Source organism: Moschus berezovskii, chromosome X (genome assembly GCF_049115385.1).
Source record: "Moschus berezovskii isolate FMDL1 chromosome X, NW_MosBer_1.0, whole genome shotgun sequence".
Taxonomy (NCBI): Eukaryota; Metazoa; Chordata; class Mammalia; order Artiodactyla; family Moschidae; genus Moschus; species Moschus berezovskii.
Window position 1 is genome coordinate 27,733,776 of NC_142488.1, and position 144,179 is coordinate 27,877,954.

Genomic DNA, 144,179 nt, shown 5'->3' on the forward strand with positions numbered 1-144,179 from the left:
AGGTGCTTTACCGCCTGAGCCACCAGGGAAGTCCGGAGACCTTCAGAAGTCAGAAGTCAAAGAGACCTTCAATTACAAGGAAGAATATTTCAATACTATGAAAGAGAAAACCCTAAGGAGAGAAAGATAAATAGCCCAGTTACCGAGGTCAAGCAAGAACAAAGAAAGACATAAAATGTATTCCCTTAAGCTCCACCTTGGCACTCAATTACTTCCAATACTTACTTCTCTTTTCAACCTCAAGATGAAGGATCTGCCCTGCATGTCACTAAGTGGGAGGAGCTGGCAGACTTGGTTGTGGAACGTGCCCTGCCCATGGCAGTAGCGCTTTCTCTTAGCTCTCAAGGCCTCTCTCTACCTCATCCTATTATGGAATTCAGGACCTTTGAGGGCTGACAGCAGGAAGTGAATGCAACAGAACCCCAGTCGTTCCGGGTGGCTATTTCTTTCACTTCTTTTAAAGGGGCTTCCCATATATATTTGACAATTCCTACTCTGACCTGAGATCACCCTCCTTAGACAAAAGGTCTCAAGTCTCTGGCAACTGTACTGTGACAACAGAGAAAAGAGGTGTTCACCTTGAGATCTCTCCCTGGAACCTTCTTACACCTAATACTCTTGAGTGTGCTTTCTTCAGTCGAGATGTATGGGTGTCCTCCTACAGGACCTTGCCCCTTTGATTAAAGGCTTCTTTCGTAATGCCACATCCCTGAAAAGCCCCGATCAGTTTCCCTGCTCCAAACCTTGCAGAGAAGGAATCCCTGTCCTAGGAGTGATAAGAGATGGGAAATCCATGGCATAAATAAGTGGGCCCAGGTGGAGACCTGTGAGAGAAACAAAACGTGGTAACCTGTCCCTTCTCTCATTCACCCAGACTTCTCAGGCAACTTCTGCTCTAATAAGGAAACTTTATATTTTAGAGCTAATAGACATTTCTTTATACAAAGAAATGGCCGTGAGATGATTTTTTTGAGTCCCTTACTGATCTTATAAGCTTATCTGAAACTTAAAACATTCCGATCTTTTAAGAAGTTTGAAACCTCATATGTATGTGTAGATGATCCTATTGTCAACAGATACTATCTCTTTTTTCCTTTCTTCATATGTCACATTTATTTTGGCATTATTATTATTATTGCTCTGGCTATGTATTACAATATGATGGTTCAACCTGAGAGTCCCTCTTCTTAATGCTTCATACATTTCACAGTAAGGAGAATAAAAAGGGAATTAAAGGCACAAGGTCAGATCAGGCTTGCAGGAGTGAGAGGGTGAGCTTTAGACTAACTCAGATCAAGGGCCTACGACCATCCCTCTCACTTACCAGCCATGGAAAAGGTTGTCACATCATGAAACTCTCTGAGAGAGCCTCAGGCTCTTTACCTGTGAAGGGAGTTTGACAAGCCCTGTCTGGAAGATCTGGTAGCATGTGGTGGTAACTGGAAAGCATCTGCCACACTGAATGGCAGGCTCCATATCCCTCCCTTCTCAACACTGGTGGCTGTACTTTCCAACAAAGATCTGACCTCCCTTAGGCCTGATATAGGGCTTCCCTGGTGGCTCAGCAGTAAAGGATCCGCCTGTGATACAGGAGCTGCAGGAGACACAGACTCAAGTCTCTGGGTCAGGAAGATCCCCTAGAGGAGGAAATGGCAACCCACCCCAGAATTCTTCCTTGGAATATCCCATGGACAAAGGAGCCTGGTGGGCTAAAGTCCATGGAGTCACAAAAGAGTCAGACATGACTTAGCGATTCAACAAGAAGAAGGAGGCCTGGTGTAAAGAAGTGAGGGAGAGCCTTGCCTGACAGTCTTCCCCTGAGCTTTCTAGAACTGACATCAAAGGGTAAGGCATGCCTCTCTTTTGTCCCCTCTATTCAGGGATGAGTAGACCCCTCAGTCTTCACTCGGGCTTCACAATTTGACTTCTGGTGGGGCCTGGGGAATCCCCTCCTTCTTGACCTGAGGCCTATCTCCTCGGAGTAAGACCCATACCTCCCTGTGAGTTGAGATAAGGCGGCCTTATCTAGCCACCCCTGCCCATGGTCTCACAAGAATGAAAGCTGTGGCAAGCTCCTTGAGGAAGACAGATGGTTCTTCTCAGGGTCCCAAGTCAGGGTCCCAAATTAGACTCTTAGCCAAGCCCACGACTCCCCCCTCTGTTGACATGAAACCACCACCATCAGAACAAAACCCTAACTTTCCTGCTACTCCTCGGTCAGAACTGAAGGGCCCCTTGGACTGACAACTCTCACTGTGGCCTTCTAGCCTGACAGTAGGGACGATTCTGCGTGGCCATCCTGGTATGTGTATTAAAACAGTTTTACCGTCCTCACCCTGACTGGGAAACAACCTGGAAATATTCCCTGACTTGGCCTAAACCTTCTCCCCTCAGGCCCCCAATTCCCCGAGGCCCCCAAGGAAGAAGTGGTGTTTGCCTCATCGGGCCACAACAGTCTGTGGTCTTCCGAGGCTAACAGAAGTGGAAGGACTATGTTCTGCCCCCACTGTTTTGCGGCGGATGGTCTTTTCGGTCATCAGGGTCCTTACCTTCTGGTACAATCTGGAAATCGTCCTTCTGCTGACCTGTGGTCGCTCCCTTCGATCAGGATGAGGTTCATCACTGCCATGTGATCTTCTGGGAGGAAGTGAGTGGGACTCACCATGTCACCAGGCCTAAGTGGCACAGTCTCAGGCCTAACAGGGACAGTGCCCTCCGCGGCCCCCTTCTTTCTGGGAGGGAGCCTTCATTGTCAGTCATTGCCATCAGTTGACTACTATTAGGAACTGGGGACCCTTCCTCAGCTAAATGAGGCCTCCTCCATTAGCCCAAGGACTTTAAGGCCCTGAAGCCATTCGCCTTCAGAAAATAAGGGATAAACCTAGTCTGAAAGTTCTGCCTGTTCCCTCCCAGGGCCCATTACATTTGCAGGACTTTCTAAGAATTTCTCTGTAATGGGGTAGCTGCCTGCCGCACTCCTCAGACAAGAGTGTGCCACTGTCATGCCTGGGATTTCCACTCTCTGATGAAGAGCCAGCCTATAAACCCAGGTCATCTCCTTGAAACCCTCCAGGCAGAAGTCAGGGGGCCCTTGAGCTGGCCAGCACTTACCAATGCCTCCCAGGGCTAACTGGAGCAGAGGGACTAAGTGAAGCCCCATTGACTGGGGTTGAGTGGCTTCACGCGCACACCCTGGGTCCTCACTTTGACTCTGTACCTTCCTGGGGCTCTATTCTCTGCTGATTCCCAAAGTCCCCACCTTCCCGGGACCTGAGCTGAGAGTGTTAACCACAGCAGCCCGGATTGTTCTGGACTTCATGGGCTTGCCACTGAGGACAAGTATATTGCTTCCTACTATGTGGCTGCATCTTTCCATTACCCTCATTCAGGTTAATCACCGTCATTTCTGAGAGATTGATCCTTTCTCCTCTACTAACCTCAGAACTCTGCACCGAGACCAAGTTTCTTAGGTCTCTGAGAAGCCTGAAGAATAAGCGAGGCTACGCTTAGCCTAACAGTTCTGAGATCCCCTGTGCCTGAGAGCAGTTGGGAGCGCTGTCCCAGTGACCAACCCCCATATTCTGGGGTGTTGCTCTCCTCAGTCCTCCTACATGGGGTCCTCATCTTGCTTTCTGTGTCTTGGATTAAAGGCTTCTGGGGATATCCCATATCTCTGCAAACTCTTGAACTTTGTTTGCTCTGCAGTGCTACAGAGAATGAATGGGCCCTTGTCCCAGGAGATGGAGATAGGAGATGGAGAAGCTACAGCCCAAGGCAGGAGTCCCAGGACAGGTGGTCATCCATCAGAGAAAAAAAGTGCATGAATCTATCTCATCAGCCAGGTGAAGGTTCTCATGTCATTTCTGTTCTGGTAGATTTACTTTCTACAGACAAGAGACTGTAAGCATCATACGGAGAGCCCTTGGTCTTCAGAGGTTATCTAACATGGCCAATATACATGCTTATACTCTCCCCGAATACTGTCTCTTTCATTTATCTATGAGGAATGAATAAGGGATTGATCTCCTTTAGAATGACTGGTTGGATCTCTTTGCAGAGGAGACGGGGACGACAGAGAACGAGATGGCTGGATGGCATCACCGACTCGATGGACATGAGTTTGAGTGAACTCCGGGAGTTGGTGATGGACAGGGAGGCCTGGCGTGCTGTGATTCATGGGGTCGCAAAGAGTCGGACACGACTGAGTGACTGAACTGAACTAAATGAATAAGGGATACGTATTTCTAGTTAAATATATTTAGTAGTTTGAACACAAGGGCGTTCTTTTTATCACCTAGGTCAAATTTGGAAGTACTTAGAAAAACACTGAAGTAAAAATACAGGGTGAGGACTCTCCTCGTGGTCCAGTGGCTAGTACGCCAGGCTCCCAATGCAGGGGGCCCAGGTTCCATCCCTGGTCGGGGAAGCAGACCCCATGTGCTACAACTAAGATCTAGCACAGCCAAATAAATAAATAAGGAAAAGGAAATGAAATATCAAATGTTAAAAGTTCGTGTTTAAAAGCAAAGACAAGGGTGTGTCTCAGGGTGGGGGGAGAAGAACAGTATGTATGCTACAGTAGTTTAGAGCAGGAGTCTAGTCCCAGCTCGGTCATTTACCAGCCTTAAGTATTGTGGCACAAAACCAAACTCTTAACTCGATGAGCCGCGGGCTCTCCACTGTGAAGTGAGTTGGATAGACCCCGCCTTGTCAGACTGGTGGAATATATGTATTTATGGAAAGCATCTGTCACAGCACCTGTCTCTACTGAGAAATTCGGGGCAATCGCAGTTATTACGATTATTGTGACCTCAGATGTTACATCAGCTGGGTTTTTCTTTTTCTTTTTTTTTTTGCATCTATCAGATGTCAGAAACTAAGCAGCCTTCTAACTGAAAGAAAAAAAAAAAATTACCCAACCTCCGCAATCAGCCAAAATTCTGCTTAGCAATGAAACCAAAGTAATATATTCTCTCCACCCGCTCTTTACCCTGCTTCTTTCTTGTTCTTCTTGAAGTAGAGAGTATCTCAGCCTCTTCCACAGAATGACAGCTTCCCTGGAAACTATAATTGAACGGGCAGAGACTGGGAGTTTCTTTGACTAAACACCGCCAGTATAGGCATGAAAGACTTCTTAACAGCGGATGCTCAATTAGTGTCTGTGTAAAAGAAGAGCCACAAATAAATCATTTGCTATCATTTTTATTCTCCAACAGTCTTGAAAACCATAAGCAGATCCAACTGTATAGCTTTTATATTTATAAAATGGGAGACTAAACAGAGAGTAAAGCAAACCAAAAATTGAAGACCTTTCAGCTATCTCTCTATGTATCTATGATCTGAGCTTCTATTATTGTGGTGTCTTTCACATTTCTAAGGATATTCTTATCCTAAAGTGATGTTTTTCTCATCTGGGATCACAAAATTTGACAAACAGCAAACTGTGTGTGACCCATGTTATTCAAATACTTATATCATGAACCTAAAGAAACTTTCTGTGGAAAAAAGAAAGAACAGAAAACTGGGGGGGGGGGGCGGGGGGAAGTCAACAGGAACACAGGTTGACAGGTTTTTCTGACCACAGAGGGAAGAACGGGCTTCAGACCACACTAGGGGCGAGATGAGCGGCTGGATGTGGCCCTGGCATGGGCACTGGCTGAGGCAGAAGGGCCAGCGCTGGCTGCAGCAGAAAGGCCAGCCCTGGCTGAGGCAGGATACTCAGCCTGGGCTGCAGCAGAAGGGCCATCCCAGACCGAGGCAGACGTGCCTGCACTAGCCCAGGCAGACGTGCCTGCAGTAGCCCAGGCAAACGTGCCAGCCATGCCCGAGGCAGAAGTGCCAATCCTGGCTGCAGCTCTGGCCCCGGTGCTCTCTACTTCCTGTCTGAAAGACTCCCCGTAATGCGGCAGGAAGGCAGCAGGGACCGTATCATTGACTTTGGCCAGAAACTCCAGGACTTTCATCTTGCTGGTATCCGTGAGCGCTTTAGGACCCCACAGGAACTCATAGCGAGGGGGATCGCTGCCGGGCACCTGGCGGTACTCCAGGTACTCTTCCCGCACCAGATCTTCTGTGATGAGCTTCCTGATGTCTCCAAAGATGAAGTGACTTCTTCCATCATAGATGCCCAGAATATTCAGGAACATCCAGATCCGCTCCTCAGAGGCGCGGTGGCCATTCAGGTAGATGACACACAGCAGAGGCATCAGGAGACCATTCTTCGGCAGCCCCAAGTCACCTCTCAAGGATTCAGTGTCGCTGAGATCTAGGTTGCTCACCAGGGTATATAAGTGACTGTTGGGCCTGACTTCCTTCAGCACCAGGCCAAACACCATCTCCACATGCTCAGAGGCCCTGCGGAGGATCTCAGGGAATTGCTTCCTGCACTTTCTATTGATTACCTTCAGCATTTCAGACCTCTTAATGAGCTCCCTAATCTTATACTTATACAGCAGGAACTTCACCAATATCTGTGTCTTCTCGTTCAGAGGATCTGTGTGAGAGCTCTCAGCAGCAGCGGAAGCCTGGGAGGAATTTTCACCTTCCTGAACTCGGCCCTCGCCACCTAAACCAGATCTCGAGCGCACTGCTGCACCTACACCAGATCTCGAGCGTGCTGCGCCACTGACACCAGATCTTTTGCGTACAGCACCTGGAGCAGCACTGGTGGTGCCCTGGGCTCCCCGAGGCCCCTTGGGGGAGCCAGCAGCAGACGAGCTTGAGGGAGCACTCTCTGAATCAGGAGGGGAGGAGGAGGTGGTCTCTTCTCCCACAGACGCGGTGGCCTGATCATGAAGACCCTGGGTCTCAGCCCGGGCCTGGCGACGTTTCTCACGAGCACGGTGCTTACTCTTTTGCCCATGGGGCATGACGGCGGTGGATGGGACCGCAGGCAGGAGTCTGGGCCAAAGGTCAGGAGATTGGGGCACCTGGAGGATGGAGAATGAGGTGACATGAGCACCTTAAAAGAGGGAGATTCCACCTTGACTTTATCAAAGGCCGCCTCTGCAGGTGTCCTGAGGACACTGCCCTAGGAACCCACAAGACTCCTGGTTTCCTGCTCAGCCTGTCCCCACAACATCCCACAGAGGAAGAATAGAGGCCTTACGTTTCCTCTGTGTCCTCTCAGCCCTGCTTTGGATTTACTGAGGTGACAGCAGGTCCCAGCTGCGGGGTCCTCTCAGCTCATCTTTAGTATTACCACGTCAAGACCTGGCGGAGCCTGGGCACCCTTCCCTCTGCTACTCTGATGCAGACACTCAAGACCTCCACATGATCCAGAATCAAGTGAAGGCATGTCTCAGTCCACCTCCCTCCCAGGGGATGCCCAGTGCTGAGAGCTCAGTAGGGTGTTGCTCCATCCTGAGTTCACTGGGATCATCATTCAAGGTCCTTACCTTGGCTCCTTAAAACACTGGGCACCATTCTCCATTTGCTGACCGGTGGCTGCACCTTCAGACTAGACATTTCCCCTCCCCTCGACTTGATATACAGCAGTGATGTAGATGCTCAACCTGACAGTCCTTCCCTGAGATTTCCAGCTGAAATCCAAGGGTTGGGGTAAATGCACTGAATACTCACGCAGGTTCCTCAATTGGGTTCCAGGCAGAGAAGCTCCACTTTCTCCTGAACTGATGCCTGTGTGATAGGAAAAGCCAATCACCCTGTGTCCCAACAGGAGGAAGTAAAATGACCTTACAGTCTTCTAAGAACAGGTGCTGTTACAGGCAGGTTGATGTCCCTGTGGTCCCACACAAGATCCCAGTTCAAGGTCTATAATATTGATATTGTTTTGCTTCTCTTTTCTTCTCTATGTCTTTTTAAAATTACATTTATGTACTATTAATTGGAGGATAATCACTTTACAGTATTGTGTTTGTTTCAGCCACACCTCAGTATGAATGAACCATAGATATAGCTTATGTCCCCTCCCTCTTGAAACTCCCTCCCACCTCCCACCCCATCCCACTCCTCTAAGCTATCACTGAGCACTGGGTTACAGCTCTCTGTGTCATACGACTAATTCGCACCGGCTATCTATTTTACATAAGGTAGTGGGTATGCTTTCAATGTTACTCTCTCAGTCTGTCCCTCCCTCTCTTTCCCCCAGCGTCCCCGACTCTGTTCTCTATGTCTGCAACTCCACTGCTGCCCTGCAAGTCGGTTCAGCAATACCACCTTTCCGAAATCCCTGTATATGCGTTAATATGCAATGCTGGCTTAATTCACTCTGCATAAAAATTAGGACTAAAGTTACCACATGAGTTACCACAATCCCATTACTGGGCATATACCCTGAGGAAACAGTAACTTAAAAAGCACTTGTACTCCAACGTTCGTTGCAGCACTCTTTACTATAGCCAGGACATAGAAGCAACCAAGGCCCACATTTGATTTATGACAGGTTCTAAAATTTCTCAATCTGCTGACCACGCCCCTCAGACCAGGGAGGACTGGTCTGAGGGCAGTTGCTTCCCCTTTAGCCCGCAGTGGGAACCGCCACGTATCCTTGAGCTCTCAAAGGGATGATGACAGGCAGGATGTGGTCTGAATGATGTGGTGTGGAACATCCCCACAGCCCCCGAGGTTCTCACCATCCCACCAGGGAACCGGAAACTCTCCCTTCCCAACCTGACGCTCCCCGCCTTGACCTGGTCTCTCACTTCCCGGAGGTGATCTGGGAAGTGTCATGTCCAAATGCCCGACTGAAACTCCGTTTCGTATGGGAGGAGCCCCCATCCTCACTCAGCGTCACAACCATGAATCGTGTTGGGGACTAGGTCCCTCTGTTGAACTGGGTGGATTCCTTTAGAGCAAGGTTCTCACCTCCCTGATACCACCTCCAGCAAACGACAGGGGGCACCACGGTCTGCCAGCTCCACGTGGGGCCTCCCACGGCTGGGCTCAGGGGAGCCGCTCAGTGTGGCCCCCATGCGGTGTCCAAGTCTGCTCATCAGCCCTCAGGGCCCTCATCTAGGACATCCGGGCCTACCCCCTCAGACCAATGCCTTCACCCGAGACGTGCTAGACCGCATTCAGCCGATAGCTCTGAGGGACTCGAAAGGGCCAGATCACAGTGGTGGGATGCGGCTGGGTCACTTTTCTTAACAGTGGGTTCGCACAGACCCTTCAGTTACATTCCGGTCCTCACCTCGGTTCCGGACAAGTCCTGGACACTGAATCTCCACCGAAGAGACACCACGACTCCCGGTCAAGCTCCTCGCCTTTGACGCGGAAATGGAAGGGAGCTGCGTACGGTCCTACGTGGGGTCTCCCGGTGATGACGGCAGGGCAAGGCGCTACGGGAACCCCGCTAGCTCAATCTTCATCCGTCCCTGGGTCCTCCTTGCACGGTGTCTCAGAGCCCGGGACGTCTGCATCTAGGAATCCAAGTCCTCCAGCCCCCAAACAAAGCCCGCACCTCCCTGAGTCCCTAGTCGGGGGAGTCAGGGCACTGCTCTTAGCATCTCTGCCTGTCAGGAGGGGCGCCACTCTGTGAGCCGCCCTCTTTTGGGGGAGGCCACCACACTAGCCCTGATGGTCCTCACTTCAATCCTGGGTGTTCATTGGAAGGACTGATGCTAAAGCTGAAACTGCAATACTTTGGCCACCTCATGCGACGAGTTGACTCACTGGAAAAGACTCTGATGCTGGGAAAGGTTGGGGGCGGGAGGAGAAGGGGACGACAGAGAATGAGATGGCTGGATGGCATCACCGACTCTGTGGACATGAGGTTGAGTGAACTCCGGGAGTTGCTGATGGACAGGGAGGCCTGGCGTGCTGTGATTCATGGGGTCGCGGAGAGTCGGACACGACTGAGCGACTGAACTGACTGACTGACTGACTGATGGTCAAGACGTCCCCCTCGGCAGATCTGGGGCCTAATCCTGCTAGAGGAGGCCCTGCCCTCCCTGAGATCACACAGGTGCAATGAGGGGACCACTCAGAAGTAGCTCTTCTGGGTCTCTCGGGGCTAAGAATTTACAGAATTCTGTTTGACTCCCTCTCTAGCGTTCCCCTCTAACAGTCAGCATTGTCATCTGAGGTCTCCTGCTTGGGCTCAGGCCCATTCCTCTGTGAAAAGGAGGCTGATCCTATTAGACAGAGTTCTCACCTCACTGAGCCTTTCCAGACTGAAATCAACCTGACATCTGTCCCCCGCGCTTCCCGGGGAGCACAGCATCAGATATCATCCAGGGCCGCCTTTTATAGTGTGTGCCACCATGAGTCCACGTTCAGGTCCTCACATTGACACATATGTGTACACATATCCTGGAACTCCACTCTCTGCTTTATGAAGCTGCTTGTCTTATGTCAAGGTCCTAGTCTCCTGAGAATTCCAAGTGGGAAGTCAGGGTGATCCTCGTGTGATCGTAGTCCATCGGGGCCTCTGACAACAGACAGTAGGGATGCAACTCGAGTCCTTCCGATTCCTCTTGCGCAGCATCCTCACTCCATCTACCACAGCCTGGGACTGCTCCTTCTACTGATCTAATTCCTCTTCTTAGTCTCTGGGTGAGCACTATATCAGGGGTGATTGTCTCCTCAGTCCTCCTTCATGGAGGTTCCCATAACAGCTTCTGTGCCTTGATTAAAGGTTTCCTGGGGAATGCAATTTCCTACACACATTGAGAAGATACCCTCTAGAAAATCTTGGAGAAAAGGGGACTCGGTCCCAAAATAGGAAAATGGAGCAGAAATCAAGGAACTCAGCACAGATGTTATGTTGTCAGAGAAAAAGAGCTGATACATTCCTTCTCTTCAGCCAGATCTAGGGTGTGGGCTTAGTCGCACAGTCACGTCTGACTCTTTGGGACCCCAAACTGTTGCCCACCAGGCTCTTCTGTCCATGAGGATTCTCCAGGCAAGAATACTGAAGTGTGTGGCCATACCCTCCTCCAGGGGATGTACCAAATTCAGGAATCGAACCCAGGACTCCCACATTGCACGTGGATTCTTTACTTTCTGAGCCACTAGGTTTAGGGTAGTTCTAAAATATTTACTCCTGGCACCTCCCTGTTTGTCCAGTGGTTAAGACTCTGCACTCCCAATGCACAGGGCCTGGCTGGGTTCAATCCCTGGACAGGTAACTAGATTACACGTGCCAGAACTAAGAGTTCACGTGCCACGACAAAAAACGTCACATGCCGCAGCTGAAGAGCCTGCATGTGGCGTCAAAGATTCCGAGTGTCCCAACTAAGATGCAGCGCAGCCAAGAAATAAATAAATATTTTTAATTAAAAAATAGAGTGTTTACTTTCTACATAGAAGGATAGCGTCAGAGAATCTTGTAAGGCCTCGATCGCTTGAGGGTGTCTGAATTTGCACAGGCAGATGATCATGTGGTTACTGAGCATTATCTCCTTCTTTCCTTTATTCATACCTCTTAATTATTTTGGTGTTTGCATTGCTGTGGCTATGTATTCCATCCCAGTGTTTTGGTCACAGAGTCCTTCTTTCTGTCACTCAAGATACATTTTGGAGCGCTAGAAGACAGTGAATTAACTGACTCATGAGCACCTCAGGCCGGGACAAGTGGAAGGGTTCGCGTGTGGACAAATTCAGAGCAGCGCTCTAGTCCCAGCTCTGTCTCTAATCATTTGTCTGGACTTGGGTCCGTCCCCAAACTCTGGGAGCCTCAGGTGAAGTGGCTTTTGGAGGGCCAGTGGCATGTAGCTAAAGCACCTGGCACAGTGCCTGGACCACACTGAGACTTTACACCATATCTGTTTTTACCCTGATAATGATTATTTTCATCCTGGAGGATACCACCGAACCTGACGAATGTTTTAAATCCAGCAGATGTCAGAGAATCTGTATCATTCTTGGACATAGAACACCAAATCAGTCCAAAATGCTGTTTCAAAGGAATCTTTCATTTCCACTACTAAATCATATTTTGAGTGTTGGGGTAATTTTTTTAACTGAACGAAATTCAGATAATCTAGAATTTGGTTCTGAGACTAATTCTTTCTTCCTTCCAAGCTGCTCTTTCATTTAAACAACTCCTAGAGACTTCCTCTAGAAGGCAATGGCACCCGACTCCATTACTCTTGCCTAGGAAATTACATGGATGGAGAAGCCTGGCAGGCTACAGTCCACGGGGTTGCTAAGAGTTGGACACTGCTGGGCAACTTCACTTTCACTTTTCACTTTCATGTATTGGAGAAGGAAGTGGCAACTCAATCCAGTGTTCTTGCCTGGAGAAACCCAGGGATGGGGAGCCTGGTGGGCTGCCGTCTATGGGGTCGCACAGAGTCGGACACAACTGACGTGACTTACCAGCAGCAGCAGAGACTTGCCTAGTGACCCAGTAGCTAAGTGGCTAAGAATCTGTGCTCCAAATGCAGTGTGCCTGGGTTCCATCCCTGATCAGGGACCTAGACCCACACACCACAAGTAATAGTTCCCATGCCACAACTAAAGATCCTATATGACACAACTGAAAGATTCCTCATGCCGCAACTAAAGAACTCTCAGGCTGCAAGCAAGATCGGGGGCCCTGAGTGCCAAAGATAAGAGCAAGCATAGCCAAATAAATAACTAAATAAAATAAGCCCCTATCTTCATCAATTTCACCATCACCTAAAATATACTCATCTCACAGACTTTGTGGAATTATCAACATAGCCAAAAACACTGAATGGAAGTCCCTTTCAATAAAATGAGCTCTGTCTCCACAACCCACAGCAGAGTGTCAGCCCACTGGCCTCTGAGTTTCCAGGTTCATTCTGCTATTACTTTTATTTCACAGTCTCCTTGGAGATGACGTGCATGGACATCTAGTTTGTGCACTGTGTTTGCGTGCACTGGGACAGGAGCACAGGGCACATTCCATCCCCACCCAGGGGGGATTTCTCTCTGGTCTACTCATGTTGCTGTTTAGTCACTCAGTCGTGTCTGACCCTTTTCTCCCCCAGGGACTGAACAGATTGCTCTGTCCATGGGATTCTCCAGGCAAAAATATGGATTGGGCAGCCATTTCCTCCGCCAGGGGATCTTCCTGACCCAGGGATTGAACCCATGTCTCCTGCATTGGCAGGCGGGTTCTTTACCACTGAGCCACCTGGGTAGCCCCATAATTCCAAAGCGATTGTTCAGGGTAGTTTTCCATTCCAGGCTTTAGTCTCTCAACTTTGAGACCTGCCATCTGAGGGTCTGACCCCTATTCAGGGTTTCCCCAGCCTCCCTGGTGGGCTCGCCATGGAGCCTAACTTAAAACTACCTTCCACTGACAGACTTTTATTGTCCTTACGTCTCCAAGTGCCTTGCTTCAGTGTATTTGCACTGGACTCCTCATGAGGAATCCCTCAATCCCCTCACCTCCTTACACTTCATTTTTATTGGGCCCCTAGATCTTTGTTCACAAGGTACTTTATATGAATTGTTCTCTTAGAGACTCTAGAATTCTATAGGAAACGGTTGGGTTTATTTTCCTTAGCATCCCCAATACTACTCAGAAGCCTCCAAAGAACAGATGCTAAATTGATATTTGAAGAATTATAGTGCAAGTGTGCAAGAAGTCATGTTTACTGGGATTTCACTTCTCCTACATTCTTAAATAACCTATGCCAAAGAAAGACTGAAATGAATAAAACAAACGAAGAAGTGAATAACTCTTAAGATTTTATTCTGTATCTGATAATCACAGACTTCACCGTGGAATAATTTCCATTTTTGCAAAAAATCCATATTCCAATATCATGTTTTCTAGTTTCAAATCACAAGAAATGATCCAAGGATTTCAGTCTGTGCTATGTAATAGGAAAATTTTTATTTTTCAACTTGATAATCTGCAGTACATGTGGGAGCTGTGCCGTTAGTATACTTAGACTCTGAAGCTAAACACATCTTTAATTAAGGAACAACATTTAAAAACAGAAAAAAAGAAAAATCTCCAATTTGTGCATATTGGATAGGAACACAAATACGTTATATGCTGTGTTTCCTTGAGAAACACCTTGGCCTTCCACTAGTTGGAAGATTGCTTGCTTTCTTGAAATGCAATGTGCAGTATCTGCTCAGACTTCACTAGGGGTAGGAGGAGCTTTGGACATGCCCCGGAAAGCGCGCTGGCCCTGGCACCGTAGGAGCCCTGGCTTCAGCTCTGGCTCTGGCACTCTATTCTTCAGCTCTCACAGCCTCTTCATACCAGTATGCGAAGGCACTGGACTCTGTATCACTGACATTAGCCCCCAAATCCCACATTCTTTTATATATCTGTATCTATCATGGAAGAACTCCATATTAGTTTACAAAGATCATGCTCATTCTTTTTTGACCTGTATAGTACCCCACTCTGTGGATATATATCATGATTCTTCAGTTAATATGTTCATGGATATCTAAGTATTTTCATATGGTTGTGGGTGTCTCTTCAGGGTTAATTTCTGAAAACTCTAATTACTGGCTCAAATGTAAAAGCATATTTAGTTTTCTGATAATACCAAGATGTGTTTAGGTTCTAATCTTATTCTTTGACATGTAGCACTCAAAGATTGAGATTAGTACATTCTCTAACGCTATATACAAAAACAAACTGAAAATGGATTAGAGACCTAAATATGAGTGAAAACCATAAAACTCTTAGAAGACACTATGAATGGGACACTCTTTCATATAAATCATAATATTATTTTTTTGGATCTGTCTCCTAAAGCTAGGGAAATAAAAGCAAAAATAAATAAATGAGATGTAATTAAAGGTAAAAACTTTTGCACAGTAAAGGAAACCATCAACAAAATAAAAAGCCAACCTACTATATGGGAGAAAATATTTGCCAATGAGATAACCAATAAGCGGTGAATATCCGAAATATATGAACAGCTTATATAACTCAACAGTTTAATAAAATAATTTTAAAAATGGGCAGAAGACTTAAATAGACATTTTTCCAAAGAAGATCTACAAATGGCCAAGAGGCACATGGAAAGATGTTCAACATCGTTAATTATCATATGAATGCAAATTAAAACCACAATGAGTTATTATCTTATACCTATCAGAAGGGCTATCATCCAAAAGGAAGAGAAGTAACAAATGTCCGTGAGCATGTGGACAAGACCTGTACACTGTTGGTGGGAATGTCAATTGGTGCAGCCACCATGGATAACAGTAAGGAGGTTCCTCAAAACCTAAAAAGAGAACTACCAAATGACCCAGCAATCCCACTCCTGGGTGAATATCTGGAAAAAAAAAATAACCCACAAGTTTGGATGGTCTCCTTCAGGTACTCGATGCTTGTCTGAGTCTAAGGGTTTCCACTGCTCGTCTCCCCTTCCCCTCCAGCCTCACCTACTCTCTGCCAGTGACGCCACCCCAGTCCAAGCTCCCTGTTTATTAAGAAGGCACCTGTGTCTGGCAGGGCCCGTGTGAGATGAAGAGATAGTCCTTCCCAGCCACCAGATAATCAGGAGTTTGGCCGGACCTTTGAGCACACACTGAGACAGTGAGGAGTCAGACAAAAAGCACAGACTGTGGTGCTGAAATGGATTAATAAGGAACTTAGTGATGTGGCCAGTGACCCTCCAGCACAATATTCTGCAGGGCCAGTTGGGGATGATACACTCATTGGCAAACCACAATTATGAAAATGAACGGCAACCCATATCGAGGCAGTGTATTCTCTGTGACAGTTCATTTCCCTAAAGACTATCCATCCACACTACCTAAGGTTGCATTCACAACAGAATTTATCATCCAGACCTGAACACTAATGGCAGCACTCGGTTCGCTATTCTAAGATCACTGTGGTCTCTCGCTTTCATGATTTCTAAAGTTCCAGTATCCATTTGTTCCCTGCTATGTGATCTGAACCCCAATGACCCCCTCACCAGTGCCAGAGGTTGCATAGGTCTATGAAACAGACAGAGATAAATACAACAGAATTTTTCAGGAATGGACTCAGAAGTATGCCATGTAATGCTAACTTAAAGTTAGAATAACCTGCATTAAAGCTTGAATAAACTTTAAATTACTGTTTAAAATGAAAAAAATTCACTAATTCAAAAATTCCACAACTTTCTTATCCATTCGTCTGCAGATGGACATCTAGGTTGCTTCCATGTCCTGGCTATTATAAACAGTGCTGCGATGAACACTGGAGTACATGTGTCTCTTTCAGTTCCGGTTTCCTCGGTGTGTATGCCCAGAAGTGCGATTGCTGGGTTGTATGACAGTTCTATTTCCAGTTTTTTAAGGAATCTCCACACTGTTCTCCATAGTGGCTGTACTAGTTTGCATTCCCACCAACAGTTGAAACATGTATATTATCATATGTGAAATGAATCGCCAGTCCAGGTTCGATGCATGATATAGGATGCTTGGGGCTGGTGTACTGGGATGAACCAGAGGGATGGGATGGGGAGGGAGGTGGGAGGGGGGTTCAAGATGGGGAACACATGTACACCCGGGGAAGATTCATGTCAATGTATGGCAAAAACAATACAATAATGTAAAGTGAAAAAAAAAATTCCATGCACTCCAATGTTTCACAACAGAATTACTGACATTTGCCAAGGCACAAAAGTAATCTATATGTATACAACCTACACACATGTACACACATGCGTGTGCATGATGGAATATTACTCACTCATTAAAAAGAATGAACTTTTGCAATTTTTCAACAACATGTATGGAGTTGGAGGGTATTATGCTATTAATTAGTAAATAGTTGGATGGCATTAATGAAGTAAGTGAGATAGAGGAAGACAAACGCTGTATGATAACACTGACACGGAGAATTTTAAAAATAAAACAGACTAGGGAAATGAAGCAGACTCACAGATATAGAGAACAAGCTAGTGATTACCAGTGGGGAGTGGGAAGCGGGAGGGGAAGGGCAGGGACAGAAGATTAGGAGGTGCAAAGTAATATGCATAAAATAAGCAACAAGGATATATTGTACAACAAAGGGAATATAGCCAATATTTTATAATAACTGTAAATGGAACATAACCTTTAAAAACTGTGAATCACTTTGTTGTTCACCTGTAATTTATAAAATATTGTACATCAACTATGAAAAGGAAGTGAAAATATTAGTTGCTCAGTCTTGTCCAACTCTTTTTGACCACATAGACTGTAGCATACCAGGCTCCTTTGTCCATGGAATTCTCCAGGCAAGAATACTGGAGTGGGTAACCATTCCCTTCTCCAGGGGATCTTTCTGACCCGGGGACTGAATCCAGGTCACCTGCCTTTCAGGCAGATTCTTTGCCATCTGAGCCACCAGGGAAGCCCACATCAACTATACCTCACTTTAAAAAAATCTATTCTCTCAGGAACGTTCACATATACAACACAGTATTATTAACTATGGGGTTCTCTGGTGGCTCAGCAATAAAGAATCTGCCTGTTGATGCAGGAGATGAGGGTGTGATTCCTGGGTCAGGAAGGTCCCCTGGAGGAGGACACGGCAACTGAATCCAGTATCCTTGCATGGAAAATTCCATAGACACAGGAGCCTGGCGAGCTACAATCCGTGGGATTGCAGAGAGTAGGAATCCACTTAGCAACTTCACAGCAATTATTAACTACAGTCACTATGCTGTACATTACATCCCCAGGACTTCTTTATTTTGCACATGAAAGTTGTGAAAGTTTATGTCGTTTGGCCACTTACACCCATTTCATCCATCCTCCAACCCCTACTTGCGGCAACCACCAATCTATTCTCTGTGAGTTCATTTTTCAAAAATTTTCACATATAAATGAGATTATACAGTATTTGTCTTTGTCTGACTTATTTCACTTAGCATAATGCCCTCAAGGTGCATCTGTGTTACTGCAAATGGCCAGATTTCCTTTTTTTCTTTTATTGGCTAAATAATATCTGAGTGAGGATGAGTGTGTGTGTCTATGTGACATTATCTTTATCCATTCATCCATTAATGGACAGTTATGTTGTTTTCATAATTTGGTTATGGAAAATAATGTTTCAATGAACACGGGGGGGTACAGATATATTTTCCAGGTGTTGGCTTCATTCCTTTCAGCTAAGTTTCCAGGAGTAGAGTTGCCAGATCATATGGTAGTTCTATTTTCAATTTTTTTAATGAGCATCTATATTGTTTTCCATGGTGGTTGTATCAGTTTACATTTTCATAAACTCACATTTTTTTAAATAATTTAAGTATATCCTAAATGCAAAAGTCATATATGTTTCTAAATTTAAAAGGAATTTAACTTTAGGAATGAGAGACTGAATACAGTAAGCTAGACCCATAACTGAATCACTTTATTTCTTTTTCTCTTATCCTATCTTAGTGTGGGGTTTTTCGCATTACCAAGGATACCCCTATTCCAGTGCCATGTAATCTTGCCCTGGATCACACAGATGATTTAAAATTTTTCAGTTTGGATTTCAGAAAGCAAAATTCTTATTTCTAAATCTGGTAAACAGCAATAAGTGTGTGGCCTGTGTCATTCATAAGCTTATGTTCTGAATCTAAATAAACTTCCTACTGAAAAGAAAATCACTTGAAAATTACCGCCTCACCCCCTGCAAGAAAAGGATAAGTCAAAAAGATATTGATGCATATCAGGAACACAGGTTGACAGGCTTTTCTGATCACAAAGTGAAGAATGGATTCAGACCACACTAGAGGTGAGATGAGTGGCCGGATGCAGCCATGGAGTGGGCACTGCCCACAAAAGGGCTATCACTGCCCGAGGCAGAAGTGCCAGCCCTGGCTGCAGCTCTGGCTCCGGTGCTCTCTGCTTCCTTTCTCCAAGCCGCCTCATAATGGGGCAGGAATGGAGTGGGGACAGTATCATTGACCTTGGCCAAACACTCCAGGACTTTCACCTTGCTGGTTTCCGTAACTGCTCTCAGACCCCACAGGAGTGCTCTCGGATCCCCCCATAGCGAGGGGGACCGCAGCCAGGCAGTGTGAAGAGAAATGAATTGAGAAAATGTCAGCCTCGGACTGGGAGGAATGAAACATTATGGACTCTAGAGCAATTCAGACCAGGCTCTACACTCAGTTCTGTCACTTCATCAGGCTAGAAAACAGAAGTTCTTTGTCTGCTAAGTGAGTTTGATAAGCCTTGTCTTAGAGAAGGATCGGAACATATGTAGCTTGTGTAAAGCACCTGGCACTGCAGCTGGCAATGTTTAAGTCTTATGACGCTTATTTTCATACCAGAAGAAAATCTATGGGAATTTCTGCCTTCATCTATGGGAATTTTTCTTTATCCAGGAGAAACTAGAGACTATGTGGTCTTCTAGTTTTCTTTATTTAGTTTGCTGCTGCTACTGCTGCTAAGTCACTTCAGTCGTGTCCGACTCTGCGTGACCCCATAGATGGAAGCCCACCAGACTCCCCCGTCCCTGGGATTCTCCAGGCAAGAACACTGGAGTGGGTTGCCATTCCCTTCTCCAATGTGTGAAAGTGAAAAGTGAAAGTGAAGTCGCTCAGTCGTGTCCGACCCTTAGCGACCCCATGGACTGCAGCCTACCAGGCTCCTCCATCCATGGGATTCTCCAAGCAAGAGTACTGGTGTGGCTTGCCATTGCCTTCTCCCTTATTTAGTTTAGTTTACAATATTGTATTGGTTTTGCCATACACTGACATGAATCCGCCCCGGGTGTACATGTGTTCCCCATCTTGAGCCCCCCTCCCACCTCCCTCCCCATCCCATCCCTCTGGGTCATCCCAGTGCACCAGCCCCGAGCATCCTGTATCATGCATCGAACCTGGACTGGTGATTCGTTTCACATATGATAATATACATGTTTCAGTGCCATTCTCACAATGAGTCAGACACAATTTAGCAACTAAACAAGTAACCCTAAGTAAATTTTCTCTATCAGAGAATATGTTATTAAATTTAGAGGCAAGTATTTTACCAGGATGCAACGCAAAACCTTATAGAACTTATGTCAAGGACCAGTAATTCCCCTGCCTCCCAAAGCCCTCCCAAGAAAACACCCAGATTTTCATGTATTTAACCACCACTGAAATCTAGCTCCCCTCAGGAGGTCTACTAGATTACACTCGATAGCCTCATGTTTGGAGTGTGCTGGGGCTCCTTCCGTTCAGGGCCCCAAGTGCCAGCACAGTGACGTCTCAACATCCCACCACAAAGGAGACAATAATATGCATCAAACACCTGGTTTGTGGACTGTGTTCTCATGCACTGGGGCAGGAGCACTGGACACCTTCTGTCCTTTCCCCCAGGTGGAGATTCCCTCTGGTTGACTCACAATCTCAGGGTAACTGTTCAGGGCAGCTTCTCATTTCAGTCTCAGCCTCCCAACTTTGAGGCCCACCATCTGGGGATCTGAGCCCGGCTCACCATTATCACAGGTTCATCCAGCCCACCACGCAGCCAACTTTAAATGACCTCCCAGGAAGGAACAGAAACGCAAAGAAGATGTATGTTATGATTAGCTTTCCAGCCCCACCTTAGCCTCGCACAACTTAAAAGGTTGGGAGTGTTGGTCAAACGCAGAGTGAAAAAGTTGCCTCAGACCTCACTAGGGGCTGGAGGGACTGCTAGACGTGACCTTGGAGCACACACTGGCCTTGGCAGGACTACAAACCCTGACTGTAGCTCGGGATCTCTCGTCATCATCTCTCAGAGCCTCTTCATGATGGGGTGGGAAGGCACGGGGGATGTTACCATTGACCTTGGCCAAAACAGCAAACCTCAACGTTTTGGTTTAAGAGAATAAAGGCTCAGAGAATTTATACCTCACTTCTCTCACCCCAACTCCCTCCCCAGCATCCTCCCTGCTTTTTGTCACTTGTCTTAGATCACCACACCACCTTCCTTATGCAATCACTGCTCATATACTCAAGACATCTACAGGCAGGTGCAGGGTCTCCTTTATCTTTGCATCACCCCCACCAGCACAGAACCTTCTGAAGAGCAGATTCTCAAGTAAAGATGGGAATAAAGGAGCCACCAAGCAAGGAACGTAGTTTCTTATAGCTTATTTTTATTGGCATTCTTGAATAAGCTAAGAACATCTAAGTGGGTATCGTTGAACGTTATAAAGAGAAAGACAAAGGTGAATAAGGTAAATCAAAACTTGACTACACCTTACTTCGTTTTCATCTGTTTTAAAACCACAGCATTCTTTCACATTTCCAAGAAAATTCCTATTCCAAAGCTATGTTATCTTGTTCTGGATCCCAAAAAGATGCAAGGATTTTCTGAATTACACTACACAGTGCCAAAACTCTTACTATTAGATCTGACAGACAACAACAAATCTGTGATTCGTGTCACTCACAAACCTGGATTCTGAATCTAAACAAACATTCTAGGAAAAGAAACATTTGAAAGGTAACAGAGTAAAACAGGAACACAAAGATGGTATATATTATGACCGTTCCAGCCCCACTTTAGCCTCTCACTACTTAAAAGGTTGGCAGTATTGGTCAAACAAAGTGAAGAAGATGCCTGAGAACTCACTGGGCACTGGACGGATCGCTAGGTGGGACCCTGGAGCAGGCGATGGCCTTGGCAGGACCACGAGATCTAACTAGAGATCTGCCTCGGGATCTCTTTCTCCCTTCTCTCAAAGCTTTTGCCCAATGGAACGGTAAAGCACTAGGGATGGTATCATTGATCTTGGCCAAAAACTCCAGCACCTTCATCTTGTTGGTTTCAGCGTAGGCTCTTGGGCCCCACAGGAACTCATAGCTCGGGGGATCGCTGTTGGGAACCTGACGATACACCAGGTAATTCTGCTGCACAAACTCTTCCGTGATGAGCTTCCTGGGATCCCCAAAGATTACATGCTCCTTTCCATCATAGATGCCCAGGATATTCAGAAACTCCCAGACGTCAGCCTCAGAGGCACGGTTGCCATTCAGGCAGATCACACTCAGCAGAGGCATCAGAAGCCCATTCTTTGGCAGCCCCCAGCGGCTGCTTGGCACCCCATCATTGATGAGGCCGAGCTTGCTGACCAGGGTATAGGAGTAACCATTTGGCTTGACTTCCTTCAAGTCAAGACCAAAGGCCAGCTCCATGCACTCAGCTGCTCTCCTGAGGATCTCGGGGAAGCGTGTCTTGTACCTTGTGTGAAAAAGCTTCAGCATATCTATCTTCCTAATGGGCTGTTTCATCTTAAACTTCTCAAGCATGAAATGGATCAACACTCCTGCCTTCTTGGTCAGAGGATATGGAGAGCTTGAGGCCTGGGAAGAATTTGTACGTTCCTTAACTCGGCGCCTGGAACGTCCTTTAGATCTTGGGCATGAAGCCCCTGCAACAGGAGAGCTACTGGCTGCAGCTCCCTGAGGCTCCGGGCCCGCACTGGCAGTGGGGGAGCCCGGGGGCGTACTCCCAGAAGCAGGGGTGGGGGAGGCAGCGGCTTGAGCATCCCCGAGATCCTTGGTCTCCACGCGTGCTTGGCGGCGTTTCTCACGCGCACGGCGCTTGCTCTTCTGCCCCCGAGGCATGACTATCGGCAGGCACAGCGGGCAGGAGGCCAGGCGGGCTAGTAGGTGATCCTGGAACCTGGAGAAGGGAAGATGAGTGGATGAGCTCCTTCAGCAGGGAGGGAAGAAGGCTGCTCTGCCGTTTCCTTGACAGCCCTGCTCCAGGAACCACTGGCCTCTTGTTCTTGCTCAGCCTATCCCCTGAGAAGCCGCTGTAAGAAGTGAGAGTGAGCCAGCCTCAGGCCACAGCCTGCCCGCGGCTGCCTGCAGTGACAGCAGATCCTGGGAGCGGGGCCCTCTCTGGGTCCCTTCGTTCACACACTCAACTGTCACATCAGCTCCTGGTGGGGCCGGGACCCCTGCCATGTGCCGCTTGAAAGGTGACGCCTCAAAGCTCCCTGGGACCCACGAGAAGGACCCGAGTCGTGGACACTGTCGGGGTGGATGGCACTGGCAGTTCTGGGGTCCTGCTCTGTCCTGAACTCGTTGGTTCTCCACCATTCAGGGTCCTCATCTTGTCAGCACTGAGGGTATGGGCCCCTCCCTCCTGCCTCTGGTGCCGCCCCTTCAAGTGAAGAACCTCATCTCCCTTAGAAATGACACAGAGAAATGAGGGGCCTCAGTGGAGGTTGAGGCAAGACTCCTTAGTGTTACTCTGATTAGCTGGAAGGGGGAGTGTGCTACCTTCAGTCCTCATTCACAGTCCTGACTGCTGGGAGGATCTGGGGGCTCCTTTCTCTCCTGCCTTGAGGACCTGTCCTCACAGCAAGGCCAACAGCTCCCTGAGATTGAATGGGGGAAGCCAGGGCGGCCTTACCTGGCCCTACCGCCCATGGTCTCCGGGGCCTGAAGAGCTGCAGCAGGAGGTTGAGGCCCTGTAATGGGTGCTACTCATGCAAGGTCCCCAGATTTTACTCAGGGGAGAGTCTAAGACTCCATCCTCTGCTGACCCTTCAGACCAAGGCGTCACTTCCCTGTTAGCTGTGAGTGAGGCACACTTCTGCCCGCCATGTATGCCTGGGGGTGCCAAGGAGTGACAGTGAGAGGAATTCGGGGAGTTTCCCACAGTCCTCATCATCTTCTCCGTGAATCCTGGCAAATGTTAGAAATTCTCCCTCTGCTGACCTGAGCACGCTGAGGTTCCCAAGGTGAAAGAAAGGGTGAGCCACCTCCAGTCAGCCCTGTCCCTGACCTGCCTGGGACGGCAGCAGGGGCTGGACTCTGTGGGACTCCACTGTTCTGTCATCACTGGCCCCTCTCGTCCTCACTTGCACGGGATCTATGCTCCTCTCTTAGTCCACCCTGAGTCTTCCGGCCTCAGATCAAGGCCCACATCTCCCTGAGTTCCTGGGGCTGGAAGCGAGGGGTGACATCTGGCGACCTCTGCCTGGGGTGTCCCAGGGCTGACAGGGGCTGGGACTTTGCGGGCTCCCACTGCTTTGGGTAGGTGCTCATCTAAGTCATCTCTCTGGGTCCTTACCGTGACTCCTGGCAGGACCGGGAAATCTCTGTCTTGACTTGAGATCTCTCCCCTCCTACTAAGGCCCCCATCTCCCTGAGACCCACTAGAAAGCAGCGACATTCCCGATCTCTCTAGCTATAGCTGTGTGTGGACTCCTGATGCGGACAGTCAGGAAGAGATTCTGCACTGCCCTCTGCTGTCGCGGGGTAGGTGGATGGTCCCCTCACTTCTTAGGTCCTCTCCTGGGCTCCTGGTACTAGCTGCAAATGCTCCGGTGGTGGACCTGAACCCATACCCCCATCAACGAGGTTCCTCACCTTCCTGTGAGGCTCTCGGCAGAAGCCAATGTGGGTCATCTTGTCCCCATCCCTGGGTCTCCCAGCTCCGAGAGGAGTGATGCGACTATGTGGTTCACTTCCTTCTGGGTGGGGTTCTCGCGTGTTCATTCAGTGTTACCACGGTGACTCCTTTTAGGAACCGGGTTCCTCCCTATGTTGAATGAGGCCTCACCCATCAGACCCAAACCCCAATGTCCCTGAGACCATCCTTGGAGGAAATGAGAGGGCACCTCAGCCTGAACGCGCTAACCCGGCTTCTCAGGGTGACGGCAGAGGTGGCACTCTGTGTGGGCTCCTCTGTTCTGGGGGAGTCAGTTGTCTCCTTCCTCACATAGAATTGGTGCCTCAACATCTGTCCTGGCCTGGGACTCCTCGTTTTCTGCTGACCTGGGCAGGCAGACCTGAAACCAAGGCCCTCATCTCCCTCGGACCCCACAGGCAGAAGTCAGGGGCACCACAGCCGGCCAGCTCTGCCCGGGATCCCCCGGGGCTGACAGCAGAGGCGGCATCAGATGTGGCTCTCTTTACCATGTATGGATCTTCCCCTCGACTCCGCATCCTTCCTGGGACTCTGCCTTCTGCCGACCTGAGCCCAAGACCCTGGGAAAAGGTCCTCACCTTTCCCGGACCCAAGCTGACAGAGTGAGCCATATCCTGCCAAAACTGATTTGGGGCTGTGCCGCTAACCACAAGGATGTGACTCTCGACTCCCCCATTTCTGGAGTCAGGGGCTCCCTCAGTCCTCACTCAGGGTTCTGGCCTCCAGTCTGGGTAGGTTTTGGGAGTCTTCCCTCTGCTGACCCGAGTCTACATGCACCAGAGCAAAGCTCTCACCTCCCTGAGTGGCTAGGTAGATGCTGGGGGCTCCATATCCAGCTACCTTGTGTGGGGATGCCCAGATCTGAGAGTGGGGCTGCTCCTTAGTGCAGCAATCTGCTTGGATGCCAGGTCTGCTGACTAGCACTGAAGGTCCTAGCTTGACTCCTTCTAAGGCTGAGACTCCTCCCTATGCCTATTGGGGCTATCTTATCTATCATTCTCTCTCTTTGTTTACCTTTCCCACCCACTGCTTTTATTATGTAACTGGTAGTTTGTACACCTTAATCTTCCTCATCTATTTCTCTCCTCCCCCACACTCCCAAGCCTAACTCCCATCAATGACCACCTCTTTTTCCTCTCTGCGTCTACAACTGTTTCTGTTCTGCAGATTACTCATAGAAGTGAAATCACAGAGTTTCTTTTTCTCTAACTTATTTCACTTAGCATACATAATACTCTCTAGGTCCATACCCTTTTATATAAACGCCTTTCTCTACCTGAACGTCCCTTACGCCCAATGCCCGCCACCACCCCCACCACAAAAATGATGGGTTCTCTCAGCCTGAATTACTCTATGGTAATTTGGACCCCTAAGGTAGGAGTCCAATCCTTCCCGATCTAAAGCCTAATGATCTAAACTGGAGTTGATGCAATAAAAACAGAAATAAAGTAACAATGTAACGCGTGCTGTGATTCATGGGGTCGCGGGGAGTCGGACACGACTGAGCGACTGAACTGAACGCACTTGAAACATCCTGAAACCATCCCTTTACTCTAACCCATCCTACCCCCATGCCACCCCACCCTCCCTCGTCCACCCCATCGTACCCCATCCCACCAGTGCACCCCACGCCATGCAAAAACTGTCTTCCAAGAAACCGGTCCCCAGTGCCAAAAAGTTTGGGGGCCGCTACTCCAGGTCCCTGAAGCAGTGGTGGCAGGAGGGGCCTCTGTGCAGTCACCTCTTTGGAAGGAGATGCCCCTGTGAGCTCTGAAGGTCCCGTCTTTTCAACTTTTGAGAACAAGGCTACTCCCTTCACCTAAAGAGGCCGCCCTCTTTAAACAAAGCCGCCCGACCTGCTGCGGCCCTCCATGTGGCAACTACAAGATGGCTCCTCGGCCCTGCAATTCAGGACAGGGCCAGTGAAACTGCGGATTGCAGGGGTGGGATGCGGCTGGGTTACTTTTATTACTGGGAGAGGTTGGGAAATTCCCTTCAGCTACATTCAGGTCCTCACCTTGGCTCCGGACGAGTCCTGGACAATCAATCTCCGCACAACAGACGCCACAGAAAGCGGTGGAGCGCCTCGCTTCAGAAGCGGAAGTGGAGAGGCGGGGCATAAGGTCCTACGTGGGGTCTCCCAGGGATGACAGCAGGGGCAAGGACCTACGGAAACCCTGGTAGCTCAATATTCATCTGTACCCGCATCCTCTCTCACAGTCGACCCTGTGCAGCCTATCAGAACTCGGGACGCCTCCATCTATGAATTCAAGTCCTCTAGCCTCCAAACCCCACTCCAGTACACTTGCCTGGAAAATCCCATGGACGGAGGGGCCTGGTAGGCTGCAGTCCATGGGGTCGCTAAGAGTCGGACACGACTGAGCGACTTCACTTTCACTTTACACTTTCATACATTGGAGCAGGAAATGGCAACCCACTCCAGTGTTCTTGCCTGGAGAATCCCAGGGATGGGGGAGCCTGGTGGGCTGCCATCTATGGGGTTGCACAGAGTCGGACACGACTGAAGCGGCTTAGCAGCAGCAGCAGCCGCCTCCAAACAAAGCCCTTGCTTCCCGCATTCCCTAGTGGCGGGAGTCAGGGCACTGCTCTGAGCATCTCTGCTTGTCAGGAGGGGGCGCCACTCTGTGAGCCTCCCTCTTTTGGGGGAGGCCCTCTCACTAGTACCGAAGGTCCTCACTTTAAGTCCGGTTATGGTCAAGATGCCTCCTTCTGCATATCTGGGGTCCAATTCCGCTAGAGGAGGCCCTGCCCTCCCTGAGATCACACAGGTGGAATGAGGGGACCACTCAGAAAGAGCTCTTCTGGGTCTCTTAGGGCTAAGAATTTACAGAATTCTGTTTGGCACCCTCGCCAGAGGTCCCCTCTAACAGCATTATTACGTGATGTCCTCCTTGGATTCAGGTCCCTCCCTCTGCGAAAATGAGGCTGATCATATTAGACAGAGTTCTCACCTCGCTGAGCCTTTCCAGACTGAAATCAACCTGACATCTGTGCCCAGAGCTTCCTGGGGACCACAGCGTCAGAGATTTTCCAGGGTCGCCTTTTATAGCGTGTGCCACTGTGAGTCCACTTTCAGGTCCTCACATCGACACGTGACGAATCCTGTAACTCCACTCTCTGAAGAGAAGCTGCTTGTCTTACATCAAGGTCCTAGTCTCCTGAGAATTCCAAGTGGGAAGTCAGGATGATCCTCGTTACTTCATAGTCTACCGGAGCCTCGGAGAACAGAGAGTGAGGATGCAACTCGAGTCCTTCTGGACTCCTCTTACTCAGCATCATCCTCACTCTATCTACCACAGCCTGGGACTGCTCTTTCTACTGATCTGAGATTCCTTCTTAGTCTTTGGGTGACCCTTATATTCAGGGGTGACTGTCTCCTCAGTCCTCCTTCATGGAAGTTCCTATATTAGCTTCTGTCGCTTGATTAAAAGCCTTCCTCGGAAATACATGTTCCTAAAAACATTTGAGCAGCTACCCTCTAGCAAATCTTGGGGAAAATGGGTCTTGGACCCCAAAATAAAGGAAAATGCAGCACAAATCAAGGAATTCAAGATATACGTTTTGCTGTCAGAGAAAAAGAGTTGATATATTCCTTCTCTTCAGTCAGATTTAGGGTGTGTGTTTAGTCGCTCAGTCATGTCCAGCTCTTTACAACTCCATGTGCCAGGCTCCTCTGTCCGTGTGGGTTCTTCATGCAAGAATCCTGGAGTGGGTTGCCTCCTCCAGGAGATGTTCCCAACCCAGGGATCGAATCCAGGTCTCCTGCATTGCAGGTGCATTCTTTACCATCTGAGCCATCAGATTTAGGTTAGTTCTAAAATATTTATTTTGGGACCGCCCTGTTGATCCAGTGGTTAAGACTCTGTGCTCCCCGCCTGGGTTTGATCCCTGGTCAGGTACCTGGATCCCATATGCCACAACTATGTGTTCATGTGCTACAACTAAAAATCTCACCTGCCACAACTAAAGAGCCTGTCCATGGCAACAAAGACTCTGAGTGTCACAACTGAGACCCAGAGCAGTCAAAAAATAAGTAAAAATAAATATTTACTTTCTACAGAGAGGGATAGTGGCAGATAATCTTGTAAGCCTGGATAACTTGAGGGTGTTTAATTGTGCACAAGCAGATGATCATATTGTTACTGAGCATTATTTCTTTGTCTCCTTTATTTATCACTCTTAATCATTTTCGTTATGTGTTATGTGGCAGTATTGATGAGACAGGAGTTTGGGAGCGAATGGATACATATATATGGATGGCTGAGTCCCTTCACCGTTCACCTGAACCTGTCACAATATTGTTAATTTGCTATACCCCAACACAAAATAAAAAGTTAAAATTAAAGAAAAACGGTGCTTCCAGTGCAAGCAGTGTGAGTTCAAACCCTGGTTGGGGAACTAAGACCCCATGTGCCACACATGATTCAATGAATCAATAAAAGATCATCATAGGAAAAAGTGATGGGGATCCATGAAAGAAATAACTGGTAAGCCAGATTTCATTCCCTTTAAGCTTCTGCTCTATAAAAATACACCAAGAGAACAAGAAGATGAGCCACAGTCTGGGAGAAAATATTTGCAGAAGACATATCTGATGAGGGCTCTAATCTAAAATATACAAAAATCTTTTAAAAATTAATAAGAAGAAAACTAACATCTAATAAAAGTAGACAAAACATATGATTAGATACCTCACCAAAAAGATATACACATGGCAAACAAGCATATGAAAAGATGCTCAGCTTCATATACCATTCAGTTCAGTCGCTCAGTCGTGTCCGACTCTCCGCGACCCCATGAATCACAGCACGCCAGGCCTCCCTGTCCATCACCAACTCCCGGAGTTCACTCAAACCCATGTCCATCAAGTCGGTGATGCCATCCAGCCATCTCATTCTCTGTCGTCCCCTTCTGCTCCTGCCCCCAACCTTTCCATTAGGGAACTGCAAAATAAAATAAACAAGCAGATACCACACATGCCTTTCAGAATGGCCAGCATCCAAAGGACTGACAACACCAAATGCCGGTAAGGATGTGAATCAACCGGAACGCTTATTCCTTGGTAGTTGTGATGCAAAATGGTAGAGCCACTTTGGAAGACAGTTTGCAATGTTCTTAGTAAACTATACATATTCAACACTGCTGGTAGGAATGTAAATTGGTACAGCCACTATGGAAAGCAGTATCCAGGTTCCTCAAAAAGCAAAAATAACACATAATATTCTCTGCAGTTCCACTACTATCCAAAGGAATTGAAAGCAGGACCTTGAAGAGAGTTCTGCACTCCCATGTTCATTGCAGCACTACTCACAATAGCCAAGAGAGGGAAGCAGCCTAGGTGTCCAGGGACAGATGAATGGATAAAGAAGATGCAAAATATACATACAATGGAAATCATTCAGCCTTAAAAAGAAGCTAACCTCTCCAGTTATGACAGCGTGGATAAAGCCAGAGAACCTTCTGCTACAGGGAAATAAGCCAGACACAGAAGGACAAATACTGCATGTCATTTATATGAGGAATTTAAAATGGTCAAAGTCAAAAACACAGAGAGTAGAGTGGTGGTTGCAGTGGTCTATGGGAGGGTGAATGAGAATGAACTGAAGACTTACAAAAATATTCAGAACCTAAAAGTTGACAGTTATGCCCAGAGAGTACAGAGTGCTCCAGTCTAGCGGCTTCTGGGCATCGTCCCAGGTCAGGGGAGTGCCACCCTGATTTCTCAGAAACTCTGTGGAGAGAAGGTAACGTGAATAAAACATCTAACCTGCACCGTGTTTACATGCACCCAAACAAGAGCACAGGACACATTCCATGCCAGCTTCACGTGATTTCTCTCCGATTTACTCACAATCCCAAAGCACAGACAGACTCAGGAAATACTGCAGGTTTGGGTCTCAACCCCCAGAGGAAAGTCCATATCACAATTCAGTCGCAAGAATTTTTTGGTTTCCCAGTGCTTCCATGAAATTTATGATTATACTATATTAGAGGCTATTAAATGAACAATAGCATTATGCCTCAGAACAATATAGATATCTTAATTAAAAACACCTCTTTGCTAAAACAAATGCTAACCATTATCTGAGCCTTCACTGAGTCCATCATTTTTGCTGCTGAGGGTGTGAACATTGCTAGAGTTATCAAAATGTGACACACAGACATGAAGTGAGCAAACGGTGTTGGAAATATGGAACCGAAAGACTTGGTGGAAGCAAGGTTGACCAGCACAAACTTTCAATTTATTAAAGGAAAAGAACAAAGAAAAGAAAAGCAGTACCTGTGAAATACAATAAAGCAAAGTGCAATAGAGTGACGTGTGCCTATACCTGTTAAGGGCAGTTTCCCATCCCAGGCTTTGTCTTTAAACTATGGGGCCCACCATGTGAGAACCTGGTCCCTGGTCAGGATTGCCACAGCCTCATCCAGCCCACCATGCACTCAACTTATAATTACTTCCCACTGAAGGACTTATATTTTCCCAAGGCCCACCACTACCCTGCATCAGGGAATTCACATTGGACTGCTGTCACGTCACCATTTTCTTTACATGACAGCTGCTTCTCGACTCTACAATTTTATGGTCAGTGGCTAGATCTTTTGCTCAGTTTTCTAACTACAAGGATGGAGCCTTCTGTGAGCAGAGGCTCAGTTCATGTTTGGGGAATAAATGAGCCTGCGAGCATGAGGTTGAAATTATTAGTATTTCAACATTTTGAATTAACCAGGCATACACTGTTGTTTATAATTCTGTAAAACACAAGAGTACAAGGGATGAGGAAACCAGATACCAACCATCTTCCTTTCCCTATGTTTCTTGATCCCACATATTTTACTGCTTAACTTTTTCATATTTTCTAGGAAATAACATATTGCAATGCCATGGTATCTTGAACCACCTTACTAATTAAGATGGAAGCTTCCCCATTTGCTTTACACAATATAAAAATCTCTTATCCTTAAGACTGATAAACAACAGTAAGTGTGACTGATGTATTCGTACACTTAGATCATATGCTAGATAAACTGTCATTTAGTACCAACATTTGAAAAGCAGCAAGAACATAAAAACACAGGTTTATCTCTCAATTCCCTACACAGAACAGGAACACCAAGGTATTTTACTGTGAACCCTCGGTAACATCCAGTCCTATACTACTTGGAACACTGAATACTCTCTTCAGCCACAAAGTGCAGAATTTGCCTCAGCTTCACTAGGTGTGGAAGGAACTGCTGGAGGAACACTGGGACATCCGCTGGCTTGGGCCCTCTCTTCCTCATCTTTCAAAGCCTCTTCATACCAAAAGTGGAAGGCACTGGGCTCCAAACGGTTAATCCTGGCCAGGAACTCCAGGACTCTCATCTTGCTAGTTTCAGCCTGTGCTCTCAGACCCCACAGGAACTCGTAGCATGCTGGATCGCTGCCGGCCACTTGCCAATATTCCAAATACTTCAGCTGCACCAAATCTCGGGTGATGAGCTTCTTGGGCTCCCCAAATATGAAGTGCCTCTTCGCAGCATAGATATTCACCTTACTCAGGAAATCCCAGATGTCTTCCTCTGGGGCACGGTTGCCCTTCATGAAGATCACACCCAGGGGATTCATCAGGAGACCCGTCTTGGGAAAACCCCTGCCACGGTGCACGATCCCGTTGCGGGGGAGATTCATCTTGCTGACAAGGACATAAGAATGCTGGGCAGTGTTGTCTTTCTTCACGTCAGTACCAAATACCACCTCCATGCTGTCAGAAGCTCTTTCGAGGATCCTGAGGAATCGATTTTGGTACTTTGTGTCGATAATCTTCAGCATATGCACTTTCTTAACGGGCTTTTTCGTCTTATATACGCATTAACAGGAACTGCACCAACACACTCATCGGCCTGGTTAGTGAGTGTTTTCCAGACTGCACCTTGGAGAGAGGGGCCTGAGAGGAATTATGTCTTTTCCCAATTTTCCCAACGGCTCTTTTGGATGATCTTGTGGGAGAAACACCTGCAGGCACAGTGGTGGTGGCCAGGGCCCCCCGAGGATGCCTGAGATGGTTACAAGACCTAGCACCGGGCTTTCCCTTAGCATCAACCCTGGGACCAGGACTGGAGGAAGAGGAGAGTGCTTCCATCGTGGTGGCAGTGACCTGAGCGCCCCTCAGATCCTGGGTGCCATGCTGAGCCTGGCAGCATTTCTCACAGGTGTGGAGCTTACCCTTTTGACCCCGAGGCCTGGTGACTGTGGTCAGCGACAACAGGCAGGAATGCAGGTAGAACAGCGCGTGATCTGGGCAGAGAGGAGAGTGCATAACTTTAAGCTGATCGCCGAAGAATTCATGCTTTTGAACTGTGGTGCTGGAGAAGACTCTTGAGAGTCCCTTGGACTGCAAGGAGATCCTACCAGTCCATTCTAAAGGAGATCAATCCTGGGTTTTCATTGGAAGGACTGATGCTAAAGCTGAAACTCCAATACTTTGGCCACCTCATGTGACGAGTTGACTCACTGGAAAAGAGTCTGATGCTGGGAAGAATTGGGGGCAGGAGGAGACAGGGACGATAGAGAATGAGATGGCTGGATGGCATCACCGACTCGATGGACATGAGTTTGAGTGAACTTCAGGAGTTGGTGATGGATAGGGAGGCCTGGCGTGCTGTGATTCATGGGGTCGCAAAGAGTCAGACACGACTGAGCGACTGAACTGAACTGCACTTAATTCAACACCCTCACTTCTCTGAACTCTCCAGAGAGAAGTGAGAAGACTGCTCACCTTCACAGACATTCTACGTTTCTACATGGAAAACGGATGGAATTTTGAGAACTTAAGTTTAGAGTCAATGTTCGCCTTAATCCTTGCTCAGGTCTGGGTCAACTCAGGACTCCTCCCACCAATATCCTGGTTAGTTCAGTCTTAGAGCAAAACCCTCAATTCCCCGAATCCCTGGAGGGTCATAGTCAGGGTACTACGTACGTGACTACCCCCTTGACGGAGCCTCCCAGATACATAGGCGCTCTGCTTTGTGTTACCAACCCTAAATGGGGAGGGGCCCCCAATCAGTACTTAGGGCGCTCACTTCACTGCAGTCAGGACCGAGGTATTCTCCATCTGCAAGCACAGGCTACTCCTGAGACCAAAGCCCTCCTATCCCTGAGACTTCCCGGGCCGAATGCATTTTGATGGCTCTGCCGGGGCTTCCCAGGGCGTATGGCAGCAGTGAGACTTGGTGCGGCCCCCTTCCTTATGGGCTGAGTGGCCCCTGCCTCAGGCCGAGCTCAGTCTTCACCTCGACTCTGGACCAGCGCTGGGAATCCACCCTTCTCGGCCTGAAGTCTGTACTTCCTGAAAACTGTAGAACAGAAATCAGGGTGACTCATTTCCAGTCATGATGCTCAGGGTCTCAGATAGTACAGAAGGGGTGGGGGAGGATGCGGGTGGGGGTGGTTGTTCTACGGTAATCATTCGGCATCCCCATCTTCCTATCTATCGGAGAATAACACACCTCCCTTTACTGAACCGTGTCCACAAGTGTTCAAAGCTTCACCTCGCAGAGTTCGGCAGGGGAGAAGTCAGGGAATTGAGCGCATGGGTGCTGCTTTGTGTCGCCATTATACTGCCAGTGCTGCGCTACCACTCGGGGCTCTCCCTGTGACTGGAGTTAGGGGCTAGGTTTCCTTCATTACAGAATCAAGTAATCTCTTCGATCTTACAGAATCTCTTGGATCAAGATTTACCGATAATTCAGCCTAACAGTGTTGTAGGAACCGTCCCCTGCCAACCATAGAGGCGAGACTTTGTGGGGTTCTCTCTGTTACAGGAGGGGCAGGGTCCCGTGAGTCCACACTCACGTCCTCACCTTGCCTTCAGGTCAGTCCTGGGAGTCCACTCTTAGCCCCACGAACGCACTGAACAGCAGTCCCAGCTCTCCGCCAGCGCCCGGAAGTTTTGCGGAGTCACTTCCGGCTGTGGCTGCCCTGCGCCTGATCTCTGAGGGATGACGGCAGGGGCAGGGCTCGGTGGGGACCCCGTCGTTCGGTGTTCAGCGGTCCCTGGGGCCTCCCTTAGGGTCCTCACCATGCCGGCTGTCAGAGCCCGGGACCCTTCGCCCTACAGACTTGAGTCCTCCTGCCCCCAAACCAAGCCCTCGCCTCCCCGAGTCCCTAGTAGGGGGTCAGGGTGCTTCTCTGAGCATCTCTCCTCGACAGGGGAGCGCCACTCTGTGAGCCCTCCTCCTTGGAGGGAGCGACCCTCTCATTAGCACTCGTGGTCCTCAGCTTCCTGGTGGTGATGGCCAAGACGCCCCCCTCCTAAGAACTGGGGTTCCATCCTGATAGGAAAAGCCCTTCCCTCGCTGAGGCCAGACAGAAATAAGAGGCTTCTCATCCCTGTACCTCTGCCTGGAGCCTCTGGAATAGGGCAGGGGTCTGTAAAGCCTCCTCATTTGTGGGTCTAGTGATACTTCGTTCTTCACTCAGGGACCTCACCATGGTCCTGCCCAGTCCTGGGACCTGACCCTCCAACCCGAGATTCTCCCTCTACTGAACTGAGGCCACTCTTAGACTGAGACCGTGACCTCAGAGAGAGACTACAAGGCTTATAAGAGGGAGTGTCCTGTCTGGGCGTTCTGGGCCTGAGAGCAAGCTTGGGCAGGTCTCTGAATGACCTGTATTTTAGCGTGGTTGTCTCTCCAGTCCTCAATTATGGGGGCCCAAATTTTGTCCATCTCTTGGATTAAAAGATTCCTGGGGAACACCACATCCCGGCAAACTCTTGAGCAGTGTCCCTAATGCAAACCTTACAGTTTCATGTCCCAGACTGGACCTGAGATGGGGAAAATAACACAGAAGGCTTGGGGCAGAATGGGGTGCGCTCCCAGAGAGAAATGCTGATCCATCCTTTTCAAAAGCCAGAGTCAGTCTCTTCATGACTTGTTTTCATTGATTTACAGGCATACTTTTAAAACATTGTGCTGCATGTAATCATGCTTCAGAAATACTGTGTTTCATTACAAAGTGAAAGTTTATGGTAACCATGCACTGAACGTGTCTATGGCACCATTTTCCCAACATTATGTATTCACTTGGGGTCCCCGTTCCACATACTGTTAATTCTTTAAATATTTTAAACTCTTTCCTTATTTTATATCTTATGGTGCTCTGATCACTTGTCTTTGTAAGTGTCTTACATTTGTAAATTAAGCTTTGTGCATTTTTTAGACATCTAGTAAGTGCACAATAGGATTAACAACTTTTATAAGCACTGGGAATCCCCCAAATTCCTAATGATTTACTTTATGGCAATTTTCACTTTATTGCAGTGACTTAGAACCCAAGTCACCATATCTGAGATATGAGTACAATTTGAAAGGAAAAAAGCTATCTAAGATGGTTTTGTGCTTTTCTGATTGAGGTTATCTGACACTGCATAAAGAGATGATCTTACTGTCCCTATCATCTTTTTCTCTTCCTTATTCCTGTCATTTATTGATGTAGCCTTCATGGCTTTGTGTCTAAATAAGTGTATTGGAACATATCCAGAGTCCTTATTTTATCCCAAGATACATTTGAGTGTTAAGGAACACAAGATCTGCTTGAGGGCAAGAGGAGTCTAACAGCGTAGGATCTAGAGGAATTCAGAGAGGAATCTAATCCCAAGCCTATCAGTCACTAGTGTTCACCAGCAAGGGCTCACTGCCTGATGCACATAGAAGCCCATACTATGAAACGGGCTTTTGAGAGAAAAACTTTAATCCAAGGTGGAGTGGCAAGAAGACACGAGGCAGGGCTCTCAAACTGGTCTTCTCAATCCAGGGTATGAGGTAAAATTAAAGGGTTTAGGGGAACTGCAAACTTGGAAGCTAATTGGCTAGTCTTGAATTAGTTCATGTAAGCTATTCATGCTGCTAGAAGCCAGACTTTCCGTATTGAAGGACTTCGTACAGTTCTCCCATGGCAACATTCCTACTCTGAGAGTTCCACAGAATGATCCCTCTTGGTTGTGTGGTCGTCCTGGAAACATAGGCTCCTTTTTTGCACATGCATAGTGCTGCCTCTAAACAGACTCACACAGTTTGAAAACAGATTTATGGTTACCAAAGGTGAACTTTGTGGGGAGGGATACATTAGAAACTTGAGACGAACATACACACACAACCAATATAGAAAATAGATAACCGAACAGGACCTCCTATATAACAAAGGGAATTCTACTCAATATTCTGTAATAGCCTATATGAGAAAAGAATCTGGAAAAGATTGAATATATGTGTAACTGAATCACTTTGCTGTACACCTGAAACTAACACAAGATTTTAAATCAACAAATCTCCAATAGGTTTATTAAAAAAAAAAAAAAAAGGAAAATCCATCTCTAACAATACCTCTGTGCTGTCACCTTAGGCAAGGGGGAAAACCCCATCACATCCATAAAGCAATGTTTCCAGTCCAGGAGCACGGTGTTTTATCTCCCGAGTCAGAGGACCCTCATTAATTACAGGTTTAATAAAGTTTCGCCACATTCATCCCATAGCCAACTTCTATTAGCCAATCCCAACACATAAAACAGTCAGACACAAATATAATCAATTAAATCCAAAGGCCTGGAACCTTAACCCAGTGTTCAGAGCTCTAACCCAATCATTTGAGCACCTCAGTAGCTCTAACCTCTGGCATTGTCCTCTTAGGGTGGGTCTCTCACCCACGACTGTAGCCTTAGGATTCTAATCAGACAGAAGAAACTCTCCTAGGTGGGACTCTAACCCACAGTGTTGTCGTTCTTCAATCCATCTGCCATGTCTGACCCTGTGCAACCCAATGGACTGCAGCTACCAGGCGTCCCTGTCCTTCACTTTCTCCTCGGGTTTGCTCAAACTCGTGTCCATTGAGTCAGTGATGCCATCCAACCGTCTCATCCTCTCTAACACACAGTCCTGATGAGATTTTTAGACTACAGGCACATTCTAACTTGATAGAGCACATTTAGTTACAGGCATATTTTAAGGAGTTTACTCACGCCAAAGATGTCTGATCCAGGAGCTGTTACCGTCCTTAAAAAAGAAAGGCGCCCGAGAAGCATAGGAGCCCAGAGTGCCATGGCTAGGAAACAGGAAGCCGAGAGCCAACTCTCTATACAAACTCAGTATAGGTAGCCACTCAGGGTTGGTGTTGAGGGCCCACCAGGGGCTACAGTGCATCAAGCAGATGGTCACAAGTCCTAAATCTCAACTATGCTACCTAAACTCACTGGACATGGGCTCACTGCCTGATGCTCAGAGAAGTCAATACTTATGGCAAGAGCTTTAGAGAAAACAGCTTTACTGCAAGGCAACCAATGCAGGAGGCAAGATACCAAATCTCTCTTCAATCCAGTAGCCTGAGTGCTAAGGGGTCACGGGAATTTCTAACTTGGAAGCTATGGGCTGGTCTTAAATTAGTCCCTCTCAGCTACTCAGGTTACTGGAAGCCAGGTTTTCCTTATTGAAGGACTTCTCACTTTGTAAATGGCCCTCGGGGCAACATTTCTCTTCTCTGAGTTTCTCAGACTGAAGAGCTCGGCTCCGGGGTCATCCTGAGGTCATGTATTCCTTCTTGGACACATGCTGTTCTTTCCTTGTAAAATGGCTCAAGGTGTGATTAATCAACAGTCTATTTGAGAAGGTAGAACCAGTTTAGGCTGGTCAGTTGTGTCACATGCTGTTTCACTAGGCCCCTGAACTCCAGCACATTACCCAAACTCCAAGACAAAGAAAATCACAGTGAAATAAAATGTTGCCTAGCAAGGACATTCATGTAACATTCACACCAGAGGATGTAAGATAGAATGTGCTTGAGGTAGAACCTTTCCCAGCTGGAAACAACTCAAAGTTCTTAGAATTTGACCAGTGTCTTCCCTCCCAGCTACCCTTTCATCTAAATAACCAATATTTCCACGTATTTAAGTACCAACAAAAAATCTAGAACTTGCCTAGAATTTGCCCAAATACACACAAGATAAAATAATCAAGTACCTCCTTAAGGAGAGGCCTCTTGCTCCCTCAAGCCAGGGTAAAGGTCACCAGTCCAGGAGACTGGATTCCCTGAGGCCCTCCATCTGAGGATCTGCCCGTGCTCACCACTCCCACTGTCTCTCTAGCCCATCAGGTAACTTCACTTGAAATGACCTCTCACTGAAGGCTCTGCATTTTCCTAAGGCTCCAAACCTAGAAAATGTATTAAAAAACGGAGACATCAGTTTGCTGACAAAGGTCCCTGTAGTCAAAGCTTCGGTTTTTCCAGCAGTCATGTATGGATATGATAGTTGGACCATAAAGAAGACTGAGTGCTGAAGAACTGATGCTTTCCAACTGTGGTCTTGGTGAAGACTCTTGAGAGTCTCTTGGACAGCAAGGAGATCAAGCCAGTCCATCCTAAAGGAAATCAACCATGAATGTTTATTGGAAGGACTGATGATGAATCTGACTCAAATACTTTGGCCACCTGATGTGAAGAGCCGACTCACTGGAAAAGACCCTGGTGCTAGGAATGAAAGATTGAGGGCAGGTGGAGAAGGGGGTGGCAAAGGACGAAATGGTTGGATGGCATCACTGACTCAATGGACATGAGTTTGAGAAAACTCTAGGAGAGAGTGAAGGGCAGGGAGGCCTGGTAAGCTGCAGTCACGGGGTCTCAAAGAGTCAGACACAACTGAGTGACTGAGGATACACACACACACGACACTCCGTGATATGTATATATCATATATTTATCCATTGATACAACAAAGGACGTTTAGGCTGCTTCCCTGTTTTGGTTATTGTGAATGATGCTACAACAAATATGGGAATGAAAATATCTCTTGGAGAGTGTAATTTTAACTCCTTTGGATTAAAACCCAGAAGTGGGCTTGCTGAATCACATGGTAATTCAATTTTTAATCTTTTGAGACACCTCAATACTGTTTTCCACAATGGTTGCACCCATTGACATTCTCGCTAACGTTATAAAAGACTTCTCTAAATGCTTGTACTTAATCATCTTATTCTGTCCTGGACAGGGAGCAAGACAATCAACTTTTCAAATTATTGTGTGGTAAAAACACTTAACATCAGATCTACTCACTTAAATATTTAGGCACACAGTACAGTAATGTTAAATATAGGCACAATGTTGCACAGCAGATCTCTGGAATTTATCCATCTTAAACAACTGAAATATTATACCAAGAGAAAAGCAACTGCCCTTTCTCCCTGTCCTGGGCCCTCTGTGTTTCTATGTTTATAAAGACTTTCGATACCTCATATGAGTGGAACCATGCAGCATTTGTCCTTCTGAGACTGGCTTATTTCATTTAGAATAATGTCCCTGTGGTTTCTCCATGTTGTCCCATATAACAAGATTTCTTTCATTTTTAAGGTGAAATGATATCCCATTGTCTGTGTCTCCCATATTTTCTTTATACATTTATCTGTTGGTAGACACTTAGGTTCTGGAGAAGGCAATGGCAAGCCACTCCAGTACTCTTGCCTAGAAAATCCCATGGATGGAGGAGCCTGGTAGGCTGTAGTCCGTGGGTCGCTAAGGGTCAGACACGACTGAGCGACTTCACTTTCACTTTTCACTTTCACAAACTGGAGAAGGAAATGGCAACCCACTCCAGTGTTCTTGCCTGGAGAGTCCCAGGGACGGGGGAGCCTGGTGGGCTTCCGTCTATGGGGTCACACAGAGTCGGACACGACTGAAGTGACTTAGCAGTAGCAGCAGACACTTAGGTTGCTACCATATCTTGGCTATTGTAAATAATGGTGCACAGGAGTGAAGATGTCTCTTCGAGATCCTGATTTCACTTCAATTGACCCTTGAACCATGTGGAGGTTAGAGGCACCAACCCCACACTCCTCATGGAGTCATAAATCCCTGTATACTTTTGACTCTGCCCAATCTTAACTAATAATAACCTACTGTTAACTGGAAGCCTTACTGATAAACAGTCAATGCATATTTTGTAGAAGTACTTAGTTCGGTCACTCAGTTGTGTCCAACCGTTTGCGACCCCAAGACTGCAGCACACCAGGCTTCCCTGTCCATCACCAACTCCTGACCTTGCTCAAATTCCAGTCCATCGAGTCAGTGATGCCATCCACCATCTCATCCTTTGTAGTCCCCTTCTCCTCCCGCCTTCAATCTTTCTCAGCAGCAGGGGCTTTTCCAGTGAGTCAGTGCTTCGCATCAGGTGGCCAAAGTATTGGAGCTTCAACTTCAGCATCAGTCCTTCCGATGAATATTCAGGACTGATTTCCTTGAGGATGGGCTGGTTGGATCTCCTTGCAGTCCAGTGGACTCTCAAGAGTCTTCTCCAACACCACAGTTCAAAAGCATCAGTTCTTCAGTGCTCAGCTTTCTTTATGGTCCAACACTCATCTCCATACATGACTTTTGGAAAAACCATAACTTTGACTAGACAGACCTTTCTCAGCAAAGTAACGTCTCTTCCTCTTAATATGCTGTATGGGTAGGTCAAAGCTTCTATTCCAACGAGCAAGCGTCTTTTAGTTTCATGACTGCAGTCACCATGTGCAGTGATTTTGGAGCCCCTGAAAATAAAAGTCTCTCACCGTTTCCAATGTTTTTCCATCTATTTGCCATGAAGTGATGGGACCGGATGCCATGATCTTTGTTTTTTGAATGTTGAGTTTTAAGCCAACTTTTTCTCTCCTCTTTCACTTTCATCAAGAGGCTCTTTAGTTCTTACTTGCTTTCTGCCATAAGGATGGTATCATCTGCGAATCTGAGGTTATTGATATTTCTCCCTGCAGTCTTGGTTCCAGCTTGTGCTTCATCCAGCCCAGCATATTGCAAGATGTACTCTGCATATAAGTTAAATAAGCAGGGTGACAATATACAACCTTGATGTATTCCTTTCTTTCTAGTTGACGTAGCTATAAGTATTAGCTACTATATTCTTACAATAATGTAAGCTAGAGAAAACTAAATGTTATTAAGAAAATCTTAAAATATATTCACAGTACTGTATTTATCAATATTGTAAGTTAACAGCATTCATTTGCAAGAATTGTCTGTCAGTACATACATCTATATTGCCTTATATGACACAAAAGACTATAGATACAAAACACTAAATATCAAAAATGAAAAAATAATGTGAAAACCAATTCATATTTAGTTACAGGTATAATGATTCAAGTATCGATAATGAAGAAGCAGCAACATGATGGCTTTACAGTAGCCTAGTGTAATTGATAGGTTGCTTCATGGTAGCCAAGCATATATAGTAATGAATGGATCATTAAAAAGTTTTATATCCCAAACTATTTCAGTCATATTTATAATGAAGTACTGAAAACATTGTTACTTTAAGAGAAAACACTTACCTGTGATGACAGGCTGATGTGCAGTTTATCCATTCACAAGAGATTGATGGGACCGTGTATAGTAATATAATTCTTTGAAAACAAAATTATAAAACAGAGAATATAAACATTATTAATTTTATATTAAATGTCACTCACCTTCTGCCTATGTAATGGAAGGCTATCCACTTCAATACAAGTCTTGCACGCTATGTTCTACAGGAGGATTACTTAGCTGGTGGTGAGGATGACACAGAAACATCTCATTACAGTCCTTGCCTACAGTTATTAGCGCTTAGCACAAAGACACTCACACACATACTCAACAGATAAGATTATTACCTGTATGGCACAATGATTATTTACTACTCGTTGAGTGGAAGTGGATCATCAGGAAGGTCACCATTCCCATCACCTTCATGCTGAGTAGGCTGAGGAGGAGGAGGAAGAGGAGGGCCTGACCTTGATGAGTGGCAGAGATGGAAGAACAGAGGAGGTGGAAGGGGAGGCAGGGGAAGCAGGCACACTCAGTGTACCGTATGGAAATACATTGTCATTTCTTTCTGAAGATTTTGCTTTTTCATTTCTCTAAAAATGTTTGTGTGTTATCAGTCAGTCCTCCTTCCACCACTTGCTTTTGTTTCAGTGCCCTTATCACAGAAGGGTCCATGACATACAAGAGTCAAAGCAGTCTTGAGGACTCAGAACGCTTCTGCCAGATTGTCTAAGGTCAACTTCTGGCACTGCTTCTTTTATGTCTTCTTCCTCATCATCCAGCTCTGGTTCAGACCACTCATCTCCATCAAGTCGTATTCTGTTAATTCCTCTGCTGTAGGGTCTGCTAGCTCTTGGATATTTCCAAGATCCATATTTTGGGACTCTTCACCTGCTCCCACCTTTTCATGCTCGATCCACAGTCTCTTTAATGATTTTCTTAACTGACACTGTCACAAATCCTCTGAAGGCATGCACAACACCTAGACAGTTTTCTTTAGCAGGAATTTATTGTTTGGGACATTCATAGGTTTTCTTTATTTTTTTAACAACAATTGCATCTTCAGTCGGTAATCCTTCCAGACTTCATGGTGTTCTATCAGGGGTCTCTTGCACAGCATTGAGAATCATTTCCATAGAGTACCATGTGTAATCAGCTTTAAATGTCCTTTTGAACCTCTGATCTATACGCTGACTTGGAGATGTTGTGTTTAGGGGAAAGGAAGCACTTTGAAGCCTTCATTGTTGAACTCACAGGGTTCTGGGTGGCCAAGGCACTGTCCAGTATCAAAAGAATTTTAAGGGCAGTCCCTTAGTGGCAAGGTACTTTCTGCATCCAGGGTCGAAGCACTGATGAAACCAATCCGCCCAAAGGGTTCCTGCTGCCCAGCCTTCTTGCTGTACAACTGAAACACTGACAGATGGTGTTTATCGTTTCCCTTAAAGGCTCAGGGTTAGCAGCTCTATAGGTAAGGGGAGTCCTGATCATTTGCACAAAAACCTGACGACATTTGCTCAAAATCATAGAATCAGCCTATCTCTTTCTGTCTCAAATCCTGGAGCTCATTTCCCTTCCTTACCAATGCATGTACTTTGTGGCATTTTGTCCAGAATAGGGCGCGTTCATCTGTCCAGACAGATCTCCTTTCTTCTCAGTGATTTTCTTTTTTAAATTTTATTGTAGTATATTTGATTTACAGTGTTGTGTTAGTTTCAGGTGTACTGCAGTGATTCAGTTATTCATATACATATATGCATCCTTTTAGAGAATCTTTCCTCATATAAGTTATCACAGAACATTGACTTTCCTGTTCTATACAATAGATCCTTCTGGCTATCTATCTTAAATACAGTACTGTTTCTGTGTTCATCCCAAGCTCCTGATTTAACCCTCCCTGCCATGTTTACTTGTTGGTAACCATAGGTTCATTTCTGATATCTGTTCATTCTTTTTCTATTTTGTAAATAAGTTTATTTCTATCACTTTTTAAAATTATATGTCCACATTTGAGTGATGTGATATTTGTCTTTGTCTGACTTCACTTAATATGAAAATTTCAAAGACGTCCACTGTCTCCACTTTTACTCAACATGATTTCAGAAGTCCTAGCCGTGGCAATCAGAGAACAGAAGAAATAAAAGGAATCCAAGTTGGAAAAGAAGTAAAACTGGCACTGTTCGCAGATGACATGATACTAGACATAGAAAAGCCTAAAGCTGCTTCAAGAAAACTACTAGAGCTCATCGATGAATTGGTAAAGTTGCAGGATACAAAATTAATACCCCGTGAGTTTCTTAATGACATATGGGAAACCACCTGTTGCCTCTTGTTTGCTAAAGATGCTTCCCCGATTATTTTGATATTTTTAAGTCAAACCTCTTTCTGAAATTATCAGATCATCATTTGCTGGCATTAAATTTTCCAATTTTAGGTCCTTCACCCACTTTTGCTTTCAGTTCAGTTCAGTTCAGTAGCTCAGTCGTGTCCGACTCTTTGCGACCCCATGAATCACAGCACGCCAGGCCTCCCTGTCCATCACCAACTCCCGGAGTTCACTCAAACTCATGTCCATCGAGTCGGTGATGCCATCCAGCCATCTCATTCTCTGTCGTCCCCGTCTCCTCCCACCCCCAATCCTTCCTTCAATCATATTAGAGTCTATAGATATGCCTTGCTTATAGCAACCATGCACCCACACACAAACTGTATTTTTAATACAAGATAAGAACGCATTTCACAAAAAGCACAAGATTTTCACACCTGCTGGTGTAGCTGCAGTGATGGCTTCATAAATTTCCTTTTCTTCTTCTTCTTACAGTAGTCCTTATGCTGGATTCATTCATCTTGAAATGGTGGCAACCACGACTGCAGATCCAAAGCGGTATACAACGAGCAATGCAACTTTTTTGTATAATGTCATGACTTCTCTCAGCTTCCTGAGAGCACTTCCAGCACCACTAGCGGCACTTCATATGAGTCCTATTGTGTTACTCAAAGTTTACGGTATCATACTAAACAGAGGAAGAAATAGCTGTGAACCATTGGTGATCACATTTTTTGAGATAACTGTTTAGTATAGAAACTGTTCCTCAGAGATGAATAGTGCTATTCATGGTCCATGTGTGTGTGTGTGTGTGTGTGTGTGTGTGTGTGTGTATGTGTGTGTGTGTGTGTGTGTGTGTGTGTGTACGCGTTGTGCTTACCCATTTCAAGTGCAGCTGATCTAAGTTTTATGCTTTCCTGTGGTACTGCAATTTCTTAATTGGATTCTGGACTTTCTATAAAGGTTATTTTGCTACTTATATAATTTTAAAATCTGGGTTGCTGAGGGGAAACAGGGGCTGGGAATTCCTGTTCCACCGTATTGCAGATGCCACACAGACAAGACCCTTTTTTAAATTTCCTGATATGAACAATTTCACTCACTGTCCCTTATCATTGGCAAGAAACTCCCAATTCTCTTGACCTGTCATCTTGTTCTGAACCACAAAAGGAGATTCAAGGATTTCTGACTCATTATAAAATGGCAAGCCACTCCAGTACTCTTGCCTAGAAAATCCCATGGACGGAGGAGCCTGGTAGGCTGCAGTCCATGGGGTCGCTACGAGTCAGACATGACTGAGCGACTTCACTTTCACTTTTCACTTTCACACATTGGAGAAGGAAATGGCAACCCACTCCAGTGTTCTTGCCTGGAGAATCCCAGGGATGGGGGAGCCTGGTGGGCTGCCGTCTATGGGGTCACACAGAGTCGGACACAACTGAAGTGACTTAGCAGCAGCAGTAGCAGCATACAAAATATAAAAACCTTTGTACTTATACTGAAATACAGCAATAAATGGGATATACTTCGTTCATAAACACAAATACGGAAGTTGAATTAACCTTCAATTACAAGTAGAGTATTTCAACAGTGCCACAAAGAAAGCCCTAAACAGGAAAAGATACATCTCCCAGTTACTGAGGTCAAGCAAGAACAAAAAAAGACATAAAATGTGTTCCCTTCAGATCCACCTTGGCACTCAATCACTTGGAATACTTACTTCTCTTTTCAACCACAAGATGAAGGATCTGCCCTGGATGTCACTATGTGGGAGGAGCTGGCAGGCTCGGTACTGGAACGTGCCCTGCCCATGGCAGTAGCACTCTGTCTTTCTCCGGTCTCAAAGCCTCTCTCTGCCTCATCTTATGATGGAATTCAGGACCTCCGAGGGCTGACAGTGGCAATTGGATGCTACACAATCCCAGTGGTTCTGGGTGGCTATTTCTTTCACTTCTTTTTAAGGGGCTTCACATATATATCTGACAGTTCCTACTCTGACCTGAGATTGCCCTCCTTAGACAAAAGGTTTCAAGTCCCTGACAACGGTACTGAGACAACAGAGAAAAGACCCGTTCAGCTTGAGAGCTCTGCCTGGAGCCTTCTTACACCTAATATTCTTGGGTGTGCTTTCCTCAGTCGAGATGTATGGTTGTCCTCCTATAGGCCCTTGCCCCTTTGATTAAAGGCTTCTTTGGGCTTCCCTGGTGGCTCAGAGGTTAAAGCGTCTGCCTCCAATTCAGGACACCCAGGTTCAATCCCTGGGTTGGGAAGATCCCTGGAGAAGGAAATGGCAACCCACTCCAGTACTCTTGCCTGGAGAATCCCACGGATGGAGGAGCCTGGTAGGCAACAGTCCACAGGGTCGCAAAGAGTCGGACACGACTGAGCGACTTCACTTCACTTCACTTCGAAATGCCACATCCCTGAAAAGCCCCGATCAGTTTCCGTACTCCAAACCTTGCAGAGAAGGAATCCCTGTCCTAGGAGTGATAAGAGATGGGAAATCCATGACATAAATAAGCGGGCCCAGGTGGAGACCTGTGAGAGAAACAAAACGTGGTAACCTGTCCCTTCTCTCCTTCACCCAGACTTCTCAGGCAACTTCTGCTCTAATAAGGAAACTTTATATTTTAGATCTAATAGATATTTCTTTGTACAAAGAAATGGCTGTGAGATGATTTTTTTGAGTCCCTTACTGATCTTATAAGCTTATCTGAAACTTAAAACTTTCAGATCTTTTAAGAAGTTTGAAACCTCATATGTATGCATAGATGATCCTATTGTCAGCAAATACTATCTCTTTTTTCCTTTCTTCATATGTCACATTTATTTTGGCATTATTATTATTATTATGGCTCCGGCTATGTATTACAATACAATAGTTCGACCTGAGAGTCCCTCTTCTTAATGCTTCATACATTTCACAGTAAGGAGAATAAAAAGGGAATTAAGGGCACAAGGTCAGATCAGGCTTGCAGGAGTGAGAGGCTGAGCTTTAGTCTAACTCAGATCAAGGACCTACGACCATCCCTCTCACTTACCAGCCATGGAAAAGGTTGTCACGTCATGAAACCTTCTGAGAGAGCCTTGGGCTCTTTACCTGTGAAGGGAGTCTGACAAGCCCTGTCTGGAAGGACTGGTTGCATGTAGTGGTAACTGGGAAGCTTCTGCCACCCTGACCTGCAGGCACCATATCCCTCCCTTCTCATGACTGGTGGCTGTACTTTCCAACAAAGATCTGACCTCCCTTAGGCCTGATATAGGGCTTCACTGGTGGCTCAGCAGTAAAGGATCCGCCTGTGAAACAGGAGCTGCAGGAGACTCAGACTCAGTCTCTGGGTCAGGAAGATCCCCTGGAGGAGGAAATGGCAACCCACCCTAGAATTCTTCCTTGGAATATCCCATGGACAAAGGAGCCTGGTGGGCTACAGTCCATGGAGTCACAAAAGAGTCAGACATGACTTAGCGATTCAACAAGAAGCAGCAGCCCTGGTGTAAGAAGTCAGGGAGAGCCTTACCTGACAGTCTTCCCCTGAGCTTTGTAGAACTGACATCAAAGAGTAAGGCATGACTCTCTTTTCTCCCCTCTATTCAGGGATGAGTAGACCCCTCAGTCTTCACTCGGGCTTCACAATTTGACTTCTGGTGGGACCTGGGGAATCCCCTCTTTCTTGACCTGAGGCCTATCTCCTCAGAGTAAGACCCATACCTCCCTGTGAGTTGAGATAAGGCGGCCTTATCTAGCCACCCCTGCCCATGGTCTCACAAGAATGAAAGCTGTGGCAAGCTCCTTGAGGATGACAGATGGTTCCTCTCAGGGTCCCAAGTCAGGGTCCCAAATTTGACTCTTAGCCAAGCCCACAACCCCCCACTCTCTGTTGACATGAAACGACCACCATCAGAACAAAACCCTAACTTTCCTGCTACTCCTCGGTCAGAACTGAAGGGCCCCTTGGAATGACAACTCTCACTGTGGCCTTCTAGCCTGACAGTAGGGACGATTCTGCGTGGCCATCCTGGTATGTGTATTAAAACAGTTTTACCGTCCTCACCCTGACTGGGAAATAACCTGGAAATATTCCCTGACTTGGCCTAAACCTTCTCCCCTCAGGCCCCCAATTCCCCAAGGCCCCCAAGGAAGAAGTGGAGTTTGCCTCATCGGGCCACAACAGTCTGTGGTCTTCCGAGGCTAACAGTAGTGGAAGGACTATGTTCTGCCCCCACTGTTTTGCGACGGATGGTCTTTTCGGTCATCAGGGTCCTTACCTTCTGGTACAATCTGGAAATCGTCCTTCTGCTGACCTGTGGTCGCTCCCTTCGATCAGGATGAGGTTCATCACTGCCATGTGATCCTCTGGGAGGAAGGGAGTGGGACTCACCATGTCACCAGGCCTAAGTGGCACAGTCTCAGGCCTAACAGGGACAGTGCCCTCCGCGGCCCCCTTCTTTCTGGGAGGGAGCCTTCATTGTCAGTCATTGCCATCAGTTGACTACTATTAGGAACTGGGGACCCTTCCTCAGCTAAATGAGGCCTCCTCCATTAGCCCAAGGACTTTAAGGCCCTGAAGCCATTCGCCTTCAGAAAATAAGGGATAAACCTAGTCTGAAAGTTCTGCCTGTTCCCTCCCAGGGCCCATTACATTTGCAGGACTTTCTAAGAATTTCTCTGTAATGGGGTAGCTGCCTGCCGCACTCCTCAGACAAGAGTGTGCCACTGTCATGCCTGGGATTTCTACTCTCTGATGAAGAGCCAGCCTATAAACCAAGGTCATCTCCCTGAAACCCTCCAGGCAGAAGTCAGGGGGCCCTTGAGCTGGCCAGCACTTACCAGTGCCTCCCAGGGCTAACTGGAGCAGAGGGACTAAGTGAAGCCCCGTTGACTGGGGTTGAGCGGCTTCATGCGCACACCCTGGGTCCTCAGTTTGACTGTGTACCTTCGTGGGGCTCTATTCTCTGCTGAGTCCCAAAGTCCCCACCTTCCTGGGACCTGAGCTGAAAGTGTTAACCATAGCAGCCCGGATTGTTCTGGACTTCATGGGCTTGCCACTGAGGACAAGTATATTGCTTCCTACTAATTGGCTGCATCTTTCCATTACCCTCATTCAGGTTAATCACCGTCATTTCTGAGAGATTGATCCTCTCTCCTCTACCAACCTCAGAACTCTGCACCGAGAACAAGTTTCTTAGGTCTCTGAGATGCCTGAAGAATAAGCGAGGCTGTTACTGTTGCTGCTGCTAAGTCACTTCAGTCGTGTCTGACGCTGTGTGACCCCACAGACGGAAGCCCACCAGGCTCCCCCGTCCCTGGGATTCTCCAGGCAAGAACACTGGAGTGGATTGCCATTTCCTTCTCCAATGTGTGAAAGTGAAAAGTGAAACTGAAGTCGCTCAGTCGAGTCCAACCCTTAGCGACCCCACGGACTGCAGCCTACCAGGCTCCTCCATCCATGGGATTTTCTAGGCAAGAGAACCGGAGTGGCTTGCCATTGCCTTCTCCATAAGCGAGGCTACGCTTAGCCTAACAGTTCTGAGATCCCCTGTGACTGAGAGCAGTTGGGAGCGCTGTCCCAGTGACCAACCCCCATATTCTGGGGTGTTGCTCTCCTCAATCCTCCTACATGGGGTCCTCATCTTGCTTTCTGTGTCTTGGATTAAAGGCTTCTGGGGATATCCCACATCTCTGCAAACTCTTGAACTTTGTTTGCTCCGCAGTGCTACAGAGAATGAATGGGCCCTTGTCCCAGGAGATGGAGATAGGAGATGGAGAAGCTACAGCCCAAGGCAGGATTCCAGGACAGGTGGTCATCCATCAGAGAAAAAAAGTGCATGAATCTATCTCATCAGCCAGGTGAAGGTTCTCATGTCATTTCTGTTCTGGTAGATTTACTTTCTACAGACAAGAGACTGTAAGCATGATAGGGAGAGCCCTTGGTCTTCAGAGGTTATCTAACATGGCCAATATACATGCTTATACTGTCCCCGAATACTGTCTCTTTCATTTATCTATGAGTAATGAATAAGGGATTGATCTCCTTTAGAATGACTGGTTGGATCTCCTTGCAGAGGAGACGGGGACGACAGAGAACGAGATGGCTGGATGGCATCACCGACTCGATGGACATGAGTTTGAGTGAACTCCGGGAGTTGGTGATGGACAGGGAGGCCTGGCGTGCTGTGGTTCATGGGGTCGCAAAGAGTCGGACACGACTGAGCGACAGAACTGAACTGAACGAATAAGGGATACATATTTCTAGTTAAATATATTTAGTAGTTTGAACACAAGGGCGTTCTTTTTTATCACCTAGGTCAAATTTTGAAGTACTGAGAAAAACACTGAAGTGAAAATACAGGGTGAGGACTCTCCTCGTGGCCCAGTGGCTAGTACGCCAGGCTCCCAATGCAGGGGGCCCAGGTTCCATCCCTGGTCGGGGAAGCAGACCCCATGTGCTACAACTAAGATCTAGCACAGCCAAATAAATAAATAAGGAAAAGGAAATGAAATATCAAATGTTAAAAGTACGTGTTTAAAAGCAAAGACAAGGGTGTGTCTCAGGGTGGGGGGAGAAGAACAGTATGTATGCTACAGTAGTTTAGAGCAGGAGTCTAGTCCCAGCTCGGTCATTTACCAGCCTTAAGTATTGTGGCACAAAACCAAACTCTTAACTCGATGAGCCGCGCGCTCTCCAGTATGAAGTGAGTTGGATAAACCCCGCCTTGTCAGACTGGTGGAATATATCTATTTATGGAAAGCATCTGTCACAGCACCTGTCTCTACTGAGAAATTCGGGGCAATCGCAGTTATTACGATTATCGTGACCTCAGATGTTACATCAGCTGGGTTTTTCTTTTTTTTCTGCATCTATCAGATGTCAGAAACTAAGCAGCCTTCTTACTGAAAGAAAAAAAAAAATGACCCAACCTCCGCAATCAGCCAAAATTCTGCTTAGCAATGAAACCAAAGTAATATATTCTCTCCACCCGCTCTTTACCCTGCTTCTTTCTTGTTCTTCTTGAAGTAGAGAGTATCTCAGCCTCTTCCACAGAATGACAGCTTCCCTGGAAACTATAATTGAACGGGCAGAGACTGGGAGTTTCTTTGACTAAACATCGCCAGTATAGGCATGAAAGACTTCTTAACAGCGGATGCTCAATTAGTGTCTGTGTAAAAGAAGAGCCACAAATAAATCATTTGCTATCATTTTTATTCTCCAACAGTCTTGAAAACCATAAGCAGATCCAACTGTACAGCTTTTATATTTATAAAATGGGAGACTAAACAGAGAGTAAAGCAAACCAAAAATTGAAGACCTTTCAGCTATCTCTCTATGTATCTATGATCTGAGCTTCTATTATTGTGGTGTCTTTCACATTTCTAAGGATATTCTTATCCTAAAGTGATGTTTTTCTCATCTGGGATCACAAAATTTGACAAACAGCAAACTGTGTGTGACCCATGTTATTCAAATACTTATATCATGAACCTAAAGAAACTTTCTGTGGAAAAAAGAAAGAACAGAAAACTGCGGGGGGGGGGGGGGTGGAGTCTACAGGAACACAAGTTGACAGGTTTTTCTGACCACAGAGGGAAGAACGGGCTTCAGACCACACTAGGGGCGAGATGAGCGGCTGGATGTGGCCCTGGCATGGGCACTGGCTGAGGCACAAGGGCCAGCGCTGGCTGCAGCAGAAAGGCCAGCCCTGGCTGAGGCAGGATACTCAGCCTGGGCTGCAGCAGAAGGGCCATCCCAGACCGAGGCAGACGTGCCTGCACTAGCCCAGGCAGACGTGCCTGCAGTAGCCCAGGCAAACGTGCCAGCCATGCCCGAGGCAGAAGTGCCAATCCTGGCTGCAGCTCTGGCCCCGGTGCTCTCTACTTCCTGTCTGAAAGACTCCCCGTAATGCGGCAGGAAGGCAGCAGGGACCGTATCATTGACCTTGGCCAGAAACTCCAGGACTTTCATCTTGCTGGTATCCGTGAGCGCTTTAGGACCCCACAGGAACTCATAGCGAGGGGGATCGCTGCCAGGCACCTGGCGGTACTCCAGGTACTCTTCCCGCACCAGATCTTCTGTGATGAGCTTCCTGATGTCTCCAAAGATGAAGTGACTTCTTCCATCATAGATGCCCAGAATATTCAGGAACATCCAGATCTGCTCCTCAGAGGCGCGGTGGCCACTCAGGTAGATGACACACAGCAGAGGCATCAAGAGACCATTCTTCGGCAGCCCCAAGTCACCTCTCAAGGATTCACTGTCGCTGAGATCTAGGTTGCTCACCAGGGTATATAAGTGACTGTTGGGCCTGACTTCCTTCAGCACCAGGCCAAACACCATCTCCACGTGCTCAGAGGCCCTGCGGAGGATCTCAGGGAATTGCTTCCTGCACTTTCTATTGATTACCTTCAGCATTTCAGATCTCTTAATGAGCTGCCTAATCTTATACTTATACAGCAGGAACTTCACCAATATCTGTGTCTTCTCGTTCAGAGGATCTGTGTGAGAGCTCTCAGAAGCAGTGGAAGCCTGGGAGGAATTTTCACCTTCCTGAACTCGGCCCTCGCCACCTACACCAGATCTCGAGCGCGCTGCAGCACCTACACCAGATCTCGAGCGCACTGCGCCAACGACAGCAGATCTTTTGCATATAGCACCTGCAGCAGCACTGGTGGTGCCCTGGGCTCTCCGAGGCCCCTTGGGGAAGCCAGCAGCAGACGAGCTTGAGGGAGCGCTCTCTGAATCAGGAGGGGAGGAGGAGGTGGTCTCTTCTCCCACAGACGCGGTGGCCTGATCATGAAGACCCTGGGTCTCAGCCCGGGCCTGGCGACGTTTCTCACGAGCACGGACCTTACTCTTTTGCCCATGGGGCATGACGGCGGTGGATGGGACCGCAGGCAGGAGTCTGGGCCAAAGGTCAGGAGATTGGGGCACCTGGATGATGGAGAATGAGGTGACATGCGCACCTTAAAAGAGGGAGATTCCACCTTGACTTTATCAAAGGCCGCCTCTGCAGGTGTCCTGAGGACACTGCCCTAGGAACCCACAAGACTCCTGGTTTCCTGCTCAGCCTGTCCCCACAACATCCCACAGAGGAAGAACAGAGGCCTTACGTTTCCTCTGTGTCCTCTCAGCCCTGCTTTGGATTCACTGAGGTGACAGCATGTCCCAGCAGTGGGGTCCTCTCAGCTCATCTTTAGTATTACAATGTCAAGACCTGGCGGAGCCTGGGCACCCTTCCCTCTGCTACTCTGATGCAGACACTCAAGACCTCCACATGATCCAGAATCAAGTGAAGGCATGTCTCAGTCCACCTCCCTCCCAGGGGATGCCCAGTGCTGAGAGCTCAGTAGGGTGTTGCTCCATCCTGAGTTCACTGGGATCATCATTCAAGGTCCTTACCTTGGCTCCTTAAAACACTGGGCATCATTCTCCATTTGCTGACTGGTGGCTGCACCTTCAGACTAGACATTTCCCCTCCCCTCGACTTGATATACAGCAGTGATGTAGATGCTCAACCTGACAGTCCTTCCCTGAGATTTCCTGGGCTGAAATCCAAGGGTTGGGATAAATGCACTGAATACTCACGCAGGTTCCTCAATTGGGCTCCAGGCAGAGAAGCTCCACTTTCTCCTGAACTGATGCCTGTGTGATAGTAAAAGCCAATCACCCTGTGTCCCAACAGGAGGAAGTAAAATGACCTTACAGTCTTCTAAGAACAGGTGCTGTTACAGGCAGGTTGATGTCCCTGTGGTCCCACACAAGATCCCAGTTCAAGGTCTATAATATTGATATTGTTTTGCTTCTCTTTTCTTCTCTATGTCTTTTTAAAATTACATTTATGTACTATTAATTGGAGGATAATCACTTTACAGTATTGTGTTTGTTTCAGCCACACCTCAGTATGAATGAACCATAGATATAGCTTATGTCCCCTCCCTCTTGAAACTCCCTCCCACCTCCCACCCCATCCCACTCCTCTAAGCTATCACTGAGCACTGGGTTACAGCTCTCTGTGTCATACGACTAATTCCCACCGGCTATCTATTTTACATAAGGTAATGGGTATGCTTTCAATGTTACTCTCTCAGTCTGTCCCTCCCTCTCTTTCCCCCAGCATCCCCGACTCTGTTCTCTATGTCTGCAACTCCACTGCTGCCCTGCAAGTCGGTTCAGCAATACCACCTTTCCGAAATCCCTGTATATGCGTTAATATGCAATGCTGGCTTAATTCACTCTGCATAAAAATTAGGACTAAAGTTACCACATGAGCCAACAATCCCATTACTGGGCATATACCCTGAGGAAACAGTAACTTAAAAAACACTTGTACTCCAATGTTCGTTGCAGCACTCTTTACTATAGCCAGGACATAGACGCAACCAAGGCCCACATTTGATTTATGACAGGGTCTAAGATTTCTCAATCTGCTGACCACACCCCTCGGACCAGGGAGGACTGGTCTGAGGGCAGTTGCTTCCCCTTTAGCCCGCAGTGGGAACCGCCACGTATCCTTGAGCTCTCAAAGGGATGATGACAGGCAGGATGTGGTCTGAATGATGTGGTGTGGAACATCCCCACAGCCCCCGAGGTTCTCACCATCCCACCAGGGAACCGGAAACTCTCCCTTCCCAACCTGACGCTCCCCGCCTTGACCTGGTCTCTCACTTCCCGGAGGTGATCTGGGAAGTGTCATGTCCAAATGCCCGATTGAAACTCCGTTTCGTATGGGAGGAGCCCCCATCCTCACTCAGCGTCACAACCATGAATCGTGTTGGGGACTAGGTCCCTCTGTTGAACTGGGTGGATTCCTTTAGAGCAAGGTTCTCACCTCCCTGATACCACCTCCAGCAAACGACAAGGGGCACCACGGTCTGCCAGCTCCACGTGGGGCCTCCCACAGCTGGGTTCAGGGGAGCCGCTCAGTGTGGCCCCCATGCGGTGTCCAAGTCTGCTCATCAGCCCTCAGGGCCCTCATCTAGGACATCCGGGCCTACCCCCTCAGACCAATGCCTTCACCCGAGACGTGCTAGACCGCATTCAGCCGATAGCTCTGAGGGACTCGAAAGGGCCAGATCACAGTGGTGGGATGCGGCTGGGTCACTTTTCTTAACAGTGGGTTCGCACAGACCCTTCAGTTACATTCCGGTCCTCACCTCGGTTCCGGACAAGTCCTGGACACTGAATCTCCACCGAAGAGACACCACGACTCCCGGTCAAGCTCCTCGCCTTTGACGCGGAAATGGAAGGGAGCTGCGTACGGTCCTACGTGGGGTCTCCCGGCGATGACGGCAGGGCAAGGCGCTACGGGAACCCCGCTAGCTCAATCTTCATCCGTCCCTGGGTCCTCCTTGCACAGTGTCTCAGAGCCCGGGACGTCTGCATCTAGGAATCCAAGTCCTCCAGCCCCCAAACAAAGCCCGCACCTCCCTGAGTCCCTAGTCGGGGGAGTCAGGGCACTGCTCTTAGCATCTCTGCCTGTCAGGAGGGGCGCCACTCTGTGAGCCGCCCTCTTTTCGGGGAGGCCATCACACTAGCCCTGATGGTCCTCACTTCAATCCTGGGTGTTCATTGGAAGGACTGATGCTAAAGCTGAAACTCCAATACTTTGGCCACCTCATGCGATGAGTTGACTAACTGGAAAAGACTCTGATGCTGGGAAAGGTTGGGGGCGGGTGGAGAAGGGGACGACAGAGAATGAGATGGCTGGATGGCATCACCGACTCTGTGGACATGAGGTTGAGTGAACTCCGGGAGTTGCTGATGGACAGGGAGGCCAGGCGTGCTGTGATTCATGGGGTCGCGGAGAGTCGGACACGACTGAGCGACTGAACTGACTGACTGACTGATGGTCAAGACGTCTCCCTCTGCAGATCTGGGGCCTAATCCTGCTAGAGGAGGCCCTGCCCTCCCTGAGATCACACAGGTGCAATGAGGGGACCACTCAGAAGTAGCTCTTCTGGGTCTCTCGGGGCTAAGAATTTACAGAATTCTGTTTGACTCCCTCTCTAGCGTTCCCCTCTAACAGTCAGCATTGTCATCTGAGGTCCTGCTTGGGCTCAGGCCCATTCCTCTGTGAAACGGAGGCTGATCCTATTAGACAGAGTTCTCACCTCACTGAGCCTTCCCAGACTGAAATCAACCTGACATCTGTCCCCAGCGCTTCCTGGGGAGCACAGCCTCAGATATCATCCAGGGCCGCCTTTTATAGTGTGTGCCACCATGAGTCCACGTTCAGGTCCTCACATTGACACATATGTGTACACATATCCTGGAACTCCACTCTCTGCTTTATGAAGCTGCCTGTCTTATGTCAAGGTCCTAGTCTCCTGAGAATTCCAAGTGGGAAGTCAGGGTGATCCTCGTGTGATCGTAGTCCATTGGGGCCTCTGACAACAGACAGTAGGGATGCAACTCGAGTCCTTCCGATTCCTCTTGCGCAGCATCCTCACTCCATCTACCACAGCCTGGGACTGCTCCTTCTACTGATCTAATTCCTCTTCTTAGTCTCTGGGTGACCACTATACTCAGGGGTGATTGTCTCCTCAGTCCTCCTTCATGGAGGTTCCCATAACAGCTTCTGTGCCTTGATTAAAGGTTTCCTGGGGAATGCAATTTCCTACACACATTGAGAAGATACCCTCTAGAAAATCTTGGAGAAAAGGGGACTCGGTCCCAAAATAGGAAAATGGAGCAGAAATCAAGGAACTCAGCACAGATGTTATGCTGTCAGAGAAAAAGTGCTGATACATTCCTTCTCTTCAGCCAGATCTAGGGTGTGGGCTTAGTCGCACAGTCACGTCTGACTCTTTGGGACCCCAAACTGTTGCCCACCAGGCTCTTCTGTCCATGAGGATTCTCCAGGCAAGAATACTGAAGTGTGTGGCCATACCCTCCTCCAGGGGATGTACCAAATTCAGACATCGAACCCAGGACCCCCACACTGCACGTGGATTCTTTACTTTCTGAGCCACTAGGTTTAGGGTAGTTCTAAAATATTTACTCCTGGCACCTCCCTGTTTGTCCAGTGGTTAAGACTCTGCACTCCCAATGCACAGGGCCTGGCTGGGTTCAATCCCTGGACAGGTAACTAGATTACACGTGCCAGAACTAAGAGTTCACGTGCCACAACAAAAAACGTCACATGCCGCTGCTAAAGAGCCTGCATGTGGCGTCAAAGATTCCGAGTGTCCCAACTAAGATGCAGCGCAGCCAAGAAATAAATAAATATTTTTAATTAAAAAATAGAGTGTTTACTTTCTACATAGAAGGATAGCGTCAGAGAATCTTGTAAGGCCTCGATCGCTTGAGGGTGTCTGAATTTGCACAGGCAGATGATCATGTGGTTACTGAGCATTATCTCCTTCTTTCCTTTATTCATACCTCTTAATTATTTTGGTGTTTGTATTGCCGTGGCTATGTATTCCATCCCAGTGTTTTGGTCACAGAGTCCTTCCTTCTGTCACTCAAGATACATTTTGGAGCACTAGAAGACAGTGAATTAACTGACTCATGAGCACCTCAGGCCGGGACAAATGGAAGGGTTCGCGTGTGGACAAATTCAGAGCAGCGCTCTAGTCCCAGCTCTGTCTCTAATCAGTTGTCTGGACTTGGGTCAGTCCCCAAACTCTGGGAGCCTCAGGTGAAGTGGCTTTTGGAGGGCTAGTGGCATGTAGCTAAAGCACCTGGGACAGTGCCTGGACCACACTGAGACTTTACACCATATCTGTTTTTACCCTGATAATGATTATTTTCATCTTGGAGGATACCACCGAACCTGACGAATGTTTTAAATCCAGCAGATGTCAGAGAATCTGTGGCATTCTTGGACATAGAACACCAAATCAGTCCAAAATTCTGTTTCGAAAGAATCTTTTATTTCCTCTACTAAATCATATTTTAAGTGTGGTGGTAATTTAACTGAACGAAATTCAGATAATCTAGAATTTGGTTCTGAGACTAACTCTTTCTTCCTTCCAAGCTGCTCTTTCATTTAAACAACTCCTAGAGACTTGCCTCTAGAAGGCAATGGCACCCCACTCCAGTACTCTTGCCTGGGAAATTCCATGGATGGAGAAGCCTGGCAGGCTATAGTCCACGGGGTCGCTAAGAGTTGGACACTGCTGGGCAACTTCACTTTCACTTTTCACTTAAATTTATTGGCGAAGGAAGTGGCAACCCACTCCAATGTTCTTGCCTGGAGAAACCCAGGGATGGGGAGACTAGTGGGCTGCCGTCTATGGGGTCGCACAGAGTCGGACATGACTGACGTGAATTAGCAGCAGCAGCAGAGACTTGCCTAGTGACCCAGTAGCTAAGTGGCTAAGAATCTGTGCTCCAAATGCAGTGTGCCTGGGTTCCATACCTGATCAGGGACCTAGACCCATACACCACAAGTAATAGTTCCCATGCCACAACTAAAGATCCTATATGACACAACTGAAAGATTCCTCATGCCGCAACTAAAGAACTCTCAGGCTGCAAGCAAGATCGGGGACCCTGTGTGCCAAAGATAAGAGCAAGCATAGCCAAATAAACAAGTAACTAAATAAAATAAGCCCCTATCTTCATCAATTTCACCATCACCTAAAATACACTCATCTCACAGACTTTGTGGAATTATCAACATAGCCAAAAACACTGAATGGAAGTCCCTTTCAATAAAATGAGCTCTGTCTCCACAACCCACAGCAGAGTGTCAGCCCACTGGCCTCTGAGTTTCCAGGTTCATTCTGCTATTACTTTTATTTCACAGTCTCCTTGGAGATGACGTGCATGGACATCTAGGTTGTGCACTGTGTTTGCGTGCACTGGGACAGGAGCACAGGGCACATTCCATCCCCACCCAGGGGGGATTTCTCTCTGGTCTACTCATGTTGCTGTTTAGTCACTCAGTCGTGTCTGACCCTTTTCTCCCCCAGGGACTGAACAGATTGCTCTGTCCATGGGATTCTCTAGGCAAAAATATGGATTGGGCAGCCATTTCCTCCTCCAAGGGATCTTCCTGACCCAGGGATTGAACCCATGTCTCCTGCATTGGCAGGCAGGTTCTTTACCACTGAGCCACCTGGGTAGCCCCATAATTCCAAAGCGATTGTTCAGGGTAGTTTTCCATTCCAGGCTTAAGTCTCTCAACTTTGAGACCCGCCATCTGAGGGTCTGATCCCCTATTCAGGGTTTCCCCAGCCTCCCTGGTGGGTTCACCATGGAGCCTAACTTAAAACTACCTTCCACTGCCAGACTTTTATTGTCCTTAAGTCTCCAAGTGCCTTGCTTCAGTGTATTTACACTAGACTCCTCATGAGGAAGCCTTCAGTCCCCTCACCTCCTTACTCCTCATTTTTATTGGGCCCCTAGGTCTTTGTTCACGAGCTACTTCATATGAATTGTTCTCTTAGACTCTAGAATTCTATAGGAAATGGTTGGGTTTATTTTCCTTAGCCTCCCCAAAACCACCCAGAAGCCTTCCAAAGAGCAGATGCTAAATTGATATTTGAACAATTATAGTGCAAGTGTTGGAGAAGGCAATGGCACCCCACTCCAGTACTCTTGCCTGGAAAATCCCATGGACGGAGGAGCCTTGTAGGCTGCAGTCCATGAGGTCGCTAAGAGTTGGACACGACTGAGCGACATCAATTTCACTGTTCACTTTCATGCATTGGAAAAGGAAATGGCACCCCCCTCCAGTGTTCTTGCCTGGAGAATCCCAGGGACGGGGGAGCCTGGTAGGAGGCCGTCTATGGGGTCACACAGAGTCAGACACGACTGAAGTGACTTAGCATCAGCAACAGCTGTGCAAGTGTGCAAGAAATCAATTTTACTAGGATTTCACTTCTCCCACATGCTTAAATAAGCTAAGCCAATCCAGGTAAATAAACGTCAATTTTACAAAGAAAGACTAAAACAAACATACCTCTTAAGATTTTATTTTTCTGTGTCTGATAATCACACAGACTTCACTGTGGAAAATTTTCCATTATCACAATAAATCCATATTTCAATATCATGTTGTCTTGTTCCAAATGACTAGAAATGATTCAAGGATTTCAGTCTGTGCTATATAATAGGAAAATTATTTTCTTTCAACTTGATAATCCACAGTACATGTGGGAGCTGTGCCATTAGTGTACTTAGACTCTGAAGCTAAACACATCTTTAATTAAAAGGAACAACTTTTAAAAACAGAAAAAAAGAAAAATCTGCAATTTGTGTATATTGTATAGGAACACAAATATCTTACATGCTGAATTTCCATGAGCCCCACCTTGGCCCTCCGCTCGTTGGAAGATTGCCTGCTTTCTTGAAATGCAATGTGAAGTATCTGCTCAGACTTCAATAGGGGTAGGAGGAGCTTTGGACATGCCCCGGAAAGTGCACTGGCCCTGGCACCGTAGGAACCCTGGCTTCAGCTCTGGCTCTCCTTTCTTCAGCTCTCAAAGCCTCTTCATACCAGATTGGAAGGCACTGGACTTTGTATCACTGACATTAGCCCGAAATTCCCACATTCATTTACATATCTGTATCTATCATGGAAGCATCCTTATTAGTTTACAAAATTGTACTCATTCCTTTTTATAGCTTCATAGTACTGCACTCTGTGGATATATCATGTTCCTTCAATTAACATGTGCACGGACATTTACGTATTTTCATATGGTTGTGGATAACTCTTCAGAGTTAATTTCTGAAAACACCGAAGTAGTGGCTCAAATGTAAAAGCACATTTAATTTTCTGACATTACCAAATTGTATTTATGCTCTAATCTCATTCTTTGACATGTAGCTCTCAAAGAATGTGATCAGTATATTCTCTAACACTATATACAAAAGTAAACTGAAAATGGATTAAAGACCTAGATATAAGAGTGGAAACCATAAAACACTTAGAAGATAATATGAGCAGAACACTCTTTGACATAAATCATAACAATATTTTTTTGGATCTGTCTCCTAAAGCTAGGGAAATAAAAGCAAAAACAAATAAATGGGTTGTAATTGAAGTTAAAAGCGTTTGCACAGCAAAGGAAACCATCAACAAAATGAAAAGCCAACCTACTATATGGGAGAAACTATTTGCCACTGATATAACCAATAAGGGGTTAATATCTGAAATATATAAACAGTTTAAAAAACAATCAAGAAAAAGATGTGCAGAAGACTTAAATAGACATTTTTCCAAAGAAGATCTACAAATGGCCGAGAGGCACATGAAAAGATGTTCAACATTGTTAATCATCATATGAATGCAAATTAAAACCACAATGAGGTATTATCTTATACCTATCAGAAGGACTATCATCCAAAAGGAAGAGAAGTAACAAATGTCCGTGAGCATGTGGACAAGATCTGTACACTGTGGTGGGAATGTCAATTGGTGCAGCCACCATGGATAACAGTAAGGAGGTTCCTCAAAACCTAAAAAGAGAACTACCAAATGACCCAGCAATCCCACTCTTGGGTGAATATCTGGAAAAAAAATATAACCCACTAGTTTGGATGGTCTCCTTCAGGTACTCGATGCTTGTCTGAGTCTAAGGGTTTCCACTGCTCGTCTCCCCTTCCCCTCCAGCCTCACCTACTCTCTGCCAGTGACGCCACCCCAGTCCAAGCTCCCTGTTTATTAAGAAGGCACCTGTGTCTGGCAGGGCCCGTGTGAGATGAAGAGATAGTCCTTCCCAGCCACCAGATAATCAGGAGTTTGCCCGGACCTTTGAGGACACACTGAGACAGTGAGGAGTCAGACAAAAAGCACAGACTGCGGTGCTGAAATGGATTGATAAGGAACTTAGTGATGTGGCCAGTGACCCTCCAGCACAATATTCTGCAGGTCCAGTTGGGGATGATACACTCATTGCAAACCACAATTATGAAAATGAACGGCAACCCATACCGAGGCAGTGTATTCTCTGTGACAGTTCATTTCCCTAAAGACTATCCATCCACACTACCTAAGGTTGCATTCACAACAGAATTTATCATCCAGACTTGAACACTAATGGCAGCACTCAGTTCGCTATTCTAAGATCACTGTGGTCTCTCGCTTTCATGATTTCTAAAGTTCCGGTATCCATTTGTTCCCTGCTATGTGATCTGAACCCAGATGATAGCCTCCCCAGTGCCAAAGGCTGCATAGATCTATAAAACAGAAGTAAGTACAAAAGAATTTTTCAGGAATATACTCGGAAGGCCAAGAGTCTCATGAGCTCCCTCAAGATCTCACTTTAAGGGGCCCTTCTAAACTCATGAAAGGCTTTGTATCTATTTTGCTTGTGAAATGTTTAGGCCTATGGTTAGCAGACTTAGTTTTATGCTGGGGGCGCTTTGTGCAGTCCTGAGCATTCCAAATTCTAAACTGACAATTATAACCCCAACAGGGCCAGAAGAATCAGGATGTTCTGTGTAAAAATATTTTCTTCATTCCTGGCCTGTTTCTAGGGCCCATACACCCTCAGGGACTGTATTGCTGCCATGCAAAGGCTTCAGGGGGGATATTTGAGCATGAGTCAGAAGAATTCTTAGAAAGCACAGAGGACTACCAAGCATCAGAAGAAGAAAAGACGGAGGCCTGGGAGTAGATGATAGGGCGGCCCCGAGAAATCCCCGGACGTCAGGACGGCCTTGTGTGCCATCTCCTCAAGCCAAGACCTTGTCATGGGCGGGGTCTCTCTTGCCAGCTCCCGACAGTTTCTGCAACTATTTGCCATGAAGTGATGGGACCAGATGCCATGATCTTCGTTTTCTGAATGTTGAGCTTCAAGCCAACTTTTTCACTCTCCTCTTTCACTTTCGTCAAGAGGCTTTTTAGTTCCTCTTCACTTTCTGCCATAAGGGTGGTATCATCTGCATATCTGAGGTTATTGATATTTCTCCCGGCAATCTCGATTCCAGCTTATGCTTCTTCCAGCCCAGCGCTCCTCATGATGTACTCTGTGTATAAGTTAAATAAGCAGGGTGACAATATACAGCGTTGACGTACTCCTTTTCTTATTTGGAACCAGTCCGTTGCTCCATGTCCAGTTCTAACTGTTGCTTCCTGACCTGCATGAGGTTTCTCAAGAGGCAGGTCAGGTGGTCTGGTATTCCCATCTCTTTCAGAATGTTCCACAGTTTATTGTGATTCACACAGTCAAAGGCTTTGGCATAGTCAATGAAGCAGAAATAGGTGTTTTTCTGGAACTCTCTTGCTTTCTCCATGATCCAGCGGATGTTGGCAATTTGATCTCTGGTGCCTCTGCCTTTTCTAAAACCTGCTTGAACATCTGGAAGTTCACAGTTCACGTATTGCTGAAGCCTGGCTTGGAGAATTTTGAGCATGACTTTACTAGCGTGTGAGATGAGTGCAATTGTGTGGTATTTTGAGCATTCTTTGGCATTCCCTTTCTTTGGGATTGGAATGAAGACTGACCTTTTCCAGTCCTGTGGCCACAGATGACATTTCCAAATTTGCTGGCATATTGAGTGCAGCACTTTCACAGCATCATCTTTCAGGATTTGAAATAGCTCAACTGCAATTCCATCACCTCCACTAGTTTTGTTCGTAGTGATGCTTTCTAATGCCCACTTGACTTCACATTCCAGGATGTCTGGCTCTAGGTGAGTGATTTCACCATCGTGATTATCTTCGTCGTGAAGACCTTTTTTGTATAGTTCTGTGTATTCTTGCCACCTCTTCTTAATATCTCCTGCTACTGTTAGGTCCATACCATTTCTGTCCTTTATCGAGCCCATCTTTGCATGAAATGTTCCCTTGGTATCTCTGATTTTCTTTTTTTAATTGTAGGCTAATTAATTTACAATATTATATTGGTTGGTTTTGCCATACATTGACATGAATCTGCCCTGGGTGTACATGTGTTCCCCATTGAACCCCCTCTCCCACCTCCCTCCTCCCCTTATCCTCCCTCTGGGTCATCCCCGTGCACCAGCCCTAAGCATCCTGTATCATGAGTCGAACCTGGACTGGTGATTCGTTTCACATATGATAATATACATGTTTCAATGCCATTCTCCCAAATCATTCCACCCTCACCCTCTCCCACAGAGTCCCAAAGACTATACTATACACCTGTGTCTCTTTTGCTGTCTCGTATACAGGGTTATCATTACAATCTTTCTAAATTCCATATATATGCGTTAGTATACTGTATTGGTGTTTTTCTTTCTGGGTTTCTTCATTCTGTATAATAGGGTCCAGTTTCATCCACCTCATTAGAACTGATTCAAATGTATTCTTTATAATGGCTGAGTAATACTCCATTGTGTATATATACCAAAGCTTTCTTACCCATTCGTCTGCAGATGGACATCTAGGTTGCTTCCATGTCCTCACTGTTATAAACAGTGCTGCAATGAACATTGGAGTACATGTGTCTCTTTCAATTCTGGTGTCCTTGGTGTGTATGCCTAGGAGTGTGATTGCTGGATCATATGGCAGTTCTATTTCCAGTTTTTAAAGGAATCTCCACACTGTTCTCCATAGTGGCTGTACTGGTTTGCATTCCACCAACAGTGTAAGAGGGTTCCCTTTTCTCCACACCCTCTCCAGCAGTTATTGCATGTAGACTTTTGGATAGTAGCCATTCTGACTGGTGTGAAATGGTATCTCATTGTGGTTTTGATTTGCATTTCTCCGATTATGAGTGATGTTGAGCATCTTTTCATGTGTTTGTTAGCCGTCTGTATGTCTTCTTTGGAGAAAGGTCTGTTGAGTTCTTTGGCCCATTTTTTGATTGGGTCATTTATTTTTCTGGAATTGAGCTGCAGGAGCTGCTTGTATATTTTGGAGATTAATTCTTTGTCAGTTGTTTCCTTTGCTATAATTTTCTCCCATTTGGAAGGCTGTCTTTTTACCTTGCTTATAGTTTCCTTTGCTGTGCAGAAGCTTTTAATTTTAATGAGGTCCCATTTATTTATCTTTGCTTTTATTTCCAATATTCTGGGAGGTGGGTCATGGAGGATCCTGCTGTGATTTATGTCCGAGAGTGTTTTGCCTATCTTCTACTCTGGGAGTTTTATAGTTTCTGCTCTTACATTTAGATCTTTAATCCATTTTGAGTTTATTTTTGTGTATGGTGTTAGGAAGTGTTCTAGTTTCATTCTTTTACAAGTGGCTGACCAGTTTTCACAGTACCACTTGTTAAAGAGACTGTCTTTTCTCCATTGTATATTCTTGCCTCCTTTGTCAAAGATAAGGTGTCCATAGGTGCGTGGATTTATCTCTGGGCTTTCTATTTTGTTCCATTGATCTATATTTTTGTCTTTATGCCAGTACCATACTGTCTTGATGACTGTGGCTTTGTAGTAGAGCCTGAAGTCCAGCAGGTTGATTCCCCCAGTTCCATTCTTCTTCCTCAAGATTGCTTTGGCTATTCGAGGTTTTTTGTATTTCCATACAAATTGTGAGATTATTTGTTCTAGCTCTGTGAAAAATATCGTTGGTAGCTTGATTGGGATTGCACTGAATGTATAAATTACTTTGGTAGTATACTCATTTTCACAATATTTATTCTTCCAATTCACGAACATGGACCATAGCAAAAATCAACAGAGCCAAAAGCTGGTTCTTTGAGACGGTAAATAAAATTGACAAACCACTAGCCAGACTCATCAAGAAACAAAGGGAGAAGAACCAAATCAATAAAATTAGAAATGAAAATGGAGAGATCACAACCGACAACACAGAAATACAAAGGATCATTAGAGAATACTATCAGCAATTATATGGCAATAAAGTGGACAACTTGGAAGAAATGGACCAATTCTTAGAAACGTACAACTTTCCAAAACTGAACCAGGAAGAAATAGAAAATCTTAACAGACTCATCACAAGCACGGAAATAGAACCTGTAATCAGAATTCTTCCAGCAAACAAAAGCCCAGGTCCAGATGGCTTCACAGCTGAATTCTACCAAAAATTTAGAGAAGCGCTAATAGCTATTCTTCTCAAACTCTTCCAGAAAATTGCTGAGGAAGGGAAACTTCCTAACTCATTCTATGAGGCCACCATCACCCTAATCCCAAAACCTGGTAAAGGTCCCACAAAAAAAGAAAACTACAGGCCAATATCACTGATGAACATAGATGCAAAAATTCTTAACAAAATTCTAGCAGTCAGAATCCAACAACACATTAAGAATATCATACATCATGGCCAAGTGGGCTTTATCTCAGGAATGCAAGCATTCTTCAATATCCGCAAATCAATCAATGTAATACACCACATTAACAAACTAAAAAATAGAAATCATATGATTATCTCAGTAGATGTAGAGAAAGCCTTCAACAAAATTCAACATCCATTTATGATAAAAACCCTCCTGAAGGTGGGAATAGAAGGAACATACCTCAACATAATAAAAGCTATATATGACAAACCCACGGCAAACATTATCCTCATTGGTGCAAAACTGAAAGCATTTCCCCTAAAGTCAAGAACAAGACAAGGATGCCCACTCTCACCACTCTTATTCAACATAGTTCTGGAAGTTTTGGCTACAGCAATCAGAGCAGAAAAATAAATAAAAGGAATCCAAATTGGAAAAGAAGAAATAAAACTTTCACTGTTCGCCGATGACATGATCCTCTACACAGAAAACCCTAAAGACTCTACCAGAAAACTACTAGAACTAATCAATGAATACAGTAAAGTTGCAGGATATAAAATCAATACACAGAAATTCCTTACATTCCTATGCACTAATAATGAGAAAATAGAAATTAAGGAAAGTATTCCATTCACTGTTGCAACGAAAAGAATAAAATACTTAGGAATATATCTACCTAAAGCAACAAAAGACCTGTACATAGAAAACTATAAAACACTGGTGATGGTATCTCTAATTTTCTTGAAGAGATCTCTAGTCTTTCGTATTCTGTTGTTTTCCTCTATTTCTTTGCATTGATCGCTGAGGAAGGCTTTCTTCTCTCTCCTTGCTATTCTTTGGAACTCTACATTCAGATGCTTATATCTTTCCTTTTCTCCTTTGCTTTTCACGTCTCTTCTTTTCACAGCTATTTGTAAGGCCTCACAGACAGCAGTTTTGCTTTTTTGCACTTCTTATCCATGGGGATGGTCTTGATCCCTGTCTCCTGTACAATGTCACGAACCTCCATCCACAGCTCATCAGGCACTCTATCTATCACATCTAGTCCCTTAAATCTACTTCTCACTTAAACGGTATAATCCTAAGGGATTTGACTTAGGTCATATCTGAATGGTCTAGTGGTTTTCCCTACTTTCTTCAATTTAAGTCTGAATTTGGCAATGGAATATTACTCAGTCATAAAAAGAATGAACTTCTGCCATTTTTAAGAACATGGATTGATTGGAAGGTATTATGCTAACTGAAATATGGGAGATAGAGGAAGACAAATGCTGTATAACACCATTTACATGGAGAATTAAAAAATAAAACAGACTAGGGAGATGAAGCAGACTCACAGATATAGAGAACAAGCTAGTAGTGGTTACCAGGGGAGATCAGCTGGGGGAGGGCAAGGGCAGGGACAGAAGATTAAGAGGTGCAAACTAATATGTATAAGATAGAAGAGCTAAAAGGACATATTGCAAAACGAAGGGAATATAGCCAATATTTATAATAGCTATAAGTGGAACACAAGATTTAAAAACTGTGACTCACTTTGTTTAGTACCTGAAACATAAAATATTGCACATCAACTATGAAAATGAAGTGAAAATGTCAGTTGCTCAGTCTTGTCAACTCTTTTTGACCCTAAGGACAGTAGCCCGCCAGGCTCCTCTATCGATGGAATTCTCCAAGTAAGAATTACCCACTGGAGTGGGTAACCATTCCCTTCTCCAGGGGATCTTCCTGACCAAGTGATCAAACCCACGCCTTCTACATTGCAGGCAGACTCTTTGCCATCTAAGTCACCAGGAAGCCCACAACAACTATACCTCACTTTTAAAACATATATTCTCTCAGGAACTTTCAACATATATAATACAGTATTATTAAATATGTAAAAAATAAATAAATAAATAAATAAATATGTGCTTACCTGGTGGCTCAGTGGTAAGGAATCTGCCTGTTGATGCAGGAGATGCGGGTTCAATTCCTGGATCGGGAGGATCCCCTGGAGGAGAACATGGCGACCAAATCCAGTATTCTTGCATGGAAAATTCCAAAGACAGAGGAGGCTGGCAAGCTACAATCCATGGGGCTGCAAAGAGTAGGAAACCACTTGGCGACTTCACAACAACAGTTATTACCTACAGTCACCATGCTGTACATGATATCCCTAGGACTTCTTGATTTGGTAAGTGAGTTGTGAATGTTTATGCCATTTGGTCACTTACAGCCATTTCATCCATCCTCCAAACCCCTCTTGTGGCAACCACCAATCTGCAACATGATGGACTTAGAGAGTATCTTACTGATTGAAGTGATTCAGACAGAGAAGGAGACATATTATATGACATATCTTATCTGCATAATTTAAAAAGAAATGATACAAATGAATTGAATTACAAAATAGAAAGACTTACAGTCTCAGAGAAGAAATTTATGGTTGCCACTGGGGAAGGATGTGGGACAAGGAGAGTTGGGGGATTTGGGATGGACATGTACACACTGCTATATTTAAAATGGATAAGAAACAAGGATGTACCGTATAACACAGGGAACTCTGCTTAGTGTTATGTGGCAGTATGGATGGAAGTTTGGAGGAGAGTGGATACGTCTATATGTATGGCTCAGTCCCCTCACTGGTCACCTGAAACTGTCACATTATTGTTAATTTGCTATACCCCAACACAAAATACAAAAGCTAAAATTGTAACATACCTGTGCCTCCAGTGCAAGGGTTGTGAGTTAAAACCCTGGTTGGGGAATTAAAATCCCATGTGCCACATAGCACATCAATCAACAAAATATCATCACAGAAAAAAGTGATGGGGATCCATGAAAGAAATAACTGATAAGCTAGATTTCATTCCCTTTAAACTTCTGCTCTATAAAATACACCAAGAGAACAAGACGATGAGCCATAGTCTGGGAGAAAATATTTGCAGAAGACATAACTGAGGAGGGTTCTAATCTAAACTATACAAAGAACTCTTACTATTAATAAGAAGAAAATTAATATGTAATGAAAAATGGACAAAAGATATGAATAGATACCTCTCCAAGGAAGATAGACAGATGGCAACAAGCATATGAAAAGATGCTCCACATCATATACCATTAGCGAACTGCAAATTAAAAAACAAGCAGATACCATGACATGCCTTTCAGAGGGCCAGCATTCAAAGGACTGAAAACACCAAATGCTGGTAAGGATGTGAATCAACAGGAACTCTCATTCCTGGGTGGTGGTGATGCAAAATGGTATAGCCACTTTGGAAGATAGTTTGCAAGTTTCTTAGTAAACTATACACATTCAACATTGCTGGTAGGAATGCAAATTGCTACAGCCAATTTACAGGGAAAACAGTGTTGCAGTTCTCAAAAAATAAACAATGACACATAATACTTTCCGGAATTCCACTACTATGCAAAGGAATTGAAATCAGGAACTCAAAGAGAGCTCTGCACTCCCATATTCATTGTAGCATTACTCACAAGAGCCAAGAGAGGGAAGCAGCCTAGGTGTCCAGGGACAGATTAATGGATAAAGAAGATGCAAAATATACATATAATGGAATATCATTCAGCCTTAAAAAGACGCTAACCTCTCCAGTTATGACAGCGTGGACAAACCTAGAGGACCTTCTGCTACAGTGAAATAAGCCAGACACAGAAGGACAAATACTGCATGTCATTTCTATGAGGAATCTAAAATGGTTGAGGTCAAAAAGCAGAGAGTAGAGTGGTGGTTGCCATGGTCTATGGGAGGGTGAGTGAGAAGGAACTGTAGACTTAAAAAACATTCACAACCTATGCATGAGACAGGGTGCTCAGGGCTGGTGCACTGGGATGGCCCAGAGGGATGGGATGGGGTTCAGGATGGGGAACACATGTACACCCGTGGCCGATTCATGTCAATGTATGGCAAAAGCCACTACAGTAAAGTAATTAGCCTCCAATGAAAATAAATAAATTAAAAGAACAAAAAAAAAAATCCACAACCTAAAAGTTGACAGGTATGTTCTATTTGGTACCAACCTTTAGGACTTCAACCCAGGAGGCAGCATCTGAATAACCCTGAGTGAACTGCTCCAGGGAAGGGAGGGGAGGAGCCACATTACACAGAAGCTTTGCAACAAAGGGCAGGGAGTCTGAATATCAAAAGATTGTGATAAAACCCAGATAACCCGGGGTAAGGAATTCAGTGCTTTTCCTTGTATGGGAAGATGCCAGAATCCGGGCTCAGTGAAATCATTCCTTCGATATGCACTTTCCATATCTGGGGCCCATATCCTGTATTTTTACATCCTGTGTTCCCTCAGGGTTCACCATCCCTGGGGGCTGCAACTGTTGATAACTGACAGTGTTTATTCACTGACACAGCAGGCAGTATTCCAATTCTCAGTATTAATCAAAAGTTACAAAGTTTAATTATACAAAATGAATAAATTCTAGGCATCTACTATATAATACAGAGCTTATAGTTAATATACCATATTGTACACTCTCTAAGAGGGCAAACCTTATGGGAAGTGTTCTTATCACAGATACAAAACATAAAGGGTGAGCAGGCATCTGTCAAAATGGCCATCATCAGAAAATCTATAAACAATAAATGCTGGAGAGGGTGTGGAGAGAAGGGAACTCTCTTGCATTGTTGGTGGGAATGTAAATTGTTATAGCCTCTATGTAGAAGAGTATAAAGTTTCCTTAAAAATTAGGAATAAAACTACCACATGACCCAACAATCCCACTCCTGGGCATAAACCCTTAGGAGACCATAATTGAATAAGACACATGTACTCCAATGTTCATTGCAGCACTATTTACAATAGATAGGCCACAGAAGCAACCTAGGCATCCACAGACGAATGGATAAAGCAGCTTTGGCACATATATACAATGAAATACTACTCAGCCATAAAAATCATGTTTGAGTGAGATCTAATGCAGTGGGTGACCCTAGGGCCTATTATACAGAGTGAAGTCAGTCAGAAAGAGAATTATAAATATTGTATACCGACACATACATATGGAATCTAGGAGATAGTACTGAGGAATGTATCGGCAGGGTAGGATGGAGATGCAGACAGAGAACAGACTTGTGGACACAGGGCTGTAGGAGAGGGTGGGACAAATTGAGAGTAATATTGAAATGTATACATTACCATATGGAAAACAGATAGCCAATAGGAATTTGCTGTGTGATGCTGGGAGCTCAAACTGGTGCTCTGTGAGAACCTAGAGGGGTGGGAAGGGGTGGGAGATGTTCAAGTGGGAGGGGACATATGTATACCTATGGCTGATTCATGGTGATGTATGGCAGAAACCTTGTAAAGCAACTATACTCCGATTAAAAATAAACTTAAACAAGGATGAGAGGGAAATTTTGGAGGTAATGGATATGTTTATGGCATAAACTGTGGTGATCATTTCACAGGAGTAGACTTATCTCCAAACTCATCAAAAAATTAAATATGTATAGGTTTTGGTATGTCAATCATGTCTCAATAAATTGTCTTTTTTTAAAACCAACTAAATACATGAGGAAGCAATGGAGACAGTGACAGACTTTCTTTTTGGGGGCTCCAAAATCACTGCAGATGGTGACTGCAGCCATGAAATTAAAAGACACTTGCTCCTTGGAAGAAAAGTTATGACCAACCTAGACAGCATATTAAAAAGAAGAGATATTACTGTGTCAACAAAGGTCTGCTAGTCAAGTCTATGGTTTTTCCAGTAGTCATGTATGCATGTGGGAGTTGGACTATAAAGAAAGCTGAGTGCCAAAGAACAGATGCTTTTGAACTGTCATGTCAGAGAAGACTCTTGAGAACCCCTTGGACTGCAAGGAGATCCAACCAGTCCATCCTCAAGGAATAGTCCTGAATATTCAATGGAAGGACTGATGTTGAAGCGGAAACTCCAATACTTTGGCCACGTGATGCAAAGAACTGACTCATTGGAAAAGAAGCTGATGCTGGGAAAGATTGAAGGTGGGAGGAGAAGGGGACGACAGAGGAAGAGATGGTTGGATGGCATCTCCGAGTCTGTGGACATGAGCTTGAGTAAACTCCAGGTGTTGGGGATGGACAGGAAGGCCTGGCATTCTACAGTCCATGGGGTTGCAAAGAGTCGGACCCGACTGAGCAACTGAACTGAACTGAAATGAAACATACTCTTGGGCTAGTGGTAAAGAATCCAACTACAATGCAGGAGACTCATGGGTTTGATCCCTGAGTTGGGAAGACTCCTTGGAAGAGGAAATGGTAACCCACTCCAGTATTTTGCCTGGGAAATCCCATGGACAGAGGAGCCTGGTGGGCTATAGTCCATGAAGTGGCAAAGAGTTGGACATAACTGAGTGACTAAACAGTAAATATACTCTTACCCTATGATCTAGTGGTCATGTGGTCATGCTCCTTGGTGTTTAGCCAGACGAGCTAGAAACTTACATCCACACAAAAACCTGCATGCAGTTGTTTATAGCAGCTTAACTCATATTTTTTTCCGAAACTTAAAAACCAACATCGGTGTCATTCGCCAGGTAATGGGATAAGTAACAGAATACTGTTCAGTGCTAAAAATGAATAAGTTTTCAAACCGTGAAAAGACACGGAGGAACCTTAGATGTGTATTACTAAAGAAAAATTAATCTCAAAAAGCTACACACTGCCTGATTCCAACTGCATGACTCCTGGAAAAAAGCGGAACTATACAAACAGTAAAAAGACCAATGGATGCCAGGGGTTGGGGAGCAGGGAGAGAGGGATGAACAGAGCACAGAGAGCTTCTACTGCTGTGAAACCGCTCTGTATGACCCTACAGGGGTGGGTGCTGTTGTTATTTAGTCACTCAGTCGTGCCCGACTCTTTGCGACCTCATGGACTGTACCCCGCCAGACTCTTCTGTTTACAGGATTTCTCAGGCAAGAATACTCGGTGAGTTGCCTTTGTCTTCTCCAGGGGGTCGTCCAATCCAGGGATTAAACCCATGTCTCCTGCATGGGCAGGTGGATTCTTTACCACTGACCCACCAGGGAAGCCCATAAGGCTGGACACGAGTCATCATCCATTTGTCTATACTCACTGAGGGTACAATACCAAGAATGAAGGTAACGCAAGTAAGCAAGTAAGTGTGCCAGGTCAGGACTTTGTTTGCTAAAGTAGCTTCCTAGATTGTAGCAAACAGCCCACTCTGCTGGGGGACACTGACAGTGGGGGAGGCTGTTCACGTGTCCAGGAAGAACACATATTTGAACTCTGTATTTTCTGCTCCATTTTGCTGTGAATATAAAACTGCTTTAAAAAAGTAAATTTTAAAAAACTTTTGGGCCTGGGGCAGTGGCTCAGTCCCACACTCTTCCCTGGGGATTGCAGTCTTGAGTGCAGGGGGCAGGCCCTCTTACTCCTATTCAAAAGTGCGAGTCCCCCAATCCTCAGTTAGCTTGATTTGGATGCGGGCAGGACCCGAGGCTCCCCTCTTTGTGGATCTGAGAACATTTCTTCAGAGAAAGTCTCTCACTTCCTGAGATCCAAAAGGATGTGAGGGGGGCATCGCTAGACCACACCTGCCATGCCATGACTGACAACTGCCTCAGGCAGGTTGAGAACGCATATGATGGTGATCCCACTGGGGGTGCTCACTCCATACCCCAAATCTGACTCAGGTGAAGGCCTAAGAGCTCCCCCTCTGCTGTCCTGAGACCTCCGCCTCAAATCAAGCTCATCACTTTTCTGTTACCGCCGAGAAGGATATGAGGCCATCTGACAAATATTTACAAGGATCTGCCATGGCAACAGGGAGGAATCCATGAGGTGTCTGCTGCTGTGGGCTTGGCAGGGCTGCCCTCCTTCCTCCTGGCACACCTTAGAAATATTTCTCTCTACTGACCTGAGCCGGCCAACCTCACATAAAGGTCTGCTGACCTGGGCACCCTCCTAGGCGGGAGTCACAAGTCCCTGAGAACCCTGAAAGTTAAGTGAGCGATTGCTCAGGCTGAGAACTTTGCCTGGGGCATGTTGCCCTACCCAGCCCACCTGTAAGGGCCTCTCTTCCTCCTGGCTCCTGTTTCTTTATTAAAAGTCTTCCTGGGCAAGGCCACAATCTTGCAACCTCTTGACCCGTTTCCATATTGAAAACACTTCAGAGACCGAGTTCCCGTCCCAGGAGTGATGTGAAAGAGGGAAGTTGTAAGCAACGCAGGATGGATGTGTTCAGAAAGGATAAAACACCTTCAGCTACCCCTTCTCTTTACTAGCCACACTTCACCTTTTATGGAACTTCTCTTTGAACAGTTTTAACTTCCAAATGCAAGGGGCTGTCCAGCATGATTTTCTGGGCCACTGATCATTTGGGTTCTCTGACTTTGGATATGTACATGATTATATTGTCACTAAATATTACCTTTCTCTGCTGTATTCAGACTTCTCAATTATTTTGATATACTTATTGCTGTGGTTACATATTTCCATCCAGTGTTTTGGGCACAGAGTTCTCCTTTTTATCACCTGACATACATGTTGGACCAATCGATAAGAAGTAAGGCAAATGAAGGAACACAACGTTGGCCTCAGGCTAGGAGGAATGGCAAAGTGTGGGCATCAGACTTATTTAGGCCAGGAGTCTCCTTCCAACCCTGTCATTTAAGAACTGTGTGAAACTGAAAACATTACCAAACTCTGCAAGCCTCAATTACTTCACCTGTGAAATGGGTTTCAGAAGTTCTGTCTTGGGGACTGAGAATAATGCCTGTAAAATGCCTGGCCCTATGCCTGTCCTGTCCTGAGGCTGTCAAGGATGACAATCCTTACTGTGATCAATTTTCCCCCGGTGATTAAACCCACTACACTGTGATTCAATTTTCAACCCAGGAGATGTCAAAGAATAAGCAGGGGTCTAGGGCAAGAACCCTCTATCAGAAAAATCCTGGTTAGCAAGGAAAACTAGTATACCAGTTAAGACTATGCCACTGAAGGTCACCATGAGGCAGACATCCTCAGTGGATGGAACACAAAGCTCCAAAATGTTTCCAGGGCACCAAACTTACCTATCTCTCGTGTGCCCTTTTTTATAAACCACTCCAACTTTCATTCATTTAACCACACACAAGGATCTATTCCTTCCCTATTGTTTGCCAAATCACAGTCACGATAACTTGAAGTATTAATATTATTTTTTTTTAGTGGTGTGGGCTCTGGCTCCACCACCAAAGGCAGAGTGCACCAGTCCATCAGCTTGAAGGCATCATCCCAACACAGGGGAGTGCCACTCTGATTTCTGGGAAACTCCATAGAGAGAAGTCAACATGAATAAAACATCTAATCTGCACAATGTTTACCTGTACTGGAAATTAAGAGCACAGGACACATTCCATGCCAGCTTCACATGATTTTACTCACAATCCCAAAGCACAGGCAGACTCAGAAAATACTGCAGGTTTGGGTGTCAACCCCCAAAGGAAAGTCCATATCACAATTGAGTTTTATGTTTTTCCAGTGCTCTCGTAGAATTTATGTTTACACTATACTATAGGCTATTAAGTGGGCAATAGCATTGTGCCTCAGAACTATATAGATATCTTAAATAAAATCACCTCTTTGCTAAAAGAGAAAAGATGCTAACCATTATCTGAGCTTTCGCAGAGGCCATCATTTTTGCTGTTGAGGGTGTGAACATTGCAAGAGTTATCAAAATGGGACACAGTCATGAAGTGAGCATATGGTGTTGGAAACATGGTGCCGAAAGACTTGCTGGAAGCAAGGCTGACTAACACAAACGTTCAATTTGTTAAAGAAAAAGAACAACGAAAAAGAAAGCAGTACCTGTGAAATTCAATAAAGAAAGGGCAACAGAGTGAAGTGTGCCTATAACTGTTAGGGGAGTTTCCCATCCCAGGCTTTGTCTTTAAACTATGGGGCCCACCATGTGAGAACCTGGTCCGTGGTCAGGATTACCACAGCCTCTTCCAGCCCACCATGCACTCAACTTATAATTACTTCCCATTGAAGGACAAAGGTCCGTCTAGTCAAGGCTATGATTTTTCCAGTGGTCAGGTATGGATGTGAGAGTTGGACTGTGAAGAAAGCTGAGCACTGAAGAATTGATGCTTTTGAATTGTGGTGTTGGAGAAGACTCTTGAGAGTCCCTTGGAGCAAGGAGATCCAACCAGTCCATTCTAAAGGAGATCAGTCCTGGGTGTTCATTGGAAGGACTGATGCTAAAGCTGAAACTGCAATACTTTGGCCACCGCATGCGAAGAGTTGACTCCTTGGAAAAGACCCTGATGCTGGGAGGGATTGGGGGGCAAGAGGAGAAGGGGATGACAGAGAATGAGATGGCTGGATGGCATCACCGACTCGATGGACGTGAGGTTGAGTGAACTCCGGGAGTTGGTGATGGACAGGGAGGCCTGGCGTGCTGTGATTCATGAGGTCACATAGAATCGGAAACGACTGAGAGACTAAACTGAATTGAACTGAAGGACTTATATTTTCCCAAGGCCCACCACTAACTTGCATCAGGGATTTCACATTTGACTGTTGTCATATCACCATTTTCTTTACATGACAGCTGCTTCTTGACTCTATAATTGTATGGTCCGTGGATAGATATTTTGCCCAGCTCTCCAAGTACTACTAGCATGGAGTATTCTATGAGCAGAGGCTCAATTAATGTTTAGGGAATAAAGGCGCCTGTGAGCATGAGGATGAATTTCTTGGAATTTAATTCTACATTTCTGAATTAACGAAGCATACGCTGTCATTTATAATTTTGTAAAACACACACTACAAAAGATGAGGAAACCAAATACTGTCCATCTTACTTTCCCTCTAGTTCTAGATCCCACATATTTCACTGCTTAATTTTTCCATATTTTGAAGGAAATAACATATTCTGATGCCATGGTATCTGGCACCAGCTTACTAAATAAAATGGAAGCTTTCCCACTTGTTTTACATAACAGAAAAACTCTTATCCTTAAGACCGACAAACAACAAGTGTGACTGATGTCATTCGAACACTTAGATTATAAGCTTTCATTAAGGAGCAACCTTTGAAAAGCAGCAAGAACATAAAAACACAGATTTATCTCTAAATTCCTCATACAGAACACAAACCCCAAGGAAGGATACACTGTGCACCCTCTGGGATGCCCAGTTCTCTCCTACTTATAGAACACTGAGTGCTATCTTCAGCCACAAAGTGCAGAAGTTGGCTCAGCTTCTTTAGGTGTGGGAAGAGTTGCTGGAGGAACACTGGGGCATCCACTGGCTTGGGCCCGCTCGTCCTCCCCTTTCAAAGCTGTGATACCCAGGATCTCCGATAGCTGAGAGAAGGGGTGGGGCTGGGGGGAAGAAGCCTGGCGGGCTGTTCTACAGTCCTCATTCAGAGTCCCCATCTTCGTCCCTATCAGAGTCTGCCCCTCCTCCCTTTACTGAACCGTGTCCACAAGCCTCCAAACAAAGCTTCACCTCGCAGAGTTCGGCAGGGGAGCAGCCCGGGGACTGAGCGCACGGGCGCCGCCTTGTGCTGCCATCTTCACTGCCCCATGCCTCGTGAGCATCGGCCTCTCCCGGAGACTGGAGTTAGGGGCTAGGTTTCCTTCATTACAGAATCAAGTAATCGCTCACCTCACAGAATGTCTTACATCAAGGTATACCGAAGAGGTCAGCCCAGAGAGTTGTAGGAACCGACCCCTGCCGACCATAGAGGCGAGACTTTGTGGGGTTCTCTCTGTTACAGGAGGGGCAGGGTCCCGTGAGTCCACACTCACGTCCTCACCTTGCCTTCAGGTCAGTCCTGGGAGTCCACTCTTAGCCCCACGAACGCACTGAACAGCAGTCCCAGCTCTCCGCCAGCGCCCGGAAGTTTTGCGGAGTCACTTCCGGCTGTGGCTGCCCTGCGCCTGATCTCTGAGGGATGACGGCAGGGGCAGGGCTCGGTGGGGACCCCGTCGTTCGGTGTTCAGCGGTCCCTGGGGCCTCCCTTAGGGTCCTCACCATGCCGGCTGTCAGAGCCCGGGACCCTTCGCCCTACGGACTTGAGTCCTCCTGCCCCCAAACCAAGCCCTCGCCTCCCCGAGTCCCTAGTGGGGGATCAGGGCGCTTCTCTGAGCATCTCTCCTCGACAGGGGAGCGCCACTCTGTGAGTCCTCCTCCTTGGAGGGAGCGACCCTCTCATTAGCACTCGTGGTCCTCAGCTTCCTGGTGGTGATGGCCAAGACGCCCCCCTCCTAAGAACTGGGGTTCCATCCTGATAGGAAAAGCCCTTCCCTCGCTGAGGCCAGACAGAAATGGGAGGCTTCTCATCCCTGTATCTCTGCCTGGAGCCTCTGGAATAGGGCAGGGGTCTGTAAAGCCTCCTCATTTGTGGGTCTAGTGATACTTCGTTCTTCACTCAGGGACCTCACCATGGTCCTGCCCAGTCCTGGGACCTGACCCTCCAACCCGAGATTCTCCCTCTACTGAACTGAGGCCACTCTTAGACTGAGACCGTGACCTCAGAGAGAGACTACAAGGCTTATAAGAGGGAGTGTCCTGTCTGGGCGTTCTGGGCCTGAGAGCAAGCTTGGGCAGGTCTCTGAATGACCTGTATTTTAGCGTGGTTGTCTCTCCAGTCCTCAATGATGGGGGCCCAAATTCTGTCCATCTCTTAGATTAAACGATTCCTGGAGAACAGCACATGCCTGTAAGATCTTGAGAAGTGTCCCTAATGCAAACCTTACAGTTTCATGACCCAGACTGGAGGTGAGGTGGGGAATTGCCAGAGAAGGCAGGGGACACGATGGGGTGTGCTGAGAGAAAAATGCTGAATCGTCCTTTTGGGGAGGTGGGAGGAGGATTCAGGATGGGGGGGCATATTTACACCTGTGGCTGATTCATGTCGATGTATGGCAAAACCACCAAAATATTGTAAAGTAATAAGCCTCCAATTAAAACAAACTAATATTTTTAAAAAAGGGATAGTCAGACTCTTATGTGAATTGTTTTAATTGACTGATAGGCATACCTTTAAAAATTGCACTTCACTTAATCATACTTCACAAATACTGTGTTTCGTTACTAAATGAAAGTTTACGATGACCCTGCATTGAACATGTCTACCTAACTATTTGCCCAAAACCGTACATTCACTTGGGGTCGCTGTGCCACATTTCGTTACTTCTTTAAATATTTTAAACTCTTTCCTTTTTTTATTTCTTATGGTGCTCTGATCAGTTCTCTTTGTTACATTGTAACTGTATAATTTAAAATTAAGGTATGTATAATTTTTAGACATTTTCCAGCAGGTGTACAATAGGGTTAACAACTTTTATAAGCACTGGGAATCCCTCAAATTCCTGTGATTTACTTTATGGCAATATTCACTTTATTGCAGTGATCTAGAACCCGAGTCTTTTGCAAGGAGATCCAACCAGTCCATTCTAAAGGAGATCAATCCTGGGTGTTCATTGGAAGGACTGATGCTAAAGCTGAAACTCCAATACTTTGGCCACCTCATGCGACGAGTTGACTCACTGGAAAAGAGACTGATGCTGGGAAGAATTGGGGGCAGGAGGAGACGGGGACGACAGAGAATGAGATGGCTGGATTGCATCACCGACTCTGTGGACATGAGTGTGAGTGAACTCCGGGAGTTGGTGATGGACAGGGAGGCCTGGCGTGCTGTGATTCATGGGGTCGCAGAGTCGGACACGACTGAGCGACTGAACTGAACTGAGAACCCCAGTCACCATATCTGAGATATGCGCACACTTCTAAAGGAAAGGAGCAGTCCAAGATGGTTTTGTGCTATTCTGATTGAGGTTATCTGACACTGCACAGAGAGAGGATCTTACTGTCCTTATCATCTGTTTCTCCTCCTTATTGCTGTCATTTACTGAGGTAGCCTTCAAGGCTTTGTGCCTAAAGAACTGCATTGGAATATATCCAGAGTCCTTACTTTTATCCCAAGAGACATTCTGCTTAGGGTCAAGAGGAGTCTAACAGCGTAGGATCTAGAGGAATTCAGAGAGGAATCTAATTCCAAGCCTATCAGTCACTAGTGTTCCCCAGCAAGGGCTCACTGCCTGGTGCACATAGAAGCCAATACTATGAAACAGGCTTTTGAGAGAAAAACTTTATTCCAAGGTGGAATGGCAAGATGACACGAGGCAGGGCTCTCAAATCTGTCTCCTCAATCCAGAGTTTGGGGTAAAATTAAACGGTTTACTTTCTGCCTGCCGGAGAAGGCAATGGCACCCTACTCCAGTACTCTTGCCTGGAAAAACCCATGGATGGAGGAGCCTGGCGGGCTGCAGTCCATGGGGTCACTAAGAGTCGGACATGACTGAGCGACTTCACTTTCACTTTGCACTTTCATGCATTGGAGAAGGAAATGGCAACCCACTCCAGTGTTCTTGCCTGGAGAATCCCAGGGACGGGAGAGCCTGGTGGATGCCATCTATGGGGTCACACAGAGTCGGACACGACTGAAGCGACTTAGCAGCAGCAGCAGCAGCAGGGAACTCTACACTTGGAAGGTAGTCTTGAATTAGTTCATGTAAGCTATTCATGCTGCTAGAAGCCAGAATTTCCGTATTGAAGGACTTCATACAGTTCTTCCATGGCAACATTCCTACTCTGAGTTCCACAGACTGAAGCCTCTTGGTTTGGGGGTCATCCTGGAGACAGGGGCTCTTTTTCGCACATGCCCGGTGCTGTCCCTAAAAATAACTCACGGTCTCATTAACCAACAACCTGTTTTAAGGAAGCAAAACAAGTTTTAATTGGTCAATATTTTATGTTTCAATCCCCCCCCCATCTCTCTTTGTACATTCTTCAATCTTGAGGGAAATCATCCTCAATTCTGTACAAAATGATAACCCCAGGTCTCAAATCTTTGTACCAACGAGACTAGAGTATTATCTAAGCTTTGACAAGGTTGGATTAATTGGTATTTAAGAAAGGTAATTATCAGAGATTTAATTTCCTTCACCCGTCTCTTTACAGGCTATTGCTTTAAATTTGGGGTTTTGGTGCCTGGATGGAATTTATTACTAATTGGTCAGCTGTCTTGGCTCTTCCTGGCCACTCATCAGCCCAAACTGAGCTCTGCAGTTGACTGACCGATTTTTTCCACTGTGGTGCTCAAAATAGTTTACATTTTGGCCAGCAGAGAGCCTAAACCAACTGCCTTTAACCAATGCTTGCTGCCTAGTCCCAGGCTTCATGGATTGCAGCCGACATCAACCAGCACTCTTATCAGCAACTTGAGGTCTCTGGATGAGGCAGAAATTTTGCCTTCCCCTGGAAAACCCTTGCATTCATGGGAGCTGTAGGAAAGCCTTCAGGGCTTGTCTATCTGTGGCTCAGAGCACTTTGTTCCTTTCTAGGAAACAAAAGTAAACTAGAGGCATCTCCCTTAATTTAGGACCAAATTCCATCTCCTAGTTTGGTTTCTGGGAAGCCGTGGCTGTATGAATTCTCTGGAGAAGCCACTAAAAGGAATAGACAGTCTCAGGTGACCAGCTTGGATCTGAGGGTTCACTTAAGGAACCCTGAAAAGTTTTCCATTATTTGTGGCTGTCAAACTGTAGCTTGAGAGGCATGCGTGCTACCCAGCTTCCAAAGAATCTGTTCCACCAGTTCCAAGACTGGAGCCCATTTGGTCAGAGGCTCCTAATATTTCTGCCCCGCCATGTGCTGAGGGCATGCTTGTCTGCTAAAAAGGTCCTATGGAATTTCAGGCTCTGTCTCACTCTCCACCTTGAAAAACATATGCCATGAGGAGGATGGTGGAAGATGCATTGCATCACATCGAAGAAAGTGAAAGAGGAAGCTGTTTTAAACTCAGTCAGAGCTTAGTTTCAGAGAGCAATTCAGGCACACACACATTTAACACCAATTTCCTCACCTCGTTTCTGAGCATGTTGTGGTTTAATCTTTCTTGTAGATGACCAAAACATTTTATCCCTCCAGCAGAGATCACAGACAAGCAAATCTAGATGTCTGAGCAAGCCTCTATGTAGCCCATGGCCTTAACATCACAACCAGTGGCTGTTTCTCCTGGTAAAATTTTATTTTAACATCACACACACACACACACACAAACATAAAAGCAATTCAAGCTAACTCTCTGCTATTCTGGTTGATACAGAAGAGGACTAGACTTTTTAGTGAGGAAACACCAGAATGTGTCCAATTGTATAAAATTCCTTTAACCCAGGCTCAAGGTACGTTCTTCTGGGGGTGGGGAAGAATTTTCCTGCTTTACACTCCCTCATTCTCCCTTTTTGCCCTCACCACAACAAGGTGATCAGGGCTGGTTTCAGTAAGAATACACTCATGTGAAATTCAGAGGATCATAAGTGACTACTACAGACAACTATATGCAAATAAAATGGACAAACTAGAAGAAATGGACAGATTCTTAGAGGTACAACCTTCCAAGCCTGAACAAGGAAGAAATAGAGAATGTGAACAGACCGATCATAAGTATTGAAATTGAAACAGTGATTTTAAAATTTCCAATAAAAAGTCCAGGACCAGATGCTTTCACAGGTGAATCCTATCAAATAGTTAGAGAAGAGTTAGTACCGACCCATGTCAAACTCTTCCAAAATATTGCAGAGGAAGGATTACTCCCAAGCTCATTCCATGAGGCCAGCATCACCCTGATAGAAAAACGAGAGAACTGCCAAAAAAAAAAAAAAGGAAACAAAGAAAGAAAATTACAGGCCAATATCACTGAGGAAGATAGATGCAAAAATCCTCAACAAAATACCAACAAACCAAAAAAGACAGTCTCTTCAATAAGTGGTGCCATGAAAACTGGACAGCTGCATGGAAAAGAATGAAATTAGAACATTCTCTATCACCATACACAAAAATAAACTCAAAATGGATCAAAGACTGAAATGTAAAGCCAGACACTATAAAACTCTCAGAGGAAAACCTAGGAAGAACAGTCTTTGACATAAATTGCAGCAGTATTTCTTTTTCTTTTAGCAATGATTTTTGATCTACCTCGTAATCAAAATAAAAAGAAAAAAAAATAGGGGCATCTAATTAAAATTAAAAGCTTCCACAAAGCAAAAGAAACCATAAACAAAAAGAAAGCTCATAGAATGAGAGAAAATATTTGCAAATAAACCAAACAACAATGGATTAATCTGCAAAATATATAAAAGGTTCATACACTCTGTCAAATAAACAATCCAGTCATTAACGGGCAGTGGATATAAACACCCCTTCAAATAAGAAATACAGATGACCAAACGGCACATGAAAAGATGCTCAACATCACTAATTATCAGAAAAATGAAAATCAAAACTACAATGAGGTATCACCTCACACCAGGCAGAATGGTCATCAGCCCCAAATCTACAAATAATAAATGATGGAGAGTGTGGAAAAAAGTGAACTCTCTTGCACTCTCAGTGGGAATGCACACTGACACAGCCACTATGGAGAACATTATGGAAGTTTCTTGAAAAACTAAAAATCGAGTTACCATATGATCCAGTAATCCCACTCCTGGCATGTATCTAGAAAAAACTATGATTCATAAATATACATGCACCCAATCTTCATTACAGCACTATTTACATTAGCTAAGACACGGAAGTAAGTTAAATATCCATCTACAGAGGAGTGAATAAAGCAGATGTGGTACATATATACAATGGAATATTATTCAGCCATAAAAAAGAATTAAATAATGCCATTTGCAGCAACATGGCTGGACCTAGGGAATGTCACACTAAGTAAAGTAAGACAGAGAAAGACATATCATATGATATCACTCATACGTGGAATCTAATTTTTTTTAAATGACATAAATGAACTTGTTTACAAAACAGAGACAGACTTCTGGATATCGAAAACAAGTTTGTGGTTACCGCTGGAAAAATGTTGGGGGAGGGATACTTTAGGAGCTTGAGAGAGACATACATAACTCTCGTGTCTGACTCCTCATGACTCCATAGATTTTAGCCCACCAGACTCCTCTGTCCATGGAATTTTCCAGGCCAAAATACTGGAGTGAATTGACATTTCCTGCTCTAGGGGATCTTTCCAATCCAGGGACTGCACACACTTCTCTTGTGTCTCCTCCATCGATAGGTTGATTCTTTTCCACTATGCTACCTGGGAAGCCCACATACACAACTACTATGTATAATGCTGCTGCTGCTAAGTCGCTTCAGAATAACCAAAAAGTACCTACTGTATAGCATAGGGAATTCTACTCAATATTCTGTAATAACCTGTATGAGAGAAGAATCTGAAAATGAATGAATATATGTGTAGGTGTAACTAAATCACTTTGTTATATGCCTGAAACTAACACATTATAAATCAACTGTATTACAATAAAATAAAACAGAAAAATAATTTTACCATAACATCCAGCAATCTGAATCCCAGGCATACATCCAGCTACTGCTGCTGCTAAGTCACTTCAGTCGTGTCCAACTCTGTGTGACCCCATAGACGGAAGCCCACCAGGCTCCTCCATCCCTGGGATTCTCCAGGCAAGAACACTGGAGTGGGTTGCCATATCCTTCTCCAATGTGTGAAAGTGAAAAGTCAAAGTGAAGTCGCTCAGTCGTGTCCGACCCTTAGCGACCCCACGGACTGCAGCCTACCAGGCTCCTCCATCCATGGGATTTTCCAGGCAAGAGTACTGGAGTGGCTTGCCATTGCCTTCTCCACATATATCCAGAGAAAACCATAATTCCAAAAAGGTACAAGCACCCCAATGTTCACTGCAGCCTTATTTACAATAGCCAAGATGTGGAAGCAACCTAAATGTCCACCAACAGAGGAGTAGATAAATATGTAGTCCATAAACACAAAGGAACATTACGCAGCCATAACAAAGAATGAAAGAATGCCATATTGCAGCAACATGGATGGACCTAGGGATTGTCATACTAAGTGAAGTAAGTCAGACGAAGACAATATACCCCTCATATGTGGAATCTAATTTATAAAAGTGATAAAATGTACTTATTTACAAAACAGAAAGAAATATGGATATTGAAAACAAAATTTTGGTTACGAAAGGGGAAAGCCACCCCAGTACTCTTGCCTGGAAAATCTCATGGATGGAGGAGCCTGGTAGGCTGCAGTCTGTGGGGTCGCTAAGGGTCGGACATGACTGAGCGACTTCACTTTCACTTTTCACTTTCACACATTGGAGAAGGAAATGGCAACCCACTCCCGTGTTCTTGCCTGGAGAATCCCAGGGACGGGGGAGCCTGGTGGGCTGCCATCTATGGGGTCGCACAGAGTCGGACACGACCAAAGCGACTTAGCAGCAGCAGCAGCAAAGGGGAAACACAGTGAGGTAACGATAAAACAGGAGCTTGGGGTAAACTTACACCACTATATATAAGGATGTTCTGCATAGCACAGGGAACTCTAATCAATTTTCTTTGATAACCTACATGAGAAAAGAAACTGAAAATGAATTAATATATGTACATTTATAACTGAATCACGTTGCTATACACCTGAAACTAAAACAACATTGTAAATCAACTTTACTCCAATAAAATTTAAAAAAATAGACTATATCTGAAGAAAACCATAATTTGAAAAGGAACAAGCACCCCCATGTTCATTGCAGCACTGTTTACAATAGCCAAGACATGGAAACCTCCTAAAGGTCCATCAACATATGAATAAGATGCTATACATAAATACAATGAAAGAATACTCAGCCGTAAAAAAGAATGAAATAATGCCATTTTCGGCAACATGGATGGACCTAGAGATTGTCATACTGAGTGAACTAAGTCAGACAAAGACCACAGTATATTGCTCATAGGTGCAATCTAATTTTTTTAAGGACACAAATATAATTATTTACAAAACAGAAATACACTCACACAATTTGAAAACAGACTTATGATCACCAAAGGGGAAACTTTGGTGGGAGGGTTACATTAGAAGCTTGAGATGAACATACACACACAACCAATATAGAAAACAGATAACTGAACAGGACCTCCTATATAGCATTGGCAACTCTACTCAATATTCTGTAATAACCTATCTGGGAAATGAATCTGGAAAAAACTGAATATATGTGTAACTGAATCACTTTACTGTACACCTGAAACCAACACAAGACTATAAATCAACAAATCTCCATTTTTTTTTAAATAGAATATCCACCTGTAACAACACCTCTGGGCCATCACCTTAGGCATGTGGGAAAAACTGCATCACCTCCATAAAGCAAGGTTTCCAGTCCAGGAGCAAGGTGTTTTATCTCCTGATTCAGAGGACCCTCATTAATATCAGGTTTAATAAAGTTTTGTCACAGTCAACCAAAAGCCAACTCCTATTACTCAATCCCAACCCATAAAACAGTCAGACACAGACAAACAGGCAAGTAAATCCAAGGGCCTGGGAACTTAACCCAGTATTCGGAGCTCTAACCCAATCCTTTGAGTACCTCAGCAGCTCTGACCTCTTGCACTGTCCTCTTGGGGTGGGTCTCTAACCCATGGTGGTAGCCTTAGGATTCTAACCCAATGGAATAAACTCCCCTGGGTGGGACTCTATCCCACAGTGTTGTTGTCATTCTTCAGTCGCCCTGTCATGTCCGACTCTTTGTGACCCTTTGGACTGCAGCACGCCAGGCTTCCCAGTCCTTCACTGTCTTCTGGGGTTTGCTCAAATTCAAGTCCATGGAATTGGTGATGCCATCCAACCATCTCATCCATTCTAACCCACAGTCCTGACAAGATTACTAGACTACGGGCACATTTTAACTACATTTAGTACATTTAGCTACAGGGACATTTTAATGAGTTTACTCACCCCAAAGACGTCTTATCCAAGAGCTGTTTCTTTTTTAAAAAGTGAAAGCGGCCTGAGGATCCCGGAGTGCCATAGCGAGGAAGCAAGAACCCGAGAGATGACTAGACAGACTCAGTCGAGGTGGCCACTCAGGGTGGGTGCTGAGAACCCACACTCTGCCAGGGGTTACAGTGCTTCAGGCAGAGGGTCACAAGTCCTAAATCTCAACTGGGCTGCCCAAACTCACTGAACATGGGCTCACCGACAGATGCGCACAGAAGCCAATACTTATGGCAAGAGCTTTTGAGAAAAGAGATTTACTGCAAGGCTGACCAGTGCAGGAGGCAAGCTTCCAAATCTCTCTTCAATCCAGCAGCCTGGGTGCAATCTAAGTGAAGTGAAAGTTTCTCAGTCATGTCCAACTCTTTGCGACCCCACGGGCTATACAGTCCATGGAATTCTCCAGGCCAGAATGCTGGAGTGGGTGGCCTTCCCCTTCCCCGGGGGATTTTCCAAACCCAGGGATTGAACCAGGTCTCCTGAATGGCAGGCAAATTGTTTACCAGCTGAGCCACAAGGGCAGCTACTGAAATCTAAGGGGTCAGGGGAATTTCTAACTTGGAAGCGAATTGGTTAGTCTTCAATTAGTCCATTTCAGCTACTCAGGTTACTGGAAGCCAGGTTTTCCTTACTGAAGGACTTCTCACTTTGTAAATGTCCCTCGGGGCAATATTTCTCTCCTCTGAGTTTTGCAGACGAAAGATCTTGGCTCCGAGTTCATCCTGAGGTCATGTGTTCCTTCTTGGACACATGCAGTTCTTTGTAAAATGACTCAAGGTGTGATTAATCAACAAATTATTTGAGGAGGCAAAAGCAGTTGCAGCTGGTCAGTTGTCTCACATGCTATTTCACTAGCCCCCTGAACACCAGCACACTACCCAAACTCCAAGATAAAGGAAATCACAGTGAAATAAAATGTTGCCCAGCAAGGACAATCATGTAACATTCACACCAGAGGATATAAAATAGAAGGTGCTTGAGGTAGAATCTTTCACAGTTGGAAGTAACTCAAAGTTTTTAGAATTTTTATCATTGAACAGTATCTTCCCTCCCAGCTACACTTTCATCTAAATAGCCAGTATTTCCACGTATTTCAGTTCAGTCGCTCAGTCGTGTCCGACACTTTGCGACCCCATGAATCACAGCATGCCAGGCCTCGCTATCCATCACCAACTCCCGGAGTTCACTCAAACTCATGTCCACAGAGTCGGTGATACCATCCAACCATCTCATCCTCTGTCGTCCCCTTCTCCTCCTGACCCCAATCCCTCCCAGCATCAGGGTCTTTTCCAATGAGTCAACTCTTCGCATGAGGTGGCCAAAGTATTGGAGTTTCAGCCTCAGCATCAGTCCTTCCAGTGAACACCCAGGACCGGTCTCCTTTAGGATGGACTGGTTGGATCTCCTTGCAGTCCAAGGGACTCTCAACAGTCTTCTCCAACACCATAGTTCAAAAGCACCAATTCTTCAGCGATCAGCTTTCTTCACAGCCTAATTCTCCCATCCATACATGACTACTGGGAAAAACATAGCCTTGACCAGATGGACCTTTGTTGGCAAAGTAATGTTTCTGCTTTCTAATATGCTATCTAGGTTGGTCATAACTTTCCTTCCAAGGAGTAAGCGTCTTTTAATTTCATGGCTGCAATCACCATCTGCAGTGATTTTGGAGCCCCACAAAATAAAGTCTGACACTGTTTCCTCTGTTTCCCCATCTATTTCCCATGAAGTGATGGGACCAGTCCAGAGTTCATCAGGCACTCTATCAGATCTAGTCCCTTAAATCTATTTCTCACTTCCACTCTATAATCATAAGGGATTTGATTTAGGTCATATCTGAATGGTCTAATGGTTTTCCCTACTTTCTTCACTTTAAGTCTGAATTTGGCAATAAGAAGTTCATGATCTGAGCCACAGTCAGCTCCTGGTCTTGTTTTTGCTAACTGTATAGAGCTTCTCCATCTTTGGCTGCAAAGAATATAATCAATCTGATTTCGGTGTTGACCATCTGGTGATGTCCATGTGTAGAATCTTCTCTTGTGTTGCTGGAAGAGGGTGTTTGCTATGACCAGTGCATTCTCTTGGCAAAACTCTATTAGCCTTTGCCTTGCTTCATTTCGTGCTCCAAGGCCAAATTTGCCTGTTACTCCAGGTGTTTCTTGACTCCCTACTTTTGCATTCCAGTCCCCTATAATGAAAAGGACATCTTTTTTGGGTGTTAGTTCTAAAAGGTCAGTTTTCATTCTAATCCCAAAGAAAGGCAATGCCAAAGAATGCTCAAACTACCACACAATTGCACTCATCTCACATGCTAGTAAAGTCATGCTCAAAATTCTCCACGCTAAGCTTCAGCAATATGTGAATCGTGAACTTCCAGATGTTCAAACAGGTTTTAGAAAAGGCAGAGGCACCAGAGATCAAATTGCCAACATCCACTGGATCATGGAGAAAGCAAGAGAGTTCCAGAAAAACATCTATTTCTGCTTCATTGACTACGCCAAAGCCTTTGACTGTGTGGATCACAATAAACTGTGGAACATTCTGAAAGAGGTGGGAATACCAGACCACGTGACCTGCCTCTTGAGAAACCTGTATGCAGGTCAGGAAGCAACAGTTAGAACTAGACACAGAACCACAGACTGGTTCCAAATAGGAAAAGGAGTATGTCAAGGTTGTATATTGTCACCCTGCTTATTTAACTTATATGCAGAGTACATCATGAGGAACGCTGGGCTGGAAGAAGCACAAGCTGGAATCAAGATGGCCGGGAGAAATATCAATGACCTCAGATATGCAGATGACACCACCCTTATGGCAGAAAGTGAAGAGGAACTCAAAGGCCTCTTGATGAAAGTGAAAGAGGAGAGTGAAAAGGTTGGTTTGAAGCTCAACATTCAGAAAACAAAGATCATGGCATCTGGTCCCATCACTTCATGGGAAATAGATGGGGAAACAGTGGAAACAGTGTCAGACTTTATTTTTTTGGGCTCCAAAATCACTGCGGATGCTGATTGCAGCCATGAAATTAAAAGACGCTTACTCCTTGGAAGGAAAGTTATGACCAGCCTAGATAGCATATTAAAAAGCAGAGACACTACTTTGCCAACCAAGGTCCGTCTAGCCAAGGCTATGGTTTTTCCTGTGGTCACGTATGGATGTGAGAGTTGGACTGTGAAGAAAGCTGATCGCCGAAGAATTGATGCTTTTGAACTGTGGTGCTGGAGAAGACTCTTGAGAGTCCCTTGGACTCTAAGGAGATCCATCCAGTCCATTCTAATGGAGATCAATCCTGGGTGTTCATCAGAAGGACTGATGCTGAGGCTGAAACTCCAATACTTTGGCCACCTCATGCGACGAGTTGATTCACTGGAAAAGACTCTGATGCTAGGAGGGATTGGGGGTAGGAGGAGACGGGGACAACAGAGAATGAGATGGCTGGATGGCATCACCGACTCGATGGACATGAGTTTGAGTGTACTCCGGGAGTTGGTGATGGACAGGGAGGCCTGGCGTGCTGTGGTTCATGGGGTCGCTAAGAGTCAGACACAACTGAGCGACTGAACTGAACTAACTGAACTGATGGGACCAGATGCCATGATCTTAGTTTTCTGAATGTTGAGCTCTAAGCCAACTTTTTCACTCTCCTCTTTCACTTTCATCAAGAGGCTTTTTAGTTCCTCTTCACTTTCTGCCATAAGAGTGGTGTCATCTGCATATCTGAGGTTATTGATACTTCTCCCAGCAATCTTGATTCCAGCTTGTGCTTCCTCCAGCTCAGTGTTTATCATGACATACTCTGCATATAAGTTAAATAAGCAGGGTGACAATAAACATCCTTGATGTACTCCTTTTCCTATTTGGAACCAGTCTGTTGTTCCATGTCCAGTTCTAACTGTTGCTTCCTGATCTGCATATAGGTCTCAAGAAGGCGGTTTCTCAGAAGCACAGTGGCTGCAAAGGTCTGTGTAGAAGCGCGGCCCAGAGGAGTTACCTCATGCCAAGGTCAGGGCCGGTGACCAAGAGCACCAGGCTGCGACGGCACAGGAGCGGCCTAGAGGACCTATCCCACGCCCGAGGTCAGGGGCTGCAGCAGAGACGAGCCACCCCACGCCTGAGGTCAGTGTTGGAGGCAGAGAGGAGCAACCCTACGTCCAAGGAGCAGTGGCTGTGCGGGCGCAGGAGGGCCGAGAGGAATTACTACAAGTTCAAGGTCAGGAGAGACAACCTCATCCAAAGGAAGGAGCAGGGGCTGCACTTTGCTGGAGCAGCCGTGAAGAGATACCCCATGTCCAAGGTAAGAGAAACCCAAGTAAGATGGTAGGTGTCGCAAGAGGGCATCAGAGGGCAGACAGACTGAAACTATAATCAGAGAAAACTAGCTAAGCTGATCACACGGACCACAGCCTTGTCTACCTCAATGAAACTAAGCCATGCCGTGTGGGGCCACCCAAGACGGGCAGGTCATGGTGGAGAGGTCTGACAGAATGTGGTCCACTGGAGAAGGGAATGGCAAACCACTTCAGTGTACTTGCCTTGAGAACCCCATGAACAGTATTAAAAGGCAAAATGATAGGATACTGAAAGAGGAACTCCCCAGGTCGGTAGGTGCCCAATATGCTACAGGAGATCAGGAGAAATAAATCCAGAAAGAATGAAGGGATGGAGCAAAAGCAAAAACAATACCCAGTTGTGGATGTGACTGGTGATAGAAGTAAGGTCCAATGCTGTAAAGAGCAATATTGCATAGGAACCTGGAATGTTAGATTGATGAATCAAGGCGAATTGGAAGTGGTCAAACAGGAGATGGCAAGAGTGAACGTTGACATTCCAGGAATCAGCAAACTAAAATGGACTGCAATGGGTGAATTTAAATCAGATGACCATTATATCTACTACTGTGGGCAGGAATCCCTTAGAAGAAATGGAGTAGCCATCATGGTCAACAAAAGAGTCCGAAATGCAGTACTTGGATGCAATCTCACAAACGACAGAATGATCTCTGTTCATTTCCAAGGCAAACCATTCAATATCATGGTGATCCAAACCTATGCCCTGACTAGCAACGCTGAAGAAGCTGAAGTTGAACGGTTCTGTGAAGACCTACAAGACCTTTTAGAACTAACACCCCAAAAAAAGATGTCCGCATATTTAAGTACCAACAAAAAAACCTAGAACTTGCCTAGATTTTGCCCAGTTACACACAAGATAAAATAATTGAGTACCTTCTTAATGGAAAGGTCTCTGGCTCCCTCAACCCAGGGTAAAGGTCACTAGTCCGGGAGACTTTGAACTCTCTGAGGCCCTCCATCTGAGGATCTGGCCATGCCCACCACTCCCACTGTCTCTCTAGCCCACGGCTACTTCACTTAAAATGACCTCTCACTGATGGCTTTGCGTTTTCCTAAGGCTCCAAACCTAGACAGCGTATTAAAAAACAGAGACATCACTTTGCCAACAAAGGTCACTATATTCAAAGGTATGATTTTTCCAGTAGTCATGTATGGATTTGAGAGTTGGACCATAAAGAAGGCTGAGCGCCAAATAGAAGAAGGCTGGTGCTTTCTAACTGTGGTCTTGGAGAAGACTTGAGAGTCCCTTGGACAGCAAGGAGATCAAGCCAGTCCATCCTAAAGGAAATCAACCCTGAATATTCATTGGAAGGACTGACGCTGAAGCTGAAGCTCCAATACTTTGACCACTTGATGCAAAGAGCCGACTCGCTGGAAAACACCCTGATGCTGGAAGGAAAGATTGAGGGCAGGAGAAGAAGGGGGAGTAGAGGATGAGAAGGATGGATGGCATCACTGACTCCGTGCACATGAGTCTGAGAGAACTCTGGGAGATAGTGAAGGGCAGCGGGGCCTGGTGAGCTGCAGTCCATGGGGTCACAAAGAGTGGGACATGACAATGACTGAACAACAAGGCTCCAAACTGCCTCACCACAGGCCATTTACACTGCCTTCACCTCCACCTGTCTGCCCTCCTCACCCCTGCTTTGACTTCTTTCAGCAGTCCCCAACCTTTTTGGCACCAGGGACTGCTTTTTTAGAAGACAATTTTTCCACAGACTGGGAGTGGGGGATAGTTTGGGGACAATTCAAGCACATTACATATATTATGAACTGTATTTCTAATCTAAATGCCCCTACTGCTCTTACAGGAGGTGCTAGTCCAAGGCCTGGATGGTGGGTACCCCTGCTTGTGATCCATATTTACAATATATGCCTACAACATGTCCATTATTACCTCCAAAGTGTTTCCTCCTACCCTCATTATTTATTTACTCATTTATTTTTTTGGAGGTGGGGAGGAACAAGAACAATTAATGTAACATCCACCCTTTCAGAAAATCTTTAAGTATCCAACATAGAATTGTTGGTGCATTGTGGAGGCCGAGGGGTGAATTGGGCTTTGGGGAAAGAGGAAGAAAAGTCGGATTACAAGATCAGCTACCACCAACAGTAAAAACCACCAGGATATTTTTTTTTTTCAAATTTCTGACAGCTTTAAATTCATGAAGCAATTGTCCCCTTTTGTAATCAGCATGTGGATCTCAGAATGAGCAAGGAAAGACCCAAGAGGAACATCATCCAGAAGAAATACGATGACAGTGATGGGATTCCATGGTCAGAAGAAAGGGTGGTACGTGAAGTCCTTTATTTGTCTCTGAAGGAGTTCAAGAATGCCCAGAAGAGGCAGCAGGGGGAAGGCATTCCAGGGAACCTGAAGGCCGGGACAGGCTCCTTGGTAATGGCCAGTCTAAGGGATTAGGACCAGCATCAGAGCAGTCAGAGAATGAGAAGGACGATGCATCCCAAAGTCCTCGACTAGCAACGACGTTAGTTCTTGATTTTGAAGAAGGGCCGTCAAGGAAAAACAAGGCCCAGGCTGCAAGCACAAGGGAAGTTTGCTCAATCCCAGCCGAACAGTCCCAGCACAACTCCAGTCAAGATAGTGGAGCCATGGCTACCCCCTCTAGCTACTCAAACTTCTGACCTCTCTAAAAGGAATCCTAAGACAGAAGATTTTCTTACCTTTCTCTGCCTTCGAGGTTCTCCTGCGCTGCCCAACAGCATAGTGTATTTCTCTCAGGACATGGAGGAGGAAGATGATGAGACAGAAGACGTCAAAACAGCCACGAATAGTGCTTCATCTCATGCCAGTCAACCCCCAGGAAAGGAAAAACCAACCAGCATGTTCAAAATGGACATGTTTTCAATGGTTCCAGCAGGTCGTCCCCGGAGAAGGACCCTGTTCAGAAACACAAAAGCGAAGAGGCCACTCTGGTGAAGGAGAAGCACAGCGATGCACGGGCCGACACCCGGAGGGAGCAGGCGTCCGCGAGCCACCCCCCGCAGCCCCGTCCAAGGCTCCTTGGCCAAGGGGCTCGCCGCTCACCACCACCACAAGCCTCTGCGTCCGTCGGCTCAGGACTTACGAAAACAGGTTTCTAAGGTCAACGGAGTCACCCGAATGTCATCTCTGGGTACAAGTGCAACCAGTGCCAAAAAGATGGGCGAAGTCAGCCCTTCACCGTCCAAAACTGTGAAGTACACCGCAACGTTGACGAAGGGAACTGTCACATACACCAAGGTCAAGAGAGAACTGGTCAAGGAAACCAAACCCCATCATCACAAGCCCAGTTCCGCTGTCAACCACACAATCTCAGGGAACACTGAAAGTAGCAATGCAAAAGCCCACAAACAGGTGCTATCCCTCGGGGGAGGGGGGCGTCCAAGTCCACCGGGCCCGCCGTCAATGGCCTCAAGGTCAGCGGCAGGTTGAACCCAAAGTCGCGCACTAAGGAGGTGGGGGAGCGGCAGCTGCGGGAGGGGCTCCGGAGCTCCAAGCGGAGGCTGCAGGAGGCGCCCCGGGCCGACAAGCCGCCGAGAAGATGAAGGGGGCCGCGGGCAGCGCCGCCTAGGGCCCCGGCAGGAAGGCGGCCCGGGGCCCCACCGAGAAGGCGCCGCTCGGGGGCCCCGGGAAGAAAGAAGGAGGCGCCCGAGCGGAGCCTGCAGAGGAACCGGCCCAAGCGGGCCGCAGCCGGCAAGGGCCCGCCGGGCAGACAAGCACACAGCAAGCCGGACGGCGGCGCCCCGTGTGAACATCGTTCTACCTGGCAATCGGAGCCCCTGCCCCGGCTGCACGAGGGCACAGCCAAGGCAGAGGAGGAGGCCGGCAGGGCCGGGTGGGCGGCCATGGACGAGATCCCCGTGCTGCGGCCGTCGGCCAAGGAGTTGCACGACCCGCTCGTCTACATCGAGTCGGTGCGCCCGCAGGTGGAGAAGTTCGGCATGTGCAGGGTCATCCCGCCCCTGGGCTGGCGGCCCGAGTGCAAGCTCAAGGAAGAGATGCGCTTCGTCACGCAGATCCAGCATATCCACAAGCTCGGCGGGCGCTGGGGCCCCAACGCGCAGCGGCTGGGCTGCATCAAGAAGCACCTCAGATCTCAGGGCATCACCATGGACGAGTTCTCGCTCATAGGAGGCTGTGAGCTCGACCTGGCCTGCTTTTTCCGGCTGATTAACGAGATGGGCGGCATGCAGCAGGTGACAGACCTTAAAAAATGGAACAAACTCGCAAACATGTTGCGCATCCCCAGAGCCGCCCAGGACCAGCTGGCCAAGCTCCAGGAGGCCTACTGCCAGTACCTGCCCTCCTACGACTCCCTGTGCCCCGAGGAGCGCCGGCGCCTGGAGAAGGAGGTGCTGATGGAGAAGGAGAGCCTGGAGCGGCACAAGGGGCCCCTGGAGGGCCACACGGAGCTGGACTACCACCGCTTCCGCCCACTGCCCCGCTTCGAACCCCAGAACGGGCTCATCAATGGCATGGCCCACAGAAACGGCTTCCGCAGCAAGCTGGAAGAGGTGGGCCCCGCGCAGCTCAAGACGGGCCGGCGGCGACTCTTTGCTCAGGAAAAGGAGGTGGTGAAGAAGGAGGAGGAGAAGGACAAGGGCATCCTCAGCGACTTCCACAAGCGTATATACAAGGGAAGGTCTGTTTCTTTCACGACTTTTTACCGAACAGCAAGAACTATCATGAACATGTGCTTCAGCAAGGAGCCCGCACCAGCTTGAAATCGAGCAAGAGTACTGGAGGCTCGTGGAGGAGGACTACCACGTGGGCCTGCACTGCGGCAAGATGGACGCCAACACCCACGGCAGCGGCTTCCCGGTGGGGAAGTGGAACCATTTTCAAGTCACGGATGGAACCTCACTGTCCTCCCCAATAACACAAGCTCCATCCTGCGTCAGCTCAGTGCCGTACCTGGAGTGACACTTCCCTGGCTGAATATTGGCATGGTCTTTTCTACCTCATGCTGGTCTCGAGACCAAAACCACCTCCCTTACACTGACCACTTACACACGGGTGCTGACTACATTTGGTATTGCATTCCTGCTGAGGAGGAGAACAGGCTGGAGGACGTGGTGCACACTCTGCTGCAAGCCAATGGAACCCCCGGTCTGCAGATGCTCAAGAGCAACGTCCTGATCTCCCCGGAGGTGCTGTGCAGGGAGGGAATCAAGGTGCACAGGACGGTGCAGCAGAGCGGCCAGTTCGTCGTCCGCTTCCCGGGATCCTTCGTGTCCAAAGTCTGCTGCAGCTATAGCGTCTCTGAGACCGTGCACTTCGCCACCACCCAGTGGACGAGCATGGGCTTCGAGACGGCCAAGGAGATGAAGCATCGCCATATAGGTAAGCCATTCTCGACGGAGACATTACTCTACCAGATCGCACAAGCGGAAGCAAAAAAGGAAAACGGCCCCACTCTCAGTACCATCTCAGCCCTTCTGGATGAGCTCAGGGAAACGGAGCTGTGGCAGCGGCGGCAGCTCTTCGAGGCCGGCCTCCACTTCTCTGCCCGTTACGGCAGCCACGACAGCAGCAGCACCGCGCCCGACGGCAAGAAGCAGCCTCAGAAGTGGCTGCAGCTGGAGACCTCGGAGAGGAGGTGCCAGGTGTGCCAGCACCTGTGTTACCTGTCCATGGTCGTGCAGGAGAACGAGAACGTGGTTTTCTGCCTCGAGTGTGCGCTGTGCCAAATGGAGAAGCAGAAGTCCTGCCGCGGCCTGAAGCTCATGTACCGCTACGACGAGGAACAGATTATCAGCCTGGTCAATCAGATCTGTGGCAAGGTATCTGGTAAAAATGGCAGCATTGAGAACTGTCTCAGAAAACCCACACCAAAAAGAGGGCCCCGCAAGATAGCCACGGTGGACGTGCTGCCCTCCAGGCCCGCTTCCTCCTGAAGACGCCAGTGCCGTGGGCGAGGGATAGACGTTACTTTGTAATTATTGTAGTCTAGTTTAGAGTACCTGCTGTAGGATACAAGCTGTCCTTGCACTAGCTCTAAAGAAGATTTTCTTCTGGTTTTAGAGAACTAATTTTGTTTTAGCATTAAACTGTTGAACTTTTCTTTGTACTTAGAATACCTAGATACAGCAGCCAGATTTTTGAAACTGCCGTATATTCACTGTTTTAAAACCTTTGAGGGGCTATCGCCCCTTGTGGCTGACAAAAGCCTTTTTGTTTGAGTTTTTTTGGTTTGTTTGTGTTTGTTTTTTTGTAATTGTTGGGGGGAAAGGCTTTTTAACTCATGTTTGAAGAGGCTGAGGTTTGGAGAACAAATTTTAAAACCATCAGTCATGTGAGCAGATTTTTTTCTAGAGACGAAAAGGGATAGAAGACACATACACACACACACACCAAAAAAAAAAAAAAAAGAAACCACGTGAAAGAAATGGCTTTACTTTGGCTGTCTTTTCTTCTGTCATATGCAGGATGAGTTTGTCAGTGTTAAAAACCGGAGAATCCCCATTTTGTTTCTTTGGGCGGTTATGGCAGCTGAAGGCAGACGTTGTTTCCTAACCATAGGCAAAATGAGGAGGTCAGAGCCACCACCAGCGCTTAACTATGCATCTGTTTAAAGAGAAAGAGGAAGAGAAGAAAAAGACTGCCCGCCTTGGAGGGGTCACGTGAGAGAAACCTGTGCCTGATTTCATTAGGAAATCTATTCTGTTCTTTTTGGTGCTGTTGGCTACTTTATCAAAAAACCCTTCAATAGCATCCTTAAAAAAAAAAAAAAGGAAAAAAAAAGTGATTGAAGCCGGAAGTGCTTCTTTGTCATGGATGTGGAGTCTTTCTAACATTCCATCTTCATCTCACCTCTTTGTTGTTTTCCACCTTCACAGGTCAGCATTAATTTTTCTTTTTAAATTTGTTTCATTGGTGATCACATCTAGAGCCACTCAGAGGTCTGCGGTTCTTTTTGAATGTGAAAATACATCTGCGCTCATCTGGTCTATTTTTTCTCTTCATGTTGTAACAAAAAGAAAGAAAAAAAGAAAAAACAAACCCGTTCCTTTTGTACATACGCCTGTAAATTGTTTCAAATACTTGAGCCTTTTTCTGGGTGGGGGAGGGGAGGGTGCGAGGACAGATGAAGAAAAGCCTAGCACTTCCGTTTCTTCATCGGGTGGACTGGATGCTTACAGGGTTTTTCTTGTAACATTTATAATAAGTGCTGCTTACATTACTGAACAACAACAACAAAAATAATAATGGAGTAGCTGTTGCCCTTCTCGGGTTGTGTGTACAGTATGTGTGCAATAAAAAAGGGAAACTGTTTTCACAAGCTGTTCTTTGTTTCATAATTGGATTCACCGATCCCGCAGTTGCCCGTGTTGCACTGAGCTGGCTGGTGGGGCTGTCCGCAGCATCCTGTGGTATACTCTGTTGGTTGTCGTTGCCAAAGACTGAACTGTGTTGGCCTATTTAACAGTGACATGAGCAGAGTCGTGTTTTCCAGTGTGCTTGTCCGGTTTCTATGGCGTTGCTGTGTATTGGCCCTCTTTTGGACGGTGAACTTCTGCCTATGGCTTATACGGTCTGACGTTTTAATTTATTAGTGCTGCTCTGCACCCCTCCCTCGGGAGGGAAGACTCTTCATGTTGTTTATTGCCAGTTTTTCGTTTACTTTTCAGGTTTGTACTACAAGGTTTAATAATAAAACAAAGTTTTTTGGGAAAAAAAGAATTGTTAACTATAAGCTCTATGCTATACAGTACATTTCTAGAAATTATTCATCTTGTATAACTGAAAATCTGTGTCCTTTGGCGATCACTTCCTCATTATGCCTCTTCCCAGGCCCTGGCAATCACCATCCTACTCTGCTTCTATCAGTTTGCCTGTTTTAGTTTCCTCATTTAAGTGGTATCATGTATTTGTCATTCTGTGTCTGGCTTATTTCACTTAGCACAATGTCTCCTACGTCATCTCTATTATTGCAAATGACAAAGTTTCCTTCTTTTTAAGGCTGAATAATACTCCATTATGAGCTTCCCAGGTAGCTCAGTGGTAAATAATCCCCCTGCCAATGCAGGACACACAGGAGACTTGGGTTCAATCCCTGGATTGGAAAGATCCCCTGGAGCAGGAAGTGGCAATCCACTTGTAGGAGGTAACCCATTGGAGAAGGAAATGGCATCCTCCCCTGGAGGAGGAAACAGCAACCCCCTCTAGTATTCTTGCCTGGAAAATCCCACGGACAGAGGAGCTTGGATTCCATGGGGTCGGAAAAGAGTCGGACACAACTGAGCAACTGAGGACGCACACACACAACACTCCATGATATGTATACACCATATAGTTATCCATTCATCCATCAGAGGACATTTAGGCTGTTTCTCTGTCTTGGTTATTGTGAATAATGCTGCAACAAATATGGGAATGCTGGTATCTCTTGGAGAGTCTAATTTTAACTCCTTTGGATAGATACCCAGAAGTGGTTTGCTGAATCATATGCTAATTCAATTTTTAATTTTTTGAGGAACCTCAATACTGTTTTCCACAGTGGCTTCACCCATTGACATTCTCACTCTCTAACAGTATAAAAGAGTTTTCTAAATGCTTTCACTTACTCTCTACTGGAGAGAGAGCAAGACAATCAACTTTTCAAATTATTGTGTGGTAAAAACACTTAACATCAGATCTACACACTTAAATATTTAGGCACACAATACAGTGATGTTAAATATAGGCACAATGTTGCACAGCAGATCCCTGCAATTTATTCATCTTGCATAACTGAAACATTATACCAAGTGAAAAGCAACTGCCCATTTCTCACTGCCCCGGGCCTTCTGTGTTTCTATGTGTATAAAGATTTTAGATATAAGTGGAACCATGCAGCATTTGTCCTTCTGGCTTATTTCATTTAGAATAATATCCCTGTGGTTTCTCCATGTTGTCCCATATAACAAGATTTCTTTCATTTTTAAGGTGAAATGATATCCCATTGTCTGTGTCTACCACATGTTCTTTATCCATTTATCTGTTGTTAGAGATTTGGGTTGTTACCCTATCTTGGCTATTGTAAATAATGGTGCAATGAACACGGGAGTGAAGATGTCTCTTCAACATACCGATTTCACTTCCTTGGGATATACAATTGACCCTTGAATCATGTGGAGGTTAGAGGCACCAATCCCCCATGCAGTCAAAAATAACTGTATACTTTTCACTCTGCCCAAACTTAACTACTAATAACCTACTGCTGACTGGAAGCTGTACTGAAAAACAGTGATTGCATATTTTGTATGCTACAAGTATTTTCTACTGTATTCTTACAATAAAGTAAGGTATAGAAACTAAAATTTTATTAAGAAAATCATAAGAGAAAATATATTCACAGTACTGTATTTAGTAATACCGTAAGTTTACAGCATCCATTTATAAGAATTGTCTGTCAGTACCAACATCTATATTATCTTATATGACACAAAAGACTATAGATACAAAACACTAAGTATCAAAAATGAAAACATAATGTGAAAAGAAGTCCATATTTAGTTAAAGGTATAATGAATGATTCAAGCTTTGATAATGAAGCAGCAGCAATATGACTGCTTTATAGTAGTCTAATGTAATCGATAGGATTGCTTCATGGTTGCCAAGCATATACAGTAATGAACGAATTGCTAAAAATTTTTATAGCATACACTATTATGGTAATACTTATAATACAGTACTGAAAACATTGTTACTTTAACAGAAAACACTTACCTGTGAGGACAGGCTGATGTGCAGTTTATCCATTGAGAAGAGAGAGGTGGGACACTGTGCAGTAATATAATTCTTTGAAAGTTAAGTTATAAAACAGTAAGAAAATGAATACATTATTAGTTTTATATTAAATATCTTCACATTTTGCCTATCTAATGGTAGACTATCCACTTCCATACAAGTCTTGTGCGTGATGTTCTATATGACGAATACTTAGCTGGTGGTGATGACGAAGGTGATGATGACACAGAAGCATCTCATACAGTCCTTGCCATACAGTTATTAGCTCTTAGCACAAAGACACTCACACACACACTCAACAGATAAGATTATTACCTGTATGGCATGACGATTATTTACTGCTCGTTGAGTGGAAGTGGATCATCATGAAGTTCATCATTCCCACCACCTTCCTGCTGAGTAGGCTGAGGAGGAGGAGTAGGAGGAAGAGGAGGGCCTGACCTTGATGAGTGGCAGAGATGGAAGAACGGAGGAGGTGGAAGGGGAGGCAGGGGAAGCAGGCACACTCAGTATACCTTTATGGAAATACATTGTAATTTCTCTCCAAAGATTTTGCTTTTTCATTTCTCTAAAACTGTCTCTGTGTGTTATCAGTCCTCCTTCCACCATTTGCTTTTGTTTCAGTGCCCTTATCATAGAAGGGTCCATGACATACAAGAGTTAAAGCAGTCTTGAGGACTCAGAACGCTTCTGCCAGATTGTCTAATGTCAACTTGTTTTCTGGCACTGCTTCTTCTATGTCTTATTCTTCATCATCCAGCTCTGGTTTGGAACCAATCATGTCCATCAAGTTGTATTCTGTTAATTTCTCAGGTGTAATGTCTATTAGCCCTTGGATTGTTCCAAGATCCATATTTTGGGACTCTTCACCCCCTCCCACCTTTTCATGTCATATCCACAGTCTCTTTCATGATTTCCTTGACTGACTCTGTTATAAATCCTATGAAGGCATGCACAACACCTGGACAGTTTTCTTTAGCAGGAATTTATTGTTTGGGCTTTCATGGGCTTTTGTTTGTGTGTGTGTGTGTGTGTGTGTGTGTGTGTGTGACAACAATCACATCTTTAGTCATTTAATCCTTTCAGACTTCATGATGTTCTATCAGGGTTCTCTTCTATAGCATTGACAATCATTTTCATAGAGTACCCTATGTAATGAGCCTGAAAGGTCCCTTTGACCCTCTGATCTATAGGCTGACATAGAGATGTTGTGTTTAGGGGAAAGGAGACACTTTGACACCTTCAGTGTTGAACTCACGGGGTTCCGGGTGGCCAGCGCATTGGCCAATATCAAAAGAATCTGAAAAGGCAGTCAATAACTGGCAAGGTACTTCCTGAATTCAGGGATGAAGCACTGATGAAACCAGTGCCCCCAAAGGTTCCTGCTGTCCGGCCTTCTCGTTGTCCAACCAAAAGACTGACAGATGGTGTTTATCATTTCCCTTGAAGACTCAGGGTTAGCAGCTCTATAGGTAAGGGGAGTCCTGATCATTTGCACAAAAACCTGACGGCATTTGCACAAAATCATAGAATTAGCCTATCTCATTCTGTCTCAAATCCTGGAGTTCACTTCCCTTCCTTACCAATGCATGTACTTTGTGGCTTTTCCCCCAGCATAGGGCACTTTCCTCTGCATTAAAACCTGTCCAGACAGATGTTTTCTCCTCACTGATTTTCTTTTTTAAAATTTTCTTGGAGTACAGTTGATTTACAATATTGTGTTATTTGCAGGTGTACTGCAAAGTGATTCAGTGATATATACACATATATCCATTCTTTTAAAGAATCTTTTGTCATATAAGTTATCAGAGAATATTGAGTTTCCTCCTCTGTACAGTAGGTCCTTGCTGGTTATCTACCTTATATACAGTATGTGTATATGTTCATCCCAAGCTCATGAATTATCCCTCCCTACCATGTTTCCTATTTGGCAACCATAAGTTAATTTTTGAGATCTGTCCAGTCTGTTTCTATTTTGTAAATAAGTTCCTTTGTATCAATTTTTTAAAATTATATTTCTACATATGAGTGATGCGATATTTGTCTTTGACTTCACTTAATAAGAAAATCCCAAGGATGTGCATTGTCTCCACGTTTGTTCAACATGATTTCAGAAGTCCTAGCTGTGGTAATCAGAGAAGAGAAGAATAAAAGGAATCCAACTTGGAAAACCACTAAAACTGGCACTGTTTGCAGATGGCACGATACTAGACATAGAAAAGCCTAAAGATGCTACCAGAAAACTACTAGAGCTTATCAATGAATTAGTAAAGTTGCAGGATACAAGATTAACACCCAGTGATTTTCTTAATGGCATCTGGGAATGCATCTGTTGCCTCTTGATTTCTCAAAAGCTGCTTCTCCTATCATTTTGATATTTTAAGTCAAACCTCTTTCTAAAATTATCAGACCATCCTTTACTGGCATAAAATTCTCCAGCTTTAGATCCTTTACCACCCTTTTGCTTTAGGTTGTCATAATGACTTTGATTTTTCTTCAATCATATTAAAGTCTACAGATATGCCTTGCTTGTAACAATCCTGCACCCACCTACAAACTATATTTTCAATACAAGATAAAAAGGTATTTCACAAAAAGCACAAGGTTTTCACACCTGCTGGTGTAGCTGCAGTGATGGCTTCATACATTTCCTGTTCTTTTTCTTACAGTGATCCTTATGCTGAATTCATTCATCTTGAAATGGTGGCAACCACAACTGCAGACCCAAACTGTGGTACATAACAAGCAATTCAACTTTTTGTATAAGGTCATGACTTCTTTCTGTTTCCTGTGAGCACTTCCAGCACCACTAGGGGCACTTCATTTGAGTCCTATGGTGTTATTCAAGGCTTACGGTATTGTACTAAACACAGTGAGAAATACCCATGGACTATCAGTGATCACTTTGAGATCACAGTTTACTATAGAAATCGCTCATCAGGGATGAATAGTGTTATTCATGGTCCATAAGTGTGTGTGTGCATGTGTGTGTGTGTGTGCATAACTTTAAGCTGATCGCCGAAGAATTGATGATTTTGAACTGTGGTGTTGCAGAAGACTCTTGAGAGTCCCTTGGACTGCATGGAGATCCGACCAGTCCATTCCAAAGGAGATCAATCCTGGGTGTTCATTGGAAGGACTGATGCTAAAGCTGAAACTCCAATACATTGGCTACCTCATGCAAAGAGTTGACTCACTGGAAAAGACTCTGATGCTGGGAGGGATTGGGGGCAGGAGAAGAAGGGGACGACAGAGAATGAGATGGCTGGATGGCATCACCAACTCGATGGACATGGGTGTGAGTGAACTCCAGGAGTTGGTGATGGACAGGGAAGCCTGGCATGCTGTGATTCATGGGGTCACAAACAGTCGGACACGACTGAGTGACTGAATTGAACTGAACTGAACTGGCATGCTTCTCCTTGGATTTATCCTGTATGGGACTCCTTACTCCTCTTGGACTTGATTGGCTATTTCCTTTTCCATGTTAGGGAAATTTTCAACTATAATCTTGGAAATTTTTCTCATATCCTTTCTTTTTCTCTTCTTCTTCTGGGACCCCTATAATTTGACTATTGGGGCATTTGATATTGCCCCAGTGGTCTCTGAGACTATCCTCAGTTCTTTTCATTCCTTTTACTTTTTTCTGCTCTTCAGAAGTTATTTCCACCAATTTATCTTCCAGCTCACTGACTCGTTCTTCTGCTTCAGATATTCTGCTTTTGATTCCTTCTAGCATAGGTTTAATTTCAGTAATTGTGTTGTTTGTTTTGGTATGCTTATTCTTTAATTCTTATAGAGCTTTGTTAGTTGATATTTGAATTTTCTCCGTTTTGTTTTCACGGTTTTTGATCATTTTTACTCTCATTATTCTGAATTCTTTTTCAAGTAGTTTGACTATTTCCTCTTCATTTATTTGGACTTCTGTGTTTCTACTTTGTTCCTTCACTTGTGTTGTATTTCTCTGCCTTTTCTTTTTTTTTTTTTTAATAAACTCATTGTCTGAGGTCTCCTTTTCCAGACTTCAAGGTTGAATTCTTTCTTCGTTTTGGTGCATGCCCTCCTAAGGCTGGTCCAGTGGTTTGTGTAACCTTGCATATTGTGAGATTTGTGCTGAGATTTTTAGTTTGTTTTTCCTCTGGCGGGCAAGGCTGAGTGAGGTTGGTAATCCTGTCTGCTGATGATTGGGTTTGTATTTTTCTTTTGTTTGTTATTGGGATGAGGTGTCCTGCTCATGGTGCTACAGGTGGTTGGGTGATGCTGGTCTTGTATTCTGGTGGTTTCTTTTGTGTGAGTTCTCACTATTTGATACTCCCTAGGGTTAGTTCTCCAGTTGTCTAGGGTCTTGCAGTCAGTATTCCCACTCCAAAGGTTCAGGTCTTGATCTCTATCAGGAACGAAGATTCCACAAGTGATTTGTTATGGCATTAAATGAGCTTAAAACAAATACTCAAAAACAAGAAACCAGAGATGAATCCCAGGCAAATGGCAGTTACAAAATCAGGCAAATAATAATTAAAATAATGGAACATACACATATACATGTAAACCCATAAGCAAAACAGTCCAATGAAAATAAAATACAATAGATTGACCCAGCGAACAAAAGAAACCAAAAATTATATCTGCCATTTAAGAAAAAAGCTTACTAAATCACAAACTGGAAAACAAAACTAAAGCAAGATGGCAAGTGGAGAACAAAGCCATGAAAACAAAAGTAACAAATGTGTTGAGAGGAAAGGAAAGAAAGAAAGAATAGATATGCAATGTTAAATAGAGGTAGACAAAGAAGATTTATATACATTAAAAATTAACTGCAAGGGAGAAGGAACAGTAGGAAAAGAAAACAAAGGAATATATGTAGAATAAATAATAATAGCTTTAAAAATTAAAATTGAAAAGAAAAAGAAGAAAATGGAAAACTCCACAGAATTTTAAAAAACCCCAAGCTTAATTAGATTTAATAGTGCCAATAAAATTGAAAACTACAACAGGGGTTGGGGGAAGAAAAATAAAATCCAAAAGAATCTACAGAACAAGTTAAAACATAAGAATAACGAATGTTTCCTTGAGTCACTGCCGTCAGAGTCCTTTCCCTCGCTGGGATTCACAGTCCACCTCACCTCCTTAGGATGCCCTCCAACACTGTGCTGGTCTCTGGACCTGCTGTGGGGGCTGCTCAGATTCTAATCTGGTCCTACTACTCTGTGTTCTTGCCTCCAATGTCCATGGCTATCGGAACTAGTACATTTTCTTTTGTGGGAGCTCTCAGTGACCTTTTCTATATTCCACAGACACAGAATCTGCCTAGTTGATTGTGTGAATTTCACCTGCAGCTTGTCCAGCTAGTGGGAAGCTTTTGGGTCTTCTTCCTTAGCCACACTGCCCCTGGGTTTCAATTGTGGTTTGTTTGTTTGTTTTTACTTATTCACTTATTTTAATTTGAGGGTAATTACTTTACATTATTGTATTGGTTTTGCCATACATTGGCATGAATCTGCCCCAGGTGTACATGTGTTCCCCATCTTGAACCCCCCTCCCACCTCCCTCCCCATCCCATCCCTCTGGGTCATCCCAGTACACCAGCCCCAAGCATCCTGTATCATGAATCTAACCTGGACTGGCGATTCGTTTCACATATGATAATATACATGTTTCAATGCCATTCTCCCAAATCATCCCACCCTCGCCCTCTCCCACAGAGTCCAAAAGACTGTTCTATACATCTGTGTCTCTTTTGCCATCTTGTGTACAGGGTTATCGTTATCATCTTTCTAAATTCCATATATATGTGTTAGTATACTGTATTGGTGTTTTTCTTTCTGGCTTGCTTCACTCTGTATAATAGACTCCAGCCCCAATGAGGGCCAGGTGTGGAGGTGGTGCAGCTGCTTGGGTCACAGGGGTTCTGGCAGCCAGCAGGTACTCAGGGGAGTTGGTGGCTAGGGCAGCAGGAAATAAAGTGCTCTAGAAGGGTATGGCAACCAGTATTGGCCAATACACTCCAGTATTCTTTCCTGGAGAACCCCCTGGCAGGCCACAGTCCACAGGGTTGCAGAAGTTGGACATGAATGAAGCAGTTCTGCCCCAGTGAGTGTTGATTGTGAAGGTGGCACAGCTACTTGCCTTGTGGGGACCCTGGCGGCACCAAGTGTGCAGGGACACGGACTGCCTCCACTGCAGGAGTTGTGGCCTTATCGGAGTCTTTTTTCGAGCCTCTAGTAGCCGGTGATCAGAAGGCCTGTTTGGCCAGTCTTTCTCTGTAGCTCTGCCCATTCAGGCACTTAGAGGGCTCCCTTACCTGTGGTCCTTCTCTGTTGTGTGCATTAGGCACATAAGGGCGCCCCGCCTCCGCCCAGGGCTGGGGATCTACTCTGTAGATCGCATGTCAGGCACTTAAAGGGGCACCCTGGGTGGGATCCTATTCTGTAGTTCAGCACGTCAGACGTTTGATGGGCCAGCCTTTCTATTCTTCAGACGTTTGATGGGCCAGCCTTTCTATTCTTCAGCTGTCAAAGCTGGCATGTTGGGGAGAGAGGCTATGGTGATGGCTCCACCCTCTACATGTGACTCAGCAGTATCGCCTTGCTTCTGTAACAGCCTGTCTTTCCTCCACAGGCATTTGCCACCACAGTCTCCTCTCAAATCCCCTCAATAGTTCTCTCCACAGTCAACAGCATCCCTCGCCATAGGATTGCTCCACAATCCCTAAACTCCAGTTCCCAGCTGCTGTGCCTTCGAGGGGACCTGTGTCTCAGTCCGGGATAAGTATGGCTGTGGCACGGACTGTCTGATTCTCATTCCATTTAGGCTGCCACAGATCAGCGGTTTCACTCTCAGCCTTAAATGTTCAGACTCAGGCAGTTGCCCTGATGTGGGGATCAAACCCCTGCTTCAGTGCCCCCAGCCACTGAGGGCAGGACCAGTCCTACTGACACTCCTGTTTTCCCCCTAGTTCCTTCCTCCTACCGAGTTTTGCGTGGTTCTATATATTCTTTCCTGCTGGTCAGGTACTCCTGTCCACTCTCGGCTGGTGTTCTGCATGCACTTCTGTGTCTGAAGGTGTATTCCTGATGTATCTGTGTAGAGAGAGGTCCTCCACATCCACCTATTCCTCTGCCATCTTGTTCTCATCTGGAAATACAGTTTTTTAAAAAAAAAATTATACGATGAACTTCTTTAGAAAATACAAACAGACTGAACAGGTATCAAAGGCAAATTTGTGGTTTCCAAAGAGGAAATGAGAGAAAATGTGGCAGGGAGGAATAAATCAGGAGCTTGGGATGAACATATACATGTAGTGTATATAAGGTAGATAACCGACAAGGACTTACTGTATAGAGCAGGAAACTCAATATTCTGTGATAACTTATATGACAAAAGATTCTCTAAAAGGATGCATATATGTGTATGAATAACTGCATATATGTGTATGAATAACTGAATCACTTTGCAGTATACCCGAAACTAACACATTGTAAATTAAATATACTCCAATAAGATTTTAAAAAGAAAATCACTGAGGAGAAAGGAGATCTGTCTGGACAGGTTTTAAGGCAGATGAAAATGCCCTATTCTGGACGAAATGCCACAAAGTACATGCATTGGTAAGGAAGGGAAGTGAGCTCCAGGATTTGAGACAGAAAGAGGCTAATTCTATGATTTTGTGCAAATGTCGTCAGGTTTTTGTGCAAATGATCAGGATTCCCCTTACCCATAGAGCTGCTAACCCTGAGCTTTAAAGGGAAACAATAAACATCAGCTACCAGTGTTTCGGTTGTACAAGAAGGCTGGACAGCATGTACCCTTGGGAGGGATTGGTTCTGTAAGTGCTTTGTCCCTGAATTCAGAAAGTACCTTGCCACTAAGGGACTGCCTTTTAAAATTCTTTTAATATTGGACAATGCCCTTGGTCAACATGAACCCGTGAGTTCAACACCGAAGGCATGAAAGTGGTCTCCTTTCCTCTAAACACAACATCTCTAAGTCAGCCTATAGATCAGAGGGTCAAAAGGACCTTTCGGGCTCATTACACAGGGTACTCTATGGAAATGAGTGTCAATGCTGTGGAAGAGAACCCTGACAGAACATCATGAAGTCTGGAAGGATTATATGACTGAAGATGCTATTGTTGTGAACAACAACAACAAACAAACAAAACATGAAAGCCCAAAACAATAAATTCCCGCTAAAGGAAGCAGTCCAGGTGTTGTGCATGCCTTCACAGGATTTGTGACAGAGTCAGAGAAATCCTGAAAGAGACTGTGGATATGGCATGCAAAGGTGGGAGAGCAGCAGAGGAATTAACAGACTATGACTTGATGGAGATGAGTGGTTCCGAACCAGAGCTGGATGATGAGGAACAAGATGTAGAAGAAGCAGTGCCAGAAAACAAGTTGACATTAGACAATCTTGCAGAAGCGTTCTGAGTCCTCAAGGCTGCTTTTGACTTTTGTACGGCATGGATCCTTCTATGACAAGGACACTGAAACAAAAGCAAATGGTGGAAGGAGGACTGATAACACACAGAAACATTTTTAGAGAAATGAAAAAGCAAAATCTTTGGACAAAAATTACAATGTATTTCCACAAAGGTACACTGAGTGTGCCTGCTTCTCCTGCCTCCCCTTCCACCTCTGTTCTTCCATCTCTGCCACTCATCAAGGTCAGGCCCTCCTCTTCCTCCTCCTCCTCCTCAGCCTACTCAGCAAGAAGGTGTCAGGAATGAAGACGTTCATAATGATCCACTTCCACTCAACGAGTAGTAAATAATCGTCATGCCATATGGGTAATCAACTTATCTGTTGAGTGTGTGTGTGAGTGTCTTTGTGCTAAGAGCTAATAACTGTATGGCAAGGACTGTATGAGATGCTTCTGTGTCATCATCATCTTCATCATCACCACCAGCTAAGTAATCCTCCTATAGAACATAGTGTGCAAGACTTGTATTGAAGTGGATAGCCTACCATTACATAGGCAGAAGGTGAGTGGTACTTAATACAAAATTAATAATGTTTTCATTTTTTTACTGTTTTATGACTTTACTTTCAAGGAATTATATTACTGTACATTGTCCCACCTCTCTCTTGTGAATGGATAAACATAAATGCATATCAGCCTGTCATCACAGGTGTTTTCCCTTAAAGTAACAATGTTTTCAGTACTCTATTATAAATATGACCATAATAGTGTGTGATATAAAAAATTTTAGGGATTCATTCATTACTGTATATTCTCAGCTACCACAAAGCAATCCTATCAAGTACACTGCTGCTGCTGCTGCTTCTAAGTCACTTCAGTCGTGTCAGACTCTTTGCGACCCCATAGAAGACAGCCCACCAGGCTCCCCGTCCCTGGGATTCTCCAGGCAAGAACCAATGTATGAAAGTGAAAAGTGAAAGTGAATTCACCAGTTGTGCCTGACTCTTAGCGACCCCGTGGACTGCAGCCTACCAGGCTCCTCCATCCATGGGATTTTCCAGGCAAGAGTACTGGAGTTGGGTGCCATTGCCCTCTCTGACACTAGGCTACTATAAAGCAATTATATATCTTCTTCTTCATGATCAATGCTTGAATTATCATACCTGTAACTAAATATGAATTTCTTTTCACATTATGTTTTCAGTTTTGATATATAGTGTCTTCTATCTATAGTCTTTTGTGTCGGTAAGACAATATAGATGTAAGTACTGACAGACAATTCTTGTAAATGGATGCTGTAATCCTGTAGTATTGATAATCACAGTACAGTACTGTTAATATATTTTCTCTTATGATTTTCTTAATAACATTTCATTGTCTGTAGTTTACTTTAGCGTAAGTATACGGTAGAAAATACTTACAGTATTCAAAATAAGCATTGACTGTTTATCAGTAAGGCTTCCAGTCAACAGTAGGTTATTATTAGTTACGTGTGGGCAGAGTCAAAAGACTACAGGGGGTTTTGACTGCATGGGGGTTTGGTGCCTCTTACCTCCAGATGATGCAAGGGTCAATTGTTTATCCAAAGGAAGTGAAATCAGGATCTCAAAGAGACATCTTCACTCCTGTGTTCATTGCACCATTATTTACAATAGCCAGTATATGGTAACAACCCAAACATCTACCAACAGATAAATGGATAAAGAACATGTGGTAGACACAGACAATGGGATATCATTTCACCTTAAACATGAAAGAAATTTTGTGATATGGGACAACATGGAGAAACCACAGGGACATTATTCTAAATGAAATAAGCCAGTCACAGAAGGACAAATGCTGCATGGTTCCACTTTTATGAGGTATCTAAATTTTTTTAACACACGGAAACACAGAGGGGCCACAGGACAAAGAAATGGGCAGTTGCTTTTCACTTGGTATAATGTTGCAGTTATGCAAGATAAATAAATTCCAGAGATTTGCTGTGCAACAGTGTACCTATTTCTAACAGTACTGTACTGTGCGCCTAAACTTTTAAGAGTAGATTTAATGTTAAATGTTTTACCACAATAATTTGAAATTTTGATTGCCTTGCTCTCTCTCCAGTAGAGACTAAGCTGATTAAGTGCAAGCATTAAGAAAAGAACTCTTTTATACTGTTCGTGATAATGTCAATGGGTAAAGCCACTGTGGAAAACAGTATTGAGGTTCCTCAAAAAATTAAAAATTGAATTAGCATATGATTCAGCAAACCACTTCTGGGTATCTATCTGAAGGAGTTAAAATTAGACTCTTCAAGAGATACCAGCATTCCCATATTTGTTGCAGCATTATTCACAATAACCAAGACAGGGAAGCAGCCTAAATGTCCTCTGATGGATGAATGGATAAATATATGGTGTATACATATCATGGAGTGTTGTATGTATGTGTGTCCTCAGTCACTCAGTTGTGTCTGACTCTTTCTATCCCATGAACTGTAGCCCACCAAGCTCCTCTGATGATGGGATTTCCCAGGGAAGAACAGTGGAATGGGTTGCCATTTCCTCCTCCAGGGCATCTTCCCAATCAAGGGATTGAACGCAAGTCTCCTGTGTGTCCTAAATTGGCAGGTGGATTCTGTAACACTGAGCTACCCGAGAAGCCTATAAGGGAGTATTATTCAGCCTTAAAAAGAAGGAAACTTTGTCATTTGAAATAACAGAGATGACCTGGAAGACATTGTGCCTAGTGAAATAATCCAGACACAGAAGGAGAAATAGATGATATCACTTAAATGAGGAATCTAAAATAGGCAAACTGATAGAAGCAGAGTAGGATGATGATTGCCAGGGGCTGGGAGGAGGTGTAATGAAGAAGTAATTGTCAAAGGCACAGATTTTCAGATATATACAGTGAATAATTTCTAGAAATGGACCGTGTAGCACAGAGCCTATAGTTAACAGTTCCATACTGCACACTTAAAGATTTGCTAAAAGGGTAGATGTTATGTTAATTGTTCTTGTTCCTCCCCACCTCCCCAAAAATAAATGAGTAAATAAATAAAGAGGGTAGGAGGAAACTTTTGGAGGTAATAGACATGTTGATGGCACAGATTGTAGCTTTGGTTCACAAGTGTATCTTTATTTCCAAACTCATCGAATTGTATACATAAAATTAGTACAGATCTTTTACAATAATCATATCTAAATCAAGTATTTTTTTTCTTTAAATGAGCAGATATTTGGTCTTATTTCGAGTTGTAGTCTGCGCATAGTGCAAAGTATACAGTAGGCACTTTATATTTAAGCAATGAAGGCTAAAAGAAAGAGTATGAATAAATAAAATGTTGTTAATTTTTTATTTATCTGATTCCTTCTTGTGCTTTTTCCTCTAAAAATTAATGTTATATACTTGGATTTGCTTATATTATTTAGCAATGTAAGATAAATTCATCACTTCATGACAAATAGATTGGGAAACAGTGGAAATAGTGACAGACTTAATTTTTGGGACTCCAAAATCACTGCAGATGGTGACTGTAGCCACGAAATTAAAAGACACTTGCTCCTTGGAAGAAAAGTTATGACTAGACTAGACAGCATATTAAAAAGCAGAGACATTACTTTGCCAACAAAGGTCCATCTAGTGAAAGCTGTGGTATTTCCAGTAGTCATGTATGGATGTGAGAGTTGGACTATAAAGAGATCTGAGCACCAAAGAATTGATGCTTTTGAACTGTGGTGTTAGAGAAGATTCTTGAGAGTCCCTTGGACTGCAAGGAGATCTACCCAGTCCACCCTAAAGGAAATTAGTCCTGAATATTCACTGAAAGGACTGATGCTGAAGCTCCAATACTTTGGCTACCTGATGCAATGAGTTGACTCATTGGAAAAGACCCTGATGCAGGGAAAGATTGAAGGTGGGAGGAGTAGGGGATGACAGAGGATGAGATGGTTGGATGGCATCACCGACTCAATGGACATGAGTAAACTCCGGGAGTTGGTGATGGACAGAAAGGCCTGGCATGCTGTAGTCCATGGGATCACAAAGAGTCAGACTCGACTGAGCAACTGAACTGAACTGAAGATAAATTCTAATGGATTAGGCCACATGCTTATTCTCTTATTTCCCAATTATCAATTGAGAAGGAGCTCTTTTTTGGGGGGTGGGGGTATGTGCAGCATGAGGGACCTTCCCCAACCAGGATCTAACTCATGCCCCATGCATTGGGAGCAGGGAGTCTTATCCACTGGATGAACAGGGAAGTTCTGAGAATGAGCTTTTTGAATGCTTACTAGTACTGTGGATGCTTTAAAAAAAAATGGAACAACAGCAACCACCAAAACAAGACCTAGTCCCTGCCTGTTGAATTTTAGAATCTATGAGGTACTATTACGTAAAAATATGGTGAGATAGTCTCTATGACCAAAAGCAGCAGTCCCCAACCTTCAGGCCTTGGACCAGTACCTCCTGTGAGATCAGCAGCAGCATTTAGATTTGAAATAAAGTTCACAATGAATGTACTGTGCTTGAACTATCCCCAAACCATCCCCAACTCCCAGTCTGTAGAAAAACTGTCTTCTGCAAAAGCAGTCCATGGTGCCAAAAAGGTTGGGGACTGCTGAAAGAAGTAAAAGCAGGGGTAAGGAGGGCAGGCAGTTGGAGGTGAAAGCAAGTGTAAATGGCCTGTGGTGAGGCAGTTTGGAGCCTTGTTGTTGTTCAGTGATTAAGTCATGTCCCACTCTTTGTGACCCCATGGACTGCAGCTCACCAGGCCTCTCTGCCCTTCACTGTCTCCTAGCATTTTCTCAAACTCATGTCCATTGAGTCAGTGATGCCTTCCAACCATCTTGTCCTCTCCTGCCCCCAATCTTTCTTTCCTAGCCTCGGGGTCTTTTCCAGTGAGTCGGCTCTTTGAATCAGGTGGCAAAAGTATTAGAGCTTTAGCTTCAGCATCAGTCCTTCCAATGAATACTCGGGGTTGATTTCCTTTTGGATGGACGGGCTTGATCTCCTTGCTGTCCAAGGGACTCTCAAGGATCTTCTCCAGCACCATTCTTCAGCGCCTGCCATCCTCATGGTCCAACTCACAAATCCATACATGACTACTGGAAAAACCATAGCTTTGACTATAGGGACCTTTGTCGGCAAACTGATGTCTCTGTTTTTTAAAACACTGTCTCGGTTTGGAGCTTTAGGAAAATTCAGAGCCTTCAGTGAGAGGTCATTTCAAGTGAAGTTGCCTGGTGGGCTAGAGAGACAGTGGGAGTAGTGAGAACGGCCAGATTCTCAGATGGAGGGCCTCAGAGAATCCAGTCTCCTGGACTGGTGACCTTTACCCTGGCTTGAGGGAGCAAGAGGCCTCTCCTTAAGGAGGTACTCAATTATTTTATCTTGTGTGTAATTGAGCAAATTCTAGGCAAGTTCTAGATTTTTTGTTGGTAGTTAAATACCTGGAAATATAGGTTATTTAGATGAAAGGGTAGCTGGGAGGGAAGATACTGGTCAATAACAAAAATTCTAAGAACTTTGAGTTATTTCCAGCTGGGAAAGATTCTACCTCAAGCACATTCTATGTTACATCCTCTGGTGTGAATGTTACATGATTGTCCTTGCTAGGCAACACTTTAGTTCACTGTGATTTTCTTTGTCTTGGAGTTTGGGTACTGTGCGACTGAAGTGACTTAGCAGCAGCAGCAGCAGCTGGAGTTCGGGGAGTTAGTGAAACAGCAAGTGACACAATTGACCAGCTTAAACTGGTTCTACCTTTTCAAATAGATTGTTGATTAATCACACCTTGAGCCATTTTACAAAGAAAGAACTGCATGTGTCCTAGAAGGAACACATGACCTCAGGATGACCCCGGGGCCAAGCTCTTCAGTCTGAGAAACTCAGAGAAGAGAAATGTTGCCCCGAGGGCCATTTACAAAGTGGGAAGTCCTTCAATAAGGAAAACCTGGCTTCCAGTAACCTGAGTAGCTGACAGGGACTAATTTAAGACCAGCCAATTAGCTTCCAAGTTAGAAATTCCCGTGATCCCTTAGCACCCAGGCTACTGGATTGAAGAGAGATTTGATACCTTGCCTTCTGCATTGGTTGGCTTTGCAGTAAAGCTGTTTGTTCTAAAGCTCTTGCCATAAGAGCTTTGTGGGTATTGACTTCTCTGAGCATCAGTCAGTGAGCCCCTTATCCAGTGAGTTTGGGTAGCCTAGTTGAGATTTAGGACTTGTGACCATCTGCTTGATGCACTGTAGCCCCTGGTGGGCCCTCAACACAAACCCTGAGTGGCCACCTCAACTGAGTTTATCTAGAGAGTTGACTCTTGGGTTCCTTATTCCTAGCCATGGCACTCTGGGCTCCTCTGGCGCCTTTCTTTTTTAAGGACGGTAACAGCTCCTGGATCAGACATCTTTGGCGTGAGTAAATTCCTTAAAATATGCCTGTAACTAAATGTGCTCTATCAAGTTAGAATGTGCCTGGAGTCTAAAAATCTCATCAGGACTGTGTGTTAGAGAGGATGAGACGGTTGGATGGCATCACTGACTCAATGGACACGAGTTTGAGCAAACCCAAGGAGAAAGTGAAGGACAGGGACGCCTGGTAGCTGCAGTCCATTGGGTTGTATAGAGTCACACGTGGCGGATGGATTGAAGAACCACAACACTGTGGGTTAGAGTCCCACCTAGGAGAGTTTCTTCTGTCTGATTAGAATCCTAAGGCTACAGTCGTGGGTGAGAGACCCACCCTAAGAGGACAATGCCAGAGGTTAGAGCTACTGAGGTGCTCAAATGATTGGGTTAGAGCTCTGAACACTGGGTTAAGGTTCCAGGCCTTTGGATTTAATTGATTATATTTGTGTCTGACTGTTTTATGTGTTGGGATTGGCTAATAGGAGTTGGCTATAGGATGAATGTGGCGAAACTTTATTAAACCTGTAATTAATGAGGGTCCTCTGACTCGGGAGATAAAACACCATGCTCCTGGACTGGAAACTTTGCTTTATGGATGAGATGGGGTTTTCCCCCTTGCCTAAGGTGACAGCACAGAGGTATTGTTAGAGATGGATTTTCCTTTTTTTTTTTTTTTTTTTAATAAACCTATTGGAGATTTGTTGATTTAAAATCTTGTGTTAGTTTCAGGTGTACAGCAAAGTGATTCAGTTACACATATATTCAATCTTTTCCAGATTCTTTTCTCATATAGGCTATTACAGAATATTGAGTAGAATTCCCTTTGTTATATAGGAGGTCCTGTTCGGTTATCTATTTTCTATATTGGTTGTGTGTGTATGTTCGTCTCAAGCTTCTAATGTATCCCTCCCCACAAAGTTCACCTTTGGTAACCATAAATCTGTTTTCAAACTGTGTGAGTCTGTTTAGAGGCAGCACTATGCATGTGCAAAAAAGGAGCCTATGTTTCCAGGATGACCACACAACCAAGAGGGATCATTCTGTGGAACTCTCAGAGTAGGAATGTTGCCATGGGAGAACTGTATGAAGTCCTTCAATACGGAAAGTCTGGCTTCTAGCAGCATGAATAGCTTACATGAACTAATTCAAGACTAGCCAATTAGCTTCCAAGTTTGCAGTTCCCCTAAACCCTTTAATTTTACCTCATACCCTGGATTGAGAAGACCAGTTTGAGAGCCCTGCCTCTTGTCTTCTTGCCACTCCACCTTGGATTAAAGTTTTTCTCTCAAAAGCCCGTTTCATAGTATTGGCTTCTATGTGCATCAGGCAGTGAGCCCTTGCTGGTGAACACTAGTGACTGATAGGCTTGGAATTAGATTCCTCTCTGAATTCCTCTAGATCCTACGATTTTAGACTCCTCTTGCCCTCAAGCAGATCTTGTGTTCCTTAACACTCAAATGTATCTTGGGATAAAATAAGGACTCTGGATATATTCCAATACAGTTCTTTAGACACAAAGCCCTGAAGGCTACATCAATAAATGACAGGAATAAGGAAGAGAAAAAGATGATAGGGACAGTAAGATCGTCTCTTTATGCAGTGTCAGATAACCTTAATCAGAATAGCACAAAGCCATCTTGGATGGCTTTTTTCCTTTCGAATTGTACTCATATCTCAGATATGGTGACTTGGGTTCTAAGTCACTGCAATAAAGTGAAAATTGCCATAAAGTAAATCATTAGGAATTTGGGGGATTTCCAGTGCTTATAAAAGTTGTTAATCCTATTGTGCACTTACTAGAAGATGTCTAAAAAATGCACAAAACAATTTACAAATGTAAGACACTTACAAAGACAAGTGATCAGAGCACCATAAGATATAAAATAAGGAAAGAGTTTAAAATATTTAAAGAATTAACAGTATGTGGAACGGGGACCCCAAGTGAATACATAATGTTGGGAAAATGGTGCCATAGACACGTTCAATGCATGGTTACCATAAACTTTCACTTTGTAACGAAACACAGTATTTCTGAAGCATGATTACATGCAGCACAATGTTTTAAAAGTATGCCTGTAAATCAATGAAAACAAGTCATGAAGAGAGACTGACTCTGGCTTTTGAAAAGGATGGATCAGCATTTTTCTCTCGGAGCGCACCCCATTCTGCCCCCAGGCTTCTGTGTTATTTTCCCCATCTCAGGTCCAGTCTGGGACATGAAACTGTAAGGTTTGCATTAGGGACACTGCTCAAGAGTTTGCCGGGATGTGGTGTTCCCCAGGAATCTTTTAATCCAAGAGATGGACAAAATTTGGGCCCCCGTAATTGAGGACTGGAGAGACAACCACGCTAAAATACAGGTCATTCAGAGACGTGCCCAAGCTTGCTCTCAGGCCCAGAACGCCCAGACAGGAGATTCCCTCTTATAAGCCTTGTAGTCTCTGTGAGGTCACGGTCTCAGTCTAAGAGTGGCCTCAGTTCAGTAGAGGGAGAATCTCGGGTTGGAGGGTCAGGTCCCAGGACTGGGCAGGACCATGGTGAGGTCCCTGAGTGAAGAACGACGTATCACTAGACCCACAAATGAGGAGGCTTTACAGACCCCTGCCCTATTCCAGAGGCTCCAGGCAGAGATACAGGGATGAGAAGCCTCTCATTTCTGTCTGGCCTCAGCGAGGGAAGGGCTTTTCCTATCAGGATGGAACCCCAGTTCTTAGGAGGGGGGCGTCTTGGCCATCACCACCGGGAAGCTGAGGACCACGAGTGCTAATGAGAGGGTCGCTCCCTCCAAGGAGGAAGGCTCACAGAGTGGCGCTCCCCTGTCGAGGAGAGATGCTCAGAGAAGCGCCCTGACCCCCTACTAGGGACTCGGGGAGGCGAGGGCTTGGTTTGGGGGCAGGAGGACTCAAGTCCGTAGGGCGAAGGGTCCCGGGCTCTGACAGCCGGCATGGTGAGGACCCTAAGGGAGGCCCCAGGGACCGCTGAACACCGAACGACGGGGTCCCCACCGAGCCCTGCCCCTGCCGTCATCCCTCAGAGATCGGGCGCAGGGCAGCCACAGCCGGAAGTGACTCCGCAAAACTTCCGGGCGCTGGCGGAGAGCTGGGACTGCTGTTCAGTGCGTTCGTGGGGCTAAGAGTGGACTCCCAGGACTGACCTGAAGGCAAGGTGAGGACGTGAGTGTGGACTCACGGGACCCTGCCCCTCCTGTAACAGAGAGAACCCCACAAAGTCTCGCCTCTATGGTCGGCAGGGGACGGTTCCTACAACTCTCTGGGCTGACCTCTTCGGTATACCTTGATGTAAGACATTCTGTGAGGTGAGCGATTACTTGATTCTGTAGTGAAGGAAACCTAGCCCCTAACTCCAGTCTCCGGGAGAGGCCGATGCTCACGAGGCATGGGGCAGTGAAGATGGCAGCAGAAGGCGGCGCCCGTGCGCTCAATCCCCGGGCTTCTCCCCTGCCGAACTCTGCGAGGTGAAGCTTTGTTTGGAGGCTTGTGGACACGGTTCAGTAAAGGGAGGAGGGGCAGACTCTGATAGGGACAAAGATGGGGACTCTGAATGAGGACTGTAGAACAGCCCGCCAGGCTTCTTCCCCCCAGCCCCACCCCTTCTCTCAGCTATCGGAGATCCTGGGCATCACAGCTTTGAAAGGGGAGGACGAGCGGGCCCAAGCCAGTGGATGCCCCAGCGTTCCTCCAGCAACTCTTCCCACACCTAAAGAAGCTGAGCCAACTTCTGCACTTTGTGGCTGAAGATAGTACTCAGTGTTCTATAAGTAGGAGAGAACTGGGCATCCCAGAGGGTGCACAGTGTATCCTTCCTTGGGGTTTGTGTTCTGTATGAGGAATTTAGAGATAAATCTGTGTTTTTATGTTCTTGCTGCTTTTCAAAGGTTGCTCCTTAATGAAAGCTTATAATCTAAGTGTACGAATGACATCAGTCACACTTGTTGTTTGTCGGTCTTAAGGATAAGAGTTTTCCTGTTATGTAAAACAAATGGGAAAGCTTCCATTTTATTTAGTAAGCTGGTGCCAGATACCATGGCATCAGAATATGTTATTTCCTTCAAAATATGGAAAAATTAAGCAGTGAAATATGTGGGATCTAGAACTAGAGGGAAAGTAAGATGGACAGTATTTGGTTTCCTCATCTTTTGTAGTGTGTGTTTTACAGAATTTTAAACACCTTGGATAGGAAACTGCCCTTAACAGGTATGACAGTGTATGTTTCGTTAATTCGGAAATGTAGAATTCTAAGAAATTCATCATCATGTTCTCAGGCTCCTTTATTCCCTAAACATTAGTTGAGCCTTTGCTGATAGAAGACTCCATGATAGTACCTGGAGAGTTGAGCAAAAGATCTAGCCACCGACCATAAAATTATAGAGTCGAGAAGCAGCTGTCATGTAAAGAAAATGGTGACATGACAGCAGTTCAATGTGAATTCCCTGATGCAAGGTAGCAGGGGGCCTTGGGAAAATATAAGTCCTTCATGGGGAAGTAATTATAAGTTGAGTGCATGGTGGTCTGGATGAGGCTGTGGTAATCCTGATCAGGGACCAGATTCTCACATGATGGGCCCCATAGTTTAAAAACAAAGCCTGGGATGGGAAACTGCCCTTAACAGGTATAGGCACACTTCACTCTGTTGCACTTTGCTTTATTGAATTTCACCTGCTGCTTTTCTTTTCTTTGTTCTTTCTCTTTAACAATTGAAAGTTTGTGTTGGTCAGCCTTGCTTCCAGCAAGTCTTTCAGCACCATGTTTCCAGAACCGTTTGTCACTGCATGTCTGTGTCACATTTTGATGACTCTTGCAATGTTCACACCCTCAGCAGCAAAAAGATGGACTCAGTGAGGGCTCAGATAATGGTTAGCCCCTTTATTCTTTTATCAAAGAGGTGTTTTTATTTAAGATATCTATGTTGTTCTAAGGCATAATGCTGTTGCCCACTTAATAGTCTATAGTACACTGTAACATAAATTTTATGAAAGCACTGGGAAACCAAAAATTTCATATGACTCAATTGTTATGGACTTTCCTTTGGGGGTTGAGACCCAAACCTGCAGTATTTTCTGAGTCTGCCTGGGCTTTGGGATTGTGAGTAAATCAGAGAGAAATCATGTGAAGCTGGCATGGAATATGTCCTGTGCTTTCATTCGAGTACAGGTAAACACTGTGCAGATTACATGTTTTATTCATGTTGACTTCTCTCTATGGAGTTTCCCAGAAATCAGAGTGGCACTCCCCTGAGGTGGGATGATGCCTTGAAGCCACTGGACTGGTGCACTCTGCCCTTGGTGGGGGAGCTAGAAATAATAATAATTAAAGTCAAGTTATCTTGACTGTGATTTGGCAAACGATAGGGAAGGAATAGATACTTGTGTGTATTTAAATTAATGAAAGTGGGAGTGGTTTATAAAAAAAAGGGCAAGTGAGTGAGAGGTAAGTTTGGGGCCCTTGAAACATTTTGGAGCTTTATGTTCCATCCACTGAGGATGTCTTCCTCATGGTGACCTTCAGTGGCATACTCTTAACTGGGATATACTAGTTTTCCTTGCTAACCAGGATTTTTCTGATAGAGGGTTCTTGCCCTAGACCCCTGCTTATTCTTTGACATCTCCTGGGTTGAAAATTGAATCACAGTGTAGTGGGTTTAATCACCGGGGGACAAATTGATCACAGTAAGGACTGCCATCCTTGACAGTCTCAGGACAGGACAGGCAATGGGCCAGGCATTTTACAGGCATTATTCTCAGTCCCCAAGACAGAACTTCTGAAACCCATTTCACAGGTGAAGAAATTGAGGCTTACAGCGTTTGGTAATGTTTTCAGTTTCACACAGTTCTTAAATGACAGGGTTGGAAGGAGACTCCTGGCCTAAATAAGTCTGATGCCCACACTTTGCCATTCCTCCTAGCCTGAGGCAAATGTTGTGTTCCTTCATTTGCCTTACTTCTTATCGATTGGTCCAACATGTATGTCAGGTGATAGAAAGGAGAACTCTGTGCCCAAAACACTGGATGGAAATATGTAACCACAGCAATAAGTATATCAAAATAATTGAGAAGTCTGAATAAGGCAAAGAAAGGTAATATTTAGTGACAATATAATCATGTACATAACCAAAGTCAGAGAACCCAAATGATCAGTGGCCCAGAAAATCATGCTGGACAGCCCCTTGCATTTGGAAGTTAAAACTGTTCAAAGAGAAGTTCCATAAAAGGTGAAGTGAGGCTAGTAAAGAGAAGGAGTAGCTGAAGGTGTTTTATCCTTTCTGAACACATCCATCCTGCCTTGCTTACAACTTCCCTCTTTCACATCACTCCTGGGACGGCAACTTGGTCTCTGAAGGGTTTTCAATAGGGAAACGGGTCAAGAGGTTGCCAGGATGTGGCCTTGCCCAGGAAGACTTTTAATAAAGAAACAGGAGCCAGGAGGAAGAGAAGCCCTTACAGGTGGGCTGGGGAGGGCAACATGCCCCAGGCAAAGTTCTCAGCCTGAGCAATTGTTCACTTAACTTTCAGGGTTCTCAGGGACTTGTGACTCCCGCCTAGGAGGATGCCCAGGTCAGCAGACCTTTATCTGAGGTTGGCCGGCTCAGGTCAGTAGAGAGAAATATTTCTAATGTGTGCCAGGAGGAAGGAGGGCAGCCCTGCAAAGCACACAGTAGCAGAGACCTCACGGAATCCTCCCTGTTGCCATGGCAGATCCTTGTAAATATCAGAAAGAGATGGTCTCATATCCTTCTCAGAGGTAACAGAAAATTGATGAGCTTGATTTGAGTCGGAGGTCTCAGGTCAGCAGAGGGGGAGCTCTTAGGCCTTCACCTGAGTCAGATTTGGGGTATGGAGTGAGCACCCCCAGTGGGATCACCATCATATGCGTTCTCAACCTGCCTGAGGCAGTTGTCAGTCATGGCATGGCAGGTGTGGTCAAGCGATGCCAACCTCACATCCTTTTGGATCTCAGGAAGTGAGAGCCTTTCTCTGAAGAAATGTTCTCAGATCCACAAAGAGGGGAGACTTCGGTCCTGCCTGCATCCAAATCAAGCAAACTGAGGATTGCCCACTTTTGGATAGAGGAGTAAGAGGGATTGGCCCTGCACTCAAGACTGCAATCCCCAGGGAAGTGTGTGGGGCTGAGCCACCACCCCAGCCCCATTAGTTTTTAAGTTTACTTTTTTAAAGCAGTCTTAGATGGACAGCACAATGGAGCAGAAAGTATGGAGAGTTCCTATATATCTTCTTCCTGGACACATGCACAGCCACCCCTACTGTCAATGTCCCCAGCAGAGTAGGCCATTTGCTAGAATCTAGGAAGCCACATTGATATTTCATTAGTGCACCAAGTCCTGGACTAGCAACTTACTGACATTAGCTCTTTCTTGGTATTGTACCCTCTGTGAGTATAGACAAGTGGATGATGACTTGTATCCAGCCTTATGGGCTTCCCTGGTGGGTCAGTGGTAAAGAATCCACGTGCCCATGAAGGAGACATGGATTCAGTCCCTGGATGGGATGATCCACTGGAAGACAAAGGCAACTCACGGAGTATTCTTGCCTGAGAAATCCCGTAAACAGGAGTCTGGCAGGGTACAGTCCATGAGGTCGCAAAGAGTTGGGCACGACTGAGTGACTAAATAGCAACAGCACCCACCCCTGTAGGGTCATACAGAGCAGTTTTTACAGGAGTAGAAACTCTCTGTGCTCTGTTCATCCCTCCCTCCCTGCCCCCCAACCTCTGGCAACCCTTGGTCTTTTTACTGTTTGTATTGTTCTGCTTCTTTCCAAGAGTCATGTAGTTGGAATCATGCAGTGTGTAGCTTTTTGAGATTATTATTTTTTTTTTGTAATACACATCTAAGGTTCTGGCAGAAAGTGAAGAGGAACTCAAAAGCCTCTTGATGAAAGTGAAAGAGGAGAGTGAAAAGGTTGGCTTGAAGCTCAGCATTCAGAAAACAAAGATCATGGCATCTGGTCCCATCACTTCATGGGAAACAGATGGGAAAACAGTGTCAGACTTTTTTGGGGGGGGGGCTCCAAAATCACTGCAGGTGCTGATTGAAGCCATGAAATTAAAAGACGCTTACTCCTTGGAAGGAAAGTTATGACCAACCTAGATAGTATATTAAAAAGCAGAGACATTACTTTGCCAACAAAGGTCCGTCTAGGCAAGGCTATGGTTTTTCCCATGGTCATATATGGATGTGAGAGTTGAACTGTGAAGAAAGCTGATCGCCGAAGAATTGATGCTTTTGAACTGTGGTTCTGGAGAAGACTCTTGAGAGTCCCTTGGACTGCAAGGAGATCCAACCAGTCCATTCTAGAGGAGATCAATCCTGGGTATTCATTGGAAGGACTAAAGCTGAAACTCCAATACTTTGGCCACCTCATGCGACGAGTTGACTCACTGGAAAAGACTCTGATGCTGGGAAGGATTGGGGGCGGGAGGAGACAGGGACGACAGAGAATGAGATGGCTGGATGGCATCACCAGCTCGATGGACATGAGTGTGAGTGAACTCCGGGAGTTGGTGATGGACAGGGAGGCCTGGCGTGCTGTGATTCATGGGGTCGCAAAGAGTCGGACACGACTGAGCGACTGAACTAAACTGAACTGAAGGTTCCTCTATGTCTTTTCATGGTTTGAAAATTTATTCATTTTTAGCACTGAACAGTATTCTGTTACGTATCCTGTTACCTGATAAAGGACACCATTGTAGCTTTTTAAGTTTTGGAACATATGAGTTAAGCTGCTATAAACAACTGCATGCAGGTTTTTGTGTGGATGTAAGTTTCCAGCTCATCTGGCCAAACACAAAGGAGCATGACCACTAGATCATAGGGTAAAAGTATATTTACTGTTTAGTCACTCAGTTGTGTCCAACTCTTTGCCACCTCATGGAGTTTAGCCCACCAGGCTCCTCTGTCCATGGGATTTCCCAGGCAAAATACTGGAGTGGATTACCATTTCCTCTTCCAGGGAGTCTTCCCAACTCAGGGAACAAACCCATGAGTTTCCTGCATTGTAGTTGGATTCTTTACCACTAGCCCAACGGTATGTTTCAGTTCAGTTGCTCAGTTGTGTCCGACTCTTTGCCACCCCATGGACTGTAGAATGTCAGGCCTCCCTGTCCATCCCCAACTCCTGGAATTTACTCAAACTCATGTCCCTTGAGTCGGTGATGCCATCCAACCATCTCATTCTCTGTTGTCCCCTTCTCCTCATGCTTTCAATTTTTCCCAGCATCAAGTCTTTTCCAATGAGTCAGTTCTTTGCATCAGGTGGCCAAAGTATTGGAGTTTCCGCTTTAGCATCAGTCCTTCCAATGAATGTTCAGGACTTATTTCCTTGAGGATGGACTGATTGGATCTCCTTGCAGTCCAGGGGACTCTCAAGAGTCTTCTCCGACATGACAGTTCAAAAGCATCAGTTCTTCAGCACTCAGCTTTCTTTATAGTCCAACTCTCACATCCATATACGACTACTAGAGAAACCATAGACTTGACTAGCGAACCTTTGTTGACAAAGTAATGTCTCTGCTTTTTAATATGCTGTCTATGTTGGTCATAACTTTTCTTCCAAGGAGCAAGCATCTTTTAATTTCATGGCTGCAGTCACCATCTGCAGCGATTTTGGAGCCCCCAAAAATAAAGTTTGTCACTGTATCCATTGCTTCCTCATCTATTTAGTTGGTTTTATAAAAAGACAATTTATTGAGATATGACTGACATACAAAAACCTATACATATTTAATTTATTGATGAGTTTGGAGATAAGTCTGCTCCTGTGAAATATCCACTACAGTTGATGCCATAAACATATCCATTACCTCCAACATTTCCCTCTCTCCCTTTTTTTTAAATTTTATAATCAATCCCATATAATGTATATTTAATTGTTTCTAATTTTTTTTTTTTTTACTTTACATTATTGTATTGGTTTTGCCATACATTGACATGAATCTGCCCCGGGTGTACATGTGTTCCCCACCTTGAACCCCCCTCCCACCTCCCTCCCCATCCCATCCCTCTGATTCATCCCAGTACACCAGCCCCGAGCATCCTGTATCATTCATCAAACCTGGACTGGCGATTCATTTCACATATGCTAGTATACATGTTTCAATGCCATTCTCCCAAATCATCCCACCCTCGCCCTCTCCCTTAGAGACCAAGAGACTGTTCTATACATCTGTGTCTCTTTTGCTGTCTCGTATACAGGGTTATCGTTATCATCTTTCTAAATTCCACATATATGCGTTAATATACTGTATTGGTGTTTTTCTTTCTGGCTTACTTCACTCTGTATAATAGGCTCCAGTTTTGTCCGCCTCATTAGAACTGATTCAAATGTATTCTTTTTAATTGCTGAGTAACACTCCATTGTGTATATGTACCAGAGCTTTCTTATCCATTTGTCTGCAGATGGACATCTAGCTTGCTTCCGTGTCCTGGCTATTATAAACAGTGCTGTGATAAACACTGGAGTTCATGTGTCTCTTTCAATTCTGGTGTCCTCGGTGTGTATGCGCAGGAGTGCGATTGCTGGGTCGTGTGCCAGCTCTATTTTCAGTTTTTTTAATCTCATCCTTTTTTAAGTTTATTTTTAATCGGAGTATAGTTGCTTTACAATATTGTGCTGAATTCTGCCATACATCACCATGAATCGGCCATAGATATGCATATGTCCCCTCCCACTTGAACATCTCCCCCACCTCCCACCCCTTCCCACCCTCTAGGTTCTCACAGAGCACGAGTTGGAGCTCCCGGCATCACACAGCAAATTCCCATTGGCTATCTGTTTTCCATATGGTAATGTATACATTTAAATATTACTCTCAATTTGTCCCACCCTCTCCTACAGCCCTGTGTCCCCAAGTCTGTTCTCTTTGTCTACATCTCCATCCTGCCCTGCAGATACATCCCTCAGTACTATCTCCTAGATTCCATATGTATGTGTCTGTATACAATATTTATAATTCTCTTTCTGACTGACTTCACTCTGTATAATAGGCCCTATGGTCACCCACTGTATTAGATGCCACTCAAATATGTTGTTTTTTATGGCTGAGTAGTATTTCATTGTATATGTGTGCCAAGGCTGCTTTATCCATTTGTCAGTGGACATCTAGGTTGCTTCTGTGGCCTATCTATTGTAAACAGTGCTGCAATGAACATTGGAATACATGTGTCCTATTCAATTAAGAAGCACAAGCTGGAATCCAGATTGCTGGGAGAAATATCAATAACCTCAGATATGCAGATGACACCACCCTTATGGCAGAAAGTGAAGAGGAACTCAAAGGCCTTTTGATGAAAGTAAAAGAAGAGAGTGAAAAGGTTGGCCTGAAGCTCAACATTCAGAAAACGAAGATCATGGCATCTGGTCCCATCATTTCTTGGGAAATAGATGGGGAAACAGTGGAAACCGTGTCAGACTTTATTTTTTGGGGCTCCAAAATCACTGCAGATGCTGATTGCAGCCATGAAATTAAAAGACGCTTACTCCTTGGAAGGAAAGTTATGACCAGCCTAGATAGCATATTACAAAGCAGAGACATTACTTTGCCAACCAAGGTCCGTCAAGTCAAGGCTGTGGTTTTTCCCGTGGTCATGTATGGATGTGAGAGTTGGACTGTGAAGAAAGCTGATCGCCGAAGAATTGATGCTTTTGAACTGTGGTGCTGGAGAAGATTCTTGAGAGTCCCTTGGACTGCAAGGAGATCCAACCAGTCCATTCTAGAGGAGATCAATCCTGGGTGTTCATTGGAAGGACTTATGCTAAAGCTGAAACTCCAATACTTTGGCCACCTCATGTGACGAGTTGACTCACTGGAAAAGACTCTGATGCTGGGAGCGATTGGGGGTAGGAGGAGACGGGGATGACAGAGAATGAGGTGGCTGGATGGCATCACCGACTCGATGGACATGAGTTTGAGTGAACTCCGGGAGTTGGTGATGGACAGGGAGGCCTTCCGTGTTGTGGTTCATGGGGTCGCTAAGAGTCGGACACGACTGAGCGACTGAACTGAACTTAACTGAAGGATGGGAAGGATTGGGGGCAGGAGGAGAAGGGGACGAAAGAGAATGAGATGGCTGGATGGCATCACCGACTCGATGGACATAAGTTTGAATGAACTCCAGGAGTTGGTAATGGACAGGGAGGCCCGGCGTGCTATGATTCATGGGGTCGCAAAGAGTTGGTCACGACTGTGCGACTGAAATGAATTGAACTGAAATGAAGGGTTTATGCCCAGGATTGGGATTGTTGAGTCATGTGGTAGTTTTATTCCTAATTTTTAAGGAACCTTTGTACTCTTCTCCATAGAGGCTGTATCAATTTACATTCCCACCAACAAAGCAAGAGAGTTCCCTTTTCTCCACACCCTCTCCAGCATTTATTGTTTATAGATTTTCTGATGATGGCCATTTTGACAGATGCCTTCTCACCCTTTATGTTTTCTATCTGTGATAAGAACACTTACAATAATATTTGCCCTCTTAGAAAGTGTACAGTGTAGTATATTAACTATAAGCTCTATATTATATAGTAGATGCCTAGAACTTATTCATTTTGTATAATTAAACTTTGTAACTTTTGATTAATACTGAGAATTGGAATACTGCCTGCTGTGTCAGTGAATAAACACTGTCAGTTATCAACAGTTGCAGCCCCCAGGGATGGTGAACCCTGAGGGAACACAGGATGTAAAAATACAGGATACGTGCCCCAGATATGGGAAGTGCATATGGAAGGAATGATTTCAGTGAGCCCCGATTCTGGCATCTTCCCATACAAGGAAAAGCACTAAATTCCTTACCCCGGGTTATCTGGGTTTTATCATTTATCACAATCTTTTGATATTCAGACTCCCTGCCCTTTGTTGCAAAGCTTCTATGTAACCTGGCTCCTCTCCTCCCTACCCTGGAGCAGTTCGCTCAGGGTTATTCAGATGCTGCCTCCTGCGTTGAAGTCCTAAACTTTTGTACCGAATAGAACAAACCTGTCAACTTTTAGGTTGTGGATGTTTTTTTGAAATATATTTATTTTCATTAGAGGCTAATTACTTTACACTACTGTAGTGGCTTTTGCCATACATTGACATGAATTGGCCATGGGTGTACATGTGTTCCCCATCCTGAACCCCCTCCCACCTCCCTCCCCATCCCATCCCTCTGGGTCATCCCAGTGCACCAGCCCTGAGCACCCTGTCTCATGCATAGGTTGTGAATGTTTTTTAAGTCTACAGTTCCTTCTCACTCACCCTCCCATAGACCATGGCAACCACCACTCTACTCTCTGCTTCTTTGACCTCAATCATTTTAGATTCCTCATAGAAATGACATGCAGTATTTGCCCTTCTGTGTCTGGCTTATTTCACTGTAGCAGAAGGTCCTCTAGGTTTATCCACACTGTTATAACTGGAGAGGTTAGCGTCTTTGTAAGGCTGGATGATATTCCATTGTGTGTATATTTTGCATCTTCTTTATCCATTCATCTGTCCCTGGACACCTAGGCTGCTTCCCTCTCTTGGCTCTTGTGAGTAGTGCTACAATGAACATGTGAGTGCAGAGCTCTCTTCGAGGTCCTGATTTCAATTCCTTTGGATAGGAGTGGAATTGCGGAAAGTATTATGCGTCATTTTTTATTTTTTGAGGAACTGCTACACTGCTGTCCCTGTAAATTGGCTGTACCAATTTGCATTCCTACCAGCAGTGTTGAATGTGTATAGTTTACTAGGAAACTTGCAAACTGTCTTCCAAAGTGGCTATACCGTTTTGCATCACCACCACCCAGGAATGAGAGTTCCTGTTGATTCACATTCTTACCAGCATTTGGTGTTTTCAGTTCTTTGAATACTGGCCACTCTGAAAGGCATGTCATGGTATCTGTTGTTTTTTAATTTGCACTGCTAAAGCTGAAACTTCAATACTTTGGCCACCTCATGCGACGAGTTGACTCACTGGAAAAGACTGATGCTGGGAGGGATTGAGGGCGGGAGGAGACGGGGACGACCGAGAATGAGATGACTGGATGGCATCACTGACTCACTGGACATGAGTTAGAGTGAACTCTGGGAATTGGTGATGGACAGGGAGTCCTGGCATGCTGTGATTAATGGGGTCGCAAAGAGTCGGACACGACTGAGCAACTAAACTGAACTGAATGGTATATGATGTGGAGCATCTTTTCATATGCTTGTTGCCATCTCTGTATCTTCCTTGGTGAGGTATCTATTCATATCTTTTGTCCATTTTTATTAGATTTTTGTTTTCTTCTTATTAAGTGTTCTTTGTATAGTTTAGATTTGAGCCCTCATCAGATATGTCTTCTGCAAATATTATTTCCCAGCCTATGGCTCATCTTCTTGTTCTCTTGGTATATTTTATAGAGCAGAAGTTTAAAGGGAATGAAATCTAGCTTATCAGTTATTTCTTTCATGGATCCCCATCACATTTTTCTGTGATGCTATTTTGTTGATTGATTTGCCCTGTGGCACATGGGATCTTAATTCCCCAACCAGGGTTTGAACTCACACCCCTTGCACTGGAGGCACAGTTATGTTAAAATTTTAGCTTTTGTATTTTGTGTTGAGGTATAGCAAATTAACACTATTGTGACAGTTTCAGGTGACCAGTGAGGGGACTTAGCCATACATATAGATGTATCCACTCTCCCCCAAACTTCCATGAATACTGCCAAATAGCACTAAGCAGACTTCCCTGTGTTATACGGTACATCCTTGTTGCTTATCCATTTTAAATATAGCAGTCTGTACATGTCCATCCCAAATCCCCCAACTCTCCCTGTCCCACATCCTTCCCCAGGGGCAACTGTAAATTTTTCTCTGAGACTGTCAGTCTATTTTGTAATTCAATTCATTTGTATCATTTCTTTTTAAATTATGCATATAAGATATGTCATATAATATATCTCCTTCTCTGTCTGAATTACTTCAATCAGTATGATACTCTCTAGGTCCATCATGTTGCAGATTGGTGGTTGCCACCAGAGGGGCTTGGAGGATGGATGAAATGGGAATAAGTGACCAAATGGCATAAACATTCACAACTTTCAATTATCAAATAAAGAAGTCCACTGTTCAGTTCAGTTCAGACGCTCAGTCATGTCCGACTCTTTGCGACCCCATGAATCACAGCACGCCAGGACTCCCTGTCCATCACAAACTCCCGGGGTTTACTCAAACTCATGTCCATCTAGCTGGTGATGCCATCCAGCCATCTCATTCTCTGTCGTCCCCGTCCCCTCCCGCCCCCAATCCTTCCCAGCATCAGAGTCTTTTCCAGTGAGTCAACTTGTCGCATGAGATGGCCAAAGTATTGGAGTTTCAGCTTTAGCATCAGTCTTTCCAATGAATACCCAGGATTGATCTCCTCTAGAATGGACTGGTTTTATCTCCTTGCAGTCCAATGGACTCTCAAGAGTCTTCTCCAGCACCACAGTTCAAAAGCATCAATTCTTTGGTGATCAGCTTTCTTCACAGTCCAACTCTCACATCCATACATGAGCACGGGAAAAACTATAACCTTGACTAGATGGACCTTGGTTGGCAAAGTAATGTCTCTGCTTTCTAATATGCTATCTAGGTTGGTCATAACTTTCCTTCCAAGGAGTAAGCGTCTTTTAATTTCATGGCTGCAATCAGCATCTGCAGTGATTTTGGAGCCCCCAAAAATAAAGTCTGACACTGTTTCCACTGTTTCCCCATCTATTTCCCATGAAGTGATGGGACCAGATGCCATGATCTTCGTTTTCTGAATGCTGAGCTTCAAGCCAACCTTTTCACTCTCCTCTTTCACTTTCATCAAGAGGCCTTTGAGTTCCTCTTCACTTTCTGCCATAAGGGTGGTGTCATCTGCATATCTGAGGTTATTGATATTTCTCCCAGCAATCTTGATTCCAGCTTGTGCTTCTTCCAGCCCAGCATTCCTCTTGATGTACTCTGCATATAAGTTAAATAAGCAGGGTGACAATATAGAACCTTAAAGAAGTCCTAGGGATATAATGTATAGCATCGTGACTAGTTAATAAATGTTGTTGTGAAGTCACCAAGTGGTTTCCTACTCTTTGCAGTCCCATGGATTGTAGCTTGCCAGCCTCCTCTGTCTTTGCAATTTTCCACGCAAGAATACTGGATTTGGTTGCCATGTCCTCCACCAGGGGATCTTCCCGACCCAGGAATTGAACCCGCATCTCCTGCATCAACAGGCAGATTCCTTACCACTGAGCCACCAGGGAAGGACATAGTTAATAATACTGTATTGTATATGTGAAAGTTCCTGAGAGAATATATGTTTTAAAATTGATGTATAGTTGTTGTGGGCTTCCCTGGTGGCTCAGATGGCAAAGAATCTGCCTGCAATATAGGAGACGTGGGTTTGATCACTTGGTCAGGAAGATCCCCTGGAGAAGGGAATGGCTACACACTCCAGTGGGTAATTCTTACTTGGAGAATTCCATCGATAGAGGGGCCTGGCAGGCTACCATCCTTAGGGTCAAAGAGTTGACAAGACTGAGCAACTGACACTTTCACTTCATTTTCATAGTTGATGTGCAATATTTTATGTTTCAGGTACATGACAAAGTGAGTCACAGTTTTTAAAGCTTATGTTCCACTTATAGCTATTATAAATATTGGCTATATTCCCTTCGTTTTGCAATATGTCCTTTTAGCTCTTCTATTTTATATATATTAGTTTGCATCTCTTAATCTTCTGTCCCTGCCCTTGCCCTCCCCCAGCTGATCTCCCCTGGTAACGACTACTAGCTTGTTCTCTGTATCTGTGAGTGTGCTTCATCTCCCTAGTCTGTTTTATTTTTTAATTCTCCATGTAAATGGTGTTATACAGCATTTGTCTTCCTTATCTCACATGTTTCAGTTTGCATAATGCTTTCCAATCAAATCATGTTCTTGAAAATGGCAAAAGTTCATTCTTTTTTATGACTGAGCAATATTCCATTGTGTGTGTGTGTATCTTTTCGAATTAGTGGGTTTTTTTCATTTTTTGCAGTAATTTGAAGTTTATTTAAGCTTTAATGCAGCTTATTCTGACTTTAAGGTAGCATCACAGCGCATACTTCTGAGTACATTCCTGAAAAATCTTTTGTACTTATTTCTGTTTTACAGATCTATGCAACATCTGACACTGGGGAGGCTATCATCTGGGTTTGGATCACATAGAAGGGAACAAATGGATACTGGAACTTTAGAAATCATGAAAGCGAGAGACCACAGTGATCTTAGAATATTGAACCGAGTGCTGCAATTAGTGTTCATGTTGGATGATGAATTCTGTTGCAAATGCAACCTTAGGTAGTGTGAACGGGTAGTCTTTAGGGAAATGAACTGTCACAGAGAATACACTGCCTCGGTATGGGTTGCCGTTCATTTTCATAATTGTGGTTTGCAATGAGTGTATCATCCCCAACTGGACCTGCAGAATATTGTGCTGGAGGGTCACTGGCCACATCACTAAGTTCCTTATCAATCCATTTCAGCACCGCAGTCTGTGCTTTTTGTCTGACTCCTCACTGTCTCAGTGTGTCCTCAAAGGTCCGGCCAAACTCCTGATTATCTGGTGGCTGGGAAGGACTATCTCTTCATCTCACACGGGCCCTGCCAGACACAGGTGCCTTCTTAATAAACAGGGAGCTTGGACTGGGGTGGCGTCACTGGCAGAGAGTAGGTGAGGCTGGAGGGGAAGGGGAGACGAGCAGTGGAAACCCTTAGACTCAGACAAGCATCGAATACCTGAAGGAGACCATCCAAACTAGTGGGTTATTTTTTTTTCCAGATATTCACCCAGGAGTGGGATTGCTGGGTCATTTGGTAGTTCTCTTTTTAGGTTTTGAGGAACCTCCTTACTGTTATCCATGGTGGCTGCACCAATTGACATTCCCACCAACAGTGTACAGGTCTTGTCCACATGCTCACGGACATTTGTTACTTCTCTTCCTTTTGGATGATAGTCCTTCTGATAGGTATAAGATAATACCTCATTGTGGTTTTAATTTGCATTCATATGATGATTAACAATGTTGAACATCTTTTCATGTGCCTCTCGGCCATTTATATGTCGTCTTTGGAAAAATGTCTATTTAAGTCTTCTGCCCATCTTTTTCTTGATTGTTTTTTAAACTGTTTATATATTTCGGATATTAACCCCTTATTGGTTATATCATTGGCAAATAGTTTCTCCCATATAGTAGGTTGGCTTTTCATTTAGTTGATGGTTTCCTTTGCTGTGCAAAAGCTTTTAACTTTAATTATAACCCATTTATTTATTTTTGCTTTTATTTCCCTAGCTTTAGGAGACAGATCCAAAAAAATATTGTTATGAATTATGTCAAAGGGTGTTCTGCTCATATTATATTCTCAGAGTTTTATGGTTTCCTCTCTTATATCTAGGTCTTTAATCCATTTTCAGTTTACTTTTGTATATAGTTTTAGAGAATATACTGATCACATTCTTTGAGAGCTACATGTCAAAGAATGAGATTAGAGCATAAATGCAATTTAGTAATGTCAGAAAATTAAATGTGCTTTTACATTTGAGCCACTACTTCAGTGTTTTCAGAAATTAACTCTGAAGAGATATCCACAACCATATGAAAATATGTAAATGTCCATGCACATGTTAATTGAGGGAACATGATATATTCACAGAGTGGAGTACTATGAAGCTATAAAAAGGAATGAGTACAATTTTGTAAACTAATAAGGGATGCTTACGTGATAGATACAGATATAGTTATATCAAAGAAATTGGGAGTTTGGGGCTAATGTCAATGATACCAAGTCCAGTGCCTTCCCAATCTGGTATGAAGAGGCTTTGAGAGCTGAAGAGTCCGAGTCCGAGCCAGAGTCCGAGCTGCAGCCAGGGCCAGTGCACTTTCTGGGGCATGTCCAAAGCTCCTCCTACCCCTAGTGAAGTCTGAGCAGATACTTCACATCGCGTTTCAAGAAAGCAGGCAGTCTTCCAACGAGCGGAGGGCCAAGGTGGGGCTCATGGAAGTTCAGCATATAACATATTTGTGTTCCTATACAAAATGCACAAATTGGAGATTTTTCTCTTTTTCTGTTTTTAAATGTTGTTCCTTTTAATTAAAGATGTGTTTAGCTTCAGAGTCTAAGTACACTAATGGCACAGCTCCCACATGTATTGCAGATTATCGAGTTGAAAAAGCAGAATTTTCCTATTACATAGCACAGACTGAAATCCTTGAATCATTTCTTTTCATTCGGAACAAGACAACATGATATTGGAATATGGATTTTTTTTTGAAAATGGAAATTTTTCCACAGTGAAGTCTGTGTGATTATCAGATACAGAAAAAAAAAAAAATCTTAAGAGGTATTCACTTCTTGGTTTGTTTTGTTTCAGTCTTTCTTTGTAAAATTGAAATTTATTTACCTGGATTGGCTTAGCTTATTTAAGAATGTGGGAGAAGTGAAATCCCAGTAAAATTGATTTTTTGCACACTTGCTGCTGCTGCTAAGTCACTTCAGTCGTGTCCGACTCTGTGTGACCCCATAGACGGCAGCCCACCAGGCTCCCCCGTCCCTGGGATTCTCCAGGCAACTTGCACTATAATTATTCAAATATCAATTTAGCATCTGCTCTTTGGAAGGCTTCTGGGTGGTTTTGGGGATGGTAAGAAAAATAAACTCAACCCCTTATAGAATTCTAGAGTCTAAGAGCAGCATTCATATAAAGTAGCTCGTGAACAAAGACCTAGGGGCCCAATAAAAATGAGGAGTAAGGAGGTGAGGGGACTGAGGCTTCCTCATGAGGAGTCTAGTGTAAATACACTGAAGCAAGGCACTTGGAGACTTAAGGACAATAAAAGTCTGTCAGTGGAAGGTAGTTTTAAGTTAGGCTCCATGGCGAGCCCACCAGGGAGGCTGGGGAAACAGTGAATAGGGGTCAGACCCTCAGATGGCAGGTCTCAAAGTTGAGAGACTGAAGCCTGGAACGGAAAACTACCCTGAACAATTGCTTTGGAATTATGGGGCTTCCCAGGTGGCTCAGTGGTAAAGAACCCGCCTGCCAATGCAGGAGACATGGGTTCAATCCCTGGGTCAGGAAGACCCCCTGGCGGAGGAAATGGCTGCCCAATCCAGTATTTTTGCCTGGAGAATCCCATGGACAGAGCAATCTGTTCAGTCCCTGGGGGAGAAAAGGGTCAGACATGACTGAGTGACTAAACAGCAACATGAGTAGACCAGAGAGAAATCCCCCCTGGGTGGGGATGGAATGTGCCCTGTGCTCCTGTCCCAGTGCACGCAAACACAGTGCACAACCTAGATGTCCATGCACGTCATCTCCAAGGAGACTGTGAAATAAAAGTAATAGCAGAATGAACCTGGAAACTCAGAGGCCAGTGGGCTGACACTCTGCTGTGGGTTGTGGAGACAGAGCTCATTTTATTGAAAGAGACTTCCATTCAGTGTTTTTGGCTATGTTGATAATTCCACAAAGTCTGTGAGATGAGTGTATTTTAGGTGATGGTGAAATTGATGAAGATAGGGGCTCATTTCATTTAGTTATTTATTTGGCTGTTCTTGGTCTTATCTTTGGCACGCAGGATCCTCAATCTTGCTTCCAGCCTGAGAGTTCTTTAGTTGCGGCATGAGGAATGTCTCAGTTGTGGCATATAGAATCTTTAGTTGTGGAATGCCAACTATTAGTTGGGGCGTAGCTGTGGCATGTGGGATCTAGTTCCCTGATCAGCGGTGGAACCCAGGCCACCTGCATTGGGAGCGCAGAGTCTTACTTGGACCACTAAGGAAGTCTCTAGGAGTTGTTCAGATGAAAGAGCAACCGGGAAGGAAGACAGAATTAGTCTTGGAATCAAATTTAGATTCTTTGAATTTCGTTCAGTTAAAAAACTACCCCCCACACTCAATATATGATTTAGTAGTGGAAATGAAAGATTCTTTCTAAACAGCATTTTGGACTGATTTGGTGTTCTATGTCCAAGAATGCCACAGATTCTCTGACATCTCCTGGATTTAAAACATTCATCAGGTTCGGTGGTATCCTCCAGGTTGAAAATAATCATAGTAAAAACCGATATTGTGTAAAGTCTCAGTGTGGTCCAGGCACTGTGCCAGGTGCTTTAGCTACATGCCACTGGCCCTCCAAAAGCCACTTCACCTGAGGCTCCCAGAGTTTGGGGACGGACCCAAGTCCAGACAACTGATTAGAGACAGAGCTGGGACTAGAGCGCTGCTCTGAATTTGTCCACACGCAAACCCTTCCACTTGTCCCGGACTGAGGTGCTCATGAGTCAGTTAATTCACTGTCTTCTAGCGCTCCAAAATGTATCTTGAGTGACAGAAAGAAGGACTCTGTGACCAAAACACTGGGATGGAATACATAGCCACGGCAATACAAACACCAAAATAATTAAGAGGTATGAATAAAGGAAAGAAGGAGATAATGCTCAGTAACCACATGATCATCTGCCTGTGCAAATTCAGACACCCTCAAGCGATCGAGGCCTTACAAGATTCTCTGACGCTATCCTTCTATGTAGAAAGTAAACACTCTATTTTTTAATTAAAAATAGTTCAGTCATTCAGTCGTGTCCAACTCTGCAACCTCATGAATCACAGCACAACAGGCCTCCCTGTCCATCACCAACCACTGGAGTTCACTTAAACTCACGTGCATCGAGTTGGTGATGCCATCCACCCATCTCATTCTCTGTCATCCCCTTCTCCTCCTGCCCCCAATCCCTCCCAGCATCAGGGTCTTTCCCAATGAGTCAACTCCTCGCATGAGGTGGCCAAAGTATTGGAGTTTCAGCTTTAGCATAAGTCCTTCCAATGAACACCCAGGATTGATCTCCTCTAGAATGGACTGGTTGGATCTCCTTGCAGTCCAAGGGACTCTCAAGAGTCTTCTCCAGCACCACAGTTCAAAAGCATCAATTCTTCAGCGATCAGCTTTCTTCACAGTCCAACTCTCACATCCATACATGACCACTGGAAAAACCATAGCCTTGACTAGACGGACCTTGGTTGGCAAAGTAATGTCTCTGCTTTTTAATATGCTATCTAGGTTGGTCATAACTTTCCTTCCAAGGAGTAGCGTCTTTTAATTTCATGGCTGCAATCAGCAGCTGCAGTGATTTTGGAGCCCAGAAAGATAAAGTCTGCCACTGTTTCCACTGTTTCCCCATCTATTTCCCATGAAGTGATGGGACCAGATGCAGTGAGCTTATTTCTATTTATTTTTGACTGCTCTGGGTCGTAGTTGTGACACTTGGAATTTTTGCTGCCACATGCAGGCTCTTTAGTTGTGGAATGTGAGATTTTAGTTCTTGCACGAGAACTCTTAGTTGTTCATTGTGAGATTTTTAGTTGTGGCATGTGGGATCAAGTTGCCTGACTAGGGATGAAACCTAGGACCCCTGCATTGGGAGCACATAATCACTGGACCAACAGGGAGGTGCCGAGAATAAATATTTTAGAACTACCCTAAACCTAGTGGCTCAGAAAGTAAAGAATCCATGTGCAATGTGGGAGTCCTGGGTTCGATTCCTGAATTTGGTACATCACCTGGAGGAGGGTATGGCCACACACTTCAGTATTCTTGCCTGGAGAATCCTCATGGACAGAAGAGCCTGGTGGGCAACAGTTCATGGGATCACAAAGAGTCAGACGTGACTGAACGACTAAGCCCACACCCTAGATCTGGCTGAAGAGAAGGAATATATCAACTCTTTTTCTCTGACAGCATAACATCTGTCCTGAGTTCCTTGATTTCTGCTCCATTTTCCTAATCTTGCATCAATTTTGGGACCGAGTCCCCTTTTCTCCAAGATTTTCTAGAGGGTATCTTCTCAGTGTGTGTAGGAAATTGCATTCCCCAGGAAACCTTTAATCAAGGGACAGAAGCTGTTATGGGAACCTCCATGAAGGAGGACTAAGGAGACAATCACCCCTGATATAGTGCTCACCCAGAGACTAAGAAGAGGAATTAGATCAGTAGAAGGAGCAGTCCCAGGCTGTGGTAGATGGAGTGAGGATGCTGCGCAAGAGGAATCGGAAGGACTCGAGTTGCATCCCTACTGTCTGTTGTCAGAGGCCCCGATGGACTACGATCACACGAGGATCACCCTGACTTCACACTTGGAATTCTCAGGAGACTAGGACCTTGACATAAGACAAGCAGCTTCATAAAGCGAGAGTGGAGTTACAGGATTCGTCATGAGTCAATGTGAGGACCTGAAATTGGACTCACAGTAGCACACGTTATAAAAGGCGGCCCTGGAAAATCACTGATGCTGTGATCCCCAGGAAGCTCTGGGCATGGATGTCAGGTTGATTTTAGTCTAGAAAGTCTCAGTGAGGTGAGAGCTCTGTCTAAAACAATCAGCCTCAGTTTCACAGAGGGAAGGACCTGAATCCAAGGAGGACCTCCCATGTGATGCTGTTAGAGGGGACCCCTGCAGAGGGAGCCAAACAATTCTATAAATTCTTAGCCCTGAGAAGCCCAAAAGAGCTACTTCTGAGCGGTCCCTTCATTCAACCTGTGTGATCTTAGGGAGGGCTGAGTCTCCTCTAGCCAGATCAGAACCCAGGTCTGCAGATGGCGGTGTCTTAATCATAACTGCACTTAAGGTGAGAGCCATCAGTGGTAGTGAGAGGATCTCTCCCCCAGCGAGGGAGGCTGACAGAATGGCAACCCACCTGACAAGTAGAGATGCTCAGAGCAGAGCTGAACTCCCGCCACTAGGGACTTGGGAAGGCCAGGGCTTTGTTTGCGAGCTGGAAGACTCGGGTTCATAGAAGGAAGCATCCTGGGCTCTGATACACTGCACAAGGAGGACCCAAGGACGGATGAATATTGAGCCACTGGGTTCCCGTAGCACGCCGCCCCTGCCGTCATCCCTGGGAGACCCCACGTAGGACCTTACGCAGCTCCCCTCCACTTCCGCTTTGAAAGCGAGCGGATTGACCGGTAGCCGCGGCGACCGTTTGGCGGAGACTTGGTGTCCAGGACTCATCGGAGCCAAGGTGAGGACCTGAATGTAGCTGAAGGGACTTTCCCAACCCTCCCAGTAATACAAGTGACCCATCCACATCCCACCCCTGTGATATGCTGCTTGTGGGCCCCTCAGAGCTGTCAGCTGAATGTGGTCTAGTGTCTCAGGCGAAGGCGTAGGTCTGTGGGGGTGGCCCGGATGCTACCCCCGGAGGAGGTCTAGGACCTGGATAACGGCCCTGAGGGCTGATGAGCAGACTTCGACACCGCAAGGGGGCCACACTGAGCGGCTCCCCAAGACGGGGCTCTAGGAGGCCCCAGGTGCCCCCTGGTGTCCTCTGGAGGTGGTATTGGGGAGGTGAGAGCCTTGCTCTAACAGAATAAAACCAGTTCAACAAAGGGACCTCGTCCCCAATCATATTAATGGCTGGGACGCTGAGTGAGGATGGGGCCTCCTCCCATAAGAAATGGAGTCGCATAAAGCGCCAGTCCTATTTCAGGACTGGGAGAATCGGGAGTTTTGATATGATACTTGCCGGGACATCTCAGGGAAGTGAGAGACCAGGTCAATGGGGGCAGCCTCAGGTTGGCAAGGGAGGGTTTCAGGTTTCCTGGTGGATGGTGAGAACCTTGGGGGCGTGGATGTTCCATACCATGCCACGTTCATTGTGGTTCATTCGGACCACATCTCCCTGTCGTCATCCCTGGGAGACCTCAAGGATACGTGCCGGTTCCCACTGCGGGCTAATGGGGAAGTGAGGGTCTTGGTCTGAATGGAGTGGTCAGCAGAGGGAGAAATCTTAGACCCTGTCATGAGTCAAAAGTAGGCCTTGGTTGCTTCTATGTCCTGGCTATTGTAAATAGTGCTGCAGTGAACATGACTACAAGTGTCTTTCTCCGTTACTGTTTCCTCAGGGTATATGCCCAGTAGTGGGACTGTTGGCTCATGTAGTAGTTTTATTCCTAGTTTATTTTTTTAATGCAGAGTGAATTAAGTCATAAAGAGGAAAGCCAGTATCGTATATTAATGCATATATATGAAATCCAGGAAGATGGTACTGATGAACCTATTTGCAGGGCAGCAGTGGAGATGCAGACAGAGAACAGACTCATGGACGCTGGGGGAAAGATAGGGAGGGACAGATTGAAAGAGCAACATTGAAAACATACATATTGCCGTATGTAAAATAGAGAGCCAGTGGAAATTAGTCATATGACATAGAGCACAAACCCAGTTCTCTCTGATAACTTAAAGAGGGGTGTGATGTGGGAGGGAGTTTCAAGATGGAGGAGATATAAGATATACCTATGGCTGATTCTTATTGATGTGTGACAGAAACTGGTACAATATTATAAATTAATATTGTAATATTGTAAAAAATAAATTTATTTTTAAAAAGACATAGGAAAAAACAGAAACAAAAAATACTTTAGACCTTGAATTGGGATCTTGTGAGGGTTCACAGGGACATCAACCTGCCTGCACCAGATTTTGTTCTCAGGAGACCGTGTTTGGTAAGATAAGGTCATCTTCACCTCTTGGTTTTGGGACACAGGGTGGTTGGCTTTTACTATCACACAGGCATCAGTTCAGGAGAAAGTGGAGCTTCTCTGCCAGGAGCCCAATGAGGAACCTGAGTGAGGTCTCAGTGCTTCTATCCCAACCCTCGGATTTCAGCCCAGGAAATCTCAGGGGAGGGCTGTGAGGCTGAGCATCTTCTTTACCGTTTTATACGAAGTCTGAGGGAGGGGAAATGTCTAGTCTGAAGGTGCAGACACCAGTCAGCAAATGGAGGATGGTGCCCAACGTTTTAAGGAGCCAAGGTAAGGACCTTGAATGATGATCCCAGTGAACTCAGGGTAGAAAAGACCCTAATGACCTCTTAGCATGGGTTATCTGTCTCCTGGCAGGGAGGTGACTGAGGCATCCCTTTACTTGTCTCTGGATCATGGGGAGGTCTAAAGTGCTTGCATCAGGTAGCAGAGGGAAGGGTGCCCAGGCTCCACCAGGATTTGACGTGACAATACTGAAGTAGAACTTAGAAATCCTCACTGCTGGCACCTGTGGTCACCTGAGTAAATCCAAAGCAGGGCTGAGAGGATGCAGAGGAAAAGTAAGGCCTCTGTTCTTCCTCTGTGGGATTCTGTGGGGACAGGCTGAGCAGGAAAACAGGAGTCTTGTGGGTTCCTAGGGCAGTGTCCTCAAGGACACCTGCAGAGGCAGCCTTTGATAAAGTCAAGGTGGAAACTCCCTGTTTTAAGGTGCTCATGTCACCTCATTCTCCATCCTCCAGGTGCCCCAATCTCCTGTCCTTTGGCCCAGACTCCTGCCCGCGGTCCCTGACCACCGTCGTCATGCCCCGTGGTCAGAAGAGTAAGCACCGTGCTCGTGAGAAACGTCGCCAGGCCCGGGCTGAGACCCAGGGTCTTCATGATCAGGCCACCACATCTGGGGGAGAAGAGACCACCGCCTCCTCCCCTCCTGATTCAGAGAGCACTTCCTCAAGCTCGTCTGCTGCTGGCTCCCCCAAGGAGCCTCAGGGAGCCCAAGGCACCACCAGTGCTGCTGCAGGTGCTGTTCGCAAAAGATCTGGTGTCGGTGGCGCAGCACGCTCAAGATCTGGTATAGGTGCAGCAGCACGCTCGAGATCTGGTGTAGGTGCCGAGGGCCAAGTTCAGGAAGGTGAAAATTCTTCCCAGGCTTCCGCTGCTGCTGAGAGCACTCGCACAGATCTTCTGACCAGGATGGCAGAGATGTTGGTGCAGTACATGCTGCTTAAGTATAAGTTGAGGGAGCTCATAAAGAGGTCCGAAATGCTGAAGGCAATCAATAGAAGGTACAGGGAGCAATTCCCTGAGATCCTTAGCAGGGCCTCTGAGCGCATGGAGCTGGTGTTTGGCCTGGTGCTGAAGGAAGTCAGGCCCAACAGTCATTGCTATACCCTGGTGAGCAACCTAGATCTCAGCGACAGTGAGTCTATGAGAGGTGACTGGGGGCTGCCGAAGAATGGTCTCCTGATGCCGCTGCTGGGTGTCATCTACCTGAATGGCAACCACGCCCCTGAGGAGAAAATCTGGAAGTTTCTGAATATGCTGGGCATCTATGATGGAAGAAATCACTTCATCTTTGGAGAGCCCCGAAAGCTCATCACAGAAGATCTGGTGCGTGAAGAGTATCTGGAGTACCGCCAGGTGCCCGGCAGTGATCCCCCTCGCTATGAGTTCCTGTGGGGTCCTAAAGTGCTCACAGAAAGCAGCAAGACGAAAGTCCTGGAGTTTTTGGCCAAGGTCAACAGTTCGGCCCATACTGCCTTCCCACCGCAATATGAGGAGGCTTGGAGAGAGGAAGTAGAGAGCACCAGAGCCAGAGCTGCAGCTGGTGCTGGCCTTTTTGCTTCAGGCCGGCCTGGCGCTAGTGCCTCAGCCACTGCTGGCCCTTCTGCCTCGGCCACTGCGCACCCCAGGGCCGCATCCAGCCGCTCATCTCGCCCCTAGTGTGGTCTGAAGCCCATTGTTCACTTTGTGGCTGGAGAAGCCTGTCAACCTGTGTTTCTCATCAATAACTTGTTGACTTTATTTCCCCTAATTTTCAGTTCTTAAAATTTTTCAACAGAAAGTTTATTTAGATTCATGATATAAGTATATGAATAACATGGGTCACACACAGTTAGCTGTTTGTCAACTTTAGGAGTAAAAGTTTTGTTTTCCGAAATAAATATTGGAAATCCTCACATCACTTTTGTGATCCAGGATGAGAATAACATCACTTTAGGATAAGAGTGTCCTTAGAAATGTGAAAGACACCACACTAATAGAGGCTCAGAACCTTGATACATTGTTAGGGAGATAGCTGAAATTTCTTCAGTTTTTGGCTTGCTTTACTCTCTGTTTAGTCTCCCTTTTTGTAAATGTAAAAGATACATACTTGCATCTGCTTATGGTTTTCAAGAATGTGTGAGAATATAAATTATAGCAAATGATTTATTCGTGGCTCTTCTTTTACACAAACATTGAGAATCTGCTCTTAAGAAGTCTTCATGCTTGTACTGGTGATGTTTCTTCAAAAGAAGTCCTAGCCTCTGTCCATTCATTATAGTTTCTCAGAGATGCTGTCATTCTATGGAAGAGGCTGAGATACTCTCTATTTCAAGAACAAGAAAGAAGCAGGTTAAAGAGGGGGTGAAGAGAGTATATTATTTTGGTTTCATTGCTAAGTGGAATTTTGGCTGATTGGGGAGGTTGGGTCTTTTTTTTCCCACTTGGAACGCTGCATCGTTTCTGACATCTGAGAGATTGAAAAAAAATCCAGCTGATGTAACATCTGAGGTCAAGATAATCATAGTAATACCTGCCATTGCTCCTAATGTCTCAATAGAGACAGGCGCCGTGACAGAAGCTTTCCAT

General features: G+C 45.3%; 4 protein-coding genes and 3 pseudogenes across 7 annotated transcripts; 3 read left to right on the forward strand and 4 right to left on the reverse strand.

Annotated features, from left to right (window-relative positions):
- Positions 1-5,213: 5,213 nt before the first annotated feature.
- On the reverse strand, positions 5,214-10,011 carry LOC148773251 (melanoma-associated antigen B4-like). Its single transcript, XM_088833589.1, has 3 exons — positions 9,152-10,011; positions 7,582-7,638; positions 5,214-6,929 (listed from the first exon to the last, which is right to left on the reverse strand). The coding sequence occupies exon 3, from the start codon at positions 6,867-6,869 to the stop codon at positions 5,610-5,612; it is 1,260 nt and encodes a 419-aa protein (XP_088689715.1). The 5' UTR covers positions 6,870-6,929; positions 7,582-7,638; positions 9,152-10,011; the 3' UTR covers positions 5,214-5,609.
- LOC148773252 (ubiquitin-conjugating enzyme E2 D3 pseudogene) lies at positions 8,932-15,922 on the forward strand (annotated as a pseudogene).
- Positions 15,923-20,475: 4,553 nt separating this feature from the next.
- LOC148773253 (melanoma-associated antigen B1-like) lies at positions 20,476-22,424 on the reverse strand. 2 transcript variants are annotated; one of them, XM_088833592.1, is made up of 2 exons: positions 21,437-22,424; positions 20,476-20,501 (listed from the first exon to the last, which is right to left on the reverse strand). In XM_088833592.1, exons 1-2 carry the CDS (start codon positions 22,422-22,424, stop codon positions 20,476-20,478), a joined length of 1,014 nt encoding a protein of 337 aa, XP_088689718.1. The 2 variants fall into 2 exon arrangements, with proteins under 2 accessions (XP_088689718.1, XP_088689719.1); XM_088833593.1 differs by having other exon boundaries at positions 20,486-20,626; positions 21,576-22,424.
- Positions 22,425-31,444: 9,020 nt separating this feature from the next.
- On the reverse strand, positions 31,445-34,325 carry LOC129563826 (melanoma-associated antigen B3-like; annotated as a pseudogene).
- Positions 34,326-51,128: 16,803 nt separating this feature from the next.
- LOC148773254 (melanoma-associated antigen B4-like) lies at positions 51,129-97,714 on the reverse strand. 2 transcript variants are annotated; one of them, XM_088833587.1, is made up of 5 exons: positions 94,967-95,103; positions 93,885-94,101; positions 67,925-68,086; positions 53,492-53,548; positions 51,129-52,837 (listed from the first exon to the last, which is right to left on the reverse strand). In XM_088833587.1, exon 5 carries the CDS (start codon positions 52,775-52,777, stop codon positions 51,518-51,520), a length of 1,260 nt encoding a protein of 419 aa, XP_088689713.1. In that variant the 5' UTR covers positions 52,778-52,837; positions 53,492-53,548; positions 67,925-68,086; positions 93,885-94,101; positions 94,967-95,103; the 3' UTR covers positions 51,129-51,517. The 2 variants fall into 2 exon arrangements, with proteins under 2 accessions (XP_088689713.1, XP_088689714.1); XM_088833588.1 differs by lacking the exons at positions 93,885-94,101; positions 94,967-95,103 and adding an exon at positions 97,602-97,714.
- Positions 93,409-97,100, forward strand: LOC129535079 (protein Jumonji pseudogene; annotated as a pseudogene).
- A 44,416-nt stretch (positions 97,715-142,130) lies between the features above and the next one.
- Positions 142,131-143,270, forward strand: LOC129535088 (melanoma-associated antigen B2-like). 2 transcript variants are annotated; one of them, XM_055393680.2, is made up of 2 exons: positions 142,131-142,404; positions 142,435-143,270. In XM_055393680.2, exons 1-2 carry the CDS (start codon positions 142,131-142,133, stop codon positions 143,268-143,270), a joined length of 1,110 nt encoding a protein of 369 aa, XP_055249655.1. The 2 variants fall into 2 exon arrangements, with proteins under 2 accessions (XP_055249655.1, XP_088689717.1); XM_088833591.1 differs by having other exon boundaries at positions 142,131-142,374; positions 142,405-143,270.
- Positions 143,271-144,179: the final 909 nt, after the last annotated feature.

Coding starts and splice junctions, on each gene's coding strand:
- LOC148773251 (XM_088833589.1), bottom strand. CDS start 6,869: ATGCCCCATGGGCAAAAGAGTAAGCACCGTGCTCGTGAGAAACGTCGC.
- LOC148773253 (XM_088833592.1), bottom strand. CDS start 22,424: ATGCCTCGGGGGCAGAAGAGCAAGCGCCGTGCGCGTGAGAAACGCCGC. Junction 20,502..21,436: donor CCCACCTAGCGATCCGTCCA/GTGCCCAGTGAG, acceptor CACGTCTAGCAG/TCCCTCCAGCCCCTAGTGAG.
- LOC148773254 (XM_088833588.1), bottom strand. CDS start 52,777: ATGCCCCATGGGCAAAAGAGTAAGGTCCGTGCTCGTGAGAAACGTCGC.
- LOC129535088 (XM_055393680.2), top strand. CDS start 142,131: ATGCCCCGTGGTCAGAAGAGTAAGCACCGTGCTCGTGAGAAACGTCGC. Junction 142,405..142,434: donor ACGCTCAAGATCTGGTATAG/GTGCAGCAGCAC, acceptor GATCTGGTGTAG/GTGCCGAGGGCCAAGTTCAG.